Raw genomic sequence first — 108,638 nt, forward strand, 5'->3', positions numbered from 1 at the left:
AATGAACAAGACCTATTATTTGACAGCACAATAGGGTGACTATAGTCCATAATAACTTAATTGTATATTTTTAAATAGCTTAAAAAGTATAATTGGATTGTTTGTAACTCAAAGGATTAATGCTTGAAGGGATGGATACCCCATTCTCCATGATGTGCTTATTTCACATTACATGCCTGTATCAAAACACCTCATGTACCCCATAAATATATACACCTACTATGTACCCAATTATTTTTTTAAAAAAAGATCCCATGTTCTAGGCAGATGAAAGAAAGTGAATGGTCTATTCCTTCCTCTTTTAGGAGTCAGGATTTTTCTCACTGGACACTGGGGAAACAGTTGGCATCAGGATTCTTCCTAGTCTCACTTCTTTCCCTAGTTCCTCCTCTGTCCAGAGCAGTGGGCAGAGTCTCACAGCTAGAAGGTCCTTAGAGGTCACTGAGTCTAACCCTGACCCAGAGCAGGCATCCTGACACTGATCCCCAGCAAGAAGTATCCCCAGCAATGGTACCTCTGCCATCATGTCCCTCTCTCTTCCCCTAGGGCAGCCCTTCAGAGGTCAGGTGGGAGGGAAGTTGCTCCTTCAACGCTGCTGTTCTATGGGAGAAACACAAGAATTTCACTGGGCTTTTTTCTTTCTCTGACTTGCCTCAGTCTCTTCATCTGTAAAGTGGGCATAATAATGGCACCTATCTCCTATAGTTGTGAAGATTAAAGCAGTTACTATATATAAAGCAGGTGAACAGTGCTTTTCATATAGACAGTAAGCAAGAAATATTATTCATCTTATCACTATCTTGAGTCCACCTCCCTGTAGAAGTGCTCACATTTCTTGAAGTCCCTCTGATAAAACCCAGAAGTATGTCAGGTCATATTAAGCCCCCTTGAGCAATGCAGAGCTCGAGGCACTGTGCTGTAAAGTCTGTTAAGCCCAGCACTGCCATTTAGAGTTGGTGTGCTTTGGGAAATTTATGTGTCTTTGTGCCTGAGTTTCCTCTCATAATAGGGATAATAGTACCTACCACTTATGGTTATGAGAATTAAATGAGTTAATATATATGTAAAGTCCTGACAACAGTACCTGGAACATGTAGGTACTCAATAAATATGAGCTATAATTACTGGGGCAATAGAATTTTTTTTGTTTTTTGTTTTTTTTTTTTTGACAAGGTCTTACTCTGTCACCCAGGCCGGAGTGCAGTGGCACAATCTCAGCTCACTGCAACCTCTGCTTCCTGGGTTCAAGTGATTCTCCTGCCTCAGCCTCCCTAGGAGCTGGGATTACAGGCGGCCACCACTGCACCCAGCTAATTTTTTCGTATTTTTAGTAGAGACGGGGTTTCACCATGTTGGCCAGGCTGATCTTGAACTCCTGACCTCATGTGATCCACCCGCCATGGCCTACCAAAGTGCTGGGATTACAGGTTTGAGCCACCATGCCCAGCTGGGGCACTAGACTTTGAATAATGCAGTCTCACTTTTTCACTTTCTTCCCTTTCCTTCCTTCTTTTCTCAGCAGCCACATCATTCTAGTGCCTTGTGGTCAATTGCTCCACCATCTTTTTTATTTGAATAGTTCCAGATCATAGAGCCTTTTCTTCCTTTTCCCTCCTCTTCCACAGACATTTTTCTTCTACCACTGAAACCTTCCTATAGTGTCAAGTCCACGTGGTACCAGACAAAACAAATTTCGTGGATCTAGCCTTGGAGAGCAGGCAGGGCAGTGTGTCTGAGTGTGAATTCTATCTCTACTATTTGTTAGCTGTGTAACCCAGGGTAAGTCACTTAAGCCCTCTGATATGGTTTGGCTATGTCCCCATCCAAATCTTACCTTGAATTGTAGCTCCCATAATCCCCAAGTGTTGTGGGAGGGACCCGGTGGAAGGTAATTGAATCATGGGGGTGGGTTTTTCCTGTGCTGTTCTCATGATAGTGAATAAGTCTCACAAGATCTGATGGTTTTATAAAGGACAGTTCCCCTGCACATGCTCTGTTGCCTGCCTCCATGTAATACATGACTTTGCTCCTCCTTCGCCCTCTGCCGTGATTGTGAGGCCTCCCCAGCCATGTGGAACTGTGAGTCCATTAAGCCTCTTTTTCTTTATAAATTACACAGTCTCCACTATTTCTTCATAGCAATATGAAAATGGATTAATACACCCTAACCCCATTTTCCTCATTTGTAAAATGGGATTTATACTACTTCTTCTCAAGGCTGCTGTGTGGATTAAAAGTCACAGGCCATTAAATACAGTGCCCTTCCTCATCCCCAAAGTCATGGGTGGAGGCCAAACAGACAGACTGGGTAAACGTTGCTCCATGCAGATAAAGAAAAGTGACCCCTCTCTTTCTCCTCCTGTTGTGGACTGAACTATGTCTCCCCAAAATTGATATATCAAATTCCTAACCCCACAATGTGACTGTATTTGGAGACAGGAAGTAAGTAATTAGGGTTAAATCAGGTCATAAAACTGAGGCCCTAACAACATAAGGTGGGTGTCTGTATAAGAAGAGAAAGAGGCTGGGTGTGGTGGCTGACACCTGTAATCCCAGCACTTTGGGAGGCTAAAGTGGGTGGATCACTTGAGTCCAGGAGTTCAAGACTAGCCTGGGCAACATGGCAAAACCCTGTCTCTATAAAACATATGAAAAAAATATATATAGCCAGGCGTGGTGTTGTGTGCCTGTAGTTCCAGCTACTCAGGAGGCTGAGGTGGAAGGATCACTTGAGCTCAGGGGGCTCAGAGGCTGCAGTGAGCTGACATCACACCACTACACTCCAGCCTGGGTGACAGAGCAAGACTCTGTCTCAAGGGAAAAAAAAGAAAGAAGAAGAGAAGGAGACAACAGGAATTTACATGCATAGAGGAAAGGCCATATGAGGCCACAGCGAGCAGGTGGTCCTCTGCAAGCGAAGGACAGAGGCCTCAGGAGAAACCAAGCCTTTCAGCACCTTGATCTTGGACTCTAACCTCCAGAACTGTGAGAAAATAAATTTTTGTTGTTTAAGCCAGGGGTCCCCAAATTTTTGTTGTTGAAGCCCCAACCCCTGAGTCACAGCCTGTTAGGAACTGGGCCACACAGGAGGAGGTGAGCATCAGGTGAGTGAGCATTACAGCCTGAGCTCCACCTCCTGTCAGATCAGCAGCAGCATTAGATTCTCCTGGGAGCGCAAATCCTATTGTGAACTGCACGTGCACGGGATCTAGGGTGCACACTCCTTATGAGAGTCTAATGCCTGATGATCTGAGGTGGAACAGTTTCATCCCCAAACCATCAGCCCCCACCCACCGTCCGTGGAAAAATCGTCTTCCACAAAACCAGTCCCTGGTGCCAAAAAGGTTGGGGACCACTGGTTTAAGTCTGTGGTATTTTGTTATGGCAGCCCTAGCAAACCAAGACACCTCCCTACCCCAGAGCAGCTCCCGGGAAACCTGAGGCAACATTATTCTCCATTGCAGATCATGCTTTTCTCCAAAGTTCACCTGACTGCAGGGCTGGGGCGCTTCTCTGCCCTGAACCTTGGATGCAGAGTCTTTCGGTCAAACAAGTCACCATTCCTCCTATCTTACAGATGAAGCCGTCAAGGGAAATGCCTTGCCCAATATTACACAGCTAGAGTGGAAGAGAGAGGAGAGGAGGCCAAGAATACTCCCCTGGACTGCTTGGGCACTGGCCCTGCTGGACCTTAGCCCTACCTCCCTCAACCTTTTGGCCCTTTGGGAGAGCATCTGAGAAAGCTCAGGGTGCACCCATCCAAGGTGTAGAAGCAATCCCTGTCCATCTCAAGGAGCCCCACCACCTCCTTGGCCTGCAGGGTTTCCAGCTGCATGCATTCTGCCCAAGAGCTTGACCTGCACCTTCATCCTCAGGCGAGCTACTCCCCATCCCACCCCACCTCCAATAGCTACAGCTGGGCACATGTGCTGTGGCCTAGGGAGCCTTTTTGCAGAAAGCCCCACCATCCTGGAAACCAATTTCCATCTGAAAAGCTAGATGCCAGGAGGTGGCATGAAGAAAGTGGAAATGAGAAGTTCTTTAAAAGGGGAAAGCCTCCTGTGCACACTGGAATCCATGTGGACACCTGCTTGGAGAAGCATCTAAAACGAGCAGTGGAGGAGGAGGTGGAGGGTGATCTCAGAATCAGACTTTCTCAGGAGTAGTGAGGGCAGTCAAAGGAGACAATAGAAAGCCAGAAAGCCAGATATTTATTTATTTATTTAGAGACAGAGTCTTACTCTGTTGCCCAGGCTGGAGTACAGTGGTGCAATCTTGGCTCACTGCAACTTCTGCCTCCCAGGTTCAAGCGATTCTCCTGCCTCAGCCTCCCAAGTAGCTAGTATTACAGGTGCGTGTCACCACGCCTGGCTAATTTTTGTAGAGACAGTGTTTCACCATGTTGGCCAGGGTGGTCTCGAACTCCTGACCTCAAGTGATCTGCCTCCCTTGGCCTCCCAAAGCACTGGGATTACAGGTGTGAGCCACTGTGCCTGGCTTCTGGATATTTTTCACAAAAAACTTCAGCTCCCAATTAAAAAATGCTGGGCAACAAATTCACAATTATTTTTAAACATTGTACAGGCCAAACAATATATCAATGGGTTGAATTTGGCTCTAAACTCTCTTGCAACTTCTTAACGTCTCTAGAGACCAGGAGTTCTCAATCCTGGCGCACATTAGAATTGTATAGGGGAGCTTTAAGAAAAATCACTGTCACTGAGCCTCTAACACAGACTAATTAAAGCTCACTTGATTCTATGGAATCAGACCAATTCAATTGTATTCATCTCTGTTTGGATAGGGCCTCCACATCAATGATTTTTCAAAACTCTCCAAGCGACTCTGACGTTCAGGCAAGATAGAGAATCACTGCTGCAACCCTTCTCAGCTTTTCACCTGCCACAAGGGTCCTAGTCTCATAGAGCTTGTGGTCAACTGCTGGAGACATGAATGAATGAGTTAGTGAATGAATGAATGATGACCTTGTCTGTGGGCCACACACCATACTCTCCCCAGTGATCTCCCCAAATCATGCCCCTCACCGTCCATTTCCATTCCCCTGCAGACTTCCAGGTACTTCCTGGTTAAACCCAATCTCTTCCAGAGGCCACCCAAGATGCCCACGGCCCAGTCCTTGTCCATTTCTCCACTCTCCAATCCTACGGCTTCTCCCTCCACCTGACCTGCTCCTCACTGAGCATCTTGCTGTTCCACTAACTGCTCCGCACCTTGGCATGTGCTATGCCCTCTGCCTGGCTATCTTTTGGTGCTCCCTGTCCTGTCCCATTCCTCACCTGCCCATCAGCCTGTCTCTTGTCCTATCCTCTCTGCTCCCACATCTAGAATAGCTCTTAGATCAGTGATTCCCGAACTGCTGCACTTTAGAATCTCCTGGGGAGACTTGAAGTCATCACACCCCATACCAATAAAATCAGAATGTCTCAGTGTGGGAACCAGATCAGTTTGTTAGTTTGTTTGTTTATTCCAGCCTGGGTGACAGAGCAAGACCCTGTCTCAAAACACAGTGGTGTGATCTTGGCTCACTGCAACCTCTGCCTCCTGGGCTCAAGCAATTCTCCTGCCTCAGTCTTCTAAGTAGCAGGGATTACAGGCACATGCCACCACGCTCGGCTAATTTTTGTATTTTTAGTAGAGATGGGGTTTCACCATTTTGCCCAGGCCAGTCTCGAACTCCTGACCTCAAGTGATCCACCTGCCTTGGCCTCCCAAAGTGCTGGGATTATAGGCATAAGCCACCATGCCCGGTCCCAGATCAGGAGTTTTTAAAGATTCTCAGGTGATTCCAACGTGCAGCAAGATTTCAGAATTACTGTCTGGGACATTCCAGTCATATTTCTCTTCCCATGCCTCTTTCCCCGGCTAGTCTATGAACTTCCCACAGGCTGGGTGGTAAATAAGCAGAATTTTTTTTTTTTTTTTTTTTTTTTTTGAGGCAGAGTCTTACTCTGTCACCCAGGCTGGAGTTCAGTGATGCAATCTTGACTCACTGCAACCTCCACCTCCTGAGTTCAAGCGATTCTCCTGCCTCAAACTCCTGAGTAGTTGGGACTACAGGCGCGTACGACCACACCAGCTAATTTTTTGTTGTTGTTGTTTTGTATTTTTAGTAGAGACAAGGTTTCATCATGTTAGCCAGGATGGTCTCGATCTCCTAACCTTGTAATCCGCCCACCTCGGCCTCCCAAAGTGCTGGGATTACAGGTGTGAGCCTGAGATATTTTTCTCATGGTTATGGAAGCTGAGAGTCGCGGATCAAGGTTCCGGCTGACTTGGTTTCTGTTGAGGGTACTCTTCCTGACTTGCAGACACCCCTTCCCGCCATGTCCTCCCATGGCCCTTCCTTGGTGTGTGCACACGAGAGAGAGAGGAAGCTCTCTGGTGTCTCCTCTTATAAGGTCACTAATCCTAGGGGATCAGGTCCCCACCCCAGGACCTCGCTTAACTTTCATTACTTCCTACGGGCACTATCTCCAGGCACATTGTGGGGTTAGGGCTTCGACATAAGAATTTTGAGGGACACATTGAGTCCCTAATGCCCTCCAAGAATAGAGACCCTTTCTCTTGCACAGCAATAGGCCCCATCCTAGCATCCTCCCTGGTCATAGGCCCTCAGTGGGTGTTGATGGAACCCACAAGGCCTGTGTTGGCCTCATACACACACTCCTCATCCTCTAAGCAGAGTCGGAGGCGTGTTCTGAGATGCCTGAGAGGGTTGGTAGGCGCCTGAGAGAAGGGTTGGCATGAAGCCCAAGACAGCCCTGTGGGATACCTCCCCTGTGGTGGGGAAGCCAGGCATCTCCCATGGAGTCTCAGTCTATGTCTCCCTGGCTGGAAATGCACACGGGCCTTTGGAGCAAGGAAGGCCATTGGTGTAGCTACCATTTTGAAAAGGCACAGAATCCACAGGGAAGGGGGTCTCCATGTGGTGAAAATATGGCCCCTGGAGTCAGACCCCCAGGACATCCCTAGCATTTTCAGGGTGTTTGTTTATGGTGGTGTGAAAGGAGGGACTGTCCCCTTGAATAGCAAGGCCAGGGGAGCTGTAGAGAGGCTGAGGCCTAGGCAGGAGTGGGGTCCCTTCCTAGGAGCCAGGAGGCATCCCTCCGTCTCCTTAACCAGCCTCAGAGGAGCAGTTGCTTCAAAAGATTGTAAAATGCTTATTAGTCAGCTCTCCCTAGGGAAGCAGGTCAGCGTCATTATCTGCATTAATAAATGACAAGTGAGGTTTCCAATGGCTGACTCACTTCTACAGCACAGCCAGGGCAGCAGTGGCCACAGAGGAGATGCCAGGAGTGCCACGTAGAGGAGCTCCCAAACCCCAGCGCCCAGTGAGGGCCACAGAAAGAACCTAGGGCATGCAGCCAGGAAACCTGGGCATTCGTCTGGGTTCCACAAACTCCCTGCACATCCTTGGGTGGGTTGCTCCACTTGCCCCTTGAACACTGTGGAACATTCCCTCTGGAACTTGGGGTTCCCATCTACGAAGCAGAAGAGGTTTGGATCAGAACTTTTCCCCTCTGACAGCCCACCTTCTCCTCTGGAGAATCTGCATGCAGGGAGTCTTCCTAGCGTGGACTGGGATGACCTGAGGAACTCCAGCTCTCTGTCTGAGGTTCTGCACCCTGGGTGAAGGCAATGAGAGCTTTTGGGGAGGGCACTACTAGGTCAAGAAGGATTCAGGCCACTGTATCAGGAAAAACACATCTCTACAAGGTGGCGGCAAAGTGGTGAAGCCTCTTGGGAAGAGGTGGGCAGTTATCTGGGATAGCTGGGGCAGCCCTGGGGCCTCCTCCAGCTTAGATGGGGCCTTCTGTAAACCATTTCCTGGGCCCTGGACACCAATTCTACGAGACACGGACTCCACTCCGGATTTGAGGCTGGTCATGGTGGCTTACACCTGTAATTCCAGTGCTTTGGAAGCTGAGGCAGGAGGATCTCTTGAGGCTGGGAGTTTGAGACCAGCCTGGACAACATACCAAGACTCCATCTCTACAAAAAAATTTAAACATTAGCTTGGGATGGTGGCACGTGCCTGTTAATCCCAGCTACTGAGGAGGCTGAAGCAGGAGGATCGCTTGGGCCCAGGAATTCAAGGATGCAGTGAGATTGTGCCACTATACTCTAGCCTGGGCAACACAATGAGAGCCCGTCTCTTAAAAAAAAAAAAAAAAAAGGCTGGATTTCGACCTGAATTGAATCTGAACTGTGCCCCCTGCCGCCAACCTTAACTAATGTCTGATCTTGGCCAGGTTGTCCACCTCCTCCTCTCCCCAGATTCTTCATCTATATAATTGAAATAATAGTAGCTGCCTACCACGTTGCTGTGGGGGTTAAATGAGGTGAGAAGTGGAGAGCACTTAGTGTGGTCACAGACACCTGGTGAGCTGCTAGCATGTATTTTTATTGATGCTTTTCACTTCGTCTACTCTTTTTTGACACCTCTGGTTTTTTCCTTTCACCTCAATCTTTGGGTGGCTTCTTGCCTTTCTCTAACAGAAACACAGAGCAGCTGATAAACTTGGTCCCAGGAATGTTAACGCTCAAGATACCCTCCTAGGAGAATCTGTTATAAGGAAATATGACCCAAAATCTAGAAAAGAGACAAAGACAATAACTGCATTGTTCAACAGACCTGCCTGTGAGAATGTACCACTGTAACTTTGTTAGTTACTATTAATTAAAGGCACAGACTCTGTGAGGTTACTTGTTAACTTATGGATTCGTGTCCAGCAGAAAAAAATAACCCCCAGTTGAGTTTATCAGCTGGCAGGACATTCATGCCCACAAATCACACGGGAATCCTGTTAAAATGCACATTCTGATTCAATAGGCCTGGGGAGAGACCTAGACAACACAGTTCTTTTTTTTTTTTTTTTTTTTTTTTTTTTTTTTTTTTTTTGAGATGGAGTTTCACTCCTGTTGCCTGGGCTGGAGTGCAATGGTGCGATCTCAGCTCACTGCAACCTCCACCTCCCGGGTTCAAGCAATTCTCCTACCTCAGCCTCCCATGTAGCTGGGATTACAGGTGCACACCACCATGCTCGGCTAATTTTTGTATTTTTAGTAGAGACGGGGTTTCACCGTGTTGGCCAGGCCGGTCTGGAACTCCTGACCTCAAGTGATCCGCCCACCTCGGCCTCCCAAAGTGCTGGGATTACAGGCATGAGCCACCGCGCTCGGCTGACACTACAGTTCTAACACACTCCCAGGTGCTGTTGATGCTGATCGTCTGAGGTCCACACTTTGAGTAGCAAGGGCCTGGTCCAGTAGGAATTCCCTTCTGAATCCTGGCAGGGGTTAAAATAAGATCATATGGACAGGGCAATGCCTCATCAACAGCAGCAGTCTCATCCTGGTGGGCTTTCAGGCACAGTGGCAGGCTAAGGGATGGCATTGGGGACTGACTGTTCTCTCTCAGCCCATGTACACCGACTCCTGGCCACTCCATTTAGGAAAAGCCCCAGCCACAATACCATGGCTTGTGAGTGTCTGGAAAGACCAAAGTGAGGAAGACTTCCTGGTGTTTTTCAGTCCTTTGGAAGCAAACTCTGCTGGTGAGCACAGGTATTTAATATGGGACCTGAACTTGAGCTGGTAGGTGGATACCACACGGCAGTTCTCTCACAAGCAGAGGCCCCCAAGCATCAGTGCACATCAACCACCTGTCCATTCAGTCATTCAGTAAAGATACATGTGTACCCACTACGGGCCAGGCATCACTCCAGGTGCTGGAGACACAGCAGAGACCAAGAAGGACAAAGATCCTTCCTTCATAGGAATTTTATTCTAGCGAGAGTAGACAGACAAGAAGCAATAGATATAAGTAAATTACAGTGTATATTGGAGAAGCACTATAGATAAAGGAAAAGGTGAGCAGGATAAGGGAGATAAAAGTGACAGAAGTGCAATGGGGCAGGCTGCAGTAGGGTGGTTAGGGTAGACCTCGGTTTGAGTAGACTTGAAGGAAATAAGGGAGTTGGCCATGGGAATATCTCGGTGGGTGTGGGGAGCAAATGCGAAGGCCCTGAGATGTAAACACATGTGGGGTGTTGGAGGACCAGCTGGAAGCTAGTGTGTCTGGAGTACGAAAGAGACCACAGAAGTAACAGAGGGCGGATGACTCCAGAACTCGAAGACCATGGTAGGGCCTGGGATTTTATACTGAAATAAGTGGAGAGCCATGGCAGGGCTCGGAGCAGATGAGAGAGTTGGGATTTAGAAGGATCCTCTGCGTGCTGCGTGAAGGATGAATAGGGACCTTTTAAGGTGCAGAAGTATGAGTCCTACTTCCAGAGTCTGGTTTAATGGGGCTCATATAGGCCTGGTAATCTACATTTGAGAAAGCTCCCGTGATTGGTTCTTTTGGAAATAGTCCATAGATGCAGCACCAGCCCTAGCACAGCTCCAGGTGGCCCATTCACAGTTTTCTGTGCAAATGGTGCCAGTTACTGAGACTGCATTGTGAGTGACATCCCCTGGAGTCATGCACTGAGGCAGTCCTGCAGAGTCCACCCTGGAAGGCACCCCAACTTAAGTGCTTCCCAGCTAGGGGAAGCAGGGTGCCCAGGTGCTTCTGCTGGCATGAACTTGGATGTACACACATAGGGTAGCAAGGGCTCCAGTTGGCTCCCAGCCAACGCCTTGAGTACTTCGACATCCTCAAAGGCCTGAGACAGAGCCTTTGTAGATTCCTGAACTATGAAGACGGAGGGAGCGGGGACCTGTCAATCTTCTCATCCTCTGTGGGACTAAATCTCCCATTGGCCAGATGAGCTCCAGGTATGTGTGGCATGCAGCTCTGCATGGCACTGAGAGAGGTGAGGTTCTTATCTGGGCACTAAAGGCTGTGCCCACACAAGAGTGGGCATAAGCAGATGTGAGAGGAAACTCTCTGGAGTGTGAACTGGGCACCATGCTGATGCACTTACCTTTGTCACCTGTTCTTAACCCTATGGGATTAGGAAAGGCAGTGTTGGCACCCACTTTATAGATAAGGAAAGTAAAGCTTCAGAGAGGCCTTTTCACAGGAATGGGTTGGTAGAAGGACCATGTCAACTGAAGAAAGCAATCAACCACTTCAGTCCAAGCTGGCCTCCTGAGGGACCCGGGGCTCACAGCAAAGACCCGGGACTTGCAACCCAGTTTAAACCAACCCCAGCCCTGCTCCTTCCTAGTCAGGTGCTAAGCCTGTTTCTTCATCCATACAGTGGGCAACAAGAGGGGTGATGTTAACAATAAATGAGAAACGCACTGGCCGGGCGCGGTGGCTCACGCCTGTAATCCAGCACTTTGGGAGGCTGAGGCGGGCGGATCACCTGAAGTCAGGAATTCGAGACCACCCTGGCCAACATGGCAAAACCCTGTATCTACTAAAAAAATACAAAATTAGTCAGGCATGGTGGCGCGTGCCTGTAGTCCCAGCTACTCGGGAGGCTGAGACAGAAGAGTCACTTGAACCTGGGAGGTGGAGGTTGCAGTGAGCCAAGATAGCACCACTGCACTCCAACCTGGGTGACAGAGCAAGACTCTGTGTCAAAAACAAAAAACAGAAAACAAAAAACACCAAACCACATATCAGTGCCTGCCTGGTGCTGATAAACACCAGGGGTGTCCAAGCTCCAGGGGTGCTCCTGCTTGGACCTAAAGCAGCTCGGCTGTGTCCCTTTTCTCAGGCATGGATCGAGCCTGCCTGGCCTGGAGACACATAGTCAGAGCATAGCCTGGCTGCTCATGGGCTGGAGAGGTTTTCCTGCCCAGTTGTCTGAGTCACGCTCTTCCCCCAGGCCCACCCTTCCTGCCCTTCACATCTGGTTCAGGGCTCTGCCGAGGCCTTCTGGGGCAGGTGCCGATTCTCACCCTGTCAGGAACTGCTGCTCGCTTCCCAGGGCTGGCTTTCTGCGAAGGGACAGGCACATCTCATGTGAAGAACAGACCCAAAGCGGGGTTCTGGGGTACAACATGGTATTTGGGTGAGACTACAATTAGAATTCTGTAGCCCCACACAGCTTCCCGTCCACATTATTCCTCCATCTTTTCCAGCATAACAGTACTAGTCCTGGAAACTCTTGCCCAGGAAGAAAAAGTTGTAAATAACTTTATTGTTCATTCCAGGAGCTTTCTGAAGGAATCATTTAAAGCAACAGCAAACTGATCAACTCTTAATCGCATCAAAAGAGTTTACACACCAAGACTCTTTGAACCCTTTGCCTCAAAATCCCCCCTTGCTGTGTCCACTGATCCTAAACTATGTCCTGATCTTTACCCAATCCTAATCGAGGCTTCCTTCTCTGCATTGAACGTCCCACCTAAAACCAAACTCTGAAATCTCTCATCACTTCCTGTCTTCCCAAGTCTGACATGCTAGGAAAACTGTCAAGTCCGAGCAGGAAAAGTAGAATCAGCTTTGCCTGATTAACAGGTGGATCTGGTGATGTTTTCGGTGAGGCATCCTTCAACAGGAAACTACGCAGGTGGGAGTCCTCTCTCTGACCTCTGACCTTTGGGGTGGGGGAGGCCAGCAGCCTGAGTCCAGGCTAATCCACAGGGGACAGTTACAAGTGATCACAGGGCCTTCAGGAGCTGAGAAATAGTGACCATATGAGTTCTGGAAAGGCCCTTAGGGGTCTCCTGGTGCAGCCCCTTAGTTTTACAGACAGAAAACAGGGCCTGGAGAGGAAAAGAGATTTATCCAAATCACAAAGCTAGCTAGGATTGTTATATGGATTAAATGAGTTAATAGCTATAATGTACTAAGACACTGCCTGGTACCCACTAAGCTCTATGTGTGTTTGTTAAATAAAAATAATTGGGCCAGGCGCAGTGGCTCACACCTGTAATCCCAGCACTTTGGGAGGCCGAGGCGGGTGGATCACCTGAGGTCAGGAGTTCAAGACCAGCCTGGCCAACATGGTGAAACCCGTCTCTATTAAAAATACAAAAATTAGCCAGGCATGGTGACACATGCCTGTAATCCCAGCTACTAGGGGGCTGAGGAAGGAGGATTGCTTGAACCTGGAAGGCAGAGGTTGCAGTGAGCTGAGATCGTGCCACTGCACTCCAGCCTGGGCAACAGAGTGAGACTCCGTCTCAAAAATAAAAAATAAAATAGAATAATGGATCGGCTGGGAGTGGGCTCATGCCTGTAATCCTAGCGCTTTGGGAAGCCAAGGTAGGTGGATCACCTGAGGTCAGGAGTTCGAGACCAGCCTGACCAACATGGCAAAACTCCATTTCTACTAAAAATACAAAATTAGCCAGGCATGGTGGCAGGCGCCTGTAATCCCAGCTACTTGGGAGGCTGAGGCAAGAGAATCGCTTGAACTGGGAGGTAGAGTGTGCAGTGAGCCGAGATCACGCCACTGCACTCCAGCCTGGGCAACAATAGCGAAACTCTGTCTCAAATAGTAATAATAATAATATTAATAATTAGAAACAATGGAGCATCTGGACTAAAACTCAAGGCAAACTTAAGTTGGTCTCTCAGACTTAAAAAAAAAGCAAAACCTGACTTTAACATTGAACCCAGAGCAGTAGTTCTCTACCTTCAGCAGGCATCGGAACCACATGGAGCGCTGGTTAAGAGTGCTGGGCCCCACCCCCGAGTTTCAGATTCTGCACGTCTAGGGTGGAGTCGACTATTTGCATTTCTAACCAACTTCCTGGTGCTGCGGATGCTGCTGGCCCAGAGATCCCTCTTTGAGAACCATGGACTCAGAGGAACAAATTACTAAGGGAATAATTTCTGGCACAGATAAGAGAGAAATTTGGAGATAGTGGGTCTCTTCATCCTTTCCCAGATACGCAGTTTCCCCCTGATGTTTGGCCATCCTGCAGTAATGCAGCTGGGGGGCACACACCAACTCTGCTTGGCTGCACCTGTGCCCACCTGTGAATAATCCACATTTCATCTGGTTCTAGCTTTCTTTACCTCATGCTTTCAACAAGAGGGCACCCCTCTTGCATGTGGGCTGGTTTGACGCCCAGGCTATAGGAGGTCTGTACAGTGAGAATGAATGGAACACCAACCAGGCAGATGAAACCAATGCATTCTTTATTGCAGACTGAAGCTTAGGGGCTCACTCACTGTGAGCTCTGATTTGGGGACGTCTGTGGCTGCCCACGCTTTCCAAGAGAGACAAGGGCAAACTCTCCAAGCAGAGGAGAAAACAACTTCCAGATGCTGCCCCTTCAAAGGCCTGAGGTGAGGACCTGGGGCAGCAGGCAGCTTGGCATGCAGGGATTAACCAGAAAGGCCAGGTCTGGAGGGCCTGGCACACTTAACCCTCATCTCCTGGTGACTGCCGGTCACTCCCTTCCTCAGGAGTGCCACGCAGACTCTGGAACAATCTAACAGACCAAGGGTCTCCCAGGGCTGGGTTAGGGAGGAGGCTGAGCACAGGCTCGGATCCCTGAAAGTGGCAGGGAGAGAACTGAGAGAACCTTCACCCTCTGCTTGGAGGACATCCCCAACCTAGGTCCTTGCTTCTCAAACTCTAAAGTGCTTATAGGAATCAGCTGGGGGTCTTGCTAAAATGCAGGGTCTGAGTCAGGAGGTATAGGGTGAGGCCTAGACTCTGCATTCCTAACAAGCTCCCAGGTGTCACTGCCGCTGCTGGTCCACAGACCACACTGAGTTGCAAGGCTCTGGTCATACACTGCATTTGTGCACATCAGAGAAGCATGCCTCTTCTTCAAGGAGAAACCCCACTCCAGGACACAAGGCAGGTGGGGCCAGCGCAGCCTGGACAGGACTTCAGCCCCCACTTGCCCCCACCACCCACAGATGAACTTGGTAGCTCTGGAGATCCTGTCTTGACCTCCTCATCCTGAAAACCCTTTGCCCAGAGTTTGACCAACCAGGCCTTGGGATATGAGCAGAATGAACAGTCTCTTGAGATACTTAGCGCTCAGTGATAGCCCAACAATGGCCCAACCTATCAGTTCTTTGCCAAGAGACAAGAGACCTGGGCAGAGACGAGGGAACTGGGAGCATTCTGAGCAGGGATTACTGCTCTGAGCAGTGGTCTGAGCTCTCAACATCTTAGCCTTAGGAGTAGTAAAGTGGCCACTCGTCCACAGGACACAGGAAGGATTTGGGTGGCCTGGCTTTGCCTCAAGCCCTGGGGCCTCATGTGTCTCTGGAGATTCAAACAAAGGTGCAGATCAGGTGGGGTCTGGGCACTGAGTCGGCTTGCTCCACAGATGAGGAGAAGGTGGGAGGTCGATACCTGAGGACCAGGCAGTCAAGGTTCTTCAAGCCACAGGTGTTCTCAGGAAGCAAGAGCCCCAGGCCCTCTCCTGGTAGGGGACCAACCATCCCCGCTTGCCAGGTACTGTCCCAGTTTTAGCAGTGAAAGTTCCATGTCCTGGGAAACCAGGACAGCTGGTCACCCTGTTGCCTGACCACACCCTAAGATGCCAGGTTGAGGGCCTCAAAAGAACTAGGGCTTTGGGCTTTGGCCTGGGAGCTGGCTGGCTACAAATCCCGTGGTCCACATTGCCTTCTGCCCCCAGGGGGCCATGACAAGGCAGCCAGGCTGCTGCTGGATGGGACAGTAGTGAAGGTGGCCATCTAATCACTTTAGACCAGAGCTGCAGGTGCAATTGGCTCTGCTGTTCTCTGGGCCACCTCTCCCGCAGCTCAGGAGTGACGCTAGAGGGATGGAGCACTCAGGACTTCCCACCCCGCCAATTTGTTAACTGTGGGGAATGACAGAGCTGACATGACTTGCTCCCCATTCCCAGCCTGCTGGTCCTCGGGCTCCTACGTGAATGTTCTTGCCCTGCAGCAGTGCCAGCCCATATTCCCACCACAGCTGTCCCAGGACTCCTAGTTCAGGTTCCCACCAGTCCAGGGACCACAGGACTGAAGACTGGGCCCTGCAGAGGGCCACATCCAGGTCAGTTCTCAGGAAGCAATAAATAAATGGAGATTGTCTTCTCTTCTCAGGGCAGCGACTGGCTCTCAGCACTAAAAACAAGGCCTCAAACCCACAGGGGCTCAGAAAATACCCGGCAATGCCCACCTGTGCCTGCTGATCTGGAGGTAACTTGGAGGCACGTACTGCTTAAAAACCTCCAGGGAGCCCAAAGGAGGTAAAGGGTCCTTTTTTTTTTTTCAAGTAACAAGGCTCAGAGAGGGCAGGAGATCTGCCTGAGTTTGCACAGCAGCTGTGAGTGCCGAGTCCAGGCTGCAGGCCCCACCTTGCCTCTTCCCTTGGGCATTCCAGAGCCCACTACTGCTGTAAGCTATCTATCCAGACCAGCTGCACCCCACCCACCACGTGCTGCTCGGCCCACCCACCCCCAGCCCCCAAGCTTGGCCTCCCATGGGCCTCCCTCCCTTCCAGGGTTCCAGGCCAGTGGCCTCTGTCCCTTGCTGGGTGGGCATGAGGAGGGTGGCCTAAGGTAGGGGGGCTCTTGCGCCTTCCGGAGACATGAGCATGTCAAACTTGATGAGCGGCGGGGCGATCACGCGCACCTCGGCGTTGAGTGGGTTGAAGCGGAGGTTGATGCTGCGCAAGGCTGGCATGGCGGCCAGCTTCTCCACGGGCACATCTGTTGGGGACAGAATGGACAGGTTAGAGTGGTGGAGGCCAACCAGACAGAAAAGAAGGACAATGGGCCATGAGGACTCTGAGCACCTGATGGTGAGGGGCAGCTCTCCATTGCCCACTGCACGTGGGCTCAGCTCCTGGTGCCCAGCCCTGTGCAAAGGGCCATCAGGCCCACCAGGATATAACAACCACATGGAGGAAAGCATCCTAAAAAATAAGAATCAACTGCTTCAAAAAGTTAAACATAGGATTGCCATACAACCCAGCAATTTTATTCCTAGGTAGAACTGAAAGAATTAAAAGCGGGCATTCAAACAAATAATTTTACACAAATGTTCATAGCAGCACTATTTATAAGAGTCAAATGTCCATCGATAGATGAATGAATAAACAACATGATATATACTATGTTGTCCATATATATGTCCATATATAGATGTTATATGGAATACTCTGCAGCCTTTTAAAGGAACGAAATTCTGATACAGGCTACACATGAATGAACCTTGAAAACATTGTGCTAGGCCAGTCGTGGTGGCTCATGCCTGTAATCCCAGCACTTTGGGAGGCTGAGGCGGGTGGATCACAAGGTCAGGATTTCAAGACCTGCCTGGCCAAGATGGTGAAACCCCGTCTCTACTAAAAATACAAAAACATTAGCCGGGCATGGTGGTGGGCGCTTGTAATCCCAGCTACTGGGGAGGCTGAGGCAGAGAACTGCTTGAACCCACAAGGCGGAGGTTGCAGTGAGTGGAAATCGCACCACTGCACTCCAGCCTGGGCGACACAGCAAGGCTGTGTCTCAAAAAAAAAAAAAAGAAAATATTGTGCTAAAGAAAGAAGGCAGGCACAAAAAGACAAATACCGTATGACTCCACTTATGTGAGGTACGCAGAGTAGTTAAATTCATAGAAACAGAAAGTAGAACAGAGGTTCCCAGGGGCTAGGAGAAGGGGAAGTAGGGATTTATTGCTTAATAGCTACAGTTTCTGTTGGGGTGATGAAAATATTTTGGAAACAGATAGCGGTGATGGTTGCACAACATGGTGAAAGTAATTAATGCCACTGAGCTACAGTATGCTTAAAAACGGTTAAAATCAGCCAGACTATAGTCTCAGCTAGTCAGGAGGCTGAGGCAGGAGACTCTCGTGAGCCGGGGAGTTCGAAGTCAGGATGGGCAACATAGTGAGACCCCAGTCTCTTTCTTAAAAAAAAAAAAAGTTAAAATGGCACATTTTATTATATATATTTTATCACAATTAAAAAATAATGTAATATGCCAAAACCACTGAATTGCATATTTTAAATGGGTGAATATGTGTCAATAAAACTACTAAAAAACAAAGACTATTATGTGCATAAAGAATATTTTTGCCGAGAGAGGAAGTCTTATACAGCGGCCTATGGAAATTCTTCTTAACTATGGGAATGCCATTCTGTATCATGCCATCTCCTCCATCATACCTATAAAGAGTCCCTAAAGAAGCAGACATGACTATCTTGGGTCTATCTAAGGGAGGTTAGTTACAGTTTGAATTTATCAGGACTCCTGATAATGTGCCCTACCTATATCACTGCTCCATAAGAGCTATCTGGAAAGTTCCAGACTATATTGGATCATCACTATGCTGGATCATCACTTAGAGATGGAATGTCCTCTGGAATTAAAACAAACATATTTCCTGTCCCAGCTCTAGTTTCCAAAATTTAACGTGTAGAATTTGGAAATCAAGTTTCAAGCTGTCATCCACCTAACTTACGTAAGATACTAGGGCATTTTCCAACACTCATAAAAAATGCCACAGTGCAATAAATATAAAGACAGTAGTGATCTACTAATTAATTCCAGGTCCAATATTCTCAGTTATAACTGAAGAGGCAGCGCAGCCTAGTGTCATAGACATGAAATTTAACAGATAGCCCTAAGCTCATGCCCCAGCTTTACCACCTAAAAATTTATATTACTTCCCGTACCTTGTTTTCCTAATCTTGAAAATGGACATAACTAATATTTCCTCAAACAGAATTAAATTGGGGAGCAACTGCTTAAAGGATATGGGGATTCCTTTGGGGTGACACAAGTATTTTGGAATTAGATAGAGGTGATGATTGCACAACACTGTGAATGTCCTAAATGCCAATGAATTGTACAGTTTATGTGGTTAATTTAAGTGGTTCATTTTATGTTATGTGAATTTTGCCTCAGTTTTTTTTTTTTAAAGGACCAGAATAAGGCAGCAGCTACTAATACTTGGTAACCTGTTATAGTTCCTCCCGCCTAACCTTTAGGATCACTCAGACAACATTAGGATGCTTGCCCTTGATGCATGCCCTATCTAGGCTGAGGCCCTGGCTGCATCTGCTCTTCCCCGATCCAACTCCATGAGCAGCCAGATCCCATAAAACCTCCCACCCTAGCACAGGACGGGGCCAGACCTCATCCCACGGAGTCCTACACAACCTCAGGCCGATAGTTAGAGCAAGAGCCAGCTCCTGTCCTCTCCTAGGCACAAAATATTGCCCAGAGTTGGAGGGGTTTTGTTTTTGTGGTTGTTTTGTTTTTAATTTTCGAACACACTGGTGGATATTATACACATATTTTACTTTAGGCAAATGGTACTGTGCTATATAGATATCAGGCCACTTCTTTATATATATATATATATATATATTTTTTTTTTTTTTACTAAGCACCAATAACAATCTTTTTTAAATATTATTTTTAATTTTTAATTGTGGTAAAATACAAATACCATACTAACCATTTCTAGGTGTACAGTTCAGCAGCATGAATACATTCACATTGTTGTACAACCAATCTCCAGAACTCGATCTTGCAAAACTGAAACTCTATACCCATTTAAACAAGAACTCCCTATTCCTCCCTCCTCCCAGCACCTGGCAACCACCACTCTACTTTCTGTCTCTATGAATTTGACTACTCTAGGTACCTCATATAAGAGGAATCACATAGTATTTGCCTTTTTGTGATGGGCTTAGGCCACTGAGCATAATGTCCTCAAGGCTCATCCACATTACGGCATGTGGCATTGATAATGCAGGATTATTCAGCCTTAAAAAGGAAGAAACGCCAGGCGCGGTGGCTCACACCTGTAATCCCAGCACTTTGGGAGGCCAAGGCACGTGGATCACCTGAGGTCAGGCGTTCGAGACCAGCCTGACCAACACGGCGAAACCCTGTCTCTACTAAATACAAAAAATTAGCCGGGTGTGGTGGCACATGCCTGAAATCCCAGCTACTTGGGAGGCTGAGGCAGGAGAATCTCTTGAACCTGGGAGGCAGAGGCTGCAGTGAGCCGAGATCGCGCCACTGCACTCCAGCCTGGGCAACAAGAGTGAAACTCTATCTAAATAAATAAATAATAAAAAGGAAGAAACTTCAGGCACATGTCATAACGTGAATGAACCTTGAGGTTCACTTGTCAATGGTCACTTGGGTTGCTCCCATCGCTTGGCTTTGATGAACAATGCTGCTAAGAACACGAGTGTGCCAATATCTCTTCAAGACCTTGCTTTCCATTCTTCTGGGTATATATGTGATGTATACCCTGATGTATGTGACCCCCACCCATATAAAAATAGAAAACATTTCAAGAACCCCCAGTAGGGTTCCCTTGTGCCCCTTTCCAGTTTATACCCTCTAATCTTCTTCATCATTAATTTAGTCTATTCCTGAACTTCATATAAATGGAACCACATAGCATGGGCCAGGCTTTCATTCAAATGTCTTTAGGACTTTCAGTTTCAGAAAGTCTTAATTTTTTTTACTCAGGAAAGTTGAATATTATTGTCTTAAGTCTCTTCCCCCCTCCTTTTTTCATTTGGAAATAATTTCAAATGTATAAAATGTTGCAAAACTAAAAATAAAAACCAGCAAAAATACCAGATGGCCGTTAGCTAGATTCGCCAATTTTTTTTTTTTTTTTTTCTTTTTTTTGAGATGGAGTCTCTCGCTCTGTCACCCAGGCTGGAGTGCAGTGGTGTGATCATGGCTCACTGAAACCTCTGCCTCCCAGGTTCAAATGATTTTCCTGCCTCAGCCTCCCAAGTAGCTGGGACTACAGGCGCCCACCAGCACGCCCGGCTAATTTTTTATATTTTTAGTAGAGACGGGGTTTCACTGTGTTAGCCAGGATAGTCTCAATCTCCTGACTTATGATCTGCCCAAGTCTGCGTCCCAAAGTGCTGGGATTACAGGTGTGAGCCACTGCGCCCGACCTAGATTAGCCAATTGTTATCATTTTATCCTATTTGCTCTATCATTTGTGCATGCATTTTCTGTCTCTCTCTCTCCCCCACCCCCCACACACACACACGTTTTTTTTCTGAATCATTTGAGTGTACCATACATACGTCACGGCCCTCAGTGTGTATTTCCTAGGAACTGGGACATTCTCTTACATAACCACAGAGCAGTTAAGGGTTCCAGGTATTCACATTCATAGAATGTGTATCTAACCCATGGCCCACAGTTCAGTGTGGTCAGGTGCCCTAACATCCTGTACAGCACTTCCCCCTCTAGTACCAGAGCCAGTCTGGAATCAAGGACTGCATTTACTTCCAACTCTTTGGGCCCCTTTGTCTTTTATGACACTGACATTGGAGGAGTAGTGCACTACCCCCTTCCCTTTTTAAAAGTTCCTCATTTTGTGTTTGTCTGATGTTTCTTCACGATTCAACCGAGACTTCGCATCTTCAGCTGAAGACTGCACAGGTGCATGTCCTTCCTGGGGTATCACGTCAGAGGCACACCAAATTCATCTTTATTGTTACTTTTGATCACTTGCTTTCTCCACTATATAATTACTATTGTGTTTTTTTTTTTCTCCCTTGCCATCTGACAAGAAGTCTGTGGGACACATCTTAAGAGTGTGCAAATATCCTAAATGTTGGTTCTCACCAACATTTAGCATTCATCACGCTTAGACTTAGCATCCACTAAAGATTCTTACCTGACCTGATCTTTATGATGGCTGCAAAATGATTTCCTAATGTCAACAGTCCTCAGCATTCTACTTCTCTTCCATTTATCTATTATCAATATAGACTCCTACGTTTCTAGTGATTTACAATTCATTATTGGACTTCATTATTGGACTTCATTATTCTGATGCTCAAATTGTCCAGATTTGACCAGTGGGAGCCCCTTTGGCCTGGCTCCTGTATCTTTTGACATGGCTCCAGCACTTTTTGGATGCACTGCCTGACTTTCTAGGAAGGCACGTCTTGAGCCTTCCCTGTTCCCAGCCCTGGAATCAGCCACTTCTCCAAGAAGTCCTGGGTCCTTTCAATGGGGAAGTGCTCAATAGTAAGTGTGACTGACTAAGCCATGTTTTACATTCCATCCACAAGGACTGTGTACATCGAATCCATCTGCTTTTGACTGCTGCTTAGTATACCATGCTGTGTACCCACCACACTCTACCTCTCTACTCTGCCAGCAATGACACCCAAGTGGCCTCCATCTGTCCTTAGGAGCTAATGTGGGAAAGTCTTTGGATGTATGCCCAGGAGCAAGACTGATTGCTCTGTCAAAGAGTATGTGTATATACCTCCACTCTGCTCTCTAGAACTCCTGTCAAATCTCCCAGGAGCTTCCTATCCTGCACTCCCAACAAAGGCTTTCAAAGAGGCTGCTGACCTGTCCTGAGAGAAACAGTTTCCTGGAGATGTTCTCAAATTGCTTCTGGAATCTTCCAGGCCTCCTTGTTCTCCTGTGGGTCACAGCACAGAACAAAGCTATCCCTTCTTGTACATGACACTTCTGAAGCCTGGAGCTTAGAAAACACCACCACCTTATTTAGGCAAAGGCCCCCAGATCCTTCGCTTCATGTGATAGTTGGGAGTGGGTGGGCAGTGGTTATTAAGATAAACAAGCTCTGGAGTCAGAAGGATACGCCCGGCTTTCCAGTGACTGTGGTGCCTCAGGCAGGATCCCTGCACCTGAGCTTTCTCATCTGTAAAATGGAGTCATACTGCTCACCTTGCAGGGAGGCCCCAGAAGTTGACAAGACGCCTGCATGCAGTACAACAGCACAGTGCTCCAGCAACATGTGTCCAGCTAGTGCACTGTCACTGGTCTGGGGCCTGCATCTGCTGAGCAGCAGCCCAGATCCCTGGGGATAAGCCCACAGAGTTTGGCCAGCAGAGTCTCAGCCTGAGTTCACCACCCAGATAATCCAGATGTTGGCTCACATAGAAAGGAACAAGGGTTGAGCCTCAGATGTCTCCTAAAAGCACTATGGCTCCCGGAGCCCCTCACCACCACTCACAGAAGGCCAAAGCCCCAAATTTGGCCTCCGCTGAGAGCACCAACTAGAAAGTTCCTGGACACACTCATATTCATAGGCCATTGACAAGAAACTTTACAGATCACGGCAGAGAGACCACGGGAAGTAGGAGGGTCCTGAAAGTTGTGAAAACCCAGGCTCAGTGGGAGGAAGTAATTCTGCCTGGGGTCACCCAGCTAGTGGGTAGCAGGGCTGACACAGAGACGGAGAAGACTCTTGACCACAGAGAATAGCTATGCAGGAGTCCCCAGGCCCAGTAAACTGGCAGCCAGATTCCTTAACAGGAGGAGCTTGCCCACCCTTAGACTCTGGGGTCACCTGGCCTCTCAGTTCCCTGAAGGCAGGCTCTGCATATGAGACCAGGGGCCCAGTCCATGGCCTTGAATGCTGGGGGACACAGGAATTGCTTACTCCAGGAGCTGTGTCCCCAGTAAGAAGACTGGCTATAGGGCAGCCAGGGTCGGGGGGTGTGGCGGGGAGGGGCTGGTCATCATCTGCCTGGAGCAGGAACCACGTGACAGGTGAGCGAGCCAGCAAGGAGGGGTGGGAGAGGCCAGGAGTCCACAGCAAATGGAGGCTCAGGAAGGAAAAGACGCAGAGACAGGCTGTTTTCAGAAGGCAGGATTATAAGCAGACGTGACTCCTCGGAGAAGAGGAAAAGCAAGAACAAGTGATAGGAGTGCCCACTCACCTCCTTCGCTTTCTCTGGAGCTCATGAGGGTACAAATGTCATACCACATAGCTGCCAGCAGCCTGGCCTCACTTGTCCCGGCCTCTTGCTGGGTGTGGAGACTAAAGAAAGGGGCTGCCTATGGTAGTTCTTGAGTCTCTTCTTTCAAGCAGGGCCCCCATTTTCCCTGTTAATAATGGCTGGGAAGAAAAGGGCTAATTCCTTGGACTTTTGCACATCTTCATATTCAGGAGCTCTGTTGCAGCCATTCCCCAGTGGCACAGCCAGCAGCGTGGGCAGGGGTACAGATGCCATCCCTGATCACCCAGAGTAAGAAAGACCCCTTGCACTTGGCTTTTATTTCATGGGGCATCAACTTCCATTGGACACAGGAGGAAATCAAGGCGCAAGGAGGTGTAGCACCTTTGTCTAAATGGGCCCAGCAAAGCGGGCTGCTTCTGGGAACTGATGTTTGAGGCCCTACGCTAGACAGTTCCTCACAATGACCCATTTCTCAGGTAAGAAAACTTGATTCTCAGTTTCTTGATGCCCAAGGTCGCCATGCCAGTAAGTGGTGGAGGCAGGACAGTTCCTGATCCCAGAGCCCATACACTTCAACCCACAACGCAGAGGGGCAAGGCCAAGGCCAGAACCTGGTCTCCTTGCACTGGCCACTGGCCCCCAGAAGATAACAATGACAGGCAAGTTTCGCTGAGTGATTCAGTAAGGACTGGAGCCTGGGCTAAGAGATCACAACCTCAGTTGTCAAGATATTCCCACTTGAGAAATGGTGGCTCAGAGCTGCTGTCACCCCTTCTCCCCATCCACTACTGAAGACCACTGATCCTTCCCCAGTTTCTCCAGAGGAGGCTGAACATGGGCTTGCTAAGGACCCTCCCTACTCTGGACTCCGTGTCTCCTCTGTCCCTCAGCTGGGAAGGCCAGTGGCCCACACAGTGGCTAGTACTTCTGAGGATGGGAGGGGGGTCCCCTTGTCATGCTGCTGCCACAGGCTTGCTGGGCATGGCAGGAAGACCCACTGCAGCCCAGCCCTGGAACACATCCCTGCGACTCCAGGCCTAGTGGGAGCGGCACTGCCGGGGTCTCAGCTTGTTTCCACGTCTGCCACAGAGCTGGCCTCTCCAGGGTCTGTGGCATTCTCTGAACCACCCTACTGAAGGCCAGTAATGGCTTTCACAGGCACAGAGCAGGGATTAGGTATAGCTCTTTCCCCTAATTGAACTGCAAAAGTCATTTGAGCAGCTTAGAGGAAGGAGCGATGGGACCATCAAACATGCCAAAGCTGGCAGAACCAACACATCAGAGCAGTCAAACTCGCAAGTGACAAGCCAAAGAAGGCAACTGGGAGTTTCCGGATAAAGCTGAAAGATCATTTATGCTCACAGCATCCTGACAAGAGAGGGAGATAGCTGGAGGCTGCAGAGGAGAATATGAAATGACCTGCATTTTGTGGATGGAGAAACTGAGGCTTGGAGAGGTTAAATAAATGTCCTGAGGCTAGACAGCCCAGTGGTCTCTGGACTGTTGTGGAGAGGAAAGGGACCTCAGCTTTGCCTTCAGTACCTTGGGCCATGCTCCCATCACCACTCACCACATCCTGCTGCTCCCCAAATCCCAGCTCAAGGGCTGCTTCCTTTGCTACTCCCTTGCATCCCCCTCCAAACTCTCTGAACATTTTCTTTATACCACACTCATATCATGCACCATGCTCTGCAACCTGTGAATATGTCTGTTCACTCCTGTGAATGTGACATAAAGCACAGTGCTCACGGGTGCTCCATATCTGTTGGATGAATGAATGTCTAACCTTTTGAACTAGACCATGAGTCCCTTCAGGCTGAGACCACCTTGAGCTGGGCAAACAGCAGATTCACCATCAATGCTGCTTAATCAACTCTGTGACCACAGCTACACTCAAGAGTTGGGGCCCATTCCCTGGCCTCCCTCATTCTGTGCACATTTGCCAGTCAGGGCCAGGCCTCTGTGGACCAACGCTGTGATAAGACACTTATCCTAGTCTTCCCCTTTGACACTAGTAATCTAATTTAGAAAATGCAAAGATATTGATGAACAAAAGTAAAATCATCACGTCCCATCACCTAAAATGAATCACTATTAATGTCTTGGTATATGGCCTTCCCCACTGTTTAATGTGTTTGTGTATGTGTGTATATACACTCACACACCTATGTATTTCCAAATAGCCTCCCAGATAGCATGCTATGACATGCTGCTCTTCATGACATGCCGTAAATATAGTTTCAGGTTACAAATTGGTGACTTTCTATGGCCGCATCATAGTCCATGGATGGATGTGTACCACTTTGGCTCCTGTTCGTTGTTGGACATCCAGGTTGTTTTCAACATTCCACTTTTTTTTTTTTTTTGAGACAGAGTCTTGCTCTGTTGCCCAGGCTGGAGTGCAATGGCGCGATCTCGGCTCACTGCAACCTCTGCCTCCTGGGTTCAAGTGATTCTCCTGCCTCAGCCTCCCTAGTCGCTGGGATTACAGATGCACGCCACCACACCCAGCTAATTTTTGCATTTTTAGTAGAGATGGGGTTTCACCATATTGGCCAGGCTGGTCTCGAACTCCTGCCCTCAAGTGATCTGCCTGCCTCGGCCTCCCAAAATGCTGGTATTACAGGCGTGAGCCACCACACTTGGCCTCCAACATTCCACTATTCCAGATAATGAGAGGCTTTGAGTCTACAGGGCATTCTGGGGTTACTTCGATCTCTTTCAGCCTACGACTGTAGAATGTAGGATGTGAGGTTCTAGAATCCTTTTATGAAGCCAGAGGAATGTTCCTTTAACTTTCCCATGGCCCCCAAGTGTATGGGATTCTGTTGCAAGGCCTCATTTCTTAGGTGGGGACTAAAGTCAAGGACTCAGTGGCCTATGGCAAGGCAAAAACCTCAAGCAGAATTAAACTATGCACAGGCTGGCCCTCCTCCCACTGCAGACAGCCACCCTGGACTCCCACCTATGTCTGTGGGAAGTTTAATCAATAATAGTAGAAGCAGAGTGGGCAGTGTTTACAGAAAATTACTTCTCTGAGGTCAGCTTGCCCCTGTCTCACTAATTGTTAGCAATATTGACAGGTAAACTTGTTTCACATCAGTGGAACCAGCTGAGAAGCAGGATGATTAAAAATGATGGCTCCAGAGTGCTTTCCTGGTCCAGTGTGGTGCCCACAGTGGGACCCTGTGAGAAGGAGGGGTCAAGACCTGGCGGAGTGTCAAGGGCAGTGAGTGCCTAGCACAGAGGTAACCAGAATTTCTGGCTGGCCTCTGATTCCAGCATTGCTGGAGAATCCAGGCCAGCCCTGGCCCCACATCTCAGCCTCAAGGCAGCTCTGGCGCCTGGACACAAAAACAACGAAGATCAAGGAGGCCCTGCTGTGCTGCGCTGAGCTGCACACCCCCTCTCAAAATGCCACAAGAGACAAGCAAGCAGACTGTGGTAACCTGGTGGGGACGGGGGTCATGCCACAACAAGAAGGCTCCGGGGCCACACACACACACGTCTCTCAGACCACCCCACAACACCCTGCTGGGCAGAGTCAGCTGGGGACAGGGGCTGAGCCTTCCCTACCTCCACAGGGCCTTGGACTGGGCATCCTGGAAGGGGTGGGGCAGAAGCAAACGGAAATAGAACAGCTCCAGCCCTCAGAGAGCCAGGAGCACACTGCACAGCCTTGACAATCCTGCAGGCTGAGTTCTAGCCTGCAGAAAAAGCTGGGTGGACTGGAGTTATGAGTCTCCTGCTGACAATGAGCCATTTGGCAGGGTGAACAGGGCCAGGGACACAGACCCTAATTTTGGCACTGCCATTTAAAGCTGCGCACCCTCAGGCAAGCCCCTTCACATCTCTGAACCACAACCTTTCATCTTTAAGACTGTCCTTCCACCTCATGATCTGTGAGGTGGGACCATTGGTGCTCTCCAGGGAGGAGGGGGTTAGTGAGGTGCAGGAAGTATGGCGGGCACCCCCATTGATAGGATGGGAAGCATGGGATGTTTTAACAATCTACCAATAAACCTGGAGACATTTTTCTGTCCTTAAGTAGGAGCTGCAGGGAAAGAAAAGCAAAGGAGAAAAACCCTTGGCTTTGATTCCTCCTCTGTGCCCCAGGTTGGTCAGCAAGGGTGGGCTAATGGGCATCGAGGGGGCCACCCACCACAGCCTTTCCGTCCAAAGACTCCCCTGCACGCTGATCTGACATGCAACCAAAGCCAGATCATAACAATTCTTTGCAAAAATGACTCAGTCTTCTTATTGGCCACTCTGGACACAGCCAAATAAGCAGCTGAAACTGCTGGGCCCATGCCTGACACTTATCCTCCCCGCCCTCTGCACCCTCCTCCTTCCTTCTGCACTCCCGCCACTGGAAGGCCCATGCCCTCCCACACGCTGCTCTCAGGCCTCTCTTAGTTCCTCTGCTTTGGTTAAGGTGCTCTGGGAAGAGCCTCAGAAAAGAATGACAATTCTGCTGTCCCCTGTCATGTACCTGTGTTCCCTGCCTCGGAGTTGGTGGTGCACACCTGGGGCAGAAGGGTTCATCAGAAGTTCTGGTCTAGCTCAGTGGTTCTATCTAGCCTGTACACTGGAATCATCTGGATAAAGCTGCCTCTGCAAAAGTTCTGACAGGGAGGCCGGGCACGGTGGCTCACGCCTGTAATCCCAGCACTTTGGGAGGCCGAGGCAGGCGGATCACGAGATCAGGAGATCGAGACCATCCCGGCTAACATAGTGAAACCCCGTCTCCACTAAAAATACTAAAAAATTAGCCAGGCATGGTAGCGGGTGCCTGCAGTCCCAGCTACTCGGGAGGCTGAAGCAGGAGAATGGCGTGAACCTGGGAGGCGGAGCTTGCAGTGAGCCGAGATTGCGCCACAGCACTCCAGCCTGGGCGACAGCAAGACTCTGTCTCAAAAAATAAATAAATAAATAAATAAATAAATAAATAAATAAATAAATAAAATAAAATAAAATAAAGTTATGACAGGCAGAGAAATCTGACATAGCTGACTCCATCTTGCTTCTAGCCTCACAAGCTGTCCTTGATCATTCTTGAGCATAAGCCAAGCTAACTGTGGGAGGAATTTGTTTATAGTTTAACCTGAAAACAAAGACAATAACAGCCGCTTCCCAAAACTAACTCCCTCCTTGCTCAGGGACCACCTTTGTAAAACTAACAAGTTAGCCACAAGGTTAGAATTATGCTTTGGGGGATGCCGAGGTGGGCAGATCACGAGGTCAGGAGATCGATTCTGTCCTGGCTAACACGGTGAAACCCCATCTTTACTAAAAATACAAAAAAAATTAGCCAGGCATGGTGGCAGGCACCTGTGGTCCCAGCTACTCGGGAGGCTGAGGCAGGAGAATGGCGTGAACCCGGGAGGCGGAGCTTGCAGTGAGCCAAGATCACGCCACTGCACTCCAGCCTGAGTGACAGAGCGAGACTCCGTCTCAAAAAAAAAGAATTATGCTTCGGAAGTCATGTAGCCAGGGATCACAAGATTCCTACCTCCCCAACTGCTCCTACAGATAACATCACAACTGTAAAACCCATGATTGGTGTTTGAGGTATCTTTCAGACTCCGCATTCTGATAAACCAGCTGGCACCACCTGGACCAGTGTATTAGTCCGTTTTTAGGCTGCTGATAAAGACATACCAGAGGCTGGGTAACTTATAAAGAAAAAGAGGTTTAATGGACTCACAATCATGGCAGAAGGTGAAAGGCATGTCTTACATGGTAGCAGGCAAGACAGAATGGGAGCCAAGTGAAAGGGGAAACCCCTTATAAAACCATCAGATCTCATGAGACTTATTGCTTACCATGAGAAAAGTATGGGGGAAACTGCCCCCATGATTCAATTATCTCCCACTGGGTCCCTCCCACAACACATGGGAATTATGGGAGCTACAATTCAAGATGAGATTTGGGTAGGGACACAGCCAAACCATATCAACCAGTAACTATACCAAGAAACTGGCTCAGCTGGTCTTGTGACCTCCACCCAGGAACTGACTCAGTGCAAGAAGACGGCTTCAACCTCCCATGACTTCATTCCTAACCCAACCAATCAGCATTCTCCATTCCCTAGCCCCCTGCCCGAAAAACTATCCTTCAAAAATTCTAACCTCTAAATTCTCAAGAAGGCTGATTTGAGAATTCTCTCCCATACTCTGGCTTGGCTGGCCCTGTGATTATTAAACTCTTTCTTTGCTGCAAAACCTGCTATTCTCAGTGAATTGGCTTTCCTGGGCAGCAGGCAAGAAGAAACCATTGGACAACTACATTGAGAGCTTTAAAAAATCACGAAGCCCGAATCCCACTATCAGAGACTCTAATTTAATTGGCATGAGGTGTGGTCAGGACATGGAGTTTTAAAAGCCTGCCCAATGATTTGAATGCACAGCTAGTTTGAGCACCACTGGTCTTCTCGGTGAAGATTAATGAGAGAATCTGGTGATAATTTTTGCACAATACTTCCATTCTGGGTGCCACTCTCCCCCGACTTGCAGAGTTAACCAGAGCTAGCAGGAGCGGGGCTGACTGCCTACCTGGCCTAGGGAAACCTGTCTCATTACCTTATGCTGTTCTCTCTACCCCAAAGGGGTTTCCTTCCAACCAAAGTTATGCACTTCAGCCATAATGTTCCTATCCTCCTATAGCTATGTGCAAAAATCTCTCCCTATGCAAAGCACTGTCCTGAAGAGCTGGGACTCTGCAGCAAGACTACTTGGGTTGGAATCCTGGCTCAGATGGAGTGACCTTGGCCAAGTTATTTAATCTCCCTGTGCCTCAGTTTCCTCATCTGAGAATAATAGTATCTGCCTCATAAGGTTGTCATGAGGATTAAACAAGAGCATCCTTGAAAAGTGCTTAGAGAAGAGCTGGGTGTGCAGCAAATGGTCACTAGTGCCCGAGACAGTGCCAGGAGCTCCATGAGAGCAGAGAGTGTGTTTGTTCTATTTGTGTCTCCAGCTCGGTGCAGCTCAGCTCCAGCACAAAGTAAATCACTTGGTTAAAAACAGCAACTGGTGAATGAAGGAACATTTCCCAAATGCCTAAATTCAAAAGTGTCCCCAGAGGGTTGACAAGAATTGCATGCCACATTCTGGACTGAAATAGAGTTATAATTAAGCATTAATTGGGCTGCACTTTGGCCCACTTCCTTGTTGCTGAAAGTCACACAGCACAAGATCCTGACCTTGTGTAACCCAGTTGTTCCTGTAGATAGGATTTCTGACTTTAGGGTCCAAAGACTGTTTACAAATTGATTCACAACCCCATTGTTCCTATAGACAGGATCACTAACATTAGAATCATCAGCTTTTGCTGTAGGATAGCTTAAGATGTTTTTCAGATCCCCAATTTCAGCAACCAGTTTGAAGACCCCCCACAGAGGATCAGGATCAGCATGAAAGCACAGCTGCTTCCTCTCCCTGTCCCGTGACCTCACCCTGCTCTCTTCCACCCATCAATGATCTCCACGCTTCAGCCCGCTCCCAAACTGTTAAAAACTCTAATTCCAAATTCCTTGGGGTGATAGATTTGAGGTATCCTCTCATGTCTTCGTTCCGTGACTCTATGATTAAACCTCTTCCTCTGCTGCAACCCAGTGTCTCGGCGTACTGACTTGCTGAGTGCATCAGGCAACAAATCCATTATGGTTACATACCCATGTCCATATCCCCACAGGCCTTTTATTTCTTGGATAAGACATCCTTGCAAAGCTGAGCTTGGAGATCAGGGCATCAGGTGGCTCTCCAGCACTCTGGACAGAGACAGGGACAGGCCATAGTGGAGGGTGGCAGTAAATGGAGCCTGGAAGCCTTTTGTTGTTTTATTTTTTTAATTTAATTGTATTATTTTTTTCTTTTGAGAATAGTCTCGCTCTGTCACCCAGGCTGGAGTGCAGTGGCGCAATCTTGGCTAACTGCAACCTCCACTTCCTGGGTTCAAGCAATTTTCCTGCCTCAGCCTCCCGAGTAGCTGGAACTACAGGTGCATGCCACCACACCTGGCTAATATTTGTATTTTTAGTAGAGACGGGGTTTCACTACGTCGGCCAGGCCAGTCTCGAACTCCTGACCTCAAGTGATCCACCCACTTCAGCATCCCAAAGTCCTGGAATTACAGGTGTGAGCCACTGCGCCCAGTCCTTTTCTTGCGTTTTAAACAAGGGTCAAAGAACTTCTTGCTGTTGGCCTGTGTGCCACCAGCAGAGCACCAACAGTATCCTGGACAGTTGGAGGTTTTGGTTCATCCAGGTTTCACCACACAGTGGTTGGCACAGAGAATGCCATTTGGGCAAAGATCAAGTGTGTGGCTTGCTACTTCCCTACAGGTGGACACAAGTGGGGCAGGGGCTGCAAACAGGAGCTTCCTGCACCCTCGTGTCTGGGGGCCATGTCTAATTTGCATTAATTGCTGTTGACACTTATTTGTTTAATCCCAACCTCTCGCTCGGTGTGGCTGCACAGCCAGCAAGCGCTCCCTGCACTGTTTGTCTAATGACCACCTCCTAAGTGCTTGCTAACACAATCGATGCCTGCACCTACTCCTCAATGCCTGGTGAGCACAACTCAGAGCTCTGCAGACACCAAGCAAGGGCATGCGGGGCAGAAGGCATGAAGCTGCTGGGCATGCAGGCAAGAAGCTACCACCTCAGAAGGCAAGTCATCCTGTCATGGGACTTGTGACACTCAGTGCATAGGGGTCAGGGCAAGGCTCAGACTCTGGGAAGCTGGCTGTGCTCAGGGGGCAATCCAAACTCCATGCCCAGGGAGGGAACAAATCAATATCCCTCTAGACGGGCTTGGAGCCCCAGATCCAGAGGCAGGAGAGAAGTGCCACAGGTTTGACTTTGTCCTCCCAGATGTGCCAGCCCAGAGGGTCCCTGCCTAGTCCAATCCTTGTCAGGCTTGAAGGCTATGCATCATGATTGCTCCCTCTTCTAGATACTAAGTGGCCATCTCAAATCCCTTTTACAGATGTGTAAGGAAGACAGGGAGGGAGGGAAAGAGGAAGGACCCCCTCTCACCCCAGCACTGTCAGTCCCTTGCAGCCAGCCTGCTGTTGTGTACTGCCCAGTTACTGGCTCTAATCTTTCCATGCTACACCAGGGTCACTCTGAGATCTTGCCCAACTCATTGAGGTCTTGCCCAACTCTAACAGACCATGATTACATTCCACAAGCCCTCATCTGAGCTGCCCCTTACATTCTTAGAGAGCAACTACCACCATATAGAGAGCTCACTGCATGTCAGCATGGTTCAAAGTGCACTGCATATACTGACTCATTTAATCCACTATTATTTAATCCAGTATCGTCCAGAGAAGGAAATGGAGATACCGAGAGATTGAACAACTGAGACCTGAATAAGCAGTTTCAGCTGCTTATTTGGCTGTGTCCAGAGTGGCCAATAAGAAGACTGAGTCATTTTTGCAAAGAATTGTTATGATCTGGCTTTGGTTGCATGTCAGATCAGCGTGCAGGGGAGTCTTTGGAGGGAAAGGCTGTGGTGGGTGGCCCCCTCGATGCCCATTAGCCCACCCTTGCTGGCCAACCTGGGGCACAGAGGAGGAATCAAAGCCAAGGGTTTTTCTCTTGGCTATGTTATGGAAACATAAACCCACATTTCTTTGATCCCCTGCAGTTAGGGTTGGCCAGTCAGTGCCCCAGAGTGGGCAGGATGTGGGTTTCTGCCTTAGCATCCCAGGGTCCAGGCCCACTGCAGTGGTCTCCCAATCCCTGCTTGGCAGTCCTGCAAAATGACTTGAGCTCACCAGTTCCATGGTGGCCTCCTGCTCTCCCCTTCCTGACTATGGGAGGGACTAACTCACCTGGAGGGTTCATCAGCAGTGTTCTGAGTAACGGTTGGCAGCCCAGCCTGCAGCCACTGCCAAAGCCTTCCAGGCTTTTGTAAGAACCTAAGTCCCCATGAAAATCCCTTTTTACTTAAAATGCCCACACGGTTTCTGTTTCTTGTACTTCCTGATCAGTGTCTGGGAGATTAGGGGAAGCACAGTGGGGGAAGGCGCTTTATAACCAGGAGGTATCAGGCATGGGAAGGTTAGTCAACATTATCTACCAACCAGGACGTACAGGGGCCCCTTTACATATGCAGACACTTACATGGGGGGAGGGTCAACAATCCCCTTGAAGTCCATGAAGGATTTTATGCTTTATAAAATGTGGCGTGTGCATTAATTTCATCTTATCCTCTGGAGAGGGCTGTGAGGACTATCTTCCTATTTTTCAGATTGGAAACTGAGTCTCTGTTTCCAGTTAATCGACCTCACACAGATGGTGTTGAAGCTGGGACTCAGACACAGACCTGCAGCCTCCCCACATGACGTCCTTTCCATCATCCTTACAGTGGAAAGTGGGGGATTCCTCACCTGTCAGCTACCTTCTCTGCAGAAATTATTTGTCCCCACTCTGTGAGCCACAGTGGGACCCAAGACTGAGACCTGAAATGACAGAGCAGTGTGCTTCCAGGTGTGTGTATGGGGAGAAGGAGGGGTGGGGTGGGCTCTGGGGGACCGGGGAGGGTGTGCCACAACTCTGCTGGGGGCTGGATGCTCAGAATCTTCCAGAAGGCCAACTATGGCAAACCTTCCCCGGCCAGCTGCCTCTGGCCCTGGACCCTGCAGCCATTGGTTAGCCTCCATCATATCTCTGAACAGTGCCCTCTGGCTCCTCTGTCCTGGCCCCTGGGTGCATGCAAGAAGTATATGCAACAAGTGGCCCCATGGGTTAGAGGGCAAGGAGTGAGCGGGCAGCATGTGGTCAGGACTCTAGGTGGGATGAGTGGCAGGAGGTGGGCTGAGGCAAGAGGTGATCACAGTGATGCTACCTCCAGCCCCAATTCTAGTGGGTGGCACTGTCCTCCCCACTCTGCAGATGAGGAAACGGAAGCTTGCAGAGAGGAGGAGGTCTTCTCATGCTAATGATGTGTGTGGGGCTTCAGACCTTTGCCTTTCTGACTACAAAACTCTGAGAAGCCAAGGTTAAGGGAGGGAGAACAGGCAAGAGTTGAACGTGGAAAGTGGTCAGGATTGAGCGGAGTTTGATTCAGAGGCTCTCTACCCTGCAGGGGAGCCGCCACAAGTCATCAGGAGAGAAGCAGAAGGAGGTGTAAGAGGGAGCCCTGGCTTCTGCTTCTGCTTCTGTTTTCACCATGGGAGTCTCCCTTTCTTTTCTCTTTCTTTCTTTTTTTTTTTAAATTGTTGTTGTTGTTGTTGTTGTTGTTGTTGTTGAGACAAGGTCTCCCTCTGTCACCCAGACTGGAGTACAGTGGTGCAATCATAGTTCATTGCAGCCTTGAACTCCTGGGCTCAAGTACTCCTCTTGCTTCAGTCTCCTGAGTAGCTGGGACTACAGGTGTGCACCACCATGCCTGGGTAATGTTCTTTTTTAAAATTTTTTAAAGAGATGGGGGCCTCATTATGTTGCTCAGGCTGGTTTTGAACTCCCAGCCTCAAGCAATCCTTCTGCCTTGGCCTCATAAAGTGCTGGGATTACAGGCGTGAGCCCCCAGGCCCAGTCAGGCGTCTCCCTCTCTGTGTCATCCAGGCTGAAGACAGGCAGTCAGTCCCAGGGGACACTGAGAAGCCTTTTGTGACCACGGTTCAATCTGCCTCGTGAGCCCAGAGGAAGTTCTGAGGGCAGCTGGCACTGGCAGGTCAAGGCACCCTCCTGGCAAGCTGGGAGGTCCGAAGCCTCCCACTATGCCACTGTCTGGCCTGGCAGGAGGCAGAGCTTTGGGTCCAGAAGCATTTGTTTCGGCCAAGATTCCCTACTTCCTGCTGACCCCATTCTACTGAGGGTTGGTGGGTCTACAGGATGGGCAGCAGGCCAGGTGTTGGCACAGTCCTTATTAAATGAGGACTTATTATACAAACAAATCACTGGGGGTTCTTGCTCAGGTGCAGATTCTGACTCAGGAGGTATGAAGTGAAACCTAAGGTTCTGCATTTCTAACAGGCTTCCGGGATGCCCATGCTGCTGGCCTACGGAATCCACTTTGAGAATCGAGAGCCCAGGCAGAGCTTCTCAGGCTTCAGCGTGAATGTGAATCGGAAAGCGGGGGGTCGGGGGTAGGTATTATGACAGACTGCCTCCCCCTCCCAAGAGTTTCTGATGTAGGTCTGGGGCGAGGCCAGGGAATGTGCATTTCTAACCAGTTCTCTAGCGATGCTGCTGCTGCTGGTCCTGGGACCACACTTTGAGAAATATCGGCTGGGATAGTAAGAGGTGAAACAGGACAAGGGCAGAATTAAGTAAATGCAGCGCAAAGCATCCTATATGACATAGATATTTTTCCTCTTAAAAGTGCCACTGGCCGGGTACAGTGGCTCACGCCTGTAATCCCAGCAATTTGGGAGGCCGAGGTGGGCAGATCACTTGAGCTCAGGAATTTGAGACCAGCCTGGGCAACATGGCAAAAACCCATCTCTACCAAAAATACAAAAATTAGCCGGGCATGGTGGTATGCGCCTGTGGTTCCAGGTACTTGAGAGGCTGAGGTGGGAGGATCACTTGAGCCTGGGAAGTTGAGGTTGCAGTGAGCCAAGATCATGCCACTGCACTCCAGCCTGTGTGACAGAGCAAGACCCCATCTCAAAGAAAAAAAAAAGTATTGTTACTCTATTTAATCAATTCTTTTTTGTTTGTTTTTTGCTTTTTGAGACAGGGTCTCACTCTGTGGCCCAGGCTGGAGTACAGTGGTGCAATCACGGCTCACTGCAGCCTCAACCTCCCAGGCTCAACTGATCTACCACCTCAGCCTTCCGAGTAGCTGGAACTACAGGTTCACACTACCACGCTTGGCTAATTTTTGTACTTTTTGTAGAGACTGGGTTTTGCCATGTTGTCCAGGCTGGTCTCAAACTCCTGGGCTCAAGCAATTCTCCCACCTCGGCCTGCCAAAGTGCTGGAATTACAGGCGTGAGCCACCATGCCCAGCTTAAATTCTTAATGAACACTTGTTTTCCTCTAATCTCTTGTGCTCTCTGGAGCAGTGGGTGCATAGGGGAAAAAAAAAAAAAAGAAATAGAGAACTGAGGGTTACGGAAAGTTAAATTCCAGCTTAACTGAAATAATAGTCTCTTACTGGGCAAAATGAAGTCTCTCAAATATGTGATGTTTGTCTTCACCCTCACATGTTCTGGGACTGAATTGCTAAGCAGCACCAAGTACCGGTGAGCAAGTGGTGAGGCCCTACTGCCCCTGCATCCACCTTCAAGTCATGTGTGTTGGCTACTGGGGTGAACAAGCTGACTGCCCCCGACCCATCATGTCCCCATGTCATCACTCAGACTACATACCTCCACCTCCTTAGAAACCCTCCCACAAGGACAAGAGGACAGCCACCCTCCCACTGAGAGTCCTCTCCCTAGCTCTCCATGGCACATCTGCCCTCCCCTACACCTGTGACCAGGTGCTATCTAGCCGTCTAGTGTTTCCTGACACTAATACCTGTGAGCAACTTGAGGTCAAGACTCGCATCTCATTCATCTCTGTAGCCCCTCCTTCTCCAGAGATGACATTTCCCAGGTGGTCTTATTTATACTTAAAAACTTCCATACACCACTTTCTGATTTGAAAAATACAGGAACTCATATCCCAGAAACTTATAAATGGCTCTTGTCTGAACAAATATTATAAGCTACAAACCCTTTTCTCCTTCTTGGGAGTGCCTAGAGTAAACAACTGTGTCCTGGCAGGCCAGTCCCCAAGACCCCGGAAGCCTCTCATCTGGGTGGGAGACACCTGCTGCTGTGTGTCTGCCAGGGAGTCAGCTGGGAAAGGGAGAAGCTCCTTGACCCGCTCTGCTTCCCTTTCACCTGAACCGGGCCCAGACCTTCAGACTCAGGGGATTTGGCCATAGGCAGAGAAAATGGTAAGACATGAGAAAGGACTTCCAGACTGAGAGCAAGGGCCATGTGGGGCAGGTGAAGGGGAGGGATGAGAGGAGGAAGGCTGTATAATGTGGTTGGGACATGAGCTAGGGAGGACGGGTGGCTGAGTTGGCTGAGAACAGACCCCCAAATCTCTACAGGACAACTGATAAGAGTGGCTTTCAATATTTTTTCATCATGACTAAGAGTAAGAAATACCATTTTTCATCATGTCCCAGGAGACAGATAGATAAGATGGACAGACAGACAGATAGATAGATAGATAGATAGATAGATAGATAGATAGATAGATAGATAGATCTGTAAAACTGAAATTAAAAGTTACAACATAGTAATTACCATTTTATATGTGATGATGTACGCTGACATCTTCTATTTTATTGCATTAAAAAATTGCTGGTCTCAACCTATTGACTTAACAATTCACTAGCAGGTCATAGTATGCAACTTGAAAAATTCTGCCCTATCATGTCTCACTTATTTCAGAGGAGCTTCGAGGCTTTGGAATTCCTGCTCTACATAATGCTCCCACCCAGCTGAGCACCTGCTGTATGCCACACACCACACCCGATGCTGGCGGAGGTGGGGAGGGCAGAGAAGGGTCACACACATAGACCGGAGGGCCGTGTACTCAAGGTGGCAACAAAAGCATCCACGTGCCAGACAGACCTGAAACCTGAGGGCATTTAGCTACCAGTGAGCACCAAGGTCAGGTAGCACCTCCCAGTGGTTGGCTTCAGAAAGCAGATAGAAGCATCCTTGTCCCTCTCAGCTTCCATGCCCTGTTGAGATCCCAGACCTCCCTCCTTCTCCCCCTGAAATGGCTCAGAGGGTGGAGGAAGATCATGTGGCAGCTCTATTCGGAAACAAGAGGATGACTGAGTTGATCCTGGCAGCTGCCTGGATGCTGAGAGCCTCCACGTCTTTCCAGAGCCAGGCTGGGGCCGCTTTGGGGAGGTCCCTTTAGGGTGGCTGTCCTTCTGATTCACTCGGGTCTTGTTTCAGAGCTGCCTGTTCTCCACTTACTAAAGCTTTAAAGGCCACTCATGCATCTCAAATTTATTTCCCATAAAAATTTTGTTTTATTTTTCCACCACCCTCTAAGCATTCTGGAAGGAAAAAATAAGCCACTGTGAAGGCATCCTAAGTTTCTACAATTATCCCAGTGAGGTGCTGCAGGAGCTCAGCTACAAGTAGCGAAGAGTGCAGAACTATTTCCATAAGGGAAGACTGTGCAGCCCTACCTTCGTCACTGTCACTGCAGCCCCTCCTTTCTCCAGCAGGCCTTTTCATTCTCACCTCCCTCCAGCCTGGGGATGAAGGCTGTGACCTGGCTCTCCTGCTGGTTTGGGAGTTGAGAAGCCACTCAAGTAACTCGGATGGATCAGGGAGAGATAGAAAATAGAAGCAGAGAGACTCCAGCAAGGAAACAGTGGCTGCCTCCGTATGCCCCCTCTCTCTAGCTCGGGGGCAGGGGAAGAACAACCAAGGCCTCCTGCAGTGGACAAGGCCCTGGGATCAGTCAAGCTCTTTCAGGAGCAGCTGGCCATTTGGGGTAGACCAGGAGCCCCTCCTGGACAGCGACAGCCCCTGGCATTTCCGTATCACTGAGTCCTGGCCGAGGCCAGGCAGCAGGGTCTCTGTCCCAGGCTGAACTGATTGGGAAACACAGCCTAGTCACTGATGTCTCTCTTACCTGGCCAGGTGTGTGATAGGCACTTGGCCATGAAGGCTTAGAGCTTCAGTTTCTACCTGTGTCAAGGGGAGACCACCACCCTGTGGATGTGGGGCTGCACATGACCATTCTTGGTAAGATGTAAGATGCTTCTACATGTTGAAATTATTACTGTCATTCTGCAGAAAAGCAAGATATGTCTATGCAAGAGGAGCCAAAACAGCCGATCTTTGCTCTGTGGCTGTGCCTGCTAAGAGATATTGTCAGCCTTTTAGAAGGGGAAGGACCAGGAGATCTGGGCCACCCTTGCTGCCCACTTTGGTGCAAGTCACTTCTTGGACTGCAGCCAACATAGATACCCACTTGACCTGCTCCCCTATCTGGGCAAAAGCCACCTTCTTATCTTGAACCACCTTCTGAGGGTGGGGGATAAGCTTCATCTGAAAGATGAGAGGGCACTGAGATTCACAGAGCTGCTGTGAGCCTTCCAAGGCCACAGTGAGGATATGGGGAAGCCAAAGCCGGCGCTGGTGAGAGCCACCTGTCTACCCGCTGCACATCCAGCTCTGCTCTTGCTCAGTTACTGCCCCATTTGGATGAGCAACAGAAGGAAGTGGAGGCATCACGAGGGGCCACAATGAACAGAGACAGGAGAGGAAGGACCCGGGCAAAAAGGCCCTGGCCAGGAATGCAGGGGGCGAAGGGCTCAAAAGCAAGCCCCTGGGTGAGCAGGACAGCACAGGAGGGAGAGCCACGCAGGCCAAGGCACTTCTGGGCAGGCTCCTTCTGCTTAGAGACTACTCAGAGACCCCAGTGACCCAGGAGCCAATCCAGGTGCAAGCTACTTGAGAACTCTGGTCTTGGGAGCATAAGACTGAACCAGAGCCCACCCCCAGGGGCTTCCCAGAGGCCAGGCAAGAAACGTCCATCCTGGGCACAGGGCTGTTCTGGAATCACATATTCCTACCCTGGCACCGCGGCAGTCTCACTGCGCAACCCGATGCGCTCTCATGATGTGTTTGGGCCTCGGTTGATTCATCTGTCCAAGGAAAGACTCAGAACCTCAAAGGTCAGCTGGTCCCACCTCCCACCCAGCCAGGGCCAGAGTCCTGCCTGTGGCACCGCTGACAGATGGGCACTCACACCACACGAGGCAGGCCATTCCCCATCAGATGGGCCCAAACTACTAGGACTCATCTGATGGGGAACGGCCTGCCTCATGTTGCTTTTAATCAAATGGCATAATGGCTATAAAAGGGCTTAAGAAAATGAAAGCAGAACTGAAGGGGGTTATTATGAACATCATTGGCATTAGAACAGCATTTCCACATTAGAGGCCATGTGAGAGAGGATGAACTGGGGCCGAGCCACTGAAGAAGGGTGCTGCGGAGGGGAGGGCACACAGAGACCCCACCCAGTGCCCAGGTTGTCTGGGCAGGTTAGACCACTAGCTGGAGTTGAGGCTCAGCTCTCTGAGGTCCTGATGAGACAGGAGACACATAATCACTGCAAGAGGAAGGAGGGACCACTTTCTGACCTCAGCAGAACCCCCCCTCCTGGGGTTTGCTGTTTGCAGAAGGCACCTATCAGACCCCTGGTTCCCTGGTGGTGAGGGCCCTGGCGGGCTGGGCTGACAGGGAGCAGGGTGTTTGTTCTGGAAGGCATAGAGAGGCTGTGCTGAACATGGCTGTCTAGTGGGCCCTGCTCACTCCTGTGAAGAGGTCTCTGTGAAGCCAGGGGACTCAGAGAGGAAAAAGCACACAGAGGGCCAGAGCCTAAGGGTCTGAGACCGCCTAGGCTGGCAGGTGAAACCTGGAGAGGGAGAGCTTATGGCCCACAGTGGCCCGGCTAGTTCAGAGCTGCACTGTGGTGAAAGCCAAGGCCGTCTACCTGCCAGGGAAAGCCAGTGTCCCACCCAGCACCCGGTAGGCAACAGGGCCTCAAAATGTCTGCCTTCCCAGGCCCCGTGTCCTTTGCTCAGACATCTCAGACAGAAAGCCCAAGCTTCTCCTCCCACCTGTGAAGGTCGACTCCAGAGTCCTGTGGCCCGTGAGTGCCTCGTGCAGCAGCCCAGGGCCAGGTGGGCCAGGCCCACTCACCTACGATCTCGTTCTCCTCCAGGTTGATGGTCTCCAGCGCTGGCAGGGCGGTGAGCTGCTCAGGGAAGTCCTGGAACTGGTTCCGAGACAGGTCAATGGCCTTGAGGTGCTGCAGGGCACTGACCTCGCTGGGGAGGCGGTGTAGGAAGTTCCCCTCCAGGTGGAGCTCTGCCACGTGCAGGGAAGGAGAGAGAACAGGATGAGGAGGGGGCCACCCCGAGACCACAGTGACTGCCCGCTGTGGCTCTCACCCTGCCTGGGCCGGGAAGGCATAGAAGAAGCCCTAGGCCACAGAGGGAGCCCCGCCCAGGGCTGATTCCATGTTTATTTGTGCTAGAGGAGGGGTCACCCTCCTACCACTGCCCGGGGCCTGCCACCTGTCTCTAGCTGAGGCTGCCTGCTGCTGACTTTGGAATGGAAGGCTCTCCCAGCAGAAGCCTGGGCCTCAGCGAGGGGTCAGGAGGTGCTGGCTCCTCCCTCAGACAAAGCCTCAACTCCAGGCCCTGATGGGGCAGGTCAGGATGGGCAGCCTCTCCCCCTCGGGGCCCCCCACACTCCATTTAGGGGACATCACTCTTCATGGCCCTCCCTGCTCAAGGAGCCACCAGGGGCAGCCACACTCTTTCAGTGTCACGTGCTCCTTCTCCCCTGGCCAACCACAGCTGACCCAATGTGGGTGGGTTCCTGCTCTGAGAGCAGCCACTCTAAAAGCTGGCCAGCGACCTGTGCGGGGACCTGCGTGGGAAGGCAGCTGGGCCGGGGGAGTCCCTCTGCTGGGAACCCGGCTGAGGCAGTACCAAGAGATGGGGCCAGATACGGTGTGGGTTGAAGCTGAGATGCCACAATCTAGTGAGAGAAGCCGGGTGCCCACAGGGCCCTGTGCAGGGAGGAGAGCTGGGGGGCAGGAAGCAAGGGCAGCAGGTGGTGGAGGAGCGCACAGCCCAGGGCTGATGGGAGGAGGCACTGGAGTCCCTATGCTTGGGTACACACGAGCCGTGCCCCTACTTTCACTGTTCTTCCTTAGGACGTTATTTAATCCCCGCAGAAAGGACATCGTCTCACCTGCAGCAAGGAGCTAACATCATAATGCCTGTCTCTAGGGCTGTGAGAGGATTAAGTCTGTGAACACAGGTGAAGCAGCATGACACGGAGAGGCAGAGGTGAGGCCCCAGGGGCTGTCCAGTCCCCATGCAGGTGTGGCCTTACAGTGAGTCTCTCCCCACCCTGTCTGACCCAAGGGAAACTGAGGCCCAGAAATGCTGAGTAACCTGAAGAATGTCCCCCAGTTCTTCTCCCAGGGCTGGCTTTGTGGGCATGGGGCCAGTGTATTCACGTGACGTCTCATGATCAGAAGGGCCCCACACTTGGGGTGGAATGCCTTGTATGGCCATCTTGAAAGTCTTAATAATTTTATCCTTGAATCTGAGTTTTGTCTGTGGAGCTGGGTCATGGAGTCTGAGCTCGCACATGATCCGACCTCCTACTGCCTCCCCAGGATGGCGGCCTGCTCTCCCGCCTGGCCTCCCCCTCCCCATCCCTGCTCTGCAATGACACTGCACCTTCCACCTCGGCAGGGAGGGTCAGAGTCAGGCGTGTGTTCCATGTGTCTCAGGGTGGAGCAAGCAGGCAGCAGCTCTCCCTCACCCTCACCCAGGGCCACTGGGGCTTAGCAGGAGTGAGCCTCTTACCCACCCCTGAGCTAGGCACTGAGCAGGTCCTGACGCACAGGTTTAAAGAGCCTTGGAGTTGCCTGCCTGCCAAGGCTGAGGGTGGTAGACTCTTAGGCAGGGAAGACCTGGCTCAGCTTCCTCAGATCACCCCAGGCCAGGGTGGAAGGCAGTCAGTCCAGCATCTAGTAAGGGCAGAAACCTAGCAGCTGTCAGGCCTGAGGGTGGCTGCGTGGGTGCCCTACATTGTGGACGGGGCCCCTGGGCCCTCTGAGTCTGTCCTTCCTCCCTTCTGCCTTCCAACCTTTCTGAGTCTGGTTTGAGTTTGTCCTTCTGTCCTACTCCAGGCACCTCCAGAGAAAATAAGCCACAAAATATGAATTATATAATTTCATGATTCTACACATGATTTTAATGCTCTCATAACTGCACTTAAAACTGGCATTCCACAACATAAAGATAAATGGTAAAATTCATGCTAAATTTTGATCTTTCCTTACTTAGAACAACATGAAATAGTAAATGAAAGGCACCATGACATGCTGAGAGAGACTGTAAAAGAAAGGGAAAAGCTTCCTATGTAACTTTTAGAAAAATGACCCCTGATTTCTGGAGTCATTTCTCTCTGTGCCCCACCAATTGTGCAGCTGTCCCTGCCCCTCCCTCAGTGCTCCACACCTGCTCTTCCACAGCCCCACAATGCAGCTGCTCTCAGGTCCCCACAGCTCCTCCTAGGTATCCCTACAGTGAAAGCTGACCCCCTGCCCCCTTCCCAGCGCCTCTGTGTACACGCACACACACACACACACACACACGCGCGCGCGCGCGTGCGCTTGGGTACCAGCCCCACTGCAAGTGCCCTGCTCCAGCACACTGGGGTTCTTGGGAGGAACTACGTCTGATTCATCTTTGTCCCTACATCCAGCCTCTTGCAGGCACCTTGTGTCACTCAGAAAATATGTGATAAATAATGACTCTTCTCCCCGCAGGAAGCAAATAGACAGTGCAGGGGGCCTGGACTGCCTTCCATTTTTCCATCTTCAGGGATGTCGGAACCCAAGTTCCTATCAACCCAAGGTCCAGTGCTCGCTTCACGCAAACCCAGGCTTCCCCTGGCAGCCAGGTTCTTGAATAGCCACACCTTAAACCACAGAACGCTGCTATCCAGATCACCATTATAAGGTCACAGTGTTGGGAGCTGGGCAGAGTGGCTCATAAGGTCACAGTGTTAGAGGCCAGGCAGAGTGGCTTATACCTGTAATCCCAGCACTTTGGGAGCCCAAGGCAGGAGGATCACTCAAGGCCAGGAGTTCAAGACCAGCATAGGAAGACCCTGTCTCTACAAAAAATACAAAAAAATTAGCCAGGCATGGTGGTGTGCAGCTATAGTCCCAGCTACTCAGGAGGCTGAGGTGGGAGGATTGCTTGAGCTCAGGAGGTGGAGGCTGCAGTGTGAGTCATGATGGTGCCACTGCACTCCATCCTGGGGAACAGAGCGAGTTCCTGTCTCAAAAATAAATAAGTAATAAAAATAAAATGCTCTTTACCCACACATTTGTGAGGCTTGCTGCCTGACTTTATGTGTGTCTTTGTTCAAATGTTACTCTATCTAAAGTAAGATCCCCTCCCATTGGGTTCCCACTCCCTGTGGTATTAACCTTCATAGCATCTGTTATCACCTAACGTGCTGACTTATCTGTGTATTCACTGCCTCTTCCCATGAGAACAGAAGCTGCACGAGGGTGAGGCTTTGCCTACATTGTAGAAATGTGTGCATGACACCGCCCAGTACATAGTGAGCACTCAATAATGATGAGTACGTTATGATGAGTATAGAAATGAATTAGTGATGAGTACATAAATGAACAAATGAATGAATCTATCACCCTCCCAGTTCTGCCAAATATCTGTTCCATATACACCACTGTTTTTCCTTAAAATTGATTTGTTCCTTCTTACTTATATAAAAAGAAAATAGGCTGGTTGCGGTGGCTCACGTCTGTAATCCTAGCACTTTGGGAGGCCGAGGTAGGCGGATGACTTGGGGTCAGGAGTTCAAGACCAGCCTGGCCAACATGGTGAAACCCTGTCTCTACTAAAAATACAAAAATTAGCTGAGCATGGTGGCTGGCACCTGTAATCCCAGCTACTTGAGGGGCTGAAGCAGGAGAATCGCTTGAACCCGGGAGTCGGAGGTTGCAGTGAGCCAAGATCGTGCCACTGCACTCCAGTCTGGTGGCAGAGCGAGACTCCGTCTCAGAAAAAAAAAAAAAAAAAAATTGGCCAGGCATGGTGGCAGGCACCTGTAATGCCAGTTATTTGGGAGGCTGAGGCAGGAGAATTCCTTGAACCCAGGAGATGCAGGTTGCAGTTGCTGAGATTGTGCCACTGCACTCCAGCCTGGGCAACAGAGCAAAACTCCATCTCAAAAAAGAAAAGAAAAGAAAAGAAAGAAAATAGTTGTCATTGCATTCCACAAAAATAATGTTACTCAATTCTCTCTGGACACTGTTGCCAGATGAGGAATCTGGGCCCTAGGTGGATTTACACCAGTCTGGAGTTGGGGGGAAGAGCACATTCCAGGCTGGGGGCAGCTGCCCTGTGGAGTTGCTCAGAAGTCACTTTGCTGGAACAGACATTTCTTCTTAGCTGAGAACACGGCCCACTTTCTCTGGCTATTTGGTTTTTGTTTAGTTTATTTCTCTAAGCCCTCATTTCCTAGGAACAGGCTGCCATGCTCCATGGTCTGGCTGCCAACAGCACCTCCAAATCCACAGTTCGCAGCCTGTCTGTCAGCAAGGCCTGTATGGGCCACAGAAGGAGCAGCCTGGCCTCCGTGGGGCATCAGTGGGTGATCACAGGGCATTTTTGAGGACACAGCTTTGCTACCAGATACCATTCAGTGTTGCAGACAGGGAGGTGGCCAAAGTCCTTGATGGTGCCAGCTGTGCCCAGGTTTGTTTCATTTCCATATCTGGAATCCCAGCATGCCTGCACCACCTACAGGAACGCTCCCCAACAGCCCACCCAGCTCTCACCCCCCCCTCCCCGGGACCTGCTGCATCCTGCACCCCACCAGAAGATCCGCTGGCCTACACAGACACCCAGGACATGAGCCAGTGTCCAGAAGTGGTGTATAGCCCCATGCAGAGTGGGGCTGCCCTGAACCTCTCCCCCTGAGGCTTGTGGTGGGAGGCTGTACAGTGGGTTGCGGGGGTTACAAACACATGCTCTGGGGCTAGATGTCCCAGGATTCTTCCTGACTGTGTGACCTCGGGCAGGCTGTTTGTCTTTGCCTCCATTTTTCCACCTGTGAAATGAGGACAGTACTTGATCCTCTTTCTCTGTAGGGTTGTTGTAAGGTTTCAGTGAATTAATACATGACAAAGACTTTGAACAGCGCTAGGCACACAGTAAATACCACAAAAGTATTGAGATAGACAGGAGGATGGATGGACGGACAGACTGATAGATACGGCAAACCATGCAGGGCAGCCAGAGGAACCCAGGAATCTGGTTAGTACTGAGTTACTTATGTCCTAGACCTGCATGGCTAACTGCCCATGCTTAGGCTGAGGAAAGAAGAAAATGCTTCAAAAAGCCCCCGCGAATTAGCCGGGCATGGCAGCATGCTCCTGTAGTCCTAGCTACTCAGAGGCTGAGGCAGGAGAATTGCTTGAATCCAGGAGGTGGAGGTTGCAGTGAGCCAAGATCGTACCACTGCACTCCAGCCTGGAGAAAGAGCGAGACTCTGTTTCCAAAAAAAGAAAAAAAAAAAGCTCCCGAGGGCCCTGAGGCATTTGGGAACACGGGTTTGGAGCACCAAGCATCAGGAAGCTGATAAACACAGCCAGTGTCACAGACACACAGCGTATTCACTTGGGGGGAATCTCAGAAGCTGCTGGCCCGGGCTCTCATGCTATAGGGCCAGACCCCACACACAGCTGGGCAGGGCCACCAGGATAACCCCCAGAGGGTGGGGAGGAGGATCTCCCCTAGCTTGATTTTGTTATCCCCAATTTTTTGACATGTTCAGAATTTTTTTTATTTTTAATTTTTTTTTGAGACAGAGTCTCGCTCTGTCGCCCAGGCTGGAGTGCACGTCACCATGCCCGGCTAATTTTTTTATTGTTGTATTTTTAGTAGAGATGGGGTTTAGCAGAGATGGGGTTTCACCATGTTATCCAGGATGGTCTCAATCTCCTGACCTCGTGATCTGCCCGCCTCGGCCTCCCAAAGTGCTGGGATTACAGGCATGAGCCACCGCGCCAGACCGACATGTTCAGAATTTTTTTAAATGGCCTTTTATCAAACCAACTCAGGCATGAGTCTAATTATATTCCCACAGTGGCTGAGAAAAATAAGAAGCATCTACCCCTGGAGACATTTCCAAGAGCCTGTTGGGAGCTTGCCCCTGTCTGCAGTCTTGGGGGTCATAGCCGATGCGGCCGTGGAAGCTGATGTGGGGGCTGTGATAGTTAATTTTATTTATCAACTTGAGTAGGCTAAGGGATGCCCAGACAGATGGTCAAACATGATTTCTGGATGTTTTGTGAGGTTTTTCTGGAGGATATCAGCATTTAAATCAGTGGACTGAGTAAAGAAGATCTCAGCCAGGCGCAGTGGCTCACACCTGTAATCCCAGCAGTTTGGGGGGCTGAGGCAGACGGGTCACTTGAGATCAAGAGTTCGAGACCAGCCTGGTCAACATGGTGAAACCCCATCTCTACTAAAAATACAAAAATTAGCCAGGCAGGGTGGCACGTGCCTATAATCCCAGCTTCTTGAGAGGCTGAGGCACGAGAATCCAAGGCACAAGAATCCCAGGAGGCAGAGGTTGCAGTAGCTGAGATCGCACCACGGCACTCCAGCCTGGGCTACAAAGTAAGACTCTACCTCAAAAAAAAAAAAGTAATAATGATAGCTAACACCTATTACTACGCTAATGGAGCACTACTACATTCGAGGCACTTGTTCTAGGGATTTACATGTAATCATCATTGTGATTTTTCTACAACCCATTACCATCAATTTACAGAGAGGTGAAATAACTTGCCCAAGGTCACAGAAACCCCAACCTCTCCCCAAGGTATGTGATTTTCCTCTCCCAACCCCCAAACCAGGATTTGAACTCCAGCCAGCCGTGTCCAGAGCCCGACTCCTCATCTCATCCATCATTGTCCTGTCTCATGGGCTCTGCATTTGTCCCCTCCCTAAGAGAAGCAGGTCACCCTGGCACCTCACTTCATCCAGTTTTACACCCCTAATCCCTTCAATACCTGTTCTCAGAACACATAATCATTAAATCCTTGCTTATTCAGTGGCCAAAGAATGACAAGAGGAGAACCAGGAAGGACCTGGTTATGTTCTAACTCATCAGGTGTCCTTGGGCCCATCCTCTCTCCAGGTGGCCTCATGAGAAAGTCTTTCCTGCCCATTTATGACAGGCTGTGATGATGAGCTGAGAGGGCTGTGAAAGGCAGGATGAGCTACACAAGTCACATATTTACTAAGCACCTATTATATGGTCAGCCTAGTCACATAATTACTAAGCACCTACTATATGCTCAGCCTTGTAACTGAATATAAAAAGGGTAATCTTTGTTTTTTGGAGTTTTTTTTTGAGATGGAGTTTTGCTCTTTTGCCCAGGCTGGAGTGAAGTGGTATGATCTTGGCTCACTGCAAGCTCCGCTCCCCAGGTTCAAGCAATTCTCCTGCCTCAGCCTCCCAAGTAGCTGGGATTATAGGTGCCTGCCACCATACCCGGCTAATTTTTGGATTTTTAGTAGAGACAGGGTTTTGCCATGTTGGCCAGGCTGGTCTCAAACTCCTGACCACAGGTGACACACCCGCCTTGGCCTTCCAAAGTGCTAGGATTACAGGCATGAGCCACCATGCCCACCCGGCCAGAAAAGGGTAATCTTTGAAAATTAAATACACTCAACAAGGCCAGGCGCAGTGGCTCACGCCTGTAATCCCAGCATTTCGGGAGGCCAAGGTGGGTGGATCACTTGGGGCCAGGAATTCAAGACCAGCCTGCACAACATGGTGAAACTCTGTCTCTACTAAAAATACAAAAATCAGCCAGGCATGGTGGTACACAGATGTAATCCCAGCTACTCGGGAAGTTGAGGCAGGAGAATCACTTGAACCCGGGAGGTGGAGGTTGCAGTGAGCCAAGATCGCACCACTGCACTCCAGCCTGGGCAACAGAGTGAGAGCGAGACTCTCTTAGAGATACAAGACACATGACACTTGGTTCCTGGATTATGCAACCTTTGCAGAAACAAAATTGAAAGCCAACATGATAGCAGGAATCAAAAGGGAAAATAAGAGGGGGTCAGTGCAGCTGTGACACATGGATTGCAGGAAGCCAGTCAGAGCCAATGATGCCAAAACAGCCTCCACTTGCTCAACAAATATTACTCAGCACCTACCACAGGGTAGGTTTTGCTAGACAGCAGGAAATCATGGCTAATGAGACAGACTAGATCCCAACCTTAACAAGCTTACAGAAGAGTGCAGGGAGAAATAGTAAACAAGAAAAGAAGGTTATTTCAGATTGCTAGGATGGCATTTGAGGTCAGAGTGAAAAAAACCAGTTTTGCAAAAAGCCCAGGGAAAAACTATCTTCTTCTTGCTGTTGTTTTATTGTAGTGGTTAGAACTTTGAGGATGAGAGTGGACATCCTTGCCTTGTTCCCAGCTTGGGAGAAAGCCTTTCATCAGTAAGTCTGATGTTAGCTGTAGGATTTTTGAAGATGCTCTTTACCAAGTTGAGGTAGTTTTCCTGTATTTCTAGTGTACTGAGAGTTGGAGTTTCTCAAATGCTTTTTCTTTGTCAAATGATATGATTGTGTGATTCTTCTTCTTTAGCTTTTTTTTTTTTTTTTTTTTTTGAGATGGAGTCTGGCTCTGTCCCCCAGACTGGAGTGCAGTGGGTGAACTCGGCTCACTGCAACTTCTACCTCCCGGGTTCAAGCGATTCTCCTGTCTCAGCCTCCCAAGTAGCTGGGATTACAGGTGCATGCCGCCACTACGCCCAGCTAATTTTTTGTATTTTAGTAGAGACGGGGTTTCCCCATGTTGCCCAGGCTGGTCTCGAACTCCCAACCTCAGGCAATCCACCAACCTCGGCCTCCCAAAGTGCTAGGATTACAGGCGTGAGCCACCTCACCCAGCCTAGCCTTTTCATGTAATAGATTACACTGATTGATTTCTAAAGTTGGACCCAGACTTGCACACCTGGAATAATTGATAAATCCCACTTACACATGTCATATATTCTTATACATTGCTGAATTTGGTAATATTTTGCTGAGAATCTTTCCATCTATGTTCATGGGAGATACTGGTCTGTATTTTCTTTTTCTTTCACATTTTTTGTACTGTCTTTGTCTGCATTTGGTATCAGAGTAATATCAACTTCATAGCATGGATTGGGAAGTATGCCCTTCCCTTCTATTTTCTGGAAGAGGCTGTGTAAAATTGATATTAATTCTCATTTTAAAAGTTTGACAGAATTCTCCAATGCAATCACCTGGGCTTGGAGATTTCTTCTTTGGGATCTTTTTATTTATGAATTCCACTTATTTGATAGTCATAGGTCTATTCAGGTTGTCTATTTCATCTTGGCTGAGTTTTAGTGGTTTGTGGTTTTCAAGAACATGGTCCATTTCTTCTAAGTTGTCAAATTTATAAGAATAAAGTTATTTATAAGAATAAATTTGTTTATAATAAACCTGGTAGGTTTTGAGTGGGAACCAAACCATGAAGCTGCTTCTAGGCCCCCTCCCCAAGGGAGGGCAAAGAGAGCAGTTTCCTGGGGATGGATGTCCCACCCTGTCAGTCACCCTCTTGTCCAACCCCTAGGGCTTTATGAATGTCAATATATGTGCCAAATTCCACCAAAATTATTAGAGTAAATCTCCAGGTAGCCAAATCTGAGCTCCATGGGAAGGAAGCATTCCAGAGAAAGGCCTTGAATTGGACAGAATGGGGCATGTATCCTGATGTGGGGGCACACCGGCAAGAGAGCAAGTTCTCCCCAGCCATCCAGCTTCACTTCTCAGAAGCCACAGCCCAGCAGGGTCTCTGAGTTGCTTCTGCTCCCACTGTGGTGTCCACTGCTCTACCCAAGCTGCCTGCGTCACAAGCTCCACAAATCCTCTGGGCAGTAAGGTGGGGTATATATATACAACCAGTTAAAACAGCCTCTTAGCATTAGCTGAGAAGCAGGTGACCACATCACCTGCTTCCATGGCAAGGAGCCTGACCGGGGACCCGGGGACCATGAACTGAGGTCTAACCCTACATCTTCCTGGAGGCAGGTCAGAAAAGCCACTTCTCCCTTCTGAACTTCAGGGTCCCCATCCGTGAAGACGTGGACTTGGGGATCTCTCTAGTTCTGTTCTCACTGAAATTCCTTGTGGAGAGACAGATTCCTATGACTGAACCATCATCCTGACTACTTGGCCAGAGACCTCTCTTGTCTACAACTAAGCACCCCAGTGTCTTCACCATCACCGTATCAGAAGCATCATTCATCAAGCATCTTGCATGCACCAAACCCTACACAGGGCACCTTAAATGCATTATCTCCAACCTCACAAAATCACTATGGAGTAGACGTTTCCCCATTTCTCAGATAGGGAAACTGAGGCCCACAAAGGCCAACTGGGGCCAGCAAGGCTGCTGATGCCTTGGCTTTCTTTTTATCTCTTATATGGCCCCAAACCAGGCACTTAAGGTTTTCTCTATTGTTGCCAGTTCAGAGGAAGAACAAAAGTGTGGCCAAAGCCCCAGCCACGGGATCGGCCAGTGTGCTGGGCTTCCAGCCTAACACAGCCACAGCCACGTCTGGCTTTGCTTCTCACCTCTGGAGTCACAGCACCCAGGCTATCTGCCCAAGGTCTCACTGCCCCCTCTTCTGGACAGAGAGGGTTGAGATCTTCTGGTCCCAGAAAACTGCATTAGGGGTTCCAAAGATTCTTCCTGCACTCAGGCCAGGGTTCAGAGTGGAACAACCAGGGCTCCCAGGATGCACCGGGGCTCTGGAAAAAGACCCCACTCCATTCCACTTCCAAGGTTGCACCCAGCCTGAGAACAGCCCCCATCATGACATTTCCTTATTGATTAAACCTACTGAACTGTGGTTTCCGGTGTCTGTTAAATGGACCTCTTCTTCCCCAAGTTCCTCTTAGTACTTCCTGTACCATCCTTACCTTGGACAATTGCCAAGGCTGACTCAGAGGACTTAGATTAACCCCAGCTGAGAGAGAAGCTTGCTGATTCCATTAGGGGACAGACAAGGCTGGCCTGCAGTAATTATACAACCCATGCTCGAAGAAATGTGCCAGCTCCAAAAATACCTGCTCACCAAAGCTCAATCAGCACCTCAGCTCTGACCCTGCGTCAATGAGCAATCACAGTCCCTGACTGCACTGCACGGACTCCCCTGCAGGGCAGAGTCAGATGGTCAGGTGGGCAGTGTCCTTCCACCAGCCCATGCTCAGTGCTGAGGAGGCTTCACACAGAGACAGCTGCTGCCCACAGGGGCCAGAGGGCATTTCCAGATGCCACACTCACTCCTTGGGGGTGGACAAGGAGAAGGGGAGAAAAAGCACTTTTAACAAGGTCTGGAACAGACTAAAATGAAGTACTAAACATTCTGCCTTCGTAAAAAGACTAAGGCAGGCCAGGTGTGGTGGCTCATGCGTGTAATCCCAACACTTTGGGAGCCTGAGACAGGCAGATCACTTGAGTCTAGGAGTTCAAGACTAGCCTGGGCAACATGGCAAGACCCTGTCTCTACAAACAATACAAAAAATTAGCTGGGTGTGATGGTGTGTGCCGTAGTCCCAGATAGTTGGGAGGCTAAGGTGGGAAGATCATTTGAGCCCAGGAAGCAGAGGTTGCAGTGAGCTGAGATTGCACCACTGCACTTCAGCCTGGGTGACAGAGGGAGACCTGTTTCAAAAGAAAAGACTAAGGTAGCTCTTTTTTCTTGCTGCGTGACCTTGGGCAAGTTACTTGTTACTTATGCTCTGTTTGCTTACAACCGTACCTACCCATGGTGGTATATTATAAATGCTACTATTATGAAGTATATTTATATTTACATAGGCATGGAATATGTCTAGTACTGGTAATGGTGGTTGTCTCTTGACATGGCCTTGGATGTCCAGGGACAGGAGTAGAAAAGCAGACTTATTTTTCCCTACTAGCCTTTCAATCCTCAAAATATCACATTGTGTGCATCTAGTGCCTAATCAAAAATAAATAAGTAAACAGGATATGTTTTTCAAATGAAGCCTTAGAGCTCTGCAGGTGTGGCAGAGACATAAACAGCAACAAGAGAGGTGCTCAGGAAGAGGTAAGAAGGGCAGAGGCAGGTATGGAAACATCTGAGTCGCAGAGCTGGGAGCAAAGGAGAGCTGCACTTAAAGCCTGGAAGAGGGAAGTGAAGGGAAACTGCAAAGTCTTCTGCCTTACAGGGTTGCAAGAAGTGTTAGCTTGGGCTCTGGAGGACAGAGGTACCAGAGGCTCAGAGCCACACGGTCCTGGTGTTCCAGGTGTGCCCTCCTCCCCCAACACACTGTACAGAGTTCTGGGCTGGGGGTGCAAGCGGGCTGTTGAGGTCTGCTGGTTTCTAGGGGTAGTTAAGACACAGGATGGAAGCGATGCTCTCCTGCTGGTGCAGCAGCAATACATCTCCAGGCTGCCCCAACTCCCCTTCACAGGGAATTTAACTGATTTTTTCTGGCTCTGTAGGTTGGTTGGTCTCTGCTAGGCGGTTCTTCTGCTATATGTAGTAGAGCCTCAAAATGCCCTCTGACCTCAGTGATCCCATCTCTGGGATTCTACTAAGGATGCTGAAGCCCATGATGCTTGGGTTCCTTAACACTGCTCGGAAGGGCTGACCCACTGCCCAGAAGCAGCCATGCAGGGGTCACAAACAGTTTGGCCTTTGCTTCACTGAGGTCATCCAGGTAGCTCCAGGGGTGGGGCACCCTTGAGGACTGATGGCAAAAACTGATGCAGAAGGCCACAACCTTGTCACTGCCTTGGTACCAGGTAGGAACTCTTGATCATCCGCAATTGGGGTCTGCCCCTTGTGCATAACTCAGGGGAGATGGACTCTCCCAGACTCCACTATTCCAGTGGTGGGCTGCACTGAAGGAATCAGAAAATGTATTTCTGGCCGGGTGCTGTGGCTCAGGCCTATTATCCCAACACTTTGGGAGGACAAGACGGGTGGATCATCTGAGGCTAGGAGTTTGAGACCAGCCTGACCAACATGGTTAAACCCCGTCTCTACTAAAAATACAAAAAGTAGCTGGGCATGGTGGCAGGTCCCTGTAATTCCAGCTACTCGGGAGGCTGAGGCAGAAGAATCGCTTGAACTGGGGAGATGGAGGTGGCAGTGAGCAGAGATAGTGCCACTGCACTCCAACCTGGGTGACACAGCGAGACTCCATCTTAAAAAAAAAAAAAAAAGTGTTTCTGACAGAGTAGATCTGCCTGATCCCAGGCTACAACCAAACCTCAGCATCCCATCGACCGCATAAAGCTTCCATGTCTGCCCGGCTCTCCCTGCACATTCCTGAGCCCCCTCTTCTTTTCTCTTTTGTCCACTAAGTAACATCAGCTATTAGAAAAAGTAAATCCAGCGGGCTGAAGTGAAGTAGGAAGTTGGGGAGGAACAGCGCATTGTGACCCTACCACCCCAACAGCCTGAGGACGGTTCCCTTGCTCCCCGGGTTTGGAAATGTAATGTGCCCAGGGGATACCCCCTTCTCCTCCCTTCCCAGAACTCCAGAAAATAATAAGTCCTGTGGGGCCCTGACATACACTGTTCACTGGCACATCCCCTTCCCACCCCCAAATACCGCCTAAGACTCCTGACCACGCGTGGACAGCAGCAGCTTTGATGGCATAGCCTGAGGAACAGAGGGACCCACCCCGTCCTCACCACCCTGGCCTGTTAGCATGAACTCAGTTGCTTTAAACTAGCTTCTCCATGCCTTCTGCCCACACCCACCCCCAGGCACCAGGCATGTAGGGCCCTTGGAGCAGGAAGACCACTCCCCAAGGTGTGCAGAGAGGAGCGGAGGCTGAGGCGTGGCTCCCTCTGGCACCAAGGTGGTTGCCAGAGGTAAAGATAAAGCCTGGTGCCTCCCTCCCGCCTGTCCTAATTGCTGAGATAATGAGGAAAATTGCCCCATTTTCTCTCGCAGGCACCAGGAGCTGCTGCCTGGAGGAGCCCTGTGGCGAGGGTAAGAGGCAGCCCAGTGAGCAGCCAGGAGCCCTCTGCAGATAGGCTCCCCCAAGGTGTCATGCACCCTGTGGGCTCGCCCTGGGCACATCTCTGCGGTCACCCCTGGGAGGGCCTAGCTCTGAGGAGGAAACCACACTTCCTCTCGGAGTTTATGGCTGGCTGGCATCTCCCTGTCAGGGACGGTATAAAGAACACACACCCGGGGAAAGAGAAAGAGGAAAGAAGGCTGGTGCTGCTGAAAAATCAGAGAAAACGAACCGCGAGCCCCAAGGAACGTCTCAACTCCACATTGCTGGATGCTCCCCAACTACTCACAAGCCCTCTGGGGCCCAGTTCCGCCAGGCTGTGTTGCCTCCAGATGCGGGGTCTTGGGGTCAGCAAGTCTCCATGGAGGCCCCAGGCCAGCTGACTGGAGCAACCCACCTCCCTTTCCGCCTGCGCCCACCCGCAGCTGCTGCCGACCAACCAAAGCCGCCCCCCTGCCCTGCAGCAGCCCCAGCAGCCACCTCCTGCTGCCCTGGCCCATGCCCAGGCTCTTGAGATGAGGGAACTCATCGCTTTGGAGGGCAGAATGAGCTTGCAACCTCCCTTATGACTTGGCTTCAAGGCCCTGCCTATTCCGCACCTTCCCGGCCTGGCCTCACACTGCTTCTCCCTGCTAGGATGCTTCTCTCTGCCTTTTCCACGGGGCCTATCCCCTCCCAACCTCCCAGAACTCTTCCCAAACATTCCCACCCAGGCAGATGACTCCTTCCAGCCAGTCCCTAACAACACACCATCCCTCTATTCTGTAACACTCAGTCTTGTAGCATTTTTCTAGTTATTTCCCAAACACACCTTTCACTGTCCCAAAGATGCTTTAGAAACTCCTTCGTATTTACCTGGTAAACTCCTACTTATCTGTCAAACCCACACTTTAAGCCATTTCCTCTGGAGGCTTTCTGATTCCCTACTCACTGAAAGCAAAACTGACTTCCACCGCCTGGACACCCACAGACTGTGGACAAATGTCTGCTGCACCACCCCTCACATTATGACATGGTGTCTGCTCATAAACCTGCCTCCCCTGCAAGATGGGGGGCTCCTCCGGGGCCACGTCCAGCTCTGTTTTCTTATCATTCCCAAATGACACGGGTGCTACCAGGACTAAATGACATGATACAGGGAGAACGCTCAACATGGAGCTGGGAGAGCTGAGCACCCTGTGAATTTGGGTTCTGCTGTTATCACTCACCCGTGCATCCCCACAGCCACACCAAACCCAATGCTTGTGGGAATCTGCTGGATTGAGTTGATGGGCAGGGGTGCGAGAGACTGAATATACAAACAGACAATGACCAGGCCAAATATAAAAACAGAACTCCACTCACAACCCACAGCAGCCTGCCCAGGAAACCAACCCATGATCTACAGTAACCAGCCAGGACGCCAGCCTGCCATACGTCACATTTGTAGGAAGTCAGACTGCTATCTCTAGCAATCACTCAGGAAGCTAAACAATAATCCCTATAACAACTGGTCCCAAATGGCTGGGACTCAGTTAACAACTAACAGCTTCCTGATTTTTGTCCCCACTTCCAATTAAGGACCAACAAGAGAAAGTCAATATGCCCTCCTTGTCAATCGCAGAGGATGCTCCGCCTCTAGTTAGAACTCCCCCGTGCCAACAATCAGAGAGTACCTGAAGTCTTCCCTTTTTTCCACTCTACCACTCTGCTGCCTGCCTTTGAGTCTCTGCCGACACACAAGTGATGGTGGCTGACTCCTTCGCTGTAGCAAGCTCCGAATACATAGCCTTTACTTTTCTCATTTGGGTGGTCTTCGTTTATTGTCATAGGTGTGCCTCCTACACCTCTGGCCTGGCAGTCCCAGGACACACTCACTAAAAAGAGCTAAGACTAGAGGAAGAGGAGAAACAGGGATACAGGAGCAGAAGGGACAGAAGAGCCACAGCGGGACAAGGGGACCCACTCTCTGCAGGGCCCACCTGCCATCAGACCAATTCCATGTGTGCCCTAGGCTTTCTCATATCTAATTTTTTCCTTCCATAAAATGGATGAAGGACATCAAGGGGATGGAATCACCTAGAGATGACCCACCCCTGCCAGGGCCTTGGGCCTTGCAGAAGAGTCCCCAGGGCAGCCCCAGGAGACATTGTGGCAGGCAGGGAGGAAGCAGCTTGTTCTCTCCCCAGCACCAAGGCAGCCTACCTCTGTCAAGCACCCAGAGGAGGACACAGCAGGCCTGCTGAGCTCAGCCAGGCCTATTTAAGCCTCCTCTTCACACATAAAAGAAGAGGGCTTTTCTATTTGAAAGAGAAACCACAACAAAGGCTCAGGCCCAGAGCCATCTCTCAGGGTAGGGGGAGAGCCCAACGGGGTGCTCAGCTCCCACCCTCCCTGCTGCCACCGCATCCCTCAATCCACTGCCTCTGTGAATTCAATTAGCAGGCACTTTGTGATTCCAGGCAGCGTGAGGGAATCAGGAGCCACTGGCAGCAGAAAAGGATTTCAAACAGCAACTTCAACAGACTTCTAACCAGAAGGTGCTACGTAAATACATTTCCGCATCCCACAGATGCACGGGCTAAGTAGCATTTCTCTGGCACCTTTCCCCGTGCCCTCTGGAGAGGGCCTACTTACTCATCCCACAAGGCTCTCCCCAAATGTCAAGCAGTTTCAAAGCTCTTGCGTCCATACCCAGGCCCTGCCCATGCCACTCTCAGGAAGAATTCATTCCTCTTCCCAGCAGTCCCTTCCAGCATTTTGTCCATATCCGTGTCACAGCACTGGGTGGTGAGAACAATGTGTCCTGCAACCCTGGTCTCCTCAGGGGGAGACCCTGGTGGATTGGCCTTTGTTTCTGGGCCTCCGGACCTAGGTCTGGGAGATGCAGGTGTTCGAGGGAAGGTCTAATGAAGGAAAAGCACAAGTGAACTCTCCTCTTACCCAAAGGGCCTGACTGTGCCCTTTCTGGGGGCCCAGACAGCCCCACCCTCCATTTTCAATCATTCTATCCTCCTCGGGAAAGTAAACATCCAATCCCAATTGGCTTGAGTACAGCACTAGAGGACCCTGGGACTAACACAGGTGGCCAGGAAAGGCAGCCATGGCCTGGAAAGTTCCAGACCTAGAAATCCTGTTCTAGGAGCCTCTCCCTGTCCTCCAAGTCATAGGAATTTTAGCTTTTCAGGCACAAATGCAACAAACTCTGTGAGCTTCACTCAGAAACAGCTATGTAGACTAATCCCTCTTCCTTGTCCTTCTGTTTGCATGGTGGCCTTTCCAGGTCCTGCCTGTAGCTCCCTCCTGAGCCACTGTTCCTGCACTGTGTTTGCCACTTCATGCACCCTCTCCCTCCTGGCCTGCCCAATGCCCACACCTCCTCTAGGAAGCTTGCCCAGCCTGAAGTCAGCCCTATGAGATAGGCTTGCTCAGGTCCCTCATGCATCATCAGCATTTCATGTATTTCTTTCTCTAAACAGGATTCTTAGACCCTTTTCATATCCCTATCACGTACAGCATTCCTAGATCCTGGATGATATTCCCTTCCATGGGAAGACCACATTCTGTGGATCCATTTCCCAGTTGATAGACATTTGTGTTGTTTCCACTTTCTAGGTTTCAGGCTGTTATGAACAATGCTGCCATGAACATCCACGTGTAATGTGTTTTTGCTTGGATGTATGGTTTTGCTTTTTTGGTTTTTGTTTGTTTGTTTTGTTTTTTTGAGACAGAGTCTTGCTCTGTCACCCAGGCTGGAGTGCAATGTTTGTTTTATTTTTTCGAGACAGAGTCTTGCTCTGTCACCCAGGCTGGAGTGCAATGGCACGATCGCAGCTCACTGCAACCTCCACCTTCCAGGTTCAAGCGATTCTCTTGCCTCAGCCTCCCAAGTAGTTGGGATTACAGGTGTCCGCCACCACACCCAGCTAATTTTTGTATTTTTAGTAGAGACAGAGTTTCGCCATGTTGGTCAGGCTGATCTCGAACTCCTGACCTCAGGGGATCCACCTGCCTCAGCCTCCCAAAGTGCTGGGATTACAGGCATGAGCCACTGCACCTGGCAACGTGGATGTATGTTTTTACATCTCTTGGGTATATACGTAGGAGGGGAGTGACTGGGTCATATGGTAACTCTGTGCTCTGTGTTTAACCATTTGAGGAACTGCTTAACCTTTCTACACAGCGGCTTCCCAGCTGCTGCTTGTACAAGGCTTGCCTTCAGTGTGACAGGACTAGGAAGCAAGTCTGTGTGAATTGCCTGTTTTCAAAGAAGTAGACTATTGTGAAGCACTCTTTAAACTGCATCTTCGCTGTTGAGTCTTTGATGATTCCAAAGGGACTTGTGGATTCTGCAAAGTCTCAAGGACACTGCTATGAATGCCGGTTGTCATTGTACCGGCAGACACAATTCTGGCTAGCAGGCTGTGGCAACAGAGATAGTGCTACTACAAATCCTTAAGTTCAGGGTGCAAGGGAGGGACAGGTGTGAGTTAATGCCTGTGAGGAAGGCTCCTGGAAGACAGAGGGCAGGCTCTGAAGCCTGGTCTCCAGGGGAGACAGGTGGGAGGGCAAGGAGGCTGGAAGGGGGCATGGAGTTGGGGTCCATGTGAGTCTGAGATGAAGCAGAATCCGCCCCCCAGGCTTCCTGTGCCCTCCGCAATTCTCCCACTCCACTCTTTCACAAACATACAACAGGCGCCCACGCCACAGCTCTGCCACATGGGTCACTGAGCAGCAGTGACCTCTCATAGAAGGATGGAGAGACTGCTCTCTGGAGAAGAGGGCAGGCACTACAGCAGTCAGACCACACTGCTTGTCCATCCAGAGGAACCATTTCTAGAGCATCTACGAGGCCCACCTGCTGGACTCCTGCCACCTTGATGCCAAGTACCTACATCCACGTGCTCTGAATATGCCTAGCAGAGAAAATGCCAACATCGGCCAGGCGTGGTGGCTCATACCTGTAATCCCAGCACTTTGGGAGACCGAGACGGGCAGATTACCTGAGGTCAGGAGTTTGAGACCAGCTTGGCCAACATGGTAAAACCCCACCTCTACTAAAAATATTAAAATGACCCAGGTGTGGTGGCACACACCTGTAATCCCAGCTACTTGGGAGGCTGAGGCAGGAGAATTGCTTGAACCTGGGAGGTGGAGGCTGCAGTGAGCCAAGATCACACCACTGCACTCCAGCCTGGGCGACACAGCAAGACTCCGTCTCAAAAAAAAAAAGAAAAGAAAAGAAAATGCCAACATCCCTGGCATCTGTCACTCCTGAACTGAGAGAGCAACACAGGAGAACACTAGATTGGAAGGTGAGAAGGGGGCTCATTTAAGACTACTGGGAAATAACAACTCCCAGGGCCTCAGGACTCAAACACCCTGCTGGTCTATTCAGAACAAGAGAATCACTCCCGGAACCACACCCTTGACCCTTGTTCAATCTGCTTCACAGCCAGCTAGAGGCAGAAGTGACCTGGAGAGTTCCAAGCTGCAGGGAGAACACAGGTCCATTTTCAAAGTCTACCCATGGGAATGACTTCATGGGTGTCGCTGACCAGGGACCAGCTTTGGTGGCACTCCCCAGACAGGGTCAGAGCCTGAAGGATGAGGGCTGGCCATGCCCTCCTGGCTGGAACTGACTAGGGCCTACCTCGGAGCTGACTGAACGTGGTCATGAACTTGCTGGTGAGGGACTTAAGCTCGTTGTTAGCCAGGGTGATGAGGTGGATCTGGCCGGAGACATTCCGCAGGACCTTGTAGATGCCAATGGGAAAGGAGACCAGCTTGCACTCGGCCAGGTCTGCAGCCAAAGAACAAAGACAAACCAGAGTTATCAGCCACAGCTGCCCAAGAACTTGTCCCAGACTCACATAGACCCCACCTCCATGCCCCCTTCCAGCCTCCTTGCCCTCCCACCTGTCTCCCCAGGACCAGGCTTCAGACCCTGCCCTCCCTCTTCCAGGAGCCCTCCTCATAGGCATTAACTCACACCTGTCTCTCCCTTGCACCCTGAACCTGAGGATTTATGTTAGCACCATCTCTGTTACCACAGCCTACTAGCCAGAATCGTGTCTGCTGGCACAAAGATGACTGGCATTCATAGCAGTGCCATTGAGATCCTGCAGAATCCACAAGTCCCTTTAGAATCATCAAAGACTCGACAGTACAGGTACAGTCTAAAGAGTGCTTTACAATAGTCTACTTCTTTGAAAACAGGCAATTCACACAGACTTTATGGTTTGATCTTCTTCCTAGTCCTGACACACGGAAGGCAAGCCTTGTATAAGCAGCAGCTGGGAAGCCGCTGTGCGGAACAGTCAAGCAGTTCCTCAAATGGTTAAACACAGAGCACAAAGTTACCATATGACCCAGTCACTCCACTCCTAGGTATATACTCAAGAGACAAAAACATACGTCCATGCAAAAACACATTACACGTGGATGTTCATGGCAGCATTATTCATAATAGCCCGAAAGCCGGAGAGTGGAAACAACCCAAATGTCCACCAACTGGGGACTGGATCAGCAAAATGTGGTCTCTGCATGAAAGGGAATATCATCCAGCAATAAAAAGAAATGAAGTGGCCAGGCGCGGTGGCTCATGCCTGTAATCCCAGCACTTTGGGAGGCCAAGGCGGGTGGATGGCTTGAAGCCAGGAGTTTGAGACCAGCCTGGCCAACATGGTGAAATCCTATCTCTACTAAAAACAAAAAAATTAGCCGGGCATGGTGGTATGCACCTGTAATCCCAGCTACTCACAAGGCTGAGGGCACGAGAATCACTTGGGCCTGGGAGGTGGAAGTTGCCATGGGCCCAGATCATACCACTGCAAACCAGCCTGGGCAACAGAGCAAGACTCTGTCTCCCCACCAAAAAAAATTTTTTTAAAAGAAATGAAGTACCAATGTATGTTATAGCAGCTATAGCATGGCTGAACCCTGAAAATGTTATGCCAGGCAAAAGAAGCCAGTTACAAAGGCCTGCATATTGTACAGTTTCATTATATGAAATGTCAAGAATAGGCAAATGCATGCAGATGGAAAGTAGATTAGCCAAGGCTGCAGGGGATGGGGGGAGGGAGTGTTCTTTGTAGGGGTAATAAAAATGTTCTACGATTGGGCTGGGCGCGGTGGCTCATGCCTGTAATCCCAGCACTTTGGGAGGCTGAGGTGGCCAGATCACTTGAGGCCGGGAGTTCGAGACCAGCCTGGCCAATATAGAGAAACCCTATCTCTACTAAAAATACAAAAAAAAAAAAAAAAAATAGCGGGGCATGGTGGCACATGCCTGCAATCCCAACTACTCGGGAGGCTGAGTCATGAGAATCGCTTGAACCTGGGAGGCAAAGGCTGCAGTGAGCCGAGATCACACCACTGCACTCCAACCTGGGCAACAGAGTGAGACTATCTCAAAAAAAAAAAAAAAAAGTTCTAAGATTGGATTGTGGTGATAACTGCTCAATCTGAACATAGTAAAACCACTGAATTGTACACTTTAAGTGGATGAATTGTATGGCATGTGAATTACATATCAATAAAGCTGATATATATATACATATATAATTGTATATATTATTATATATATGAACAGCAGCAGACAGACACTAAAAGCATAGGGGTTCAGAAATTAGTCTGTCCAGTTCATCAAGGTGTCACTCAAGTTCCCTGAGCCTCAGTTTTCTCATCCATAGAATGAAGGTACCATCAGCTGCCTAGCAGAGCTATTGGGAAAAATTAAATGTAGTAAAATAATGACTAACAAAGCGCCTAGAAGATACTTAGCAGGAATGCTACAAATATTGTAGCAGTCCTCCCCTTCCACTTTACCTTCTCTTGCCACTCGATCTAAAGCATCTCTATGCTTCCAGGCCAGCTTCCATCTCATCTCTTCCAGAAGTCTTCTGGTTCACCCCTTTTGCTGGGGTCCAGTCAGCCCCCAACCTCAAACCCCAGCAGCACTCATCGACCCTGACAGCACCACCCCATTTATCTCTCAGAAAACTCTCATCTTTTCCCCAAAGAGGCCAGGCTCTCCCAGGCTTCTAAGCCTTTGAAGATTGCTCCAAAATAAACATGTGAAACTCAATATTTCTATATGCCAGCAATAAAATATGGTTTTAAAAGATTCTATTCCTAACAGCAACAATAATACAAAATAATGGAAATAATCACAGTTGAAGCCTTTCTCCCTCATCTGCCTCACAGAATTTCCAAGACCCAGCTCAAATGTCACCTCCTCCATGAAGCTTTCTCTGACTGTCCTAAGCAGTTAGTTGTTCCAGGAGCTGAGCCTCATATAATGCAAACAAGACCTCTTCACCCTGTGTTGTATTGACCCCTTTTTGTGCTATTTTCCCAGTGGACTGGGAAGACCCCCAGAACATAGTACCAGAAGTCCAGCAGACTCATGGGCAAGGCAGGGGTTCCAGTTGACCTCACAGATGTGGTTTGGGGGGAAAAAAGGGACAGGTGGGAAAAGGGCAAAAGTCCAGATGACTGAGGGTCCACAGGGCTCCTCTGCCAGGCAGCCTATAAGGGGTGTTGTTAATGCCTTCTCTGGTCCAGGGCTGCACTTGGTAACCCAGCCCTGCGGCTGTCCAATGTCAAGCACCAGCTCTTCTATCAGCAGGCGGGGTTGGCAGGAGAGACTGCTAAATCCTGCCAGGGAGGAACAAGTTCCCAAAAGTCAGGCTTTCAGAAGAGGGAGAGCAAGGGCTGAGCTGGAAGCAAACAGGCACTGTGGGCTCAGAGTTTGGGGCAAGTTGGGGATTCTAAAAAGAGTAATGGTTCCAAACAACAAGCCCTCTAGTGCTTTGTGACAGATATATTAAGGGCTGAAAAGAAGTTTTGTTGGAGTTGTTGTGAATTACACCAGTCCCTTTGGGTAGGAGTAGACAGATCTCATCATACATCCCAGGAGCAACATCAAAGTAATGGAAGAAGCTTTCCCTTTAAAACAAAGAGCAAAATAAGGATGGCTTTCATCACCAGTATCCCTAAATAGCATCATGAAAGTTCTTGCCAGGTCGGGCATGGTGGCTCATGTCTGTAAGCCCAGTACATTGGGAGACCAAAGTGGAAGGATTGCTTGAGCCCAGGAGTTTGAGACCAGCCTGGGCAACATAGTGAGACCCTGTCTCTACAAAAAAAATTTTAAAACTAGCTGGGCATGGTGGTATGTGCCTGTAGTCGCAGATACTTGGGGGTTGAAGTGGGAAGATCGCTTGAACCCAGGAGGTCAAGGCTGCAGTGAGCCTCTGCACTCCACTGCACTCCAGCCTGAGTGACAGTGAGACCTTGTCTGAAAAAAGAAAAGAAAAGGAAAAAAAAGAAAAGAAAAGAAAAGTCAAGTCAGGTCTGGCCAATTAAATAGAAAGCACAGACATTGAAAACAGACAAAATGATTCTTAAGTGCATATGAAATGACTGTATAACCTCAGAAACCCAAAACAGTCATCTGACAAACAACATAAATTAAAATGGTCTCAGCAAAGCGGCTAATCAAATAAGAATGCGAAAGGCAATGATATTCCTATGCACCAGCAAGAAAATACAGTTTTTAAAGATACTATTCCTAACAACAATATAAAATATAGAGAAATGAGCATAATGAAAAATGTATATGACCAATATAAAAAAAAGTAGAAAAGTTCACAAAGATATTTGTTTTTGTTTTGTTTTGTTTATTGAGACAGGGTCTCGCTCTGTCACCCAGGCTGGAGTGCAGTGGCAAGATCTCGGCTCACTGCAGCCTCGAACTCCTGGGCTTAAACGATCCTCCCACCTCAGCTTCCCGGGTAGCTGGGACTACAGGCACATGCCATCAAACCCGGCTAATTTTTGTATTTTTTGTAGAGATAGAGTTTTGCCATGTTACTCAGGCTAGTCTTGAATTCCTGAGCTCAAGTGATCTGCCCACCTAGGCCTCCCAAAGTGCTAGGATTATAGTCATGAGCCACGGCACCTGGCCCACAAAGACATTTTTAAAAACAGTTTTGTATGTGAAGATATAACATGTCCATTGATGACAAGTCAAAATATTGAAAGACTGGTTTTTTAAAGAAATTAATTTATATATTGTTGAATATAACTACTACCCAAATCCTCACAAGGTTTTTGTTTAAGTTAACTAGATGGTTTTAAAGTTCATCTAGGGAAATCTATAAGTAAGACCCTCTAAAAAAGATGAGGTTATAACCAATATTATAAGCCTAAAATAATTAAAACAGAGGGCAAAATGGAAAATAGATCATAGAAATTATATAGTTCAGAAAATACAGAAATAATATCATAATAAATGCTAAAGAAGGCTTCAAAATAAACTGGAGAGGGAAGGATTAATCAACTGATGTCAGAATAACCCCTTCACAATTTTGAGAAAGACTCAATCTAAGAATCCAAATACATCCTAGATAGAGTTACACTTTAAATATTTTTTAAACCAAATTTTAAAAAGTAAACATAATTGAACATTTATACAACCTCTTAAGTGAGGATGACTTCCCAAATCTAGGAGCATAACAGAATCACAAAGGAACAGATCAACAAAACTAACCGCATTAAAAAAATATAAAACACTTAGAAGCTTAAAAAGAATAAAGCAAGCAACAGGGATCTGTAAATAGGATGCATACAGAGTCATCTTTATTACTGAAACTACTCAATATAATTGAATAAAGAAAAAATTAAGACCACTTGAGAAGGAAAGGACGTAAGATATTTACAAAGGAAAAAACATAATTAGTAAACAAATATATAGCTCCTGATGTGTTTCCAAATTGCTTTCCAGAATATTTATGCCAATTTACATGTAACCTATCCAACAAATAATAAAATCATTAAAAAGAAAAGAAAGCCTTGCTAAGTTGATCGAGGGAAATGGTATCCTGCTTTAATTTGCAATATTTTCAGTAATGAGACTGATTATCTTTCATGGTTAATTAACTGTTTTTCAGCTAGGCATGGTGGCTCACAACCGTAATCCCCAAGGTTGGAGGATCACTTGAGGCCAGTTCACAACCAACCTGGGCAACACAGCAAGACCCGTCTCTACAAAAAATAAAATACGGCCAGGTATGGTGGCTCACGCTATAATCCCATCACTCTGAGGGGCCGAGGCAGGGAGATCACTTGAGTTTGAGACCAGCCTGGCCAACATGATGAAACCCCATCTCTACTAAAAATACAAAATTTAGCCAGGTGTGGTGACAGGTGCTTGTAATCCCAGCTACTCAGAAGGCTGAGGCAGAAGAACTGCCTGAACCCAGGAGGCCAAGATTGTACCACTGCACTCCAGCCTGGGCGACAGAATGACAGAGAGACTCTGTCTCAAAAAAATAAATTAATTAAATAAATTTGCTTGACATGGTGATGCCTGTGTGTAGTCCCAGCTACTCGGGAGGATGAGGTGGGAGGATCACTTCAGCCCAGCTCAAGGCTGCAGTAAGCTATGATTGCATCACTGCACTCAGGCTGGGCAACAGAGCAAGATCCTATCTCTAATAAAATAAAATAAATATTAATTAACCATTTGTTTCCCCTATGGAAAATCCTATTCATGTCTCACTCTTTTTCTACTTGGAGCTCTGGCATTTTTTTCTCCCAAATGTTGGTAGAGCTCTTTAAATAGTATTATCGACCCAGCTGTGTTGATTGTTTCTCTTGTTGAATCATTCATGTTACAGAGCATAGGGTTTTTTTCTGAAGCAGGACATAAAAACCATATGCACATTGTAATTCCAACTAGGTATAAAAGGATACATGCCTGGGAAAGACAATAGAAAGAAAAATAGCCAGAATGCTAACAGTGGTTATTTCAAAGGATTTGAGCAATTTGTTACTAAATTATAGTCTTCATGGTTGTTTACTTTATACAAAGTAAGTAAAATACCATTCTATATTTATATAAAACCATTTGCCAAGTATCTGTATACAGTGATACTTTACTTTTAAAATAAAAAATTAATGTATCATAAAATTAGCTATTTTTCTGAGACAGGATCTCGCTCTGTCACCCAGGCTGGAGGGCAGTGGCGCAATCTCGGCTTATTGCAACCTTCACCTCCCGAGTTCAAGTGATTCTCCCACCTCAGCCTCCCAAGTAGCTGGGACTACAGGTGCATGTCACCATGCCCTGCTAATTTTTGTATTTTTAGTAGAGACAGTGTTTCACCATGCTGCCCAGGCTGGTCTTGAACTCCTGGCCTCAAGTGATTCACCTGCCTCATGTTCCCTAAGTGCTAAAGTTAACTTTTATTGGAAAAAATAACCTGGCAAATTCACAGATAAATTGAGGGCAGCCAGCTCTTCATCAGTGAGGGAAATAGGGAAAAGCCGATCCAAGAAACACAGGAACTCTGCATTGGGCTGGGGCAGAGCTGTGAATAGGAGCTTTCAGGCACCACCACTCCCCACAGTGGGGAGAGAAAGTGCTTACAACGGAGGAAGAAGCCATAAAGCCATGCAAGTTATTTCCAAGGGTACTCAAAGCAGCCTGTCTTCCTGGAGTAGATCAGCCCAGAAATGTCCAGCCCACAGTCCCATTCCGACCACCTGGGCCATCTACACACCATCCCAACCTCACACCACCCTCCCTTCCAGTCTCTGATTTAGGCAACATACAAATGCCAAGCACAGTGGCTCACGCGTGTAATTCCCAGCACTTTGGGAGGCCGAGGCGGGCAAATAACTTGAGGTCAGGAGTTCGAGACCAGCCTAGCCAACATGGTGAAACCCCATCTCTACTAAAAATACAAAAATTCGCTGGGTGTGGTGGCACGTCCTGTAATCCCAGCTACATGGGGGGCTGAGGTGGGAGAATTGCTTGAGTCCAGGAGGTGAGCCGAGATCACACCACTGTACTCCAGCCTGGGCGACAGAGCGAGACTCCATCTCAAAAAAACAAAAACAAAAAAAACCCAAAAGACACACACACACAAAAACAAGCAACATACAAGCCCACTGCGGCTTCATCTGGCCAACTGACATGTCGCAAGACCACACTAGAGGATGCTGAGGGCCTGGAATGTCACCTCCGACACCTGTTTCTTTCTTTCACTCTCCACAAATAGCTATTGAGGCCCTCCTGTGTGCCAGGTACTGATCTGCATGGTATCCTGTGACTTACCTATGACTTTTTTGTGCTCCCAGGGATTCCATCTGTTTCCTCCATTATGTGACCCCTACAGTACGCACCAGAGGCCAGGATGCGTGAGAGGGGTGCACCACCAAGCTCCTACCCAGAACAGCCTGGCTGCCACTGACGGCAAAGGCAATCCAGGAGTTCCACAGAAGGGCTCTGCTGGGATGTGATGCAAACACCCCTCATCCCAGCCCCATCACCAGCCACTAACACAGCACATGGACTCTCACCCCTGCTGGGAGGAGAGGTTCATGATCTCCAGAACAATTCTCCATGGTCTCGGAACAAGAAAATGGAGATCCAGAAGCAAATATCATCCTTACACAGTCATGTTCCCATCTGTACACAAGGAGCAATATACTGTATGCCACACATGGGGGATGGGAATAATAACAACCATAAACAACACCACTTACTATTTCACATGTGCAATGTAAGTACAAACTATCCCCTCTGCACACAGGAAACTGTAATAAAGTGACTTGCCCCAGGTCATACAGCTGGAAGTGAGGACGGGGAGATTTGGATCCCAGGTTAGGTGGATCAGGAAGCCAGGGGTCCCAACAACTCCACTCTACTGCCCCCTTGAGTCAAAAACATGCCTAGGTGCTTGCCTCTAGGCCAGGCCAGAGAAAGGGAGTATATGCTGAACACCCCCATGGGAAACCGAGGTCTTGTCTACAAACTCCTGTAGGTCCTTCAAGTTCAGAGCCCTCAATGCCTCTGGGGAAAGGGGCCAACAGCCTTCTGCACAAGCCAGTCACCTTCTGTTCTCCGGAAATTCCTCTGCAGGTCTAATTCGGAGGTTGGGCACCATCTATATCCATTCTACCTGTTTGCAGAAGGAAAAAGCCCCATGAGCCCCAAGTTCAATGTTCGTCCCTGAGTTTATAGGAACAGACAGCACTGCTGCCAGAGAACACAGCCAAGATGTGACTGGGGGCCAGGTCCCACTAGGGAAGGGGGGCCCCACCCAGGGAAGAGAAGATCCAGGCTGCAGACAGGAGAGAGTGGTCCTCAAGGAGCTGTGGGATGTCATCGAGAAGGTCTTATTCTCTATGGGTCCTCAGCACAGACAGTATATAGTTCACCAAGGCATAAAGAAAAGGCTCCTGGGTGAGGACGTTGAGGATCGCATCAAGCAGCATGGTCAGGCAGTGTCCCCACAGAGAGAATTCCTAAACCAGATAGAGGCCGAGCTGGTGATCTCAAAGGTCCCATTCAAGTTAATAAACACAGGGCTGGGTGCGGTGGCTCATGCCTGTAATCCCAGCACTTTGGGAGGCTGAGGCAGGTGGATCACCTGAGGTCAGGAGTTCGAGACCAGCTTGGCCAACATGGTAAAACCCTGTCTCTACTAAAAATACAAAAAGTAGCCGATCGTGGTGGTGCATGCCTGTAATCCCAGCTACTCAGGAGGCTGAGGCAGGAGAATTGCTTGAACCAAGGAGGCAGAGGTTGCAGTGAGCAGAGATCGTGCCACTGCACTCCAGCCTGGGCAACAGAGCAAGACTCCGTCTCAATAAATAAATAAATAAAATAAATAAACACAGCTAACAGCACTGCGTATTTGCTATGTGCCAGACACAGTTCTAGGCACTTTTTCTATATTAACTCATTTAATTCCTTGAACAACCTGAGTTACCCTCACAGCAGGAGAATGAGGCACGTGTTGATAGGTAAATTGTCCATGGTCATTGTGGTACAGTGATGGGATCAAAAAATCTGAATGCAAAGATTCAAAACCAAAGATTCAAGTAGGGTGACCAGTAGGGTAGTTTAAGCAGGACTTTCCTAATTTTAGCATTGAAGGTCTTGCATCCTTGGGAATCCCTCCTCAGTCATGGGCAGATTGGGATGTTTAGGGTCACCCTAGATTCAGGTGGATGGATGAGAGTTCTACAGATAAAAAGGAGAGAGGGAAGGGAACCCAGGAGTGAGCCACAGCATGAGCAAAGGACTGTCACCCCTCTGGGACTCCCTCCTTGAGCTCTGCCTTCTTCTACAATTTCTCAGAACCTCGCCCATGCTGCATGAATGCTCAGAGGGGAAGGCTCCTGGCATTGGAATCATTTAGTGCTAAATGATTAGCATCATTTTGGCGGTCACAGACCCCGACAGGGGTCAGGAATGGCGTGGTAGGTAAGGGGCAGTGCCAGGCTCCTCCAGCACCATGTAGACAGCAGCTAGACTTTCCCTAGCAGCCCCAGCCGCTGACACCTGGGCTGCAGCAGGGAACAGAAAGATCCTTGGGGGAGGTAGTAGCAGTACAATAAACACAAGCTGCGATAATCCTCCTAATTATAATTATTATTGCAAGAAGACCAAACTGCATGTCCCCAAACTGCTAATTAGAACAGTTTTTGCGTTAATAAAGAAGACTTTTATTCAAATTGCTTGGGTCCTTTATTAAAGCTTATCTCGTTAATTCTAATGAATGCTTGATGAAAGGTAACCAGTGGGCAGAACCAGGGCAGAAGGAGCAAAATCCAAGAAGAGAGAACACTCAGCTGGAATCCAGGAGCGCCTGATCGAGCTTGCATGGTGGCTTAGAAATATAGAACTTTGACCCCTCCAGCCCCTGCTGAGAAGTGGGCCTGGTGACAGGGCCCAAGAGTGGGAAATGGAGAGGGACTTCCCTGCCAACCAAGTCACAGGGCCCAGAGGCGAGGGCGTCAGGGACTCAGGCCAGTAGACACATGGGCTTGTGACCTAGCCAAGAAGTAAGGCTCCTAAGGCTACTGGAGGAACTCTGTAGCCAGTGTGACCCACTCCCACTGAGAAGCTTTCTTCATGGAATCTCAGGGTTAGGAGCCTGGGGGTCATTTGGCCCATGTTTGCCAAACTTCCGAGTTAGAATCAACTGAAGGCTGGGCACAGTGGCTCACGCCAGTAATCCTAGCACTTTGGGAGACTGAGGCAGGAGGATTGCTTGAACCAAGGAGTTTGAGACCAGCCTGGGCAACATAGTGAGACCCTGTCTCTAGAAAAATAAAAAATTAGCCAGTCATGGTGGTGCACACCTGTAGTCCCAGCTACTCAGGAGGCTGAGGTGGGAGGATTGCTTGAGCCTAGGAAGTCAGGGCTGCAGTGAGCCGAGATCATGCCATGGCACTCCAGCCTAGGTGACAGAGTGAGAGCCTGTCTTAAAAAGAAAAAAAAAAAAAAAAGAGAGAGAGAATCATCTCAAGAGGCTGGTCCTTTCATCCTCCCCCAGATATTCTACCTTTCAGTGAATCTGGGATGGTGCCATGAAATTTGTTTTTAACAATATCCCCAGGTGATTCTTATCAATAGGCAAACTTGTGAAACACTGAGTAACACAGCCTCCAATCTGAGGCTTGAAATTTCTTCATGTCTCCGTCTGAGGTCACAGAGTTCTCTTTGAACACTGGTGATGGGGGGACTCACTCCTCCTTCCATAGAATGAGTTTAACTGTTAGAGAGTTCTTTCACGAACTGTATTAATAACTGCCACCCTTCACCACTCACCAGTCCTGATGCCCTCTCTTCTGCATGGCAATCCTTCACATAAATGATGACAAAGGACATTATAAACATTTTCTTTTTAATTATTGTAAAATACACATAACATAAAAATTTAGCGAGCGATATGACCAAGTTTTACAGGAAAACTCCCGTGATTTTCAATCAAACATTGCATAAGTAGCCAAGGAACAATGAATAGCAGCAACTAGAGTCGTGGAAGCCGTGCATCTATGGGCATGAGGAATGGGAGGGATGTCTAACACGTCCAGTGTGAGTGGTGGAGGGAAATGTAATTGATCGATCCTAATCACTGACTCTTGGTCAACTTTACAGTTTCTGCAATACAAGCTTGTGATTTATGCTTACTCTCTAGTGGAAATCAGGATTTTTATGAAGACTTAAGGCGCAATATTTTTTAATACAATACTCATCTAGGATGTAACAGTGAAGCAGAGTAAACTACAACTGTTAAGCAAGTTCCAGCTTTTCTCAAGTTAGTTATATTATAGGATGTACTTAGTAAGCGTCTTTAGGTGAAAGAATTTGAATTATGTTAAATGTTGCCCTTTGCCACATTACATTGAACACTGGATGCATGTGGAAAGACATGCTTTTTTTTTGGTAAAACTCAAGGTAGGAGCTGTGTCTAGAAACATTCTGGCATGTTTGTTAATTCTAGTTTCACTTAATAACCTGTAAGGCATGTACGTTTAAGCTTTTTTTTTTTTAAGTTAATGGGAAAAATTTGAAACGCAATACCAATACTTTAGAATTTTGGTCTTGGTGTTTGTATGAAATTCTGAGGCCTTGATTTAAATCTTTCACTGTAGTGTGACTTCCTTTTAGGTATACTGTGCTAAGTGAAACTTTTCAAATAAATTCTCCTTTTAAAAACTGCTAAAAAAAATGTAGCATTTTATCAGTGGCAAGGGATTAGCAGGCAGAGCACAGAGGATTCTCAGGCGGTGAAAGTGACGTGTGGCAGACACACGTCATTATACATTAATCCGAGCCTAAGGCCATGCAACACCAGGAGTGAACCCTAATGTGAACCATGGACTTTGGGTAACAATGATGAACCAATGTAGGTTCACCAATTGTAGTAAATATATCCCCCTGGTGGGGGATGTTAATCATGGAGAAGGCAATGCCTGTTTGTGGGCAGTGGGGAGTATATTGGAAAATCTCTATTCTTGACTCTTAATTTTGCTGTGAACCTTGTGAACCTAACACTCCCCTTTAAAAATTAAGTATTTTTTAAAATGTGCCATCTTAACCATTTTTAAATGTACAGTTCAGTAGCTTTAAGTATATTTATATTGTTGTGCAATCAACCAATCTCCAGGACTTTTGCATCTTGCGAAACGGAAACTCTTTACTTGTTAACCCCCTATTTTCCCATCCCCAGCTGCTGGCAACCACAGAACACTATAAACTTTTTTCCAGGCAAAAACATCCCCAGAAACTTCAATCCTCATGGTTCTGGCTGCTCCCGTGAGAGGAGCAGGACCAACCTAGCTCAGACTCTGGCCCGGCCAGAACCTCCTCCTGCACAGGTGTTGAGTCTCTAACACATAACTGCAGCCACCACTGATTGACACCAGGTGTGTGCCAGAAGCTGTGCTGGGGCTTCAGACCTTTTATTCCCTCCATTCCTCACAATCACCCTATAAATAGGTCACTACTATGCTTACCCCTGGTTAACAGTTAAGGAAACTGAGTCATGGAGAAGTCAAACAAATTGTTCTAAGTCATATGACTTATTCAAGGTCAACCAGTTAATGAAATAATAAAAAACATTTACAAAGTGCCTGCTGCTTGCAATTAGTGATCTCAGCATTGTCATGCATTAACTCAGTTAACCCCCACAACATGCCCATGAGACATGCACTATTTTGTATTTTTTATTTTTTTGAGACAGAGTCTTACTCTGTCACCCAGGCTGGAGTGCAGTGGTGTAATCTCGGCTCACTGCAACCTCCACCTCCTGGGTTCAAGCGAGTCTCCTGCCTCAGCCTCATGAGTAGCTGGGACTACAGGCATGCACCACCACGCCCAACTAATTTTTGTATTTTTAGTAGAGACGGGATCTCACCATGTTGGCCAGGCTAGTCTCGAACTCCTGACCTCAGATGATCCATGAGACGGGCACTATTATTACTACTCCTGTTGTACAGAGAAGGAATCAAGACACAGAGCCAGGAGTCTTGGTTAGTAAGCCGCAGAGCTTACTTGGTTAGTAAGCTGCTGAGCTTAAAGGTTTGCTCCTAACCACCATGATACACTGCCTCCCTAGAATATGTAACCTGCATTCAGGACAGCCTGCCATACTGAAACAGCTTGGGAGATGGTGGGTTTCCAATGAGCAGATAGATCTTCCATGATTTACAATGGGTTCCCAGGGAACACTGGTATATTGCAGTTCCCATGGAACTATATAAAAGGGGACTTAGAGTTGAAAGAGCTGGTGAAAGAGTCATCAGGGTATCAACAGCCTGGATTTGTCACTTACTGTCTGTGGGACCTTGGGTCCTTATGCCCTTAGTTTTCAAATCTTGGTAAATTGCAACTGATCATCTCCAATGCCCCTTGCAGCTGCCACTGTGGATTCTAGGATTTGGCCACAACCAGGAGCCACCTTGGGAGCTCTATAGACTCTTGATGCCTAAGTCTCTCTCCCAGAGAGTCTGATTTAATTAGTGGGGGCTGGTTCTTGGGAATGGAAGGGAGGGTAAAAGCTCCCTGGGTGACTCTAACGTGCAGCCAGGTGAACTCTGCACCATACCATCACCTCTCCAACTAAAGTGTGACACCTGGGGACACTGCCAATGTGCAGATTCTGATGCCACATGTCTGGGTGGGGCCTAAGAGTCTGCATTTCCACCCAGCAGGTCCAAGGACCACACTAAGTAGCAAGCGCTAGTCCAGTGCAGTGGTTCTCCAAGGGCATCAGCATCACCCACAGCAACAGCATCACCCCAGAACTTGTTAGAAAGGCACATTCTCAGGCACCACCCTAGTCCCACAGAATCAGAAACTCTGGAGTTAGGGCGCAGGCATCTGTGTTTTAGCTGAAGCATCACTGGCCTAGAGGGGCCAGGCCTCCTCCTGCTGTAGCTGCTTCCCGTATTGATGATGATAATGGGGTGGTAATGACAGTAACTGAGTGCTGGCTGCTCCTGCCTGCCTAAGGGCATGAGGTTTACACACTCATGGAAATTTTTTGTGCCCTGGGTGCCTCCTGCTTCCCCTCTGAGCAGACTATTTCAGGACAGAGCCGCAGAGACAGAGTGTCTTCACTCTCTTCTCTTGCTTTGTTCATGCTTCTGGTACTCAGAGGCACACATGACCCTAGGTGGCGAGGCCACCCTGGGCTGTAACTCAGGAGGCCAAATTCTCATCCCAGCCCCTCCACTATCAGCCAGGGGGGCTCAGAGACACTACTTCTTCCTGGGCCTTGTCCCCTCATCTGTAAAATGAGGGTTTGGACTAGATGATTTAGGGTCTCAATCAGGCCAGACATCCTCTGACTCCATGATTCTACTAAACAAAGGCTCTTCAGGCAGCCCTCTGTCAAAGAGGAGCCCCCCATGACTTGAGCTGCCAGTCTCTGCAATGTCACTCAATTTCCAAAGTAGGGACACACAGGATGCAGACAGCCAGCAAAACAACTGCTCATCAAGGGATCGCGCCGTGCATCACTGGGCACAATTAGGCATCACTTTAACAAAGCTGTTTGTTTTAGTGCTTACAGAGCTGGCTAGCTCTAAAAGGCTTAAGACAAAAAGCAGCCAGACTTGCTCCCTCTTGACAAATCCCCTCCCCCAGGAACAACCACTTTCAGGTCTTTGCGGGTGTTTAACTCCTGATCTCTAGAGCAATGTTTCTGAGCCTGTTTCCTGTCTCATGCCCCTTATAGAGAAAAGGGCACGGGAGGAAGAGCTCACCGAGGACCACATACATCCAGAAAGTCCCACCGCAATAGCACACACAGCTACTGGGCCCGGGAGGGTTGTCGGGGAGAGAAGGGCAGAAAGGCACTTCAGGAAGGGGCGTCTTCTGAGATGTGGGGAAACCACTCAACTTGAATGTGCCAGTGGGTTTAGGGGGATTTTTTTCTTTCACTTCCTATTTCATGGACTTGCATATTGTGCAAGAGTTATACAAGCGCTTAATGACTTCTTACAAATATCTTCAGTTTAAAGAAAGGAACATCCCCAACATGCAGTGACCCTTGGGATATGCTTTCCCTCAAACGCCCAAAAACCTGGATCAGTGGAGACGGGTGTTGATGGGGACATGGGGAACAGAGCTAAAGTCCCGCCAGGGCAAAGCTCACGGGAGCTGCTGGGGAGAGCAGCCGCACGCTCAGAGAGCTGTGCGGACACCCCTCTGACAAACGCCGCACACACAAATCCTGCATCTGGGAGGTGCCTTCTCAGGTCCTGCTGCAGAAGCCCCAGCCTCTCTAGGAAATAATGTGCTACAGAGAGTTGGCCTCAGAGAAGAAAGCTGAGCATGTGGCCCTCCAGCCAGTGGCTGTCATACTCAAACAGTCAGAATAACTTCTAACCACACAAGAGACCTAGAGAGCAACATCTTCTCAGAATCCAAATTGAGTCCTTTCTTGGGCCAACTCTTTCTTGCTGTGGGACCTCAGGCAAGTTACTTAACCCCAATCTCAGTTTCCTCTTCAGTAAAGTGAGGACAAGAACTCTTTCAAAAACCTGTATGCAATCTGGGCATGGTGGCTCATGCCCTTAACCCAAGCACTTTGGGAGGCCAAGGAGGGAGGATCACTTGAGTTCAAGAGTTCAAGACCATCCTGAGCAACACGGTAAAACCCTGGTTCTATAAAAAATACAAAAAGCAGCTGGGTGTGGTAGTGCATGCCTGTAGTGCCAGCTAGCTACTTGGGAGGCTAAGGTGGGAGGACCGCTTGAGCTTGGGAGGCAGAGGTTACAGTGAGCCAAGATCATGCCACTGCACCCCAGCCTGGGTAACAGAGCCAGACCTTTTGAGACTTTGTCTCAAAAAAATAAAAATAAATAAATAAAGTTTTAAAACCTGCATGTAGTGCTGGGCAGAGTAGCTCACACCTGTAATCCCAGCACTTTGGGAGGCCAAGGCGCGCAGATCATGAGGTTAGGAGTTCAAGACCAGCCTGGCCAATATGGTGAAACCCCGTCTCTACTAAAAATACAAAAATTAGCAGGGTGTGGTGGCAGGTGCCTGTAGTCCCAGCTACTCGGGAGGCTGAGGCAGAAGAATCGCTTGAACCCAGGAGGTGGAGGTTGCAGTGAGCCAAGATCGCACCACTGCACTCCAGCCTGGGTGACAGAGTGAGACTCCATCTCAAAACAAAACAAAACAAAACAAAAAACAAAGCAAAACAAAACAAAACAAAACAAAACAAAAACACCTGTATATAAATGTTCACAGCAGCATTTTCACAATAGCCTAAAAGTGGAGACAATCCAAATGTCCATCAGCTGATGAATAGATAAAGGACATGTCGTATATCCATTCAATGTACTATTATTCAGCCATAAAAAGGAATGAAATCCTGACATGGGCTACAACATGAATGAACCTTGAAAACATTTTGCTATGTGAAGGAAGCCAGTCACAAAAGGACAAATGTTGCATTGATTCCATGTACACAAAATGTCCAGAAGAGGCAATCTATAGAGACAGAAAGTAGACTGGTAATGGCCTGGGGCTGGGCAGAGATCAGGAAATGGGAAAGGACTCCTCATGGTATGGGGTTTCTTTTTTGAGTGATGAAAATGGCTTAGAATTAGACAGCAGTGATGGTTATACAATCTTGTGAATATACAAATAAATACTGCACTGTATATTTTAAAATGTAAATGTTACAGTATTTGAATATACCTCAAAAAGAAATGAGGACAACAGGATCCAACAAACAGGTGGTTCTGAGCATGAAATAAAATGTCTGCAAGGCTCTTAGCACAGCGCCTGGCAGTAGTTTGTGCTCACTAAGTAAGAGATGCTGCTATGAGGATGCAAAAATATTATTTTTATTTGAGAATCTGACAAAGATGTGCTTCAGCTCTGTCATCCCTGGAGGAGAGAAATGACCCCTGGATTGCACTTATTCTCACAATCCCTGGACAAGGAGACAACTGCATGTGCTATCATGGGCTTTGGGACTTTCCAAAAAAAAAAAAAATCTCCTTCCTGGCAAGCCAGTAAGGAGAAAAGAAGCCCATATTCAATTAAAATCAAAAGTAAACCCCACACAGAAGACAATCAAATGACACACAGTCAACAATTTGAGACATTAAATTATTTTGATTTAACTGATGACTCATCACAAACATATACATACAAAAGGGAATAGAAACAGCAGCCAGGATGACACTAACAGTGTAGCCACCAATGGCTCTAAAGGGACCACAGCTGGTCCGAGTGGAGGAGGCCATGTGGCCAAGACAGACCTTGGAGAGGCTTGGGCAGGCCCTGAGGTCTTCCTGCAAGGAAAGCATCAATCAGTCCCTTTGTGCAGATAAGGAAACAAAAGCCCAGAGAAGTTAAGAACTTGCTCAAAGCCACACACTAAGTAGGCAAAGGGTGGAGTTTGACTTCTTCTTCAGAACATCGCCCTACAGAGAAAGTCCAGAAACCTGGATCTGCTGCTGCCTTTAACTCAGTGTCCTTGGGCAAGTCACTTGTGGTGCCTCAACCTCCCTATCAGTGAAACGCAGAAATGAACACAGCCTATGTCTCTCCAAATGTGGGATGCACAAAACTACTCTCAAGGTTATCTTCGGGTGTGATGAGATGCCAAACAATCCAATCCACCTTGAGCAGGGCAGAGGGTGAGGGGACGGCAGATGGAAGCTGTGAGAGCCACACCTGCTGAACTCACACAGCACCCTGGGGATAGAGGGCTGCAGTTACCAACTGACCAGATTTCTACAGCACCTTTCTCCTCCTCGGACAATTTTTCAGGGCTTGATATAGCAAGGAATCCACCCCTGTAAGCAACGGCTTCTCAGAGAAGTTGTTTGTCCTCCTGAGCTCACAGATGCATGACTTATGGGACTCAGGAAGCAGCAACAAACATCGCCAACCAGTGCCTTCTGCACCATGTCTGCCCCAGACAAACACCACTGCCCAGCATGGCTGGCCTCAACCACCTGCCACTCCTCCAACTCGCCCACCATGCCGACTGGCTCCCGCAGTCTAGAATGCCCCTCCCTCCCCTCTCTGCCCACCAGCCTAGCCCCACCTCCCCAGATAGGGCACCCACCTCAAACCTCAGGACGCTTGTCTTAGCGTGTGACCTGGACTGTCTTCTGGCTGGTAGAGATCTGCAGGCTGCCTCCAGGACCCACAAGAGGTGAGCTTGTGTAGGGGCATAGGCAGCCTCCGCGGACCACCCCTCGCACCCAGTACAGCGCTGGGCAAACGCTCTGAACGTAATCATACCCCTCACCACCGAGAAGCTTGGTCTCAGCATCCCACTTTGTAAAATGGGGATACAAATTCACTTTTAGGGAATGAAGAAAAGAATGAGCTAATATTTATCTAGGTGTTGAGTTCACAGCAAGAACCACACTGCAGCAAAGGTGTAATTATTCTACTATGGTTTTACTGCAGCCTGAAAGAAACTAGCTCTGTAATCCTGGAATCTGCCTTGACAAAGGTGGTGGCTGTATCTACACAGAAGAATCCCTCTCCCTGCCCTCCAAACCCCAGCCCCGCCCTTCCATTCGAACACCTGAACACCACTTTCCATTACGTCACTCTCCCATTCAAGGATCTCCATGCCAGGCCAGGCACAGTCGCTCATGCCTGCAATCCCAGCACTTCAGGAGGCAGAGATGGGAGGATCACTTTAGCCCAGGAGTTCAAGGCCAGCCTGGACAACATAGTGAGATTCCGTCTCTACAAAAAATAAAGTTAACTGGGTGTGGTGGCATGCACCTGTGGGCCCAGCTACTTGGGAGGCTCACTTGAGCCCAGGAGTTTGAGGCTGCAGTGAGCCAAGATCATGCCACCACACCTCAGCCTGGGTAACAGGGCAAGACTCTGTCTCAAAATAATACTCTCTATGCTAGTTTGGAGGTGCTGACCCCACTGTCCACAGTCTAGCATCCACACAGAAGGATCCAGCTCCCACCTCCCTTTCTAGATATCCCTCTTGCACCTCCTCATCAAAGCTCTTGCCCTCTGGCCAAGCCAGGCTGCTTATTATTCCCTGCAACTTCTTTTATTTTTCCACCTCTACATTTTTGCTGGTGCTGTTCCCATTAAGTAGATGTTCTCCCTTATCTTCAAAAGGTCTCGTCAACACTATATTTCAAGGACTTGTTTAAATGCCTCCTCTCCACTAAGCCTTTGTTCATGTCCTCAACTAATGTAATTGCTCCTGCCCTTGAACCCCCGTTGTTCTACTGCATTTCTTTTCTTTTCTTTTTTTCTTTTCTTGAGATGGAGTCTCCCTCTGTTGCCCAGGCTGGAGTGCAGTGGCGTGATCTCGGCTCACCGCAACCTCCGCCTCCCAGGTTCAAGCAATTCCCTGCCTCAGCCTCCCGAGTAGCTGGGATTACAGGTGCCCGCCACTACACCCGGCTAATTTTTGTATTTTTAGTAGAGACGGGGTTTCACCATCTTGGCCAGGCTGGTCTTGAACTCCTGACCTCATGATCCACCCGCCTCAGCCTCCCAAAGTGCTGGGATTACAGGAGTGAGCCACTGCGCCCATACGCATTTCTTTTATTTTTATTTTTTCTAGAGATGGGGTCTTGCTATCTTGCCCATGGTGGGCTCAAATACCTAGCCTCAAGTGATCCCAGTCTGCCTCCCAAAGCGCTGGGATTACAGGTGTGAGTCACCACACCTGGTTCCTCATTGCTTTCCTCCTCTTCCTCCTCCTCTTCCTCCTCCTCCTCCCCATCCCCCTCCTCCTCGTCCCCCTCCTCCTCTTCTTCCTCCTTCTCTTGCTCTTCATTTCTTTTCTTTTGAGACAGGGTCTCACTTTATAGCCAAGGCTGGAGTGCAGTGGCATGATCATAGCTTACCGCAACCTAGACCTCTCGGGCTCAAGTGATCCTCCTGCTTCAGTTTCCTGAGTAGCTGGGACTACAGGCTCACGCCACCCTGCCTGGTTAATTTTTCTTCTAGTTTTTTTGTAGAGACGGTGGTCTCACAATATGGCCTAGGCTGGTCTTGAACTCCTGGGTTCAAGTGATCCTCCCGCCCTGGCCTCTCAAAGTGCGAGGATTACAGGTGTGAGCCACCACACCGGGCCCACTGCATTTCTTCCAGCTCTGTCAGGGCCCCTATCCTGTTGTGTCTTACATGAAAGTTGTCAATGTGTTTGTCTCACTCTTCCTAGCAGGGCAGAGAGCTCCCAGGGGGCAGAAACTAGGTCCCACTGAAATGGGTGGCATGTTAAAGAGGGTATGGGAACTGTCATAATGGCACATGCCTATAGTCGCAGCTACTCTCAAGAAGCTGAGGTGGGAGGACCACTTGAGCCTAGATGGTTGAGGCTGCAGTGAGCTATGATCATGACACTGCACCCGCCTAGAAGACAGAGTGAGACCCCATCTCTAAAAAAAAAAAGAGAGAGAGAGAGAGAAAGAGAGAATGAAGGCATAGGAGGCCAACAGATTCAAGTTCAAATCGCAGCACAAGATTTTAAGATTTGCTGGCTGTGAGCGTCCATGCAAACCACTGTAGCTCATGAGGCCTCAGTTTCCCCTTTGATAAGTGACCTGAAATATCACCTCTCCAGAGCTGGGAAAATCAGATGCACTCACTCATCAGACAGATATTTCCTCAGTATCCACTATATGCCAGCATTGTCCAAGGACATGATGGTGAGCAAGAGAGAGTCCCTGCCCTCAGGGAGCTTACGCCCTAGTGTGGCGAGAAGGCAGTACATGAGGGAATGGCAAGCAGTGATAACTGCCCTCAAGAAAACAAAACGGTGTAATGGGAGAGCAGGTAACTGAGGCAGGGGCAGGGGCAACCCTCACTAGGGTGATCAGGAAGGGCTTCTAGGAGGAAGTGACATTTAGCTGAGACAAGAATAAAAAGGATAAGATTTGAGAGGTACAGTGTTAAAAGAAGCAAACAAATAAAAAAGAATAAAAAAGAGCAGGGCATGCAAAGATTTGGGGAAAGGACGATCAAGGTGGAAATCACAGCAAGCACACAGCTTGATGGCACACCTTCCGGGGCCCAGCCATTGGCTCCCTCCCCCTGCCCTCACCTTCCCATCCCATCCTCTGCAGAACGGTACACAGACACAGGACACAGTAAATACACATCTGCCGGAGTGAACGTGACAAAACCAGGAATCTCAGGGATGAACTGGAGCATGACAAAAATATGCACCTTAGCAAAAAACAGTCAACTGAGATTGAGGCAGATGCCAGTTAAAAAGATCTTAAATTCAGGCCGGGCATGGTGGCTCACACCTATAATCCCAACACTTTGGGAGGCCAAGGCGGGTGGATCACACGAGACCAGGAGTTCGAGACCAGCCTGGCCAACATGGTGAAACCCCGTCTCTACTAAAAATACAAAAAATTAGCCAGGTATGGTGACGCACGCCTGTAATCCCAGCTACTCAGGAGACTGAAGCACAAGAATCATTTGAAACCAGGAGGCAGAGGTTGCAGCGAGCCGAGATCGTGCCACTGCACTCTAGCCTAGGTGACAGAGCAAGACTGTCTCAAAAAAAAAGAAGCATTTAGGCTGGGCCTTAAAGTATAAGAAGGGCCCAAACACATGAAGAACAGGGAAGAGCATCCCAGGCAAAGGGAACAGTATGTGCAAAGGCCTGTGGATAGAAAGGCTTAATAGTTCAAAGGACTGATAGTCTGGGCTGTAAAGATGAGGGAAGCCCCAAGCTACTCAAAGTGCGGTCAGAGAATTTGGCAAGTGTCAGGTCATCCACAGCTTTGTGGTATGATCTTGGGTTTTACTCATTGTGTAGAAGAAGCCAGTGAGGGTTTAATACAGACAGAACTGCTAAAGGTCAGCACTGGAGTCCCACATTTGACAGATGAGAACTTGGCCCTGCAATGGGGAGTTAGAGTGAGGACCAGAACCCCAGCTTCCTCATTTCTGGACCACAGCCTCCTATAAAACAGAACTCTCATCTTTTCACCTCACCCAACTTCACTTGGTGTGAGCCCTGTCCTGACAGAGCTGACTCCACCCAGTGCCAGGCTCGGCCCCTTACAGACATGACCTCCCAGAGCAGTGGGCCTCAAGGGGGGTAGTTTTGCCCCCAGGGGAGATTTGGAAATGTTTGGAGACAAATTTGGCTGTTACAACTGGGGGTGGAGTGAGGGCAGGGGGTGCTACTAGTGTTATCAACTGAATGTACGTGTCACCCCAAAATTCATAGGTTAAAATCTAATCTCTAATGTGATGGCATTTGAGGTGGGGCCTTTGGAAGGTGATTAGGTCGTGAGGGTGGAGGATTCGTGTCCTTATGAAAGAGACCCCCAGGCCAGTGCAGTGGTTCAAACCTGTAACACCTATAATCTCAACATTTTGGGAGGCTGAGGTGGGAGGATCACTTGAGCCCAGGAGTTCGAGACTAGTCTGGGCAAGATGGTGAGACTCGTCCCTATTAAAAAAAAAAAAAAAAATTTAAATTAGCCAGGCATGGCGATGTGTGCCTGTAGTCCCAGCTACTTGAGAGGCTGAGTCAGGAGGATCATTTTAGCCTAAGAGTTTGAGCCACTGTACTCCAGCCTGGGCAAAGGGAGGGAAGGGGGGAGGGGAGGGAAGGGGAGGGGAGGGAAGGGGAGGGGAGGGGAGGGAAGGGGAGGGGAGGGGAGAAGAAACCCCAGAACATTCTCTCAAGGAAGGAAGGAAGGAAAAAGAGAGAGGAAGGGAGGAAGGAAGAAACCCCAGAAAAGTCTCTCCCTGGCCCCCCAACCACGGAGGACACGGCGAGAAACATCTGTTAATGAACCAGGAAGCAGACCCACGCCAAACACTGAGCCTGCTAGTGCCTTGATCTTGGACTTCCCAGCCTCCAGAATTGTGAGAAATAAATCTCTGCTGTTTATATTTTGCTATAGAAGCCTGAATGAACTCAGGCATCTTGTCTCAAGTGGGTAGAGGCTAGGATGTTGCTAAACATCTTACCAAGCACAGGACAGCCCCCCAGATCAAAGAATTATCCAGCTCAAAAACCAAAGGTGTCAAGACAGAGAAGTGCCCACCCAGGGATACAAAGCCTTCCTTTCAAATAGGTGCAGAGCCCTCAAGGGAAGAAAGCCCTCCCCAGGGGGCATAGAAGAAGAGGGAGAAGGGTCATTCTTAGCCTCCCAGGAGCCCCAATCCAGAGAGAGCACGTCTAGAGGTGGCATGCTAGGCAGAAGGCTCCAAGTCACCCCCAACCACAGCACACCACAGAGGAGGCAGAGTTGGGAAAGGTCTGTCTCCTTACAGAGGAACTCAGTCCCCCTGGGAGAGCAGCACAGACCCTGCAGTGGGGACCTCCAGCCCCCTCTCCTGCCTGGCAAACTCCCACCTGCTTCCTGCGAGAGGCAGAGAGCCAAGGATGGCAGATCTGAGGTCTCAGCCCCTGTGGCAAACACAGCCAGGCAGCCCCAGCCGTCTGGGAGCTGCCGTGTGAGAGCGCAGTCCCTCCCCCATGCTCTCAGAGCTGGACTGTGCCAGGGTGACCCTCAGGACTCGCCAGGCCAGGAAACATCACAGCAAAACACACTCCCCTCACCCCTACCAGGTGCCGGCCTCAGCTCTGGGCCAGGAACTACAGGCCAACAAGCCCCGGTGAGGGCCAAGATCACCACCCCACCAGGCCAGAAAAGCAGCTCTCACTCCAGTCCCTGGCTGCCCCCTTTCAGCGTAAGAGTGTTCTAGAGAGATGTCTGCCTCCCCTCCAGACTGGGCACTCCTGGGCACATGCATTGCCCTCCAGGCAGGGCACACACAGCAGCTGCTCAAAGTGTGTTTTCTGAAAAAGGAGCCAGTGGCAATTTCTGAACCAAGAAAAGATTGTGATTCAGTGGGTATCTATTAAGTGTTTCCTGAGTACTCTTGTTCAGAAAAGGGGTTGCAACATCAGGTCCCTGCAGGGGTTGGACAGGAACATAAACACAAGAAGGGAGTGGAAGCCTTGGTCAGAACACCCAGCAACAGCTCACCCAGCAACAGCCTGGCCAGGTCCCCGGGCTCGGCTTCCGGTCTTTGGCTTGGCCTGTGACAGGGCGCCATCTACTGGCTAGTACAGAAGGAAGCAAGCGCTCAGCCAAAGCGCAGGTGGGCCCGGGAGGGAGGAAAGGTGGACACACCCCTCGCACTAGCCTTGGTCTCCCTGTTTTGATTCCACAGCTCCCAGCCTAGCTGCTCAGGCCCCTCCCCAGGAGCACGTCACATCCATGTCCGTATTTATTCATCATCTCCCACACGCACATCCAGAACTCTGCCAGGCAATGCCCCTGCCCCACCCCGCAGCAGCCATCAGGACAAGAAGCTCCAAATTGTAAACAGTAAGCCAGTGATTCTCAAAACACAAGGCAAAGAAGAATCAGACACAGTTCATGTTGAAATGCAGATCACCAGACCCTCTCTGAGATTCAACATTTTTTTTTTTTTTTTTTTGAGACGAAGTCTTGCTCTGCCGCCCAGGCTGGAGTGTAATGGTACCATCTCAGCTCACTGCAACCTCTGCCTCCCGGGTTCAAGGGATTCTCCTGCCTCTGCCTCCTGAGTAGCTGAGATTACAGGCGTGTGCCATCACGCCCAGCTAATTTTTGTATTTTTAGTGGAGATGGGGTTTCACCATGTTGGTCAGGCTGGTCTCAAACTCCTGACCTCGTGATCCACCCACCTCGGCCTCCCAAAGTGCTAGGATTACAGGCATGAGCCACCGCACCCGGCGAGATTCAACTTTTAAAGCTCTAGAGTAGGGTCCGTGGATCTGTATGCTTAACCAATACCCAAATGATCCTGATAGGAGAAAATCTTCGTGACCTTGGGTTAGGCAAAGACTTCTCACATACAATACCAAAAGTATCATCTATAGAAGAGAAAACGATAAATTAAATTTCATCAAAATTAAAAATGTGAGCCAGGCAGGTGGCACGCACCTGTAGTTCCAGCTACTCTGGAAGCTGACTGACATAGGAGGATCTCTTGAGCCCAGGAGTTCCAGGCTACAGTGTGCAATGATTGTGCCTGTGAACAGCACTGCACTCCAGCCTGGGCAACATACCAAGACCCCACCTCGAAAAAACAAAACTAAAAAGAAAGAAAACCCAATGTTTTTTAATGGGCAAAAGATTTGAATAGAGATTTAATCAAAAACGAATGGATACGCCGGGCATGGTGGCTGACGCCTGTAATCCCAGCACTTTGGGAGGCCAAGGCGGGCGGATCACGAGGTCAGGAGATCGAGACCATCCTGGCTAACACGGTGAAACCCCGTCTCTACTAAAAATACAAAAAATTAGGCCGGGCGCGGTGGCTCACGCTTGTAATCCCAGCACTTTGGGAGGCCGAGGCGGGCGGATCACGAGGTCAGGAGATCGAGACCACGGTGAAACCCTGTCTCTACTAAAAATATAAAAAAAAAAATCAGCCGGGCGTGGTGGCGGGCGCCTGTAGTCCCAGCTACTCGGAGAGGCTGAGGCAGGAGAATGGCGTGAACCCGGGAGGCGGAGCTTGCAGTGAGCCGAGATTGCGCCACTGCACTCCAGCCTGGGCGGCAGAGCAGGACTCCGCCTCAAAAAAAAAAAAAAAAAAAAAAAAAAAAAAAAAAAAAAAAAAAAAATTAGCTGGGCGAGGTGGAGGGTGCGTGTAGTCCCAGCTACTCAGGAGGCTGAGGCAGGAGAATGGTGTGAACCCCGAGAGGCGGAGCCTGCAGTGAGCCAAGATTGTGCCACTGCACTCCAGCCTGGGCGACAGAGCGAGGCTCCATCTCAAAAAAAAAAAAAAAAAAAAAAAAACGAATGGATAGCCAACAAGCACATGAAAAGTTGTACAACGTCGGCCAGGCATGTAGCTCATGCCTGTAGTCCCAGCACTTTGGAAGGCCGAGGCAGGCAGATCACCTGAGGTCAGGAGTTCAAGACCAGCCTGGCCAACATAGTGAAACCCCATCTCTACTAAAAATACAAAAATTAACCAGGCATGGTGGCAGGTGCCTGTAATCCCAGCTGCTCAGCAGGCTGAGGCAGGAGAATCACTTGAACCTGGGAGGCGGAGGTTTCAGTGAGCTGAGATTGTGCCACTGTACTCCAGCCTGGGTGACAAGAAGTGAAACTCTGTCTCAAAAATAAAATAAAATAAAATAAAAATAAAACATGTTCAACATCACTCATCATCAGAGAACTGTAAATTAAAACTACAGTGATACACCTCTTAATACGATAAAAAAAGAAAAAATAAATCAAACTACAATGAGATACATTACACCCTAGAGAATGTATACAATTAAAAACCATACCAAGTGTTGAAAAGGATGTGAAGGAATTGGAGCTCTTAATCTCTTCGGAAAAGAGTGTGGCAGTTTTTTATAGTCAAACATATACTTAATATATAGAGTTGGCTCTCTATACCTGTGGGTTTTGTACCCACAAATTCAACCAAACACAGAAAACATTTGAAAATAAATAAATAATACAAATTTTAAAAAGCAATACAACTATTTACATAGCATTTACATTGTATTATGTACTATAAGTAATCTAGAAATGATTTAAAGTATACAAAAGGATGTGTGTAGGTTAGATGCAAATACTATAGCACTTTATATAAAGGACTTGAGTATCCTTGAATATTGGTATCTGTGGGGCTCCCAGAACCAATGCCCACAGATATAGAGGGACAACTATACAACCCAGCAATCCTACTCCTGCATATTTATCTGAAAGAAATGAAAACTTTACTGACCAGATGCCGTGGTTTGTGCCCATAACCCCAGCACTTAGGGAAGCTGAGGCAGGAGGAATACTTGAGCCCAGGAGTTTGAGACCAGCCTCGCCAACATAGGGAGACCCCATCTCTACAAAAAATACAAAAATTAGCCAGATACAGTGGTGCACACACATAGTCCTAGCTACTCAGGAGGCTGAGGTGGGAGGACGCTTGAGCCCAGGGGGCGGAGGCTGCAGTGAGCCAAGATCATACCACTGCACTGCACTCTAGCCTGGGCAAAAGAATGAGACCCTGTCTCAAAAAAAAAAAAAAAAGAAAAAGAAAACTTTGCTTCACAGCAAAACCTGTATGCAAATGTTTACAGGCTTTGTTCATGATGTTAAAAAACTGGAAACAGTCCAAATGTCCTTCAGCAGATGAAAGGATAAATGGATCATGGAACACCCACACCATGTAACGCTATTATTCAGCAGTGAAAGGAACGAACTACCGATTCCCACCAAACATGGATGAATCTCAAACACGTGATGCTAAAGTGAAAGAAGCCAGGCTCAAGAGCTTATTTACTCTATCATTCCATTTCCATGATATCCTAGAAAAGGCAAAACCACAGGGATAGAAAAGAGATCAGTGACTCCCAGGTACCAGGGATGGGGAGGGTTTGGCTACAGGGGAGCACAAGGTGATAAAAAGGTTCTGAGTCTTGTTGTGGTTGGTTATAAAAACATATGTTTGTCAGAACTCAACTATATACTAAAAAGGGTAAATTTTACATATATATAAATTAAAACAATAAAATACATAAGGTCAAGGCATGGCAGAATCATCTGGGAGGCTTGCTAAAATCCACACTACCAGCCCCCACCCTCAGAGATTGTATTTTCACAGCTCTGGAGTAGTGCCCATAAATCTGCCTTTTTTTTTTTTTTTTTTTGAGATAGAATCTCACTGTCACCCAGGCTGGAGTGCTGGAGTGCAGTGGCACAGTCTTGGCTCACTGCAACCTCCACCTCCCAGGCTGAAGATTCTCCAGCTTCAGCCTCTCATGTAGCTGAGACTACAGGCATGCATCACCATGCCTCGCTAATTTTTGCTTTTTTTTTTTTTGAGGCAGAGTCTCACTCTGTCACCCAGGCTGGAGTGCAGTGGCGCGATCTTGGCTTACTGCAAGCTCCGCCTCCTGGGTTCAAGTGATTCTCCTGCCTCAGCCTCCCAAGTAGCTGGGACTACAGGCGCCCACCACCACGCCCAGCTAATTTTTTGTATTTTTAGTACAGATGGGGTTTCAGTGTGTTAGCCAGGATGGTCTTGATCTCTTGACCTTGTGATCCGCCCGCCTCGGCCTCCCAAAGTGCTGGGATTAAAGGCATGAGCCACTGCGCCTGGCCGAGAATGTGCCAGTCTTTATTCAATCATACAATGAAATATTACACTCCATTGTTGATGCTACATAAATAGCATATAGGCCGGGTGCGGTGGCTCACGCCTACAATCCCAGCACTTTAGGAGGCTGAGGCAGGTGGATCATTTGAAGCCAGGTGTTCGAGACCAGCTTGGCCAACATGGCAAAACCCCATCTCTACTAAAAAAAAATAAATAAATAGAAAAATAAGCCAGGCATGGTGGCACACACCTGTAATCCCAGCTACTTGGGAGGCTGAAGGAAAATCACTTGAACCCGCGAGAGGGAGGTTGCAGTGAGCCAAGATTGTGCCATGGCACTCCAGCCTGGGCAAGCAAGACGACTCCATCTCAAAAAAAAAAAAAAAAAAAGCATTGTATAGCTGTAACCAAATTTATTTAAGCAATTTTCTGGTGCTGGATGTTTCGGATGCTTCAGATTGTTAGCTATTTTACATGAGAACCATATAGAGTTACTTTATGATTCAATTCAATTACCACCTCCTCCAGAAAGCCTTCCAGGTCTACTTCAATACCCAGCAATATCTCCCACCTCTGAATTACGACAACCTGTGTTCCATCCGACACACCTTAGCATGGAGCCTGTGTGTCACTGCTCTCTGAAGACTGTCTTGTGGGTGGTGGGCTGGTCTCAGGTCCAGGACTCTACTACACACATTCCTGGGAGCCCCCAAGCAACCAGTATACAGCAGGTACTCAATACATGCTAACTGCTTAGACCCAGCCCCCTTAGATTGTATAAGCCTGGTCAGCTCCATTTCCTAAGGGTCAGGATTATAGGTGCCCACTAAGGCCAGGTTGGAAATTTTGCTTCTTCTCTGGCCACTGCACAGATGCAAAGGATCCCTGTTATTCAACCACAACTTTAAGACCCTGTCCCCTCCACATGAAAGTCTTGAGCTTCAGGCAAGATTGCCATGGCTAAAGGCTCTCCCAACTTGACTAGAGCTTCACAGCAGTCATGACCTTGGCAATCACCAAACATCTGCCCCGACCCCAGGGCTGCATGGTGGAGACAGGGCCCAGGCTCTGGTGCCAGAAATCAAGGTTCCAATCCCAGGCATGGCAGTGGTCTGGCAGGGTGGCCAGGGAACTGCTTGGGTTCCTTGGTGGGTATGGCCCCCAGGCAGTGCAAGGGAGCTGGTCACAGCACGCCCTGCCCTAGCTGCCCTGCACACTTCACCTGATGCAGGGTGCCCACTCTTTAGCTCACAGAAATGCCCACCTGCCCACCTGACCTTGCAATCTCCAGTCCACAGACGTTGAAGTTCAGGGGCTCCTCAACATGGCCTTCTAGGCTCTCCGCCTGCCAGGCACCATCCCTCACCACCTGCCCCAATGCTGCCATAACTGGGCAGGGCCTCTCCTCCAACTCAGGCACACCCCCGACACTGCCTGGAGTGCCTGTCTCCTCACCGCTGCCTCCTGAAACATCCTCTCTCAAACACCACCCACCCCCTAAGCAGCTTCCCCAACGCCCTGGTGAGAATTGTTTTCCCTCCCCTGAGGCCTCTCCACCCCTGCCACATCTGAATTGGAGCTGCTGTGTCCCTATCCCCTGTGACACCTTTTTTTTTTTGAGATGGAACCTTGCTCCATCACCCAAGCTGGAGGTGCAGTGGCGAGATCTTGACTCACTGCAACCTCCATCTCCTGGGTTCAGGTGATTCTCCTGCCTCAGCCTCCCAAATAGCTGGGATTACATGCGTGTACCACCACACCAGCTAATTTTTTGAATTTTTAGTACGTTTTAGTATGTTGGCCAGGTTGGTCTTGAACTCCTGGCTCCAAGCGATCCACCTGCTTCGGCCTCCCAAAATGCTGAGATTACAGGAATGAGCCACCATGCCCGGACCCCTGTGACATTTTGAAGCAGGGGTAGGTTACTCACTACAGACATCTGTCGATTTGCACTGAACCCTCCATTGGAAGGCAGTGAGAAGAACACCCAGCACAGACCTGGCTGGCTGACACCCGTAGAAGTTGCATTTGCAAGGGGAAGGGCTTAGGTCCCGCCACCAGCTTTTGGGAATGAGCCAAAATTAAAAATAATAGCTGCCATTTATTGAGCTCCCTATGTGCCAAACACCTTACAGACATTCCAATTACTCTTAATTACCTTGATGAGGTAGACACAATTACCATTCCCATTTTATAGACGAAGAAACTGAGGCTCTGAGAGGTTAAGCAATCTGCTACAGTACCAGGTGAGTGGGTGGCAGAGTAGGGATTCAAATCCAGGCCCATGTGACTCAAAGCCTAGCTCTGAACCACAGTCTCAGTGGTAGAGAGCCTGAAACAACCATATTACTGACCAGTACAGGATTCCGGAATTCCTTCACTGAGGGCTCACAGTCATCAGCTCACTAGCTTAAGGCTCCTTCCAAAGGCTCCCCTCTAACACCAGTGACAATCTTCAGTGAGCCTGCTGATAGAGGAAATGCCTCTCGCCTTAGCTAAGCTCAGCAAACACTTCCACACGTTTACGAAGTGCCTGACACTGCGCTGGGCTCTGGGGCAGGGCAGGGGGAAGCAAACAACCACAGGGTCCCTGTGCTCTACAGATGCTGAAGGGGTGCTACAGAGGAGGAAGGGAGCAAAGGGTGGATGAGGGAAGGTGGAGGGCTTTCTGGAAGAGGCAGTGATCAAGCTCATCCTGAAGGCTGAGTGTCTCTCTTCTTCCTGGACCACCTCTCTCTGCCTCTGACTGCCTTTCCAAAAGTCTCTGTGATTTTGCTAAGGCAGTAACTACCATGGAAGGAAGCGCTCCTTTGTGAGACAGACAGACAGACAGACAGACAGACAGACAGACACACACACACACACAACCCTATCTGCCTGTGAAATTCCTCTCCATGTACCTAACTCCAATTCTGCCTGCCTATCTGCAAGATCATCCCCAAGGCAGGACTGTGCTCCAAGGCCTCTACAGTGGTGCCTGCATTCCAGGGGTGACATACATGCACATACACACTCGCACACAAACACACTCGGGCACATGCACGCACACACAGGCACACACACAGGTAACTGCACTGTATCCCCTGCTGCCCCTTGCACTTGGTGGACAGTCAATAAGTATCTGCTGAATTCAATTAAATGGGATAGTTTGCCTAAATGCTTGGGAGTCTTGGGGTAATTGATGGAATAAAGTGCCCTGGCCAATTCAAAGCAAAAAAATATATAAGACACAATTCAAGAAAAATAGTGGAGTGTAAAGGGCTCTCCCAGCTGGGCAACCTCAAAGAAACCCATTTTGCCGTCACCTTTCTTCATGGGATGACTGAGGCTAGCCACGCCCAGCTGGCTTCATTCACAGGGAGCCTGTGAAGATTCAACAAGATAACATTCAGGAGGCGCCCAGCACGGGGCCTGGCACACAGATGCTACTTGGCCAGTACGAGCTCTGTATTTTCACCTGGTCCAAGGGCACACACACTCAGTCATCGGCAGTCAAAGGACAAGCAGGCAGGCCCCATCACTCAGTGGTTTTCAAACCTCTTTGACCAGGACCCACAGTAAGAAATGTCTTACACAAATTACACACTGTTGCAATGAAAGTTCCACAAAACACTTATTCTCAGGATGAGGTTGCACACTGATGCTTGTGTCTTTCATCTCTGTTTCATTTCTAAGCTGATCTCACAACTGCTTCCAGGGAAGTTGGGAAAAGCCTTGCCCTCACTCACCCAGAGTGTCAGAGCCGCTCTCCACCGTCTCGTTGACCTTCCTTGCTACTCTGGCCACGGCCTCACCCATCTTCTTCAGCATGCAGACACAGGTGTCCTGCCGCCAGCCCCCAGGCTGGTCTGCTGCTCACAAAAGGGCCTGAGCCTGGGGAAGACGCAGTGCCATGAAGTGCCCGCCTGCCAGCCAGGGGCCCACCCAGGCATCCCCCTCCAGCATCCTTCTCCCCCAGGACCCAGGCTGTCAGGAAGCCTGCAGGGAGGGCCCCAGGCCACTCACCTCCTCTTGCAGGGCCGAGAGCTCAGGCCACATCCAGCTTGGCCTTTGCACAAGCTGGTCTGCCAGTCTGGCAGCTGAGTTCTACTGGTTTTCTGGGAGGATCAACATGTGTGACCTCACCAGACATGGGGACCAGGCCTGAGCCAGCAGCCAGGGAGGTGTGAGGACTCAGGGGTGTGCTGGCCTGTGATTCACTCTATAGGCAGGGCATTGGGAAGGAAGTAGGGCGCAGCCAACTGCAGGAGAAAGACACCTGTCCCTCCATCCCACAGCCTCTAAGCTGGTCCCCTGTCCACACCCTGCCCAGGACAATTTCCCCAGCTCCCCTGTTCACCCCACCCATATCTGCCTTGTGCGTGACAGGAAGTGGGGACATGAAGGCAAATCAGAGCCCTGTAAGCCCATCAGAACACACGGACTGGCGGTGGGTGGTCTCTAAGAATTCCTTTCCCATGTGCCAGCAGGAAGGAGAGGTTACGGCACTAGCCTGCAGACCTGATTATCAGCCTGATGCTGAGTTTATCTGCAAGAAAAGTGGGCAGGGGCCGGGGGGTGGAGATAGAAATGAGAGAAGAGAAATTGGATCACTAGAGGAAAAGAGGCTGAAAGAAAGGTGAGGAAAACAAAATGATAAGGTGTTTAAGATATAAGGACTTGCAAACACCCTCAACTCCCTGTTTATTACAGAGAAGGAAACGAGCACAGAGAGGGGCTAGGTGACCTGGCCAAGGTCAAAGTGAGTAAGTGGCAAGAATCGGGTCAGCCCAGCTCCATAGCCAGTGCTCACTTCTTTGTAAAAATAGCAGCACCCCATGGAGAGAGGAATGAGCTCAAGTCCAAGGTCAGCACCCCTCTTTGCCCCCAGACCCCAGTCCCAGCTTCACAGACAGCTCAAGAAGCTCCAGTGAACTCACTCCAATGGCCAAAGGCAGAAGAAGGTGAAGGGCGAGAGAAGGGGCATGGGGACAGTGCTAAGAGCTAACAGTCACCAAGAAAAAGTTCCCACGTGGTCAACTGGACAAGCAGGGCAGGCAAGGCCAAGCCAGGGCTGGCCAAGCCCACCCATCTGCTTCAGGAAGTTACTGTGAGTTTAGCATGTGTGTGCATTTCCACTAAAGAGGCTGGCACTAAAGGTTTGAGACACACATACAGAGCAGTGGGAAAACACTGATTTTGGAGACAGGTCAAATGCTCAACTCCCCCATTTATTAGCTGAGAGGCCTTGGGAGAGTTTCTTAACTCCTCTGAGCCTGTTTCTTCTTCATGTGAATAGGAGATCTAGTAATACTCAACTTGCTAGGTTAATATGAGGATTGAACAAAATATATATACCTGTCTAGCTTAGAGCCCAGGACATGTAAATACTCAATAAAAGTTAAGAGGATAAAGCAGTGCATATGTGGATGTAACAGCAGCATATAACCCCAGTCTAATACTCATGTGAGTCTGAACAAAACACTGAGGGAACTCATCTTTGAGGAATGAGTGGAATTTCTATCTCTCCACCTCCAGGAAATCTCCTCTTATTGCCTCAGTGTTCTCTCCTCCCTCTGAGTTTCAGTAGCACTTAATGACTTAGCACAAGTCACCTGGATTATTTATGAGCTTTTAAATATACACTTGTCAGCCGGGCGCAGTGACTCACACCTGTAATCCCAGCACTTTAGGAGGCCTAGGCGGGTGGATCACTTGAGGTTGGGAGTTGGAAACCAGCCTGACCAACATGGTAAAACTCCATCTCTACTAAAAATACAAAAAAAAAAAAAAAATGGTCGGGCGCGGTGGCTCACACCTGTAATCCCAGCACTTTGGAAAGCCGAGGTGGGCAGATCACCTAAGGTCAGGAATGCAAGACCAGCCTGGCCAACATGGTAAAACCCCATCTGTACTAAAAATACAAAAATTAGCTGGGCGTGGTGGCAGGCACCTCGGGAAGCTGAGGCAGAAGAATCACTTGAACCCAGGAGGCAGAGGTTGCAGTGAGCCGAGATTGTGTCATTGCACTCCAGCCTGGGCAACAAGAGTGAACCTCGGGCTCAAAAAAAAAAAATAGCCAGGCATGGTCGCACATGCCTGTAATCCCAGCTACTCGGGAGGCTGAGGCAGGAGAATCGCTTGAACCCAGGAGGCAGAGGTTGCAGTGAGCCAAGATCATGCCATTGCACTCCAGCCTGGGCGACAAGAGCAAAGCTCTGTCTCAAAAATAAATAAATAAACAAACAAACACTTGTCTCCCCCGTTGGCCTGTGGGCAGGTTGGGGGCAGGGAATAGACCTATACTGTGCTTCTCTCCACACACTGAACACAGCTCTTAGTTAGCATCCCCTAATGGTGATGATCAACAGACATCATTTGTGTTTCCAATCTGAATACAGGTCAAGAGACTCTTACAACAAATCTAAGACACTGTCTAAATTGAGAAGGGTCAAAAACCAAATGCCTAACAGTGCCAGGTGGCCAATCTGCATAAGGCGAGCCAGTGCAGGGCAGAAGGGAATAGAAAGGACTGTGGCAAACTGGACCCAACAATTTCACCATGCTGCCTTGAAGACCGTACCCCTAAGCCTAAATCATAGCCATGTTGCTAGCATCTTGGTGACTTGTTCTAACCCCTTTATGAATAGGAAAGCTGAGGACCCAAGAGGGGAGGCAAATCAGCTAGATGAAAACAAAAAACCTAGGTATCCTAAGTCCCAGCCTAGGACTCTTCCCACCATTCCATGCTCCCTCCTTTCTCCATCTCCAATTCATCATCAATAATCATCAACATTTACTGAGCATCTCCTAGGTATGAGGGATAAGAATGAAGAGGGAGAAAGAAATGCGGGAAACAGCTCTGACTTGCGATTCTGATGAGGAAGAGCTTTCTGAAGAACAGCACTGAAGCAATCCTGGCCTCACAGCAGAGAGAGAAAGGAAGGGAAGCCACCAAGCTGCCCAGGGTCGGGGTAGCCCTGGTGGGATCACCTGGGCTGAATACTTTCAACCAGGCACTATGCCTGCAATTCTACTAGCTGCCACCAGGTGGGGGAGGTGGTGCCTTAGACCAGCGGTCCCCAACCTTTTCGGTTTCCTGGAACACAATTTTTCCCACTGTAGTGGGAGAGGAATGAAACTATTCCACCTCAGATCATCAGGCATTAGATTCTCATAAGGAGCACACAACCTAGATCCACCGCATTCGCAGTTCGCAGTAGGGTTCAGGCTCCTAGGAGAATCTAATGCGGCCGCTGGTCTGACAGCAGGCAGAGTTCAGGCGGTAATGCTTACTGATGCTCACCTCCTGCTGTGCAGCCGGTTCCTCACAGACCACGGACCTATGCCATCCACAGCCCAGGGGTTGAGGACCCTTGCCTTAGACCACTGATGAAAACTAGTCAGATTGAAAATTTCACCACTGGTGGCAAGTTCAGACATCCTATTGTGTGGGTCAGAGTGGACACAGGTACAGGAACAGAAACAACATGTAAAGTCTAGGTGTCAGGGCAATTCAATAGGAAGAAGGGCCCCTTCCTTCTATGCCAGAGGATGGAGGATGCTCTGAGTACAGCACAAATGTGCTCAGGACCCCCAAAAGATTCCTGCTGCTTAAAATTACCACACTTATTAACTAGCTAGGAAGCCATCCTCCCTTCACCTAAAACTGCCCCTTCCTCCACAAGGAAGAATTGTTTCATGAAGTCCAGCTGACAGGCCTGGGCTCCTCGGGGTACCTGGTCTATGCCATCTGCAGGGATGGTGGTAGTGGAGAGTCACAGAGTGTCCCAAAAGAGAGAAACAGACACCATCAGCCCACATGGGCCAGATTGCCGCTTGGGGCACCCCAGCCAGCTGGCACTACTGGTCCCAGCCAGTCCCAGGCAATAGAGGGTAGGCCTTTGAAATTGTCAAGGAAAGCACTCCAAATCCCAGAGACACGTCAACACAGGGTGGAAGCTCATACTCACACTGCCTACATCCTCAAAGCATGGCCCTGTCCACACATCCCCCAACCCCGTTCCTCAGAGTGAGCATCCTGGTCCGGTGAAATGTTTAAATCCAGCAAACATCTCCTGGGCACCTTCCATAAGGCCCCCACTGTGGGATTAAAGGGGCAAAGACCGGGTATGGGCTAGAACAAGCTTCCCACTGGGAGGCAGGATGAGCCTGATACTAGTAAGGCTACAGGGCCAGGCCTAGGGGGGTGTGAAGGCACATGGCATGGCCAAGGGAAAGGGACAGGGGCTGAGCAGCAGGTGCGCAGAGAGATTCAGGTGAGAGAGAGAGACAGGGAGACAATGGGCTCCCAGATTACTGAGGAAGGGAACTGCAGCCCTCTTACAAGGCTGTCCTCTGCTTCTGTGTAGCGAACCAAGAGAAGTTTTTTGAGGAAGGCAGCCGAATCCATAGTTTTGCAAAGTTAACAGTGTTGTGAGCAGTCCCATTTGTAAAATGGAAATACCACCTTCCTCACTGGATTATTGTGGGAAGTAACTGATATGTAACTTTTGGGAAAGGACTTTGCAAACCATTACATGTTTCCCACACCAAGGCATTACCAGTAGGTAATTAAACAGGTGTAGAGAGGAAGTTTGGATGTAATAAATTCAATGCCAGACAAAAACGTTGTCCTGCTTTGGGGGAGCTGGCAATACAGCCCTCCTGTCCCTATAACCTGGTTTCACCTGGACTCCGGCTGGCTGGGGGAGGAGTGATTTTTGCTGAAACCCTGACCTGGCCTCCTGACTCCAGCCCTTACCATCAATAACTCTACCTTATCTGCAGTCCGGAGACCTCTGCAAAGGAGCCGCTGCGACAGCCCGTCCCCACCATCTGCTCCTATATTTAGTTACTGGTGTTGTCAGTTGGGAACGTTAGAGCCTGGCAGCGGCTCGGATGGGCAACCGGAGCCTCCGGAGCCATGTGTGCGAGCTGGCCCTTCCGCTGGCTCCAGCCCGGGCTCTGGACCATGCCAAGCCGGGGAGCGGGTGGGGAGGTGAGGAGCGACCCAAACAGTCCCAAACCCCCCTTCAGATCAGAACGAAGTTGACCCACTTTCCCACCCCAGGGAAAGACGCCCGCTGGGACGAGAACAGGACCTGCTGGCGCCTTGTTTTTGTGGCATGGGGTTCGGGAAGCTCAGCGCGTGCTCCCTCGCTAACATCTAGGCATCCTCGGACTGAGCCTCCAGCACTACGCGCGGTAGCCAGGCAAGGGTCCCCCCGCCCCGCGTGCCAGGACCCGCCTCACCCCCGGTGCCTGCAGCCAATGGCACCTCGTCCGCTGGCCCGGCAGGCGGGGACTGGGAGAATAAAGCTGGCAGAGGGAAGAATGGTAGTGATCGCAGAGGGCCTGGGGCTCCCACGCTGCCCGGAGGCCGAGAGGCACGCTCTAGAGCAGGCGTCTGCAGCTCCCCAGAGCGGAAGCAAACCCCGAAAGTGTCGCTTCGGGGACGAAATACACAGCAGCCTCTCCAAGCAAGGGCGCCTCCCGCGAGGAATGGAGGCCCGCCCGGGAGCGCTTCTCCGAGCTCCCTATTCCCTGGCACCTCTGCACCCACTCCCCTGAACCATCGGGATCCAAGTGCAGTGAGCAAGCAAGAGCCCGCGCATGCCGGGCCCCTTGGCACCGCCAGAGCCTCCGCTGGTGCACCGCTGCTCTTTTCCACCGGGTGACCTGGGGGAGGGGAGAGGACGCTGCAAAAATCGGGACACTTCTCGCCCTCTCTCCCCCAGCCCCTGCAACGCTTGACCTCGGACTACGTTTACTTTGCGGGGCAAGAAGCGTGTGGTCCCGCTCCGGGCCGCTTTTGGCTCCACTTACGGCGACAATGCCTCCTAGCGCCCTGCGCAGCGCAGTCACGCTCCCTCCGCCGCCGGCGGCGCCCCAGGCGAGTTCCGAGCTGGCGGGGCGGGGCGCGCGGGGCTGCGGAATCTGCGCGCGCGGCCACTCCGCCAATCCCCGCGCCAGGACCGGCGCCGCGGCGGGAGCAGGCTGGGCCTGGGCTGCGCGCAGCCAATCAGCGCGGGAGCGGCGCGCGCGGGGGTGGCGCGCGGAAGGGCAGCCCGCGCGCTCCCGCCCGCAGGGAGTAACCGCTTTGTGTGCTGCTTCTAGAGGGAGAACGCCTGAGAGGGCGGAGATACAGAGTGGTACGTGCAGTACATCCCAGGGTTTATAGGACCGGGGCTCCAGATTGGGTTTTCTCGAGGGAATGATGTTGAATTAGCCAGATCAGGGATACTTCGAAACACGTGAACATGGAGCATAGGGAACTTTTCCTATGATGACTTCGGGTGCCTATTGAGGTTTTTAGTATATGCAAGGCCCTGTGTCTCGGCTCTGCGTCTCCAATCCTAATGTTCTCATCTATAAAATATGACTTGAGGGCGGGGCGCGGTGGCTCACGCCTGTAATCCCAGCACTTTGGGAGGCTGAGGTAGACGGATCACCTGAGGTCGGGAGTTCGAGACCAGCCTGGCCCACATGGCAAAACCCCCGTCTCTACTAAAAATACAAAAATTAGCCGGGCGTGGTGGCGGGCGCCTGTAGCCGCAGCTACTCGGGATGCTGAGGCAGGAGAATCGCTTGAACCCGGGAGGCGGAGGTTGCAGTGAGCCGAGATCGGCACTCCAGCCTGAGTGGACAGAGTAAGACTCTGTCTCAAAGAAAAAAGAATATTTAATTCCGCCTCTAGGGGGTCTAGGCAGTCAAAGAATACACATTACCTTGGGCCTCGATGGATGTTAAAGGTTTACTTATGCCCTCTCCACCCCCAACAATATGTTAAAGTTCATCAGAATGTGATCTTATTTGGAAGTAGGGCCATTGCAGATGTAATGAGTTAAGGTCATGCTGGAGTAGGGCGGGCCCCTAATTCACTGAGACTGGTGTCCTTGTAAGAGAAGAGACACAGAAGAGACGCACAGGGAGAACCACCGGTGGTGATGGCGGCAGGGATCAGCTGATGCATTTCCAAGGCCAGGAGTGCCAATCACTGCCAGCAGGGACCAGAAGCTAGGAACGGGCAGGGAATAATTCCTCCTTCAGAGCTTCCAAAAAGGAACTAACCCTCCAGACACCTTGATTTTGGACTTAATAGCTTCCAGAGCTGTAAGTGAATAAACTTCTGTTGCTTTACGCCACCCAGTTTATGTCCATTTGTTATAACAGCCCTAGGAAAAAACTACAATAGGTTAGTAGGAATAAAGAGAAGAGGATGATAAATATCTCCAAACTAAGTCTTTTGAAACTGAATGCTTAGTATATGCAAGGCCCTGTGTCTTGGGGTATACTGACATGAATCAGACACAGACCCTGCCCTCAAGGGGTTACCAGTCAAGTGGATACTTAAGCAGCCATGTTTTCTGACCCCTTGTGCGTTCCCAGGGAAAACTATGGAGACCTCTCTCAACCCATCAACACCACATCCCTGCCAGATATATACCAAGTACCAGATATAAATAACTAATGGGTAGAGTCCCATTCTGCCCAAGCTGAGTGAGATGCTGCTTGCCACTGTGGACAAAGCAGACATAGCTACTTCTGTTTTCACTGAAAACCAGCATGACACTTCTACCCAACTTTTATACGTGGATGTCTTCTCTCCCCTGCTAGTCCATACGCAGACCTGAGACAGCCAGTACGGTGTTTCTGTACCCATGGCAAGGGCTCAGTATATACTGCTGGCTGATGGCCCCAGCCTGGGGTTTCCAACATTCATGCTTTCCCTCAGCCAGTCCCCTGTCCCAGGCAGTTCATCCTGGACCCTCTAACCCCACAGAGACAAGATCCCTCCCTAGCTCAAATCCACCTCTTCTATTCCTACTGTTTTTGCTTCTCCAGAGCACTTAGTGCATTATACCCATTATTCTATCATCTCTGCACAAGTCTTTACTCCCGAGAGTCTGCCTGATTGCAAATACCAGAGTTTGACGCATGTTCAGTGCTTGTATTCATCAGTGTTTCCTGCATAATAAAACATCCCAAAACTTAGATGTGGCTTAAAACAATAACTACTTATTTAGTTCATGATTTTATGGGTCAGTATTTGAGGCTGGGCTTAGCTGGGCAGTTCTGATCACAGCTGGACCCCCTCATGCATACGGGTTCATCGCCAGGCAGTCAGAAGGCTCTGCTTCTGAGAAGTGGCTAGCTGCCAACTGAGGCAAGTAGGTCGCATGTATCTCATCTACTAACAGGCTAGCCTAATTTGTTCACGTGGAGCTGCAGGGCTTCAAGAGCAAGAGTGGAATGGTGCAAGGTCTCTCAAAGTCTAGGCTCAAAATCAGCACTAGTCCACTTCCACAGTTGTATCAACTAAACCAAATGGCAAGGCCAACCCAGGTTCAAGGGTGAAGAAATAGACTCCATCTCCTGATGGGAGGAGCAGCAAAGTCACATTGCAAAGAATATGAGTACAGGGATGAGCAGAGAGTTGGGGCTAATTTTGTAATCTGTCACAGGACTCCATAAGTATTCTTGGGCTGGGCTCCATGGCTCACGCCTGTAATCCCAGCACTTTGGGACGCTGAGGTGGGAGGATCACTTGAGCTCACGAGTTTGAGAGCAGCCTGGCAACATGGTGAAACCCCATCTCTACAAAAAATACCAAAAGTAGCCAGGCGTGGTGGTGCGGGCCTGTAGTCCCAGCTACTCAGGAGGCTGAGGTGGGAGGATAGCTTGAGCCCTGGAGCCCAGGAGGAAGACCAGGTCTCAAAAAAAATAAATAAATAAAAAGTATTCTCACAATACCTAGCAAGTATTGGGTACTCAGAAAATACTTATCAACAGTGGTAAGATTTTCAGTCACTATGTTTACTGACTCCATTCAATGCAGTCAATTGGCAAAATATTATCCCTCACTGTTAGGATCTACAAGCCTCAGGCCATTCGTGGCCATTTTCAGTTTCAGAACAGCAAGTAAGGGAATCAGGGAGGTAGGGCTGTGCAAGGGAAGCCCCTGAGGCTTCTCAGTGAAGAAGCTCAACTGGCCCCAAACAAATAGTCTCCTCTGAAGAGATCCAGAGCATCTTTAGAGGCCTGGACCCCTTAGTGAGGTGGTCCAAGCCTGGCCACCTGAGTCAGAAGCTGCACACCCTGAACAGACTCAGATGTTTGCCAGGGCTTGGCCACAGCCTCTGGAGATGTTTGAAATCCGTGCAAATTACTTGCAGATAGGAAAACTCTTGTGCTAAGACAAAATTGTTCTGTGGTTATTCCCTGAAGGGTCTGCCCCTCACTAGGCAGGATAAATTCTCAGGGCACTTGTAAAAGGGACAGTATCCCATTGACAGAGTCAGCATCTCAACTCCTGTGACTGAAGACCCTGATGGAGTCTACTTCCCATCAAAGAACTTCTAGGCCTGCTAATTGGTTAATTTGTGCACCCACCCCACACTCCACCAGAAAAAAAAAAGATATGTTGTAGTCCTAACCCCTAATACCTCTGAATGTGGCCTCATTTGGAGATAGGGTCTTTAGAGAAGGAATCAAGTTAAAATTGAGGTCATTAGGGTGGGTCCTAATCCAATATGATTGGTGTCCTTATAAGAAGTGGTTATTGGTAGACAGGCAGACATGCATAGAGGGAAGATCATGTGAAGAGACACAGGGAGAAGATGGCCATCCACAAGCTAAAGAGAAAGGCTTGGAACAGATCCTTCCCTCACAGCTCTCAGAAGGACCCAACGAATACCTTGATTTCAGATTTCTAGACTCCAGAACTGTGAGACAATGAATTTCTGTTGGTAAGATACCTGGCCTGCAGCACTTTGTTGCAGTAGCTGTAATACAATATAAAGCTGCAAATCTCTCCTTTTCCATTCTATTTTCCTCATATTGGCCCTTATCTCACACTTCTTGAAAGAAAATCACCTTTGCCAGGTGCGGTAGCTCATGCCTGTAATCCCAGCACTTTGGAAGGCTGAGGCGGGTGGAACACCTGAGGTCAGGAGTTCAAGGCCAGCCTGGCCAACATAGTGAAACCCCGTCTCTACTAAAAATAGAAAAAATTAGCTGGGCGTGGTGGTGGGTGCCTGTAATCCCAGCTACTAGGGAGGCTGAGGCAGGAGAATCGCTTTAACCCAGGAGGCAGAGGTTGCAGTAAGCCGAGATTGTGCCATTGCACTCCAGCCTGGGCAACAAGGGTGAAACTCCATCTCAAAAAAAAAAAAAAAAAGGCAAGAAAGTAGGGAGGGAAGGGAGGGAGAGAGAGAGAGAGACAGAAAAGAAAAGAAAAGAGAAGAGGCTGGGCACGGTGGCTGACACCTGTAATCCCAGCACTTTGGGAGGCCGAGGCGGGCGGATCACCTGAGGTCAGGAGTTCGAGACCAGCCTGGCCAATATGGTGAAACCCCGTCTCTACTAAAAATACAAAAATTAGCTGGGCATGGTGGCGGGCACCTGTAATTCCAGCTACTTGGGAGGCTGAGGCAGGGGAATCACTTGAGCCCGGGAGGCAGAGGTTGCAGTGAGCAGATTGGGCCATTGCACTCAAGCCTGGGTGACAGGAGCAAAACTCCGTCCCAGAAAAAAAAAAAAAAAAAAGGAAGGGAGGGAGGGAGGGAGGGAGGAAGGAAAATTTAAATAAAAACAAACCGAGAAGTTCCTTCCTTCCACAGGTGTGACCCTGCCCCCACACATCATCCTGTTTCTCACTGTGTCCTCCACCTGGGGCCGCACCTCTCCCTGGAGCTGAGCTACCAGCAGCCAGGAACTAGAAGTCACTCCAAGTCACTGCCATCCTGAGGCAGAAGAGTAGTTCCCCAGTACCTCTTCCAGAAGGTTCAGCCTGTTGAGAGGTGCCCACCCCTCTTACCCTGCCAGGTACTGCAGATTTACGAAAATTAGCAAGCAGTAGTCAAATTAGCAAGAACTCAAGGCAGTTGTGCTCTGCTATGGAAAATACGATTCTAATCAAAGGTGACTCAAAAAGCATTTCTCAAGCTTCGGTTGTTGCCATACCACCTTCCTGATTCTTGCTGTATCTGAGCCCCACCTAGTGGTGAGCTGGAGTCACTTGTGCAGACTCGGAGCTTGCTCCTTCTGCCCATTTTTTCCCAGCTCTGGGTACAGTGCCATCACCTGGATTACTAGAAATAGGCATGGTGGAAGAACTTAACACCATAGAAATCAGCATACACTACAAATCATGACCTTTTTTTTTTTTTCTAGAGGAAATGCTTTACCAACACACCATAGTATTATTTACTTACATTTTTCCTTCAACTCACTTTTTAACTTAAAAAAACACTTATTTTTAAAAAGGAATTTTATATCATTCCACAAGAGGAAAATAGTATCATTTGCCATAGATAAAAAGTAACCTTAAAAATAGGGCCTTGGGGCTGGGCCCAGTGGCTCATGCCTGTAATCCCAGCATTTTGGGAGGCTGAGTCAGGTGAATCACTTCAGGTCAGGAGTTTGAGACCAGCCTGGCCAACATGGTGAATTCCTGTCTCTACTAAAATTACAAAAATTAGCTGGGTTTGGTGGCGTGCACCTGTAGTCCCGGCTACTTGGGAGGTTGAGGCACGAGAATCACTTGAACCCAGGAGGCAGAGGTTGCAGTGAGCAGAGATCACACCACTGCACTCCAGCCTGGGCAATGGCAGGGGACTCCATCTCAAAAAAAAAAAAAAAAAAATAGGGCCTTGGTTGGGTGTGGTGGCTCACACTTGTAATCCTAGCACTTTGGGAGGCCGAGGTGGTGGATCACATGAGGCCAGGAGTTCAAGACCAGCCTGGCTGACCTGGTGAAACCCCGTCTCTACTAAAAATACAAAAATTAGCCAGGTGTGGCGGCACACGCCTGTAGTCCCAGCTACTCGGGAGGCTGAGGCAAGAGAATCGCTTGAACCTGGGAAGTGGAGGCTCCAGTGAGTAGAGATCACGCCACTGCACCACAGCTGGGGCGACAGAGCAAGACTCTGTCTCAAAAAAAAAAAAAAAAGGCAGAGTCAGTCTTTTAGAATCCAATCCTGGTTGTGACATCTATACTTGAAACTGCCTTTGCTAAGTTATAACTGAGGAAATTATGACAGTGAAAGAAATCACACCTAACTGACTCTATCTTCTTGCTTCTAATCCTTAAGCAGTCCTTGTTCATGCCTGGGCGTAGGCTGAACTAACTTTGGGAAGGAATTCAGTTCATGATTTTACTCTGAAACAAATTGATAATAACCCTTTCCCAAAAAGACTCCCTTCTTGTGGCCGGGCACGGTGGCTCACGCCTGTAATCCCAGCACTTTGGGAGCCCGAGGCAGGTGGATCACGAGATCAGTAGTTCAAGACCAGCCTGACTGACATGATGAAACCCCATCTCTACTGAAAATACAAAAATTAGCCGGGCGTGGTGGTGCGCACCTGTAATCCCAGCTACTCGGGAGGCTGAGGCAGGAGAATTGCTTGAACCCAGGAGGCGGAGGTTGCGGTGAGCCAAGATCATGCCACTGCACTCCAGCCTGGGTGACAGAGTGAGACTCTGTCTAAAAAAAAAAAAAAAGACTCCCTTCTTGCCAGGGACCAGTCTGCCTTTGCAGGACTAACAAATTAGCTACAAGATTAGAAATTACAGTTTAGGGGGGTGCCCGCGAACCAACGGTTAGCGGTGGCAGGGGCTGACTGAGAGCGTCTGCTTGATAATGGATTCTGAATTAATGCATAGTACAGTAGGAAGCTATCATAAACCTCCAGAAAGAGTATTTGTTCCCTCATTCACCCAGAATGAACCATCTCAGAATTGCCATCCTGCGAACTTAGAAGTTACCTCTCCTAAGATACTTCATAGCCCAAATAGCCAAGCTCTTATTTTAGCCTTAAAAACTCTTCAGGAAAAAATTCATCGTTTAGAGCTGGAGAGAACACAAGCTGAAGATAACCTGAACATTCTCTCCAGAGAAGCAGCACAGAGAGAATGAAACAAATGAGAGAAATCTGGCACACCAGGAGCTGATAAAGCAGAAGAAAGATAAGTATACAGTTAAGTTCAGCCCGGTCTCGTTGCACTCTTCTAGAGAAGCAACTAGAATATACAAAGAGAATGGTTCTCAATGTAGAATGAGAAAAGAACATGATCCTAGAACAACAGGCCCAGCTTCGGAGGGAAAAAGAACAAGATCAGATGAAGCTGTGTGCAAAACTTGAAAAGCTTGATGTCTTAGAAAAAGAGTGTTTTAGACTTACAACAACTCAGAAAACTGCTGAGGACAAGATTAAACATTTAGAAGAAAAACTTAAGGAAGAAGAACATCAACGTAAGCTATTTCAAGACAAAGCTTCTGAGCTTCAAACTGGACTTGAAACCAGTAAAATTATAATGTCTTCAGTTTCAAATCTAAAGCACTCCAAGGAAAAGAAGAAATCTTCAAAGAAAACTAAATGTATAAAGAGAGGACCACCTTGGCAAATTTGTTCAAAGTTTGGAGCACTGCCTTTTGTGGGTGAAAAGATGAGGCAACATCATGACCTACATATCCTTCAGAAGCCTTTTAACGTGACTGAGACTAGATGTCTCCCCAAGCCTTCAGAACAACTTCCTGGTGTAAGGCTATTCCTCCTGACTCAGAAAAGTCCATTTCCATTTGTGACAATTTATCTGAACTTTTGATGGCAATGCAAGATGAGCTGGACCAAATGAGCATGGAGCACCAAGAACTACTGAAACAAATGAAGGAAACTGAAAGCCGTTCAGTCTGTGACGACATAGAATGTGAACTAGAGTGTTTAGTCAAGAAAATGGAAATTAAAGGAGAACAAATCTCCAAACTGAAGAAGCATCGAGACAGTATAAGAAGGCTTTAGTAAGAGATTTTAATAAAAAGATAAAATATCTGGAAAAAAAAAGAAATTACAGTTTAGGGGTCATGCAAACTTTGGCTCCAAGAGTCTGAACTGAACCTCCCCAAATTGCTCCTGGGGATAACATCACTATTGTAAAACCTAAGATCAGTGCTTGAGATATTTTCCAGACCCTGCACTCGATGGATCAGCTGACACCACCCAGACAGGTAATCTGGCTCAACCAGTTCTGCCATCGCACCCAGGAACAGAAGATGGCAAGAAAACCTCACTTTAACACCCTATGATTTCATCTCCATTCTAACCAATCAGCACTCCCCACTTCCCAAGCCCCTACCTGCCAAATTATCTTTAAAGACTCTGATCCCCAAATGATCAGGGAGACTGATTTGAGTAATAATTAAACTCTGGTCTCCTGCACAGCCGGCTCTGTGTGAATTACTCTATCTCCATTGCAATTCCCCTGTCTTGATAAAGCAGCTCTGTCTAGGCAGCGGGCAAGGTGAACCTATCGGGCGGTTAAATACTCTTGTCCTATTCAACAGAAGCAAGTCACTAGGTCCAGCCCACACTCAAGGGGACTGAATTACACAGGGCAAGAATACCAGGAGGTTGAAATCATTGGGAACCATGTCAGCTGGTGCCAATCACAGTGGCTAATACCAACATTTTTTTTCTTTTTTTTTTTTCTGAGACAGAGTCTGGCTCTGTCACCCAGGCTGGAGTGCAGTGGCCCCTGATCTTGGCTCACTGCAAGCTCCGCCTCCCAATACCAACATTTCTTGTAAATGGAATAGACTAAGGAAACGTGTGGTGACTCACGCTTGTAATCTTAGGACTTTGGCAGGCCGAGATGGGTGGATCACTTGAGGTCAGGAGTTCGAAACCAGCCTGGCCAACATGGCAAAACCCCATCTCTACTAAAAATACCAAAAAAAAAAAAGAGCAAAAGAACATTTCCCCTGTGCATCCATTGCTCCTTTCCATTTTGCCTGTTTTTTTGTTTGTTTTTGTTTTTGTTTTTTTAAAGCCATACAGAGCCAACAGATACGTCACAGTCTTTCAGGTTCTCCCTATGGGAGTAAGAGGCAGAAAAGACAGAAACAGAGAGAGGCACGCAAATATTTAAGAGAAAGGAAAGACAAGTCATTGTAACTGATTAGATATGAGGAGTAAGGAAAAACAGTAGTTGAGGATGACCTTTAGTTTTTGGCTGGAATGATCAGAAGGATCACGATGTCATGTACCAAGAGAGGGCATGCAGGGGAGGGGGGAATTGGCAGGGGGAGACAGCAGGCTTTATTTAGGAGACATCCAGTTAGAGGGACACCCGGAGGAAATTAGATATCTGAGCTGGGGGCTTAGCAAGGAATCTAGGCTGAAGCTACAGATTTGGGAACCACCGGAAGAAGCTGAAGCAACAGGAGTGGGTAGGCTTACCTGAGGGAGGTTGTGGAGTGAGAAAAGAAGAAGACCAAGGGCAAAACCTGGGGAACATCAACATTTCTGTGAGGGGCACTAGGGCAGCAGACTGGAGATAAAGACCAAAAAGGGCAGGGAGTGGTGGCTTATGCCTATAATCCCAGCACTTTTAGGGGCCAAGGCAGGAGGATCATTTTGTTGTGGGAAACAGAGAACCAGAGAGATTGATATGGGAAACAGGAGAATTTATTTATT

General features: G+C 49.0%; 1 protein-coding gene and 1 pseudogene across 11 annotated transcripts; one reads left to right on the plus strand and one right to left on the minus strand.

Moving 5' to 3' along the window:
• Positions 1-14,057: 14,057 nt before the first annotated feature.
• On the minus strand, positions 14,058-99,099 carry LRRC20 (leucine rich repeat containing 20). Of its 11 annotated transcripts, none has more exons than XM_063637217.1 (7): positions 98,988-99,099; positions 92,909-93,053; positions 60,909-61,058; positions 41,304-41,471; positions 22,243-22,315; positions 16,668-16,787; positions 14,058-16,581 (listed from the first exon to the last, which is right to left on the minus strand). In XM_063637217.1, the coding sequence occupies exons 2-7, from the start codon at positions 92,988-92,990 to the stop codon at positions 16,470-16,472; spliced, it is 705 nt and encodes a 234-aa protein (XP_063493287.1). In that variant the 5' UTR covers positions 92,991-93,053; positions 98,988-99,099; the 3' UTR covers positions 14,058-16,469. The 11 variants fall into 11 exon arrangements, with proteins under 11 accessions (XP_063493287.1, XP_063493286.1, XP_063493288.1 ...); XM_063637216.1 differs by lacking the exon at positions 98,988-99,099 and adding an exon at positions 97,939-98,376; XM_063637218.1 differs by lacking the exon at positions 98,988-99,099 and adding an exon at positions 93,186-93,289.
• A 6,654-nt stretch (positions 99,100-105,753) lies between these two features.
• LOC129480217 (centrosomal protein CEP57L1-like) lies at positions 105,754-106,998 on the plus strand (annotated as a pseudogene).
• Positions 106,999-108,638: the final 1,640 nt, after the last annotated feature.

The sequence above is a fragment of the Symphalangus syndactylus genome, chromosome 4 (genome assembly GCF_028878055.3).
Source record: "Symphalangus syndactylus isolate Jambi chromosome 4, NHGRI_mSymSyn1-v2.1_pri, whole genome shotgun sequence".
NCBI lineage: Eukaryota > Metazoa > Chordata > Mammalia > Primates > Hylobatidae > Symphalangus > Symphalangus syndactylus.

Bases quoted from the DNA above. Each gene is read 5' to 3' on its own strand.
- LRRC20 (XM_063637217.1), bottom strand. From the start codon at position 92,990: ATGCTGAAGAAGATGGGTGAGGCCGTGGCCAGAGTAGCAAGGAAGGTC. The intron at 41,472-60,908 runs GTAGGCCCTAGT...TGCACGTGGCAG, and splicing joins CACGTTCAGTCAGCTCCGAG to AGCTCCACCTGGAGGGGAAC. The intron at 16,788-22,242 runs GTCAGCAGCCTC...CTTATTTTTTAG, and splicing joins AACTGTTTCTCTCAGGACAG to GATGCTTTCCTCCATGTGGT.